This window comes from Saccoglossus kowalevskii, chromosome 14, assembly GCF_978046115.1.
Source record: "Saccoglossus kowalevskii chromosome 14, keSacKowa6.1, whole genome shotgun sequence".
Lineage (NCBI taxonomy): Eukaryota > Metazoa > Hemichordata > Enteropneusta > Harrimaniidae > Saccoglossus > Saccoglossus kowalevskii.
In genome coordinates, this window is record NC_140654.1 from 26,936,638 (window position 1) to 27,080,816 (window position 144,179).

Here is a 144,179-nt window from a genome sequence, read left to right on the forward strand (position 1 = left end):
GCATATGAGTGGAAATGCAACAATGGCGTAGTCAGAAAGTTATTTAGAGTAGATATAAGTCCGTCGCATCTCTTCATCTGTCGGTGAAAATTATTGTTGTGATTACAGACAATTCAACAACCCAGATCGATACGACAGTGAATGAGCTTCAAAATAATGTTCTCATAGATGACGTCGGTAAACGCATCAACGCATCATCTTTTTTGTTTGGAAAAAAATAAAGTGCACTTATATGTGTACGGACATGACAGTAAGTTTTGTGTATCACTTTCTTGTCCTTCATTAGTGTCTTGTTCATTGAAAAAAAGTTACAAAACAAATTCATACATTTTTTTACAAAGTTGTATAAATAAGTTTCACCTTTCTCTCACAACGTATCACTTATCACGTATCACTATTTTTTTCAGCACAATGCAGTTGAATAAATATCAATGACACTATATAATTTCATTCTCCGCAGATCCACAGTGAACAACGTGCCAAAAATGAACGCCGGCGAGCCAGTCAAAACGCACAATGGAGAAAACATAGATGAGGGTGAACCTCACATTTTTTTCATCCATAGTGAGAAGGACATAATGTGGATCGAGAAACATATCCCACTGATTGAAAAATCGGGTATCCGATGTGCCTACCGAGAGCGGGATTACATTCCGGGAAAGCCTAAAGTTGACAATGTCATTTCGTACGTCAAAAGTTGTCCGAAAATAGTGATAGTACTGTCTTCAACATTAACTGCCTCGTCTGAATGTGAATATGAGTTACATCAAGCTATAGAGGAAGAGAAAAATCGAGGGGAAAAAATATTAATTCCGATTAAAATTGGTGACTGTGAGATTCCAAGATCAATATCACACATCTCGTTACTGGATGCAACTCAAGCTAATTTTTTGGACGTCTTGCAGAGAGCTATTTTACCAGGTAACTAAAGTTCAAATAAATTATTTTAAGTGAAATTAAGTGTATTATTAGTTTATTATTAAAATTTGTTTATTTTATGTAAATAGGTGAGCGACAGCAATGGAAATATGTAAAACGGAGAAGTAGAAAACTAGACAAGAGTGGATGTACATCCCCAAAGCAGAAGCATAAACGTTATGGCGTGATATTCGATCCTCAGGATCTCGCACATCTGACATCTCCATGTAATATATGGCATGATTACAAACTTGAAGAAGATATGACACAGCCAGGTAAATACATATATATATATATTCAACTTAAAATAACAGGTTATCCAACATTATCGGGACAGAAGCATAATCCATTACCAGTGGCATCAATTTTCCCTTTAATCACAACAATGGGAAGTGATGTTTTCAGTGAATGAGCCATTTGGATAAATATATAATTTTCAGTTTTATCACAGTAACTTGCATTGTTGATAACACAAAATACGTTGTTATATTGTCCCATATATAATTCTACCAAGATGCCATATTTCATTCTGTAATATGACATTTTATTAGATAAATAACTATTAATTGCACAATGAATACAATGATTGACTTGCTATTTGGCCAAAGGAGGTCCTTACTGTACTAGGTGATAATAATTGAAAGACTGTATTGTTTGTTTGATCAGGAATTTGAGATTAAAAGGTTATCGTCTGAATCTCGTGTAAGTGTTTCGGTCTAACAGCGTAGATATCACATTTATTACTTAATTACTGGGCCCAATAAACTTCGCCAATTAAGTGTATCTCATACACGACGCATTTTCGGAAATGAAAAAAAGTATATATAACATGAATCGCTAACTACTATATTTGTGTAGCATATCTGTGTCCAGATTTTAAATTTTGAAATTCTCTAAACTTCATAGTTCCGGACATTTGTATTCGGCAATATTGCCTTTTCATTTAACTAACCAGACTATGTTGCATCAATCGTAGTCTTGAAGTCTTTACAAGTTACAAAGACAACCATTAACTCCATTGAAATATCATGGACATGTACTGACGCCCTCTACAGTGGTGTTCGTTTGACATGTACACCTGACGATAGTCGCATATCAGCGTTCACTGTTCTGGTAACTGGACAGGGCATGTCCTATCTATTTAGTGGGTTATCTGCAGGGAGATACCGAATATCAGCATGTCTTTTCTATGGTGATAAGAACCCGAACTTGGCGCTTTCTAGTCCTGTCAAACACATTTACGCTGATACTCTGTCTGGTAAGTCATTGACTCCACTTAGATAACATGAATCATTATCATGTCCATGTGTGAGTAGTCTGATAAATGACGAAATGAAATATTAGTAACGTTCGTTTGCACTTTCCATTCCACTCAAACTATATACTGTGGCGTAGAGTACAGGAAGGGCCTTTGTTGGTCTACGCCGCATTTAGGAGTTGGGAACTTATCTTCAATACAGGTCTTTTAAGGTTCCCTACCTATAATAAATAAAAAGTACTGGCGCTAGTCGTTTTTGTAGCACTGTCGAAGCATCTGCACTACAATTTAAACTCGTGCTCTGTGTCCATGGAGTATCGGCAACTGCACTAGTAGCGCTAATATTAGCGCCGATACAACGGGAGCATTTCTGGTAGTGAGCTTCAGTGGTTCCTGTTGATCAGCAGGGGTTACTGCAAAGCACGTCTGCATATGTATCCCAGGGTACAGCGCACTGGAGTCAGGAATCAGCATCGCAGGCTTTTACAGAATCAGGTCTGGTCTCCTTCCTGACTAAATGTTTTCACACATGTTTCAACTTAAATAATACAACTGAATTATGGTCATGCAAACAATAACATGTATCCAACGAAATGATTAGTTATCTCAAAATAGCGGACAAATCAGTGTATAGAGAATGCTAATAATGATAGTTGAATAAATCACTTTTTATCCAAGCTCCACCAATTTAAAATATGAGACTCGGGTCAATGATGTCACATTTATTTTCATTGCCAGCAACGCTTGGCTCATGATCAGCACATTCCAATGTAATCCACAATCACCATGCAACTATCTGAGACATACCATTATACTACAGGGGAGACAGGATGTATGTATATCAAATTCTGCTGACAATAGAACCCATTGAGTGTACCCAGCAGTCTAAAAATAAACATGTGTAATGGGTTGTTTAAAAATATCCAAATATGTGTGCGTTTCATTCATTCGCCAAGGACTTTTCATTTACAATTTACATTTCGTATACATGTACATTTGCTTCATTTTACAGCACCAGTGAATGAGTTTAAAAATGTACTCAAGGAAACAAAGTCCACCCAGACGTTACCATTGGATATTACTTGTCAACAGAAATATTCATTTGAGTCGAATTCAACGAATGTGAGTTGTTTTAATTATGCCGATTCAAGTTATGACTTGTTATAGCTAACGTGTTGTATTATTCAGTAATTAAGATGTTGTCTTCCATTGTGTTTCAATGTTATGGAATGTTGTGTGATGTACATAGTATAACGAATTGTAATTTGCCATTGCATTATGTGACATTTCCTTGTGATGTATTTATATGTGCCAATGTTGTTTCCACAGGACAGTAAAGACAGAGCAACTAGAGAAACAGTGATGCGTACATCTTTCTTCTGTCTAGATAAAACTGTACTATTAATCTCCCCTGATGGTAAAGAGTCAGAAACTACGTATCTTTAAGAAATTACCCAGCTGCTATTAACACATTTGATTTTCTAAATTAATCATGTCTATCTAAGTCATCAATAGTACAATTTAACTTGTTTCTATAGTTATATGTTGAGACACTGTCATCTATTGATGTACCCATTCACCCAGTTGCTACGTGCGTGCATATAGGTGAATGACCTCGTTGCATTGTGCCTTGGTAGCTTTGGTGTTAGTTTGATATTTCCTGCATCAGAACATTTAACTGCAGTCAATTTTGTTTGAATTTTATCTATTTCTATATAGTTGATTTTTTTTCTGTGTTTTTCTTAGTTATGCATCTGACATTTCACACGTCTGTGTGAGTGGCAATGAGTTGTTATATTATTTTTTTATTAATTTTATGCAGACGTATATGTGAATCTATGTGTGGCCAGTGTGCCGGTTGTAACATTGTTATGAAAGCAAGTATTTACAATGTTCTATATGATAATTTGCTAAATTACTTGCATTAAATTATGTACATTAAGTACATTTTTATATTTTTTCACAAAATATGGCCTGATTACAGACAGTCATATGTTTCCATAGGAACAAATGTTAATAGCATAAAAATGATGTAACATTTGGTGTGTATTCTGGTAGGTTGGTTGTTCCATAAATATTGTTCTTGAGGTGTTATTTCTCAGTGTCTGTATAATGGCACCAAAATATTGTATAATAAGAGAATAAATGACAAAATGAACAAAAATCAGATTAATTATTTTCTAGGTGTGTGTGATTTTTTTGTGTCTTCGCGTAATAATTATTCTGTGATTTTTTTGGCTGGGCAGATTTCGCTTAAACGTGGCAGGCAGGTGTCACCTTCACTCTAGTTAGGTGGTAAAGTCTAAACCACATTCTTGGCCCACTGTTGCCATGGCAACTGATTTTTGAATACCTTCGCGCCAAATGTACCTCCCCCTACAAACCAAGGAATAACAATCTCGTACATAGCTCATTTTACTCAGCTTGAGTGTCGACACAAAGTTACGGGTTTTTTTATATCTTTTTTCGTTACCAAGAAATTTGACCTAAAAGCAGGGGTAACTTTTCACCAGTAACAGCTTCTTCTGTGATTTTTGGCTGGGCCACCCTTTTGTCCATACTTGACAGGCAGGTCATACCGTTACTCTAGTTGGGCGGTAAAAATAAAAAAATAAATTTATTCCTGGCCCATCGTTGCCATGGCAACAGCAAAAAAATGATTTTCGTCCCAAATGTATTGCCTTCTACCAATCTTGTAATAGAAGTGTTAAAATTGTCATGCTTTTTATTTTGTTACACTTTATCAAAGTCCCAACGCAAGTTTGAACTTTGAATAAACTGTAAATGCAACGTTTAATCATAGAATCTGGATAATACATTTAATCGAAAACGGTCGAAAATATTAATTATAATTATAACAGCATAATACGTGCTGGTAATAAGTTAAAGTGACTTCTGAAGACTGAATGCTCTTTGCAAACTTCGTATACGGGCCCGGTTTTAGCTATAAACCGACGTTAGCTTCAAGTTCATGTCCTACTATGGCAACAGCCGAAAACATGTTGCTTGTTTTTACGGGCTAGTATATTTATTTGCTTGCATAATATTCTCCATTTGTTGTTAATAAATGTAAGAGTTATTTGACATGGATGAATAACATTACAGCTGACAAATAAGCTTACTAAAATTCAATATGAGAATTAATCACTCAGAGTGGTACCGATGACCCTTATTTATACATGTCTTTGTAGAGCATACACAGCAAAGAGTAGAACACGAACGTTGTTGAAAAACAGATCCATCAAATAATTCATTCATACAACTATTTCTACCGATGTTTTTTTTCAACGAAAATAGCATATCATTCTGATGCTCATGCCTATTTCAATCTTGTGGAAATGCCGTCAAATGAATATGTAATAATTTAATAGTAAATAAACCATTAATTGTACTCTCTTGCCCGAGACACTACTTAATGTAAATAACCTCTTCAGCCTGACACTATCAACGCCTTGCCCTAGCAATAACTTATTATCACTCTATAACTCTGTCTTACTCTACACGTAACATCGTGTATCAATCAATAAATATTACAGAAGTAAATCAATATCCCCACAAACACAGGAACACGTTTAACCCAGTAATCAACGTAGTTTTCAAGCTTTGGTGAATATAGCATAATTGTCTACTAGATTATCTAAATTCAACTACTCAATAAAGCTTGTCCGTTCCTTTGGTTTATATTTTCTAATCAAGGTAACATTGCATCATACTCTTCATTTAGCTAGGAATATTACTCAAAGTCAAACCGTTGTTTCATTGGCTAGTCTACATACAACACTATTTTAAGTGCGCCAACTGCAGCTGCAATATTTCACACTGTCAGGGTTCTATATAACAAGATAAATTAGAAAATTACCTTAACGGTTTATTATTCAACCCTCTGCATCCAAATTTGTCATTTATCAAATCACTCCGGTCTAAAAAATACAAGTCCAACGAGGGACGAGGACGATTACAAAATTTAACAGTCTTTTTTTAGTAAATGGGGTTCACCAAAAAAATTAGGTTTAATAGGTAAGCGTCTAAATAATCCAAAATTGACAGGTAATCGCGGAAAGTTAAATAAATTTGCGATTAAACAATACAGTTTCTGGAGACAAAGAGTGATATAATTGAGACGATACAACCATTTACGACAATCAAAATCAAATCTCTAATTCTTCGTTAAATATTAGACAATTATCAGCTCTCAAATGATGTTTGTATTTATATCCAACATCTGTTGCAGTACAGCAATAGCGACACCAAGCAGGCTTACTAGATTGCAAAGATACACACATACAGTATAAATATTAACGTGTCTAGACGCTACTGAAATAAATAAATAAATAAATAAACAAATAAATAAATAAATAAATAAATAAATAAATAAATAAATAAATAAATAAATAAATAAATAAATAAATAAATAAATAAATAAATAAATAAATAAACAGTAGGCGTTATTAGGGATCACTAGAAACTTTGAGGTGGGAAATGGAAATTATTTTTCAGTTTTGAGCTACATTGTTTGTTCACGGTGACCTGGTCGTGTGCAGAATTAGCATATTTATTTAGGATTAGCTTATTTATTTGTGACGTCACATCCAGTCACGTGTCATTTGTTGCTCGTAAACATACTGCAAACAATTTGCTCAATAGGGGAATATGTCTATCGGTATGGTTGCTAGTCAATGGCGTACTTACCACGACAAACACCCACAACAGAAATCGTGTATTTAGTCACAGGAGGCAGAAACATATCACATGCGTTATCCCGCCTGCTTATGCTGTGATTCAAGCAATGTACGTATTTCAGATCGTCCATGTTTAACTTGATACAACTTCCTTATCGTCCGGCGATTCGAGTCGCATTTATTTCAAAATAAGTGTGATGTCGTCGACTAATTTCTATACGTGACGTAATTTTATTAATGATATTTTGTCTGCGGGACTCCATCAGACACCATTGAACGTAAACGCTCATACGATTATGCTGTTGTTATTTTTCCGTCTGGATGACAGCCATTGTTGTAGGTGATATAAATCAAAGATGTGACCTTTTTACTTTGAGACCTTATTTAGTATTTGCATAAGTGATAGCGTTGTTATGACCACTGACCAGAATCGCACCTCGAATTAGTGTCAGTATGTGATTGTTGTTAGTAAGACGGTACATCAATCAGAGATATCCACGACACCGTCAAACTATCCTAAAGATTTATACATAATTCATGCTCCGAATAAAGAAGAATGGGTGATGAATTTCGCCAGAACCTTTGAGAAAGATAAGCAAATGACATGCTTGTATCCCGCAAAAGATCACGTCCTTAGCGAACATGTCTTCAATAATATCGTGAATTTGCTACAGGAATCTAAAAATATTCTAACTAATGACCTAATCGACCATTGTCGATACGATATAATGCAAGCGATTTCTGAAGAGAAGGACAGGAAAACTAACATTATAATTCGAGTTTTTTTAGAAGACTGCAAAATTCCGAAATGCATTAGACAATATGATACTTTAAAAGCAAGGAGACAAGGATTTCAAAGACTAATTCTTGCAGCTGTACGTTCAGGTAAACCATTGATTGAGTCCAAATATATTGATTGCTCCAGCACTGCAAAGGAGGTGATGTTGTCGGCACCTTTAGTTCGCATAAGTCAGTCAGTAGTCAGTCATTCAGTCAGTCATTCAGTCAGTCAGTACATATCAGTTTGTTCAAAAGAAAGGAATACATCTTCAGAGCGGAATGCACGTCTAACATTTCAGACTAATACACAACACGTAATTGCACAATTATAGTTTTGTCACAAAATCCAAGAAAGCGGCCAAACCATATCATTGGTCAAAACTATTTTTCTTTGTATACAAAATATCAAGTTCAATTGGTAAAGAGCAACTTAAGAGCAACAAATGTCCTAAATTGTGTCATTTTTTCTGAATATCCAGGATAAATCAGAATGACAGAAGTAGAATTCTGCGGGCCAGGCACATGCTAACCAAGCTTTAGTATTGTAGTTACAAAATATTATTACGCATCAATTTTCAGGTTCTAAGCTGAGAAGCAATACAAAATTTTAAGTCTAAATATCTGCCTAACCAAGAGACCGATCGCAATGCTGTAAGTTAATTGCACCAGTTCCCATTGGCTATACATATTATATTTAAAATATCAAGTTGATCGGTTGAATCACTCATGAAAAACGAATGCCTCAAATTGTGATTAACTGTGCGACTGGGGCAGTGATTCAACAAAAATTTCAAATCAATAGCACAAATCTGCCCAGTATGATACTATTTGTGTTTAGACGAAATCTAAAATGCTGCTTAAACCGCTTCACGCCAGATAACTTGGAAATGAATCAATACACATATAGACACATTCACACATATTTCATTAGATTATAAAGTAGATTGATAACTGAAACTTACTCCCACGTGTGCAAGGATTGTTGTGAAGTTTGAAAAAGTGTTAAACGAAACAAAATATTATAACAAGATAAATTCAAAAAAGCTACGTAAATCTGACTATACACTTTCTCTACTCGAACGACAGTAATATTTAAAAAAAATGGTTGTTTCACATATCCGCATTTCATCATGGATTAATTAAACCGTAATTCGTTGATTCCTGATTCATCGCGTCACTATTTTGGTGCCTCGGGTGAAGTAGCGATACAATGTATAGTCAACTGGCCTTCTAGTTAACTGGCCCTGTTAAACTGATTCTCGCGACTTTTCAACTGTAAACTGACGTAATGACCATGGTACACTGGGTCGAAAATCCGATTAACTAAGTCCTATAACCTGGTTCATATTTATGTCATATTAATTTACTTTATTCCCAAAATATATATATATGTTCTACTTATTGAAAGCAACCTTCCCAACTAAAATAAATTGTAATATTTAAAAAATGAGTTAGTCTCTGAACCGAGTACGTTCATTCTCATACAAGAGAAGAGACCCCTGAGACATGTTGGTGGACTTGCCTTGCATTCTGGGTATTTGTTTACATGCTGTTTGAAAAACATCAGTTTTTTTACCAAAAAAAGTTAAAAATGGAAACTGTAGAACTCAGATCATTATATTCCACACACATACTATCTCTATTTAATTTATTTTATGTTATTATATTTCCACTTAATTCTTTGAAACGTATTTACTATATAGGTTGTACTGTATTTCGCTTGATATCATAGGATTTGTACTTTCACTTTGTACATGGCATACTATAACACCTAGAAGTGCTACATAGTAATTTAAAACTCATATAGTTTGTCAGATTAATTTATATCAGATGTATTTAGCTCATAAAAGACACCAATGTGCATAGTTTCATCAAGTATGGGGTAGACCAGTAACAATAGTAGCGAAACGGGGAGGAAGGAGAGAGAACATGGTGGATTTGACAATAACTTGCACTGTTGTTACAATACATTTGGGTAAATCCTATTTCTGGAAATTGAAAAAAAAATGACATTACATCACAAACATTACATCTTCTGAAAGCCATTACTTTAAATGGCCCACCCCTAACAGCGTGCGTGAGTATCAATAATACCTAACTGGTACCATACACAAATTACTTGATATTTATATCAAAACCAGGTTTGTGCGACAGTATTTCATCTTCATGTTTTACAATTGAAGCATTTATTTTAGAAGCATAACAATACAAAGACCAGCTTTGATGGCGCAATTTATTTATTTATAGTTCTCTGGATCAACGAAAGTGATAAATACACAGAAGCTACCATATCGAATACAGTTCTAGTCATCCAATTGTCATTGTGTGAGGGACTTGTAAAATAGTGAATGACACTTATCGAACGGTGTCACGCCAAATAATTAATATAAGTGTTCATACTCATTTATTTCAGTACTGACATAGGATATTTCAAAAACACCCAGTTGTATTTTATGTTTGAGAAAATTATCCGAACAATTTGACATCTAACGATTACGTCATTAGGTATCTTTTCTCCAAACTTCCCCGGCACTGTGAGCAGGAGCGGTAATAAATTCCCGAGAGACTCTAGTTGTCGCAGTCAAATGAAAACTGCCCAGACTCAAGACGTCCTATGGCACCCGAATCAGCTGCGCGAACCCACTTCTGATGCACTCTTCACTGTAGTGCTATTTTCAAGTTCATATTTACAACAGATACGAGATATTACACTTATGCATTTAATAAAATCACATGGTCGTCTGGTATTTCAGTCATATCTCTTGTCCGCTCCCTTTACTGTAAAACTGGTTGCATGGTCCTATCTGCAACAATGCTTGAGATATGACACTTATGCATATTAATGAGGTCACATGACCATATATGGTCACGTGGTGTTTCAATCATATCACCGGGCCCCCGCATACGAAGTCACTTTATTTTATCGCTAGGACGTATTCTGCTGTTAAATTTATTAATTCCAACCGTTTTGCGGTAGTATTTTCTAGATTGAAGGCAGCATTTACAGGTCATCAAAAGTTGCGTTGGGATTACGTTGATACCCCAGGGGTCACTCTATATGCTGTTACTACCCAAATTTAGCGGGAAGCGGGATGTTTTTCACTTTCTAAAGCGGGTCCGCGCGGGTGGCAAATATACCCCCTTTAAAATGCCAATGTCTGCAATAGGCCCCCAGAAAGACACTCGCTGTAGGCCCCTCTTGCAGCAGCCACTCATATACACCGCCCATAGCCCCGACCAGTCCGCAAACGTCCGCTTAACTTTTCCAGTAATTTTATTGCAGCTCCTAATTACTTATTAGTGAGCACCTGATGTAAAAGTGTAGCAACAAATAAATAAATAAAAATACTGGTAAAGATTCGTCCGACAGTTGTGAATATTGTACGTGTCAGACCCTTGTTTCGCTGTTAATAGATTTTTGATTATCTGTAATTAGCGAAATGAAATATTAAATATTATTATTTTTCTGCAAATATTTTGTAAATATTGTGGGTATAAAACCCATTTTCACTGATTACAGTTTAATTTACATTATGTGTGTTATCCCATTTTGTTTCGGGATTACTATAAACTACATACTGAAAGTCATACCCCAAAGTCAACCACACATCCGAAACTCCTTTCGCGCCTTTTCTGCTTTTTTCTGGGTTTTCTGCCCTGTTTTCATGCCAAAGTTACTCGGAGCTGAACATAAAATTGCGTAATGGTATCTGATGGAATAAGAATCCTGACAAAGTTGTGTGCATTGTGTATTAAACTATCAAACAAAGGATCATATTCATAATCATGTCAATAGTTCTCATCTTTCTTCATCAAACAACGACACCAACAGAAGTTGCATACACAAGAACTTGTTTGAGTTGATCACACGCCACTGCAAAAAACTGCAGGATGTTCTCAATATATGTCTGAAATAGGGGGTGTTTTTTTTCAATATGTCTGGTCTAGGGGGTACAAAATTTACATTCCGTCTGCAATAGGGGTATGGTTTGCCAATGTGCTGCCAGCCCTAGGGACCTATTATTTCTTTATTATATTAAGGTTTTAATATAGAGTGTAACAAAGTCGGCGCCGGTGATCTCTTACCGGTGTGCAACGTAGCCAAAATAAACAGCATGATCATTTGAACACTGATATTACAAGACTGGTAGGTGGTAATAAATTTGAGGCGAAAGTATTCCAATTAGTGACGGTACGACCTGTCAAGTATGAACAGAGTCAGCCAAACCAAAAAAAAATCATAGAAGAGTTAAAAGCCGTTGCTGGTGAAAAGTTACCCCAAGTTTGAGGTCAATTTTCTCGTTAATGAAAATAGACATAAAAAACCAGTAAATTCATGCCCACAGTAGAATATAGAATGAGTAGAACGAGCCATGACCGTGCTTTTTAATCCTAGAAATGAAGAGTGAGATACTAGCGGAGCGGATTGCCAATAAACACAGCAATTTTAAAAGGGTTTCGCGCCCTAATGAGTTAATGTCTATAAATAAATAATTCTAAGAACGTTTGACTCACTGAATAGTCCAGTTCTTCTGCGCATGCGTGCAAAAACAGATTGAATACCACGACATAGTTAGGAAACAGTAATGGCGGACATACAACTGAAACCTTCTGAAATTTATTTTCTTCACGACTCGATAAAAGGTCAGTTTAGAGATGGCAGGCATTTGTTAGATACGTTCAAAGAATTGTTGTATAAAAGAATAAGTCCATCCCAGATCGAGAAGATCGTTGTATATAGCGCAAACAGCAAATGGCGAGTATACGCCGGAAATAGACGACTTTACATTTATAAAAAGTTGGAAGTCCTTGGAGTTGTGGAATATATTACTGCATGGAAAGTATTGACATTGAATCCATACACGTTGAGGAAACGGGATACTACTAAAAACGGAGGAGCATCGGTAAGAATACGTAATGACCCTCTGTTTGAGGGAAAAATTACGTGGATCGTAGAAGAATGGAAGACATGGGCTACAAAAGGTGAGTTGGGGATTGTAAAAAGGTCGTTTTAGTTGAATATATCGTTTGTTGTTAAAACAAGCGCCCGAGTCCATATTCTATGACCTTTTGATATTCGTCAAAATAATACACACGTACATGTCTAGCTAACGATATTTCTTTCACGGGAATTTTTACAATGACGATGACGGTATTGTATCACGTGACGGTATTGTATCACATATATATTTGTTAGTTTGTGCTATACAAACTATGAAACGAATCGTGAATCTTGTTATATTTTTTTCACAAACAATTTGCATATTAAAATTTTGACAGATAAAATAGCCTCAAGAAGATTGTATAATGTATATTATTATACATCTGTCACCGTAACGCCATAAGTTGCAGCGTGTCGTAATTTTGCGGTATTTTACGGGTATTTTCATCCTACCATATTAGGAAATGCGAATTCCAAATATGGAATAATTACGCGCGTAAGCGTCCTCTAATAATAAAAACAAACATGACTGCCACCAGAGTTGACCGGACTCCACACAAAGAAGTTCGCTGATTCTGTTCTAAACATTTTGAATTTTGGCATTCCCATGGTGTACCCTTGGAACGAAAAGATGTATAATAATAAGGTTATTACGAGAATACCTCAAAGTATATACTCAGACAGTACTCCGCGCATCGACCGCCGCTGCGCGTCGGTGGATACTCCAGCTGCTTTCAAATGTATAAGACTAACAATATTTTCAATTTTAATAAAATGGTTTTCAAAGGAATCACAAATTTGTGGTGATGCAATGTTTAGCAAGCTATAACCAATCGTTCAAGGTTTACCAAACATATTCTCAAAACTACAATATAGTTATGCAAAGGTGGTTGAAGTCTACAATAAATCCCTATGAAAGTATGTGTACATGCCAAGTTTTTCCTGATTTTTTATATAGAATGGTTTAGAAAAGAGAACCTAATTTTTTTATGCAAAACATTTGCTGTTGCATTCTCGATGTTGACACAATTTTAGCTGTATTTAGCAGATAAATCAGCCCAAGCAATGTATGTATTGAAACGTTACATTTCCACAAGAAACACAGAATATTTTCCAGATATTCAATTTCTTGATAACTTAAAAAGTTCATGTGATAATAATATATTATATATATATTTACAAGTAATTTCAATCAAGAAATGACAGTGCCATGTGATCTTGTTGCTTTCTCATATATTGTTCTCCTTGACCATATTGAATCGTTTGTCAAAGGATATGTTTCTAGCAATATCATTGCTAAAAATGATTCATACAGCAGGTCCGGCAGGATTTATTAATAGTTATAATATGGACATGATATTAGTTCAAAGTCAGTGATCTACATAGAGTTCCAGGTAGATCAGTAACAGAGCCTGAATTGCAACACTCATTTTGAAGTTTGGATTTTTGCTCAGTTGTGGTAGCTCTCCTCACTACTGCTAATCGTTTCCAAGGGAATGTTGTCAATGTTCAAAACTGTATAACTCTATGTCAGACAAAAAATGTGTGGAAGGATGTGTATGTGCCACTTCACTTTACAAAAAGTTGTTATGTATAATTAGTGGCTAGAAGAACGGTCTCACTCATTCAAAGAATGTGTTTGCTACATTCATGATGTTGACACTGCTTCACCAGTATAGGTAATATTTATATTCCTTTTTTTAAAATTGGTCTTCCTGTTTATATTATAGCTTCTATCCAAGGCCAAACTGCTGCAGATGATATTGGTCAAAACGGTGCATACATCAGTGACTGGCAGCAAGATCGTCAAGATTGTATTGGATTTTCATCTCGTGCTCTCCATACTCCAGGGCATGAGCCCTGTGACTATATTGACGAGCAAGGAAAACAAACAAGTAAAAGCAGATTGTTTTTTTTTTTAAATACATATGAATATAGAATTGATTGTCATTTATTTATTAAAATAACAGAAATTCTTGTATTTAAATAGCGGTCCAGTTAAATCAAGAACAGAGCCTGAATTGCAACACCCATTTTGATAGTTCGGATTTATGCTCAGTTGTGATAGCTCTTCTTACCACTGCTAATAAAAATTATATGATGATAAATCCCCGGAATATTGCTTGATATTTATAGCATGTTTATAATAGACATTTTTTGCTATCTATTTCTCTTGCACAAACATAAGCATTGCAATATCGTCATGAATAGACTAGTTTCTACTTCATCGCCCACATTGCATTCTATCAAGCATTTCATAGACTAGATCACAGTGACTTACACGTCACCCGCGCGCCTTTAAAGTGCTGACGATTGAAACAAATAACAGCAGCTGCTCATGTAAATGATGTCCTATTTCTTTACTCATTATTGTTGATCATCATTTTTGTGTTGTCAATACCCAGCATATTAGGCCTTGTGTGGAAGTTTGTGAAGCATATTTGTTGAAATATGTGTACATGCCACTTTTTTATGAAGAATTTGCAGAATTTTAGTGGTTGGAATGAAAGTATATACACAATATATACATTTTGCCAAGCATTCGTAGTTACATTTCTGCTGACACAGTTTCACCTTTGTATGTCATATATATTAAATTTTTCGCTTATCCTAAATTGTTTCATTCTATTTTCATTGTCCATCAAAGGGACTGTTGCTGAAGAAAGCATTTTCAAAAATGCTGCAACAATCAGACGCTGGCGGAAATATCAACAAGAAAAAAATAGTTTCTCATCTCATGGTCTCCGTGCTGCGGGTCAAAGGCCCGAGCACAGCATTACCCATGTCAGGACCCCATCCCACAACTTTGTAATATTTAAGTTTTCTTACAAATTGCTCTTCCAATTTAAATTACAGCCTACATTAAAGGCCAAGCCACTGAAGATGACATTGACCAAAACCGTGCCTACATTAGTGGCAGGCAGACAGATCGTGAAGGCAATAATGGTTTCCTTTCTCGTGGCCTCCATGTTCCAAGGCAGATCCCCACATACAATATTGTTCAAGTCCGTACCCCATCACACGTCATTGATGAGCAAGAGAAGCATACAAGTAAGACCAGATTGTTTTCTATGAACATGACGTATTAATATAGAATTGATTGTCAACTATTTTTAAACTAATAGCAATATTATAATTTGCATATACAAAGGTTTTTCTAAGCAACAACAGTAAGTCTCACGTGAATCTTCATGTTATTCTATGTACAATTAATGGTTTACAAAAAGGGCCTAATTTTCGTCATGCAAAGTATTTACTGGTGCATTCCCAATTTTGACAAAACATTGTTACCTTCCTATGATATAAGTTGTTGCTTTCTTACACATTAGTCTGTTTGTCCGTTACAGCCTTAATCAACAGGTATGTTGCTAACAATGCCACAGACAAAAATGGTGCGTACTTTAACAGCCGAAAGCACGGTCAACAAGATAATAAACTAAATATGTCGACTCTTAGCCCCCATTTTCTACGCCAAAAGCAAGAATCCAATATTTATGACGCCATTAACAGTTCTTTCACAGGGCTAAATATTGAAACAAGTAAGAAATGTGCTTTTGTAACTGTTGTGTGGTTTAAAATCTTTGTAATATTTACATGAAAGTAACTCTTATGTCATCTCCGTTAATGTACAACAATAAATCCAATGTTCTCAAATGTATAAGACTAACAATATTTTGAATTTTAACAAAATGTTTTTTAAAGGAATCACACATTTATGATAATGCAATGTTTAGCAAGCTATAACCAGTTGTTCAAGGGTTACCAAACATATTCTCAAAACTGCAATATGGTTATGCAAATCTGCAATTAATCCTTGTTAAAATAAGTGTACATGCCAAGTTGTTCCTGATTTTCTATGTAGAATGGTTTAGAAAAGAGGACCTAATTTTCGTTATGCAAAACATTTGCTGTTGCATTCTCGACGTTGACACATTTTTACCTGTATTGAGCAGATAAATCAGCCCAAGCAATGTATGTATTGAAACGTATTTCGGCAACAAGTTACATTTCCACAAGAAACACAGAATATTTTCCAGATAGTCAATTTCTTGAGAACATAAAAAGTCGATGTCATAATATCATATTATATATAATATTTACAAGTAATTTCAATCAAGAAATGAAAATGCCATGTCATCTTGTTTCTTTCTCATATACTGTTCTCCCTGACCATATTGAATCGTTTGTAAAAGAATATGTTTCTAGCAATATCATTGCTAAAAATGATTCATACAGCAGGTCCGGCAGGATTTATTAATAGTTATAATATGGACATGATATCAGTCCAAAGTCAGTGATCTACATAGAGTTCGAGGTTCAAAACTGTATAACTCTATGTCAGACAAAAAATGTGTGGAAAGATGTGTATGTGCCAGTTCACTTTCCAAAAAGTTGTTATGTATAATTAGTGGCTAGAAAAAATGGGAACGGTATCATTCATTCAACGAATGTGTTTGCTACATTCACGATGTTGACACTCCTTCACCAGTATAGGTAATATTTATGTTTCTTTTTTTTTAAATTGATCTTCCTTTTTATATCATAGCTTCCATCAAAGGCCAAACTGCTGAAGATGACATTGGCCAAACCCGTGGATACTTCAATAGCTGGCAGAAAGATCATCAAGACTATAATGCTTCCTCATCTCATGTTTTCTATAGTCCAATACAGAAGCCCAGTCACAATAGTTTCCAAACCCACACCCCATCACACGCCTTTGTAGAGCATGCGAAGGAAACAGGTAAGATCAGATGCTTTTCTGAAAAATAAATATACAATTGATTGTCATATGTTTTTTAGAATAACCGCAATTCTCGTATTTTGGGATATTCTGAATTATCATATGGATTATCCTGTAAAAAGTTGTTGTATGTTTAAGCTAAAGAATATCTTGATATCTTGTGTTTGAAATCTACTATATATCTCTGTGAAAATTGGTTTTCCTGTTTATATTATAGCTTCCATCCAAGGCCAAACTGCTGCAGATGATATTGGTCAAAACGGTGCATACATCAGTGACTTGCAGCAAGATCGTCAAGATTGTATTGGATTTTCATCTCGTGCTCTCCATACTCCAGGGCATGAGCCGTGTGACTATATTGACGAGAAAGGAAAACAAACAAGTAAAATCAGATTGTTTTTTTTTTTTTAAATACGTATGAATATAGCATTGATTGTCATTTATTTATTAAAATGACAGAAATTCTTGTATTTTAATAGCGTTCAAGTTAAATCAAGAACAGAGCCTGGATTGCAACACCCATTTTGATAGTTCGGATTTATGCTCAGTTGTGATAGCTCTTCTTACCACTGCTAATAAAAATTATATGATGATAAATCCCAGGAATATTGCTTGATATTTATAGCATGTTTATAATGGAATTTTTTTGCTATCTATTTCTCTTGCACAAACATAAGCATTGCAATATCGTCATGAATATCCTAGTTTCTATTTCATCGCCCACACTGCATTATATCAAGCATTTCACAGACTAGATCATTATTGTTGATCATCATTTACTGGTGCATTCCCAAATTTGACAAAACATTGTTACCTTCCTATGATATAAGTTGTTGCTTTCTTACACATTAGTCTGTTTGTCCGTTACAGCCTTAATCAACAGCTATAACAATGCCACAGACAAAAATGGTGCGTACTTTAGCAGCCGAAAGCACGGTCAACAAGATAATAAATTAAATATGTCGACTCTTAGACGCCATTTTCTACGCCAAAAGCAAGAATCCAATATTTATGACGCCATGAACAGTTCTTTCACAGGGCTAAATATTGAAACAAGTAAGAAATGTGCTTTTGTAACTGTTGTGTGGTTTCAAATCTTTGTAATATTTATATGAAAGTAACTCTTATGTCATCTCCGTTAATGTACAACAATAAATCCAATGTTCTCCAATGTATAAGACTAACAATATTTTGAGTTTTAACAAAATGTTTTTTAAAGGAATCACACATTTATGATAATGCAATGTTTAGCAAGCTATAACCAGTTGTTCAAGGGTTACCAAACATATTCTCAAAACTACAATATGGTTATGCAAATCTGCAATTAATCCTTGTTAAAATAAGTGTACATGCCAAGTTTTTCTTGATTTTCTATGTAGAATGGTTTAGAAAAGAGGACCTAATTTTCGTTATGCAAAACATTTGCTGTTGCATTCTCGACGTAGACACATTTTTACCTGTATTTAGCAGATAAATCAGCCCAAGCAATGTATGTATTGAAACGTATTACGGCAACAAGTTACATTCCCACAAGAAACACAGAATATTTTCCAGATATTCAATTTCTTGATAACTTAAAAAGTCGATGTCATAATATTATATTATATATAATATTTACAAGTAATTTCAATCAAGAAATGAAAATGCCATGTCATCTTGTTGCTTTCTCATATACTGTTCTCCATGACCATATTGAATCGTTTGTAAAAGAATATGTTTCTAGCAATATCATTGCTAAAAATGATTCATACAGCAGGTCCGGCAGGATTTATTAATAGTTATAATATGGACATGATATTAGTCCAAAGTCAGTGATCTACATAGAGTTCGAGGTTCAAAACTGTATAACTCTATGTCAGACAAAAAATGTGTGGAAAGATGTGTATGTGCCAGTTCACTTTACAAAAAGTTGTTATGTATAATTAGTGGATAGAAAAAATGGGAACGGTATCACTCATTCAACGAATGTGTTTGCTACATTCACGATGTTGACACTCCTTCACCAGTATAGGTAATATTTATGTTTCTTTTTTTTTAAAATTGATCTTCCTTTTTATATCATAGCTTCCATCAAAGGCCAAACTGCTGAAGATGACATTGGCCAAACCCGTGGATACTTCAATAGCTGGCAGAAAGATCATCAAGACTATAATGCTTCCTCATCTCATGTTCTCTATAGTCCAATACAGAAGCCCAGTCACAATAGTTTCCAAACCCACACCCCATCACACGCCTTTGTAGAGCATGGGAAGGAAACAGGTAAGATCAGATGCTTTTCTGAAAAATAAATATACAATTGATTGTCATATGTTTTTTAGAATAACCGCAATTCTCGTATTTTGGGATATTCTGAATTATCATATGGATTATCCTGTAAAAAGTTGTTGTATGTTTAAGCTAAAGAATATCTTGATATCTTGTGTTTGAAATCTACTATATATCTCTGTGAAAATTGGTTTTCCTGTTTATATTATAGCTTCCATCCAAGGCCAAACTGCTGCAGATGATATTGGTCAAAACGGTGCATACATCAGTGACTTGCAGCAAGATCGTCAAGATTGTATTGGATTTTCATCTCGTGCTCTCCATACTCCAGGGCATGAGCCGTGTGACTATATTGACGAGAAAGGAAAACAAACAAGTAAAATCAGATTGTTTTTTTAAATACGTATGAATATAGCATTGATTGTCATTTATTTATTAAAATGACAGAAATTCTTGTATTTTAATAGCGTTCAAGTTAAATCAAGAACAGAGCCTGAATTGCAACACCCATTTTGATAGTTCGGATTTATGCTCAGTTGTGATAGCTCTTCTTACCACTGCTAATAAAAATTATATGATGATAAATCCCAGGAATATTGCTTGATATTTATAGCATGTTTTTAATGGAAATTTTTTGCTATCTATTTCTCTTGCACAAACATAAGCATTGCAATATCGTCATGAATAGACTAGTTTCTATTTCATCGCCCACACTGCATTATATCAAGCATTTCATAGACTAGATCATTATTGTTGATCATCATTTACTGGTGCATTCCCAAATTTGACAAAACATTGTTACCTTCCTATGATATAAGTTGTTGCTTTCTTACACATTAGTCTGTTTGTCCGTTACAGGCTTAATCAACAGCTATAACAATGCCACAGACAAAAATGGTGCGTACTTTAGCAGCCGAAAGCACGGTCAACAAGATAATAAATTAAATATGTCGACTCTTAGACGCCATTTTCTACGCCAAAAGCAAGAATCCAATATTTATGACGCCATTAACAGTTCTTTCACAGGGCTAAATATTGAAACAAGTAAGAAATGTGCTTTTGTAACTGTTGTGTGGTTTAAAATCTTTGTAATATTTATATGAAAGTAACTCTTATGTCATCTCCGTTAATGTACAACAATAAATCCAATGTTCTCCAATGTATAAGACTAACAATATTTTGAGTTTTAACAAAATGTTTTTTAAAGGAATCACACATTTATGATAATGCAATGTTTAGCAAGCTATAACCAGTTGTTCAAGGGTTACCAAACACATTCTCAAAACTACAATATGGTTATGCAAATCTGCAATTAATCCTTGTTAAAATAAGTGTACATGCCAAGTTTTTCTTGATTTTCTATGTAGAATGGTTTAGAAAAGAGGACCTAATTTTCGTTATGCAAAACATTTGCTGTTGCATTCTCGACGTAGACACATTTTTACCTGTATTTAGCAAATAAATCAGCCCAAGCAATGTATGTATTGAAACGTATTACGGCAACAAGTTACATTCCCACAAGAAACACAGAATATTTTCCAGATATTCAATTTCTTGATAACTTAAAAAGTCGATGTCATAATATTATATTATATATAATATTTACAAGTAATTTCAATCAAGAAATGAAAATGCCATGTCATCTTGTTGCTTTCTCATATACTGTTCTCCCTGACCATATTGAATCGTTTGTAAAAGAATATGTTTCTAGCAATATCATTGCTAAAAATGATTCATACAGCAGGTCCGGCAGGATTTATTAATAGTTATAATATGGACATGATATTAGTCCAAAGTCAGTGATCTACATAGAGTTCGAGGTTCAAAACTGTATAACTCTATGTCAGACAAAAAATGTGTGGAAAGATGTGTATGTGCCAGTTCACTTTACAAAAAGTTGTTATGTATAATTAGTGGATAGAAAAAATGGGAACGGTATCACTCATTCAACGAATGTGTTTGCTACATTCACGATGTTGACACTCCTTCACCAGTATAGGTAATATTTATGTTTCTTTTTTTTTTAAATTGATCTTCCTTTTTATATCATAGCTTCCATCAAAGGCCAAACTGCTGAAGATGACATTGGCCAAACCCGTGGATACTTCAATAGCTGGCAGAAAGATCATCAAGACTATAATGCTTCCTCATCTCATGTTCTCTATAGTCCAATACAGAAGCCCAGTCACAATATTTTCCAAACCCACACCCCATCACACGCCTTTGTAGAGCATGGGAAGGAAACAGGTAAGATCAGATGCTTTTCTGAAAAATAAATATACAATTGATTGTCATATGTTTTTTAGAATAACCGCAATTCTCGTATTTTGGGATATTCTGAATTATCATATGGATTATCCTGTAAAAAGTTGTTGTATGTTTAAGCTAAAGAATATCTTGATATCTTGTGTTTGAAATCTACTATATATCTCTGTGAAAATTGGTTTTCCTGTTTATATTATAGCTTCCATCCAAGGCCAAACTGCTGCAGATGATATTGGTCAAAACGGTGCATACATCAGTGACTTGCAGCAAGATCGTCAAGATTGTATTGGATTTTCATCTCGTGCTCTCCATACTCCAGGGCATGAGCCGTGTGACTATATTGACGAGAAAGGAAAACAAACAAGTAAAATCAGATTGTTTTTTTTAAATACGTATGAATATAGCATTGATTGTCATTTATTTATTAAAATGACAGAAATTCTTGTATTTTAATAGCGTTCAAGTTAAATCAAGAACAGAGCCTGAATTGCAACACCCATTTTGATAGTTCGGATTTATGCTCAGTTGTGATAGCTCTTCTTACCACTGCTAATAAAAATTATATGATGATAAATCCCAGGAATATTGCTTGATATTTATAGCATGTTTATAATGGAATTTTTTTGCTATCTATTTCTCTTGCACAAACATAAGCATTGCAATATCGTCATGAATAGCCTAGTTTCTATTTCATCGCCCACACTGCATTATATCAAGCATTTCATAGACTAGATCATTATTGTTGATCATCATTTACTGGTGCATTCCCAAATTTGACAAAACATTGTTACCTTCCTATGATATAAGTTGTTGCTTTCTTACACATTAGTCTGTTTGTCCGTTACAGCCTTAATCAACAGCTGTGTTGCTAACAATTCCACAGACAAAAATGGTGCGTACTTTAACAGCCGAAAGCACGGTCAACAAGATAATAAACTAAATATGTCGACTCTTAGCCGCCATTTTCTACGCCAAAAGCAAGAATCCAATATTTATGACGCCATTAACAGTTCTTTCACAGGGCTAAATATTGAAACAAGTAAGAAATGTGCTTTTGTAACTGTTGTGTGGTTTAAAATCTTTGTAATATTTATATGAAAGTAACTCTTATGTCATCTCCGTTAATGTACAACAATAAATCCAATGTTCTCCAATGTATAAGACTAACAATATTTTGAGTTTTAACAAAATGTTTTTTAAAGGAATCACACATTTATGATAATGCAATGTTTAGCAAGCTATAACCAGTTGTTCAAGGGTTACCAAACATATTCTCAAAACTACAATATGGTTATGCAAATCTGCAATTAATCCTTGTTAAAATAAGTGTACATGCCAAGTTTTTCCTGATTTTCTATGTAGAATGGTTTAGAAAAGAGGACCTAATTTTCGTTATGCAAAACATTTGCTGTTGCATTCTCGACGTAGACACATTTTTACCTGTATTTAGCAGATAAATCAGCCCAAGCAATGTATGTATTGAAACGTATTACGGCAACAAGTTACATTCCCACAAGAAACACAGAATATTTTCCAGATATTCAATTTCTTGATAACTTAAAAAGTCGATGTCATAATATTATATTATATATAATATTTACAAGTAATTTCAATCAAGAAATGAAAATGCCATGTCATCTTGTTGCTTTCTCATATACTGTTCTCCCTGACCATATTGAATCGTTTGTAAAAGAATATGTTTCTAGCAATATCATTGCTAAAAATGATTCATACAGCAGGTCCGGCAGGATTTATTAATAGTTATAATATGGACATGATATTAGTCCAAAGTCAGTGATCTACATAGAGTTCGAGGTTCAAAACTGTATAACTCTATGTCAGACAAAAAATGTGTGGAAAGATGTGTATGTGCCAGTTCACTTTACAAAAAGTTGTTATGTATAATTAGTGGATAGAAAAAATGGGAACGGTATCACTCATTCAACGAATGTGTTTGCTACATTCACGATGTTGACACTCCTTCAGCAGTATAGGTAATATTTATGTTTCTTTTTTTTAAATTGATCTTCCTTTTTATATCATAGCTTCCATCAAAGGCCAAACTGCTGAAGATGACATTGGCCAAACCCGTGGATACTTCAATAGCTGGCAGAAAGATCATCAAGACTATAATGCTTCCTCATCTCATGTTCTCAATAGTCCAATACAGAAGCCCAGTCACAATAGTTTCCAAACCCACACCCCATCTCACGCCTTTGTAGAGCATGGGAAGGAAACAGGTAAGATCAGATGCTTTTCTGAAAAATAAATATACAATTGATTGTCATATGTTTTTTAGAATAACCGCAATTCTCGTATTTTGGGATATTCTGAATTATCATATGGATTATCCTGTAAAAAGTTGTTGTATGTTTAAGCTAAAGAATATCTTGATATCTTGTGTTTGAAATCTACTATATATCTCTGTGAAAATTGGTTTTCCTGTTTATATTATAGCTTCCATCCAAGGCCAAACTGCTGCAGATGATATTGGTCAAAACGGTGCATACATCAGTGACTTGCAGCAAGATCGTCAAGATTGTATTGGATTTTCATCTCGTGCTCTCCATACTCCAGGGCATGAGCCGTGTGACTATATTGACGGGAAAGGAAAACAAACAAGTAAAATCAGATTGTTTTTTTTAAATACGTATGAATATAGCATTGATTGTCATTTATTTATTAAAATGACAGAAATTCTTGTATTTTAATAGCGTTCAAGTTAAATCAAGAACAGAGCCTGAATTGCAACACCCATTTTGATAGTTCGGATTTATGCTCAGTTGTGATAACTCTTCTTACCACTGCTAATAAAAATTATATGATGATAAATCTCCGGAATATTGCTTGATATTTATAGCATGTTTATAATAGACATTTTTTGCTATCTATTTCTCTTGCACAAACATAAGCATTGCAATATCTTCATGAATAGACTAGTTTCTACTTCATCGCCCACATTGCATTCTATCAAGCATTTCATAGACTAGATCACAGTGACTTACACGTCACCCGCGCGCCTTTAAAGTGCTGACGATTGAAACAAATAACAGCAGCTGCTCATGTAAATGCTGTCCTATTTCTTTACTCATTATTGATGATCATCATTTTTGTGTTGTCAATACCCAGCATATTAGGCCTTGTGTGGAAGTTTGTGAAGCATATTTGTTGAAATATGTGTACATGCCACTTTTTTATGAAGAATTTGCAGAATTTTAGTGGTTGAAATGAAAGTATATACACAATATATACATTTTGCCAAGCATTCGTAGTTACATTTCTGCTGACACAGTTTCACCTTTGTATGTCATATATATTAAATTTTTCGCTTATCCTAAATTGTTTCATTCTATTTTCATTGTCCATCAAAGGGACTGACTGTTGCTACATTCACGATGTTGACACTCCTTCACCAGTATAGGTAATATTCATGTTTCTTTTTTTTAAATTGATCTTCCTTTTTATATCATAGCTTCCATCAAAGGCCAAACTGCTGAAGATCACATTGGCCAAACCCGTGGATACTTCAATAGCTGGCAGAAAGATCATCAAGACTATAATGCTTCCTCATCTCATGTTCTCTATAGTCCAATACAGAAGCCCAGTCACAATAGTTTCCAAACCCACACCCCATCACACGCCTTTGTAGAGCATGGGAAGGAAACAGGTAAGATCAGATGCTTTTCTGAAAAATAAATATACAATTGATTGTCATTACCCCCAGACCATTCGTCCCGGTGTTATCGCTATCGCCACACGAGACTCCAGCTTGTCTCCTATACAATTTGACTGCGCACATCCAGAAAGTAGATGTAGCTGTGATTGGTGGAATACTAATGAGTTGAGTGTCAATCAAACGCCCACGCTATCTTTAGTAAACAAAGTCACGTGACACGCGCCATTTTAGTTTTGGCAGGCGATTTCAAGGCAGCACGCTTAACCCTTTCGTTCACAGGTTGGGAGATATTAGAATGACTGACAATTTCACGCCACTGTTTTACATTATTGGCGGATTTTTCTGCGCTATCTATCTTTCTCTTACAAACTAGACATAGATGAGACGACAGAGTCGCTCTTTTCACAACGTCGCACTGGATCAAATTGGAAAGACGATTTCCATAAGTTATCCCTCCTGCTTTTCCTGGCTTGAATAAATTCACACACGACTTTAACTGTCCACAAACTCGAAGACTACACGAACACAGTCTACAATAGTCGTCCGCAACAATATGTATGTATTTCTTCGGTGTACTGATGCACGAATGCACCGTGACACGGTGTTTCTCGGGTGTCGCCATCCTGAGAATGCCGCCGGCGCAATTTTTCACCCAACTCGCGATTCTGTTTTGCAACATTTTATCAATATTCCCTTTGACAAAATCGCCGACAAAAGCACCGCTTTGCTGATCTTTTGTTCTATAATTCTTAATGCAAACACCAACCCTAGTAGTAATTAGTAACGTCGCCTAGTACATATGAACGGTCGTCATTGCAAATCGAACATCCTTTTGAAATTTGGACGTCGGGCAGGCGATTTCAAGGCACCGCACTTAAATATTAGCAAAATATTTTTCTGAGCGGTTGTTTATTCTCTTTCAAACGAGACATAAATGTGACGACATAGTCGATCCCTTATCCACCGCTAAGAATGCCGCAATGTTTCATTCATTTTGCAACATGCCACAAATCGTCGAAAAAAACACCACTTCGACGGAAGCTTGCGTAATAAGGGGGTTAAAACAAGAAAACAAATGCCATGTTTAATACATATCGACCTGTTTTACTTGCGAAAGATAACGGAACATGAACTCGTTTCGTGCGAACAACACACGAACACACCAACAACGTTGAATTTACCCGCTATCTTCCAAATATGGTATATTAATTTATTCAGTTGTTTATTTAGAGTGATGTCCGCGGTCGAATGCGATTGGCTATCGATGTCAGTGCAAAGGTCATATGAATATTAAAATTAAGTGGGCGGAAGGAAAATTGTATAGGAGACAAGCTGGAGTCTCGGGTGGCGATAGCGATAACACCGGGACGAATGGTCTGGGGTAGATTGTCATATGTTTTTTAGAATAACCGCAATTCTCGTATTTTGGGATATTCTGAATTATCATATGGATTATCCTGTAAAAAGTTGTTGTATGTTTAAGCTAAAGAATATCTTGATATCTTGTGTTTGCAATCTACTATATATCTCTGTGAAAATTGGTTTTCCTGTTTATATTATAGCTTCCATCCAAGGCCAAACTGCAGCAGATGATATTGGTCAAAACGGTGCATACATCAGTGACTTGCAGCAAGATCGTCAAGATTGTATTGGATTTTCATCTCGTGCTCTCCATACTCCAGGGCATGAGCCGTGTGACTATATTGACGAGAAAGGAAAACAAACAAGTAAAATCAGATTGTTTTTTTTAAATACGTATGAATATAGCATTGATTGTCATTTATTTATTAAAATGACAGAAATTCTTGTATTTTAATAGCGTTCAAGTTAAATCAAGAACAGAGCCTGAATTGCAACACCCATTTTGATAGTTCGGATTTATGCTCAGTTGTGATAGCTCTTCTTACCACTGCTAATAAAAATTATATGATGATAAATCTCCGGAATATTGCTTGATATTTATAGCATGTTTATAGTAGACATTTTTCGCTATCTATTTCTCTTGCACAAACATAAGCATTGCAATATCTTCATGAATAGACTAGTTTCTACTTCATCGCCCACATTGCATTATATCAAGCATTTCATAGACTAGATCACAGTGACTTACACGTCACCCGCGCGCCATTAAAGTGCTGACGATTGAAACAAATAACAGCAGCTGCTCATGTAAATGCTGTCCTATTTCTTTACTAATTATTGTTGATCATCATTTTTGTGTTGTCAATACCCAGCATATTAGGCCTTGTGTGGAAGTTTGTGAAGCATATTTGTTGAAATATGTGTACATGCCACTTTTTTATGAAGAATTTGCAGAATTTTAGTGGTTGGAATGAAAGTATATACACAATATATACATTTTGCCAAGCATTCGTAGTTACATTTCTGCTGACACAGTTTCACTTTTGTATGTCATATATATTAATTTTTTCGCTTATCCTAAATTGTTTCATTCTATTTTCATTGTCCATCAAAGGGACTGTTGCTGAAGAAAGCATTTTCAAAAATGCTGCAACAATCAGACGCTGGCGGAAATATCAACAAGAAAAAAATAGTTTCACATCTCATGGTCTCCGTGCTGCGGGTCAAAGGCCCGAGCACAGCATTACTCATGTCAGGACCCCATCCCACAACTTTGTAATATTTAAGTTTTCTTACAAATTGCTCTTCCAATTTAAATTACAGCCTACATTAAAGGCCAAGCCACTGAAGATGACATTGACCAAAACCGTGCCTACATTAGTGGCAGGCAGACAGATAGTGAAGGCAATAATGGTTTCTTTTCTCGTGGCCTCCATGTTCCAAGGCAGATCCCCACATACAATATTGTTCGAGTCCGTACCCCATCACACGTCATTGATGAGCAAGAGAAGCATACAAGTAAGACCAGATTGTTTTCTATGAACATGACGTATTAATATAGAATTGATTGTCAACTATTTTTAAACTAATAGCAATATTATAATTTGCATATACAAAGGTTTTTCTAAGCAACAACAGTAAGTCTCACGTGAATCTTCATGTTATTCCATGTACAATTAATGGTTTACAAAAAGGTCCTAATTTTCGTCATGCAAAGTATTTACTGGTGCATTCCCAAATTTGACAAAACATTGTTACCTTCCTATGATATAAGTTGTTGCTTTCTTACACATTAGTCTGTTTGTCCGTTACAGCCTTAATCAACAGCTGTGTTGCTAACAATTCCACAGACAAAAATGGTGCGTACTTTAGCAGCCGAAAGCACGGTCAACAAGATAATAAACTAAATATGTCGACTCTTAGCCCCCATTTTCTGCGCCAAAAGCAAGAACCCAATATTTATGACGCCATTAACAGTTCTTTCACAGGGCTAAATATTGAAACAGGTAAGAAATGTGCTTTTGTAACTGTTGTGTGGTTTAAAATCTTTGTAATATTTATATCAAAGTAACTCTTGTGTCATCTCTGTCAATGTACAACAATAAAGCCAATGTTCTCCAATATATAAGACTAACAATATTTTGAATTTTAACAAAATGTTTTTTAAAGGAATCACACATTTATGATAATGCAATGTTTAGCAAGCTATAACCAGTTGTTCAAAGGTTACCAAACATATTCTCAAAACTACAATATAGTTATGCAAATCTGCAATTAATCCTTGTTAAAATAAGTGTACATGCCAAGTTTTTCTTGATTTTCTATGTAGAATGGTTTAGAAAAGAGGACCTAATTTTCGTTATGCAAAACATTTGCTGTTGCATTTAATTTCTTGATAACTTAAAAAGGTCGATGTCATAATAATATATATTATATATATATATATATATATATATATATATATATATATATATATATATATATATATATATACAAGTAATTTCAATCAAGAAATGAAAATGCCATGCCATCTTGTTGCTTTCTCATTTACTGTTCTCCCTGACCATATTGAATCGTTTGTCAAAGAATATGTTTCTAGCAATATCATTGCTAAAAATGATTCATACATTCTATGATTCTATGTCAGACAAAAAATTTGTGGAAGGATGTGTATGCGCCATACTTTACCTGTATAGGCAATATTTATGTTTTTTTTTTGCAAAATGCTCTTCCTGTTTATATTACAGCTTCCATCCAAGGTCCAACCGCTGAAGATGACGTTGACCAAAAGCAAAACCAAAACTCAAATATATTTGGCGTGCAAAGGAATTGGACAAGTAAGAGCTGTGTCACTTAAACGTTAATTTATAATAATATCGTCATTTTGTAATTAGTCATAGTTCGGAGTCGGGGAATAGTTTCAGTTTTTGGGGAAAGGAATGTAATATATCGACCTGGTTCGGATCATAAGTTGGCAAATGTGAGTAAGTAAACTTTGGGATCAACTGCCTCAGGCCAATAAGTAGAGTTAGTTCGTCGTTGTAAAACGACAAAACAGAACAGTTCCGTCATAAAGACATGGGTGAGGTCTCGGGGACGTCCTTCGTGCATGGGGATCCTCGGGTCGGGGATCTCCTCGATTGGTATTCCGATTTCTCCTTTTAAGGGTATCTTGACCAATGACTGGCTGCCATTTTAATCTTAATCACGTGATATTGCAACAGCCAATCGAAATTTAATGCCAAACTACAATATGGTTATATGGTACATTGATAAGAGATCCGCAGTAGGAGTGTCAATGTTTCTTTTATCGTGGCCTCCTTGCTCTAATCATGAAGCCATATCACAATGTGTTGTATATGAATACCCAATCTCTCTATTGCTCATGTAAATGTTGTTACTATGACTTTATATTTGATTGTTATTGATATTTTTTTCATACTGCATGAGATATGAAATTATCTTATAACTAAAGTGCTTTGTTCCTAAAAAAAATCTAGTGTTGCCAAAACAATACGATAATTATATGCAAATCAGTTTTTAGAATACATCAATTCATACCAAAAAGTCTGTACTACATGAGTGTGTAAATATGTCTACTTGTTAGTTTTTTGGCAAAAATGGTATTATTTTGATGTATCATTAATTGAATGAAGGAAGACACAACACTCAGTGATCGGCTTCAAGATTGGTATAATAAAATGCAATATTGCTATGCAATGGTTTCTGGGAGGCTATAAATAATAATATCAAAAGACAGTTTCATTTTTACCGTTATTCTACGTATTGTTGTTGTCTTTCCGTGACACTATTTACCTGTATACGATATGAATTGTCCGTTCTGTTTATTTTACAGCCTATATAAAAGAGACTGCTGCTAAAGAAGGTACCGCCACAACCGGTATACCGATCAGCGGCTGGCAGCAAGATGGTTCAGACAATAATGGTTTCGCACCTAAAGGCTTCTATGCCCCAAGCCATCACTCAGATCCCCTGCTGTATTTGACTCGCAGTCTTGTAAATACAAAACCCCAATTCCCACATAGTGGTTATTAAATCTTCAATGACTTATTTTGAAATTCAAAGAGCAAAGGCTCAGGTAAACAGTCACAAAAATTGTTTATCTAGTTTAAAAACTTTAGGTCCGGTATATATAAGCACACATAAGTAGTAAATTACCAACTAAAACTTAATATCTCTCGGATACACACAGACGTATGTGTATACTAATACCAAATTAATAAAACTAAAGTCGAGAAGCAAACGCTCTAAAAAAAGAAGGATATTACATTCACATGGACGACAAACAGTTTGCTTTCTTTTGTGACGAAATTGGCTTTCTGTATATATAACATAAATGTATACACAATATATGTTTGTATTTGTACAAATTTGGTTCAGTTTTTATAAAATTACCTTGGAAATACATTGAAATATAATATGACGGAACCCCACACCCTCCCCATGGCTTTCGTTGCGTATGGAAGTCATTTTCACGAGTGATGCGGTATATCCTGCGGCCGTACTTTCACGAGCGAAGCGAGTGAAAGTACAGCAGAATACACCGCATCTATATTTGATTATTTCATATTAAAGAAAGAACGTGGAACAAACCGGAATGGAATTAAGGTCGGGGAATCCCATTGCCCATTAATATGTTCCAAGATAGTGTTACGTCCTAGCAACGCGTGTCAAATAATAAGACGTCTAATCTGAGTCACTGTCCTAATAAATAACTCGTGGACGTTTAGTTGTAACCATGACAGAACCAGAACTTGAATTGGACGACTATGATACACAGTTTAAGTTCCTCTACAGATCTGTGCATTGGCAAACGTGCCGTGCAACTGCGGTACTCCATTGATGGGATGACTTTCGTCGACATCGGTCGTCGCTGAGCTGCACACTACAACTTCGTTTGTGATGTTGCTTTTGGTCGTCAATTTACTGAGTCTTGGTTACCGGTTAAATGTTGCTCATTTGGCGTTGGTAATCTTTATTTGAACTGAGTAACTTTGCAACGTCGCCAGCAGAAACCTCCTGGTATCTCGATGTTGATGGTTGCGGCTCCATAGTAATCGCTGATTTTACTTCGGGTTCCGGCTGCGGCACCGAGTGGATCTTCCGAGAGCCATTCAAAGTTTATAAAACTCAGTTTCCAGGTGGTCAACATACATTAAGTTCTCCCAATCGTAGTATTCCATGTGATGTACACGTAACATGGCACAAATGCTGCTGAACAATTTGAACCGGACAAATACTAGCCGAAAATGTGTTTACAAAATAAAAATAATTCGGTAGCCAATTGAAATACCATGCTCATTTGCATATCGACCGTGAAAACACCGAAAATATTATTGCATGGGTCATATGCAAATTAGTTTTAGTAAAAATAAGTGACTGCCTAAAATTACCATTACTGTTGCTCAAATTTTATTTCACTCGGCAAGTATATTCATTCAGAAAAAAATATCATACTTCCAAATATTGTTTATTTCTGATATGTTTCGAAAAACGCTACTCCTGAAGGGGCTACTTTGTTTGTTCTCAGACCTCATTTGCATATGAGGTGTGGAAATACCGATTTTGATTTCAGGGACGAATCAAAATAAACTACAGTACATATGTAATAATTGTATTTTCTACATATCTTATAGAGAATGCTACGATTGACAACTTGATTACCAATAAATGGCAACTGTGCGTATATCAGATCTAATGTTCTGTTTATGTAATTATATATACGTCGAATTCTCACAATACACCAATTCTATAAATAGCGTTACATAAAGCTACTGTGACGTCAGCATGTATACGTTAGAAGGCAATGCCATTCAAATGAACACTTGTGTTTGGTGGTGTTGTCATGATTATCTTTTCATGAGGTTAAATATCGGTTCGTGTTTTGGCAATTATGACGAAATTCATTGATTATGGCTTGGCAATTGGTTTCTAGTGGAAAGCTGGGCGAGATCATTCAGCGCTCGCCCACAACCTGTTATCATTTGGGTTTATACAAAGTACAAATTACAGATATAAACTTTGCCAACGTACATATTTTGTAAACTTTGCTGTTTTATATGATTAAACTTCCAATATAGTGAACAATTAATCAAATATATAATGGCGTGTTAAATACTTCCTGTGTGATTGGCTACATGAATGGAATGTATGGAGGCCACGCCTCAAGATCTTAAACTTCCATGTAGTAGACTGTGTTTTGGAAAGGCAATAAAGTCAGTTATCCATGAGGCGGCGGCTACTAGAGGTTGACACGAATACCATCTGTGTGTGTCTTTGCTTGGTTGAAAGGTTTGTGAACGTGAGGATCCGGGGTACCTAACGTGACGTTTAATAATACGAGAATTAAACGGTCATAGTGTTGTCGTTCGTCATCTAGTATATAGTAGGATTTCCCAATAACGTAATTTTCATTGATTTTAGATCAAAACAATATCGACGTTTTGAACCTCTTTCGTGTCATAATTTTCCCAATCGAAGCGCTAGGTCCCTAGACGTAGTGGTTTTTAAGAAAGGTGTATTAGAGATTGTATTTAATCACATGTTAACTATGCCCATTTTCTTGGATCGTAGATCATATAGTAGACTAAAAACGTCCTTGATAACCTCAAATTAGGACATGGAAAAATCATTCAAAATGTGGATTAGGTCAATTCAAAGTGTAGGAAGCTGTTTATGTATTGGTAAATTTTAAAATTCTATCGATGAACCAGATCCATTCATCCCCGTTTAGAAATATCGAAAACAAACATTTTAAATAATGATTCATCGTTACAAATTGTTACAAAGGCTAAACTACATAGTGTCAAATCTAATCGATAAATAATTTAGCAGTTCAATTATCGTTTCATTGAAACAGCGAAGCTTTGGAATGATATTTTCTAAGAAGGAATTAATAGATCGTATTACGGAATTGAATCTATGTTTTTCAGAATAGAGTGAATCCAACGTATAGTATTTTGTTTTTTGTAGTCGGGTTGATAAATTAATTAGGCAATTAGCCTGTCCTAATAGACAGTTACAATTAGTATTTATGAATGGGCTCTCTGAATCTGTGTAAGTGACAAGACCTTTAAGTTGACCTTTCAACATTGCCTAATAATTTTCTAAAGCCGCTGTATTATGAAGCCGTTTGTGCTGAAAATAATTTTACTTTACCGCCGCTGCATTGACGTAATCGCAGTCTTTTCGAACTTTGCAACTCTCCACATCGACAGTTGTTAGTATCACTGAAATACTTAAAACACGAATGATGATCAAATGATGATGTAAAACACTCACGAAAGACAAGACCACTGTTTCTAAATCGGTATTTTCACATTTTCTTAATCGCTGTACAGCTGTTCACAATAGCGAGGAACTGTGTCCACATTCCTGGAGTCAAGAGATGAAAGTAAGAACATTAACTCATTGAGCAGTCAGATTTGGAAGATAAACAAAAATGGGAGCTCAAATTTGGCAGATTTCTCCAAAAAGGTTCGCTATGCCAGTATTTATTGACAATTTTTTAATTATTTAATGAATGACATTTTTCAGTAAAACATGTACATTGATATAACAGATGAAAACATGATAACATATGACACATTAATTAAACAAACTCCTCGATGTGCTCACTAGCTAGCTTGTTTAATATAAATTGCAAAATTACAAAATGTCTGCAAATGTCTTGATTACAGTAGATTTGATTGACACCTCACCGCGCTGCGTTAAGTAGGAGAATATATAACACATTTTCAGTGGACCTGTCAAAATATATTAAATATAATGCTATTTGACAATATTTGTTATGGTAATATTCTTATATTGTTGGTTGTCTATGTGCTATTGCAATGCATAGAATAATATATTATGAAATAACGTGCACGTGCTTTGAATTACTGGTACGTACAAACAATTTAAAGTACATGAGTATTTGCATAATTATATGTTGCATTTCAGCTTTCACTCAAACAAATGCTGGTGTACACTGATAATAATATGAAAGATGATAAAATAAATATACAATACAATAAATAGACAATAATGAAATATGGAAAACGAACAATTTTCAAGTTTCAACCAATGTTGTCATTTTACCACGATGCATTTATAATTGTTGTTGTTTTGTTTTGTTTGCAGTCTCAATAGATTATTTAAACGCCTGTTCAAAACACTGTGGGTAGTCGAAGTTTGATAAAGAGTGTACTACGTATTGAAATCATTTCTTGCAGCAATAGGTAATTTAATTTAGTTTTGAATTATACGATTTACATGAAACGTGGACTGCATAGCTCGCTGAAAATACAATGTAACATATATACACGTATATATATAATAAACATACGTCTTTACAAGTTTACTGAACAATGAAAATCACTGTGCGCCCTCTAACAACGAAAATGCACATTTAACCTTTGAACTGCTTCTACGTATACACTTCAATTCGTGGAATTGTAGCCGTTTCTTTGAGGAAACACGTCAATCTCCATGGTGATGAGCGAGATAGGGGTGTTCCAAGAACTCGTGAGTCATGCTAGGAGTGTTTAGCATGGTGTAATATGCAATTTACTGACTAATACGTTCGATGACTTGGGAATTCGCTGTGTTAAGGAATATAAGAGGCAGTGATGATTTGCGGCTATTTTAAATATGATTGTATACGTAAACTGCGTTATCGCCATGACTGCAACCAAAACAGGATTCCTGGGTCTACCAAATGTCTGGAGTGGTATGTAGATATACGGACGACCTTACCATGTAAGTGCTACCATGCTACTCCATTGACCAAGAGTGTTGATAGGGAAGGAATGTTAAACGGGATTGCGAGTTTTGTCCTATGGCTCAGTCATATGAATAGCGATGCTATATAATATATCCCAATGTCATGAACGGCTATTCCGTATTTTCGTTCATATGTTCGAACAATGGATTGTTTAAAGCTGTGTCATTTCCCATAATACTGTGCATCATAATTGTCAATGATCTCCATCACGTGATCGATTTGTATCAAAATTACGTTTAATCATCCTTGATTTTCACATCAGATCGTGTGGGGTTACTTCAATATTTTGGTGAGATTTGGTTATCTTTACCTGGTTATATTCAAGCAAATAAATAAATAAAATATCTATACAATTTTAGACCACGAATTATGTATGGTAGATTATTATTGTTATTGAGGCAAGTTTTATTAATTACTTGTAATCGCTTTTGAGATCATGTCAATCTGGAATTCCACTTGTAATAATTAATTAATTTATGTATGAATTTACAATTTCCATAGAAGTATTCCTGTAAATTCCTAATCAAGCGATGTTGATATATAATAATGTATTATATAATTTGATAAATATATTATACAATAAAGACGTAGTATCAATATTAAAGTCCAACTCTGATTCAATATGAACAGGTGACATGTCAGATCTTATAATATGATTCTGTTGATAACAGAACGTGTAACTAATGTGTATTGATTGAATTGCAGTGAGCAAGTCGTGATACACATGTAGTGAGTATATAAACCACATGAAGTTACAACATAAGATACATGGCGATAATAAACAATTTTTATATAGGATTTAATCGAAAAAAGTACAAAAACTCACTGCACACATTAAGTACTAAATTAAAATGTAAAAATAAAATTACTCTAAGAAATACGTATACGTATTTGTATGCTAATATTAAACTAGTAAAACCAAGGTTCATAACACATCAGAGCAATGATTTAAATCATCAAGTACATATTAGTATGATGTTATATTTACATAAAAAGGCCACAAGGAGGCCACGATTGCTCTAAAAATGATTAATGTTGTGTTTTGCCAGTCATTGAATATAGGTGGCTACAGACAGATGGTAAACAAGGAATGACAATCAAGTTGACGTGTTTATCGCCCAAATTGAGTTTCCGTATATATAACAAATGTTTATACAATATATTTCTGTATATTTCTGCATGGTTTTCATTAAATTACAAAATGCTTTGGAAATGCATTGAAATATAATTTCATTCTTCCCTATCTTATAGAGAATACTACACTTGGCTTTTTGATCTTCATTAGCAAATTGATATACAAATAAATTGTATTTCTATAAATAGCGCCCTCTAGTTACATAAAGCTTCAGTGACGTCAACATGTATACGTTCGAAGGCAATGTCATTCAAATGAACATCTGTGTTTCGTGGTGTTGTCGTTCGTCATCTTTAAATATAATTAGATTTCTCAAAAATGTAATCGTCATTGATGGACAACTTCAGAACAAAACGATATCGACGATTTGAATGGCATTCATGTCGCCCAATTACGTCATAAACCCGCTTCATCACTAGAGGGCGTAACGTATAAAATAAGGTTTTCGGGAGATTGTTTCTAATCGTAGGATAACCGTGAAGATTAGGTATTTTAGATTATATATAAATATACACTATTCGTACTTGTTGAAAGAATCGAGCAAAAAGTGTACACTGCAAATGAAAATTGTAATTGTTCGTTTAGCTTTATAGATAAAAATATGTAGGAAGTGGAGTATGCCTATGCTGAGTAGTAGTGATATTATATTCAAGTTTATGTGCTGGTGATTTTTCTGGCCGGTAATTCTAGGTGTACTACAAGCTAAATGATGTCAAATTTCCTTCGTTATACTATTTTGTGGTTCAGATTTTCGCTTCATTAAAACAGCGAATCTTTGGAAGTACATCTTCTAGAAAGAAATTAATAGAACGTATTTCAGAATTAAATGTATGTTTTTCAGCTACACAGAGTGCATCCAGTGCAAAAAATTTAGCTTTTACGTAATGTGTCAGCGACTCACCGGGAGAAGTTTTAAATAAATGCTCCCCTAATCGATAATGACAATTAGCTTGCCCTAAAAAGTAATTACAATTGGTATATTTGGATGGATTCACTGGATCTTTGTACATGTTGAGACTTTTAAGTAGGAACCGCGACCTCTTGACCTTTCTAACAACATCGCCTAATAATTCTCTCTGTCTGCCAACACTGTTATCGCAATCGATCAGTACCATGGCTTGTTTCACGATAGCACGTTGCTGAATGTTGAAACTTAGTTCAAGGTCCGATGATTGGAACATACGTGAAGCCTTGTCAATATCATCAATAACATCCTATGTTATGAAACAATGAAATGTTATCATGTTGAATACATAGCGACAAGAAAAACACATTGATTACTACGGTATTACATTATGCTAAATCCTCCATCCCACTGTGTATATAAGGGATCTTCACTAATTTTTAGGCTTGTCGTGATTCTCTTCCATTTATTTGAATAAATACGAGGCAAGCCAAACCTCAAAAAAAATAAACACATTCTGGGAAACAAACTCGTGACTAATTCGAACCGCGCATTTCATTATCATGAGTTCACAAACACCCTTATATTATATCCCCCAAAATAAGAAAGTTCACCTGTAAGAGGTTTCCAGTCCATGTACTGGGTAAACACGCATACTTCACACATGCTTGGTGAAAGAGTGCTGCTCCATGAAACACACATGGTTCAAATGTCTGAAATATCTAAATATTCAAAAAATATGCTTAACCATACAGTGTTTTCCCCATAAAAATAGCGAATCGGCGAAATTACATAATAATAGAATATGTTAATCACCTGCACTGTGTGCTAAATTGGCTCTATTGATATTTTAAAATTAATCAGTTGGGAATCCCTACTCTATAACGCCCTGGGGAGAACCCTGCCGTATCACAATGCTAAATTACTACAGATATCATAATCGTCTTTGCCATTTACTTTCTTATTGTATGCTTCGTCGGCATCAGCCACAAGTCATTGTTCGGGATAATATATAAATCCTCACACAGTAATGAAAATAATCACCTTCAACGCGCATTCAAAGTACTTAGCTGCATTGACGTAATCGCAGTCTTTTCGGGATTTGTATCCTCTCACATAATATAGTCTGGCTTTCAGAAACTCCCTGTTTAATGCTCGTGGAAGTAGGTCAGTCATCAACGCAATGTGTTCCGCTGCATTGTACATCTTCATCTGTAGACACTCCGCAATAGTTTGCTGTGTAATATATAGGATGTACTGAACATGATTGTGTCGCATACGACTTATTTACCACTTCCGTGTCACTGAGAATGTTCTAGAACCGTACTGTGTCTGGGTGGAATATTCTATATTTTTTTAGAAAATGGTTGAATGGGTAATAGAACACTGTAGGAGGCAATAGAAGGTAATGGAACATTCTAGAAATTTGTAGTAAGTTCCAGACTCATTATGTATGCTGATGTAATGGTCTATTTATAGACAGTGGGGGTATATATAGGGGAGTTGTTCAGCACTGAGTTCAGACCGAAGATCTCGTTGAATTGTATTGGAGTTTAAGTATCTAGTTATTGGAGTAGTGGAGTTTTACCGCGTTATTGTACTTGATGTTTGTAGACTATAATAATACCAGTACCAGTTGAAACCTCATCTGTTGGCTCCGTGTTCGTATGTTATCATCGCCGCCAGGGAAGTCTTTCTGTTACTGTTGCCATTTTGGTATTTGAACCATCACACCTGTACTATACCAATTACGGTAATATTACGTTGCGTGTGACAGATTGTAATGTTGATAAAGATGTGGATATATAACAATTGCGTCAATGGCAAATTTCTCAAGATAATATGGAACACTTACGTAAGACAAAACCACTATTTGTAAATCGGTGTTCTCACATGTTCTTAGATTGCTATACAGCTGTTCACAATAGCGGTGCAACTTGGTCCACAGACCTCGTGTCAATAAGAAAATAACATTAACTCATCGAGGTGGCTTATGGAGGAACAGAAATGAGAGCTCGAAATTCTTCGTATTTTACTAACACTAACAACGAAGGCTCGCTACACTATATGTTTTAGTTACTTATCTATTTTTTTCCAATTACTAATAAATTAGCAAATGAATTTTTGTTGGTATACATGTACATTGATATATGAAAGACTACTAGTAAAAAGCTGAAAAAATATAATGGTAGTTGCCAAGTTACACATCATATCTGGATTGTTAGTTAATTAAATGACAACTCACCACGCTGCGTTAAGTAGGACAATTTTACAACAATTTCTTTGTAACGCTCACTTTTGAGTGGACCTGTCAACAACAAAATATTAAACATAATGTTAATTGATATTACATGATAATATTCTCGATGCACAGAATGATATTCGAAGTAATGTATAACAAACTCCGATAACGCACATGTGTTTTGAATTACTGGTACGTACAAACAAATAAAAGAGCATGCGTATTTGTACATTAATTCTGTGCCACTTCAACGCCCGCGCATATATGTTTTCATATGTCAAAATAATATGTTTTAAGCTTGGCTTCACAGTAAGGTACAAAATCACAATAAATGAGAAATCCCTGATTATATTTGAAGAAATACAATTGTCATTGAAATCCAATTTTTCAAAATTGCAACAACTGTGAATTATTTTCGTTATAGTGTGTGACTTTAGGGCGATGTACAAGACACATTAAATAAAAATAAATGTACAATGAATTGTATTACAATACAAACCAGTAATCTTGCTCAGGGTGTGTACGATACTTGAACGAATATTTGGTGGGCAGTCACGGACGTATTTCGAAGCGGAACCTGGATGGAATAAATAAAAATACATTATGGTACTGTTTAGCCCACTGATAATCACAGTGCGCCCTCTAACAACGAAATGCGCACGCAACCTTTGGACTGCTTCTACGTATACACTTCAATTCGTGGAATTCGATCCGTTTCTTTGAGGAGACACGTCAATCTCCATGGTGATGAATCAGACAATGAGGTTCCAGAAACTCGTGTGTCATGGTATGATTTTTTTTAACAGCACGATGTTATAAGCACTTTACTGAGTCACGGGTGAGGAATTACACAAGGCTATGTAAATGGGGATCTGACAGCGATCAATAGACTGTCGACAGTCCTCGGGCCTAATGTAATTGTGTTTCCTTGACATTCGAACGCCGTAGACGTTTGATGGGAAATGCGAAACATTTCACGCGAGGAACTTTAGTCCCGAGAGACTGTCCCCGTCTGCAGGTTTCTAGTTGATATGAATAATTCATAGTAGATGCTGACGTCACGAAATAAATTATATTAACATAATGTAAGCAAATGTATTCTAAATGACCCCCTGAATGCGTTGGTCGTCTACGTTATGAACACAGTGAATATGACTCAGGAAGAAATTTCCACAAACTAAGCGAGAGTTATTGGAAAGCTCGCAGGCATTTTTCATCTAAGAAAATGCCAACTGAAACAAGTTTCGAAACAAGTTCTTTTTGACAAGACGTATATCAACATGGCACGCTGACGAGCACATCTCTCCCCTTTGTGTAGTTTGCGATAGTGTCTCGCTGGTATTCTTTGCAAGAAATATCATGGTAGTCTAAACGTTCCAGCACTTTTATAATGCATTCGTCAAGACTTGTTTGTGTCATGATATCAAAAACTGCTGTGGAAAGTGTCGCGATCGCGTAGTAGTACAGTCAAAACAAACTTCGCGTAAGTCGTGGGTGATGATAATAGCCAGCGACCCCTGACCCTTTTCACGATTGACCACGTTAAAATGTTAGACATCTGCGCGACTATTCATTTGCAAATGAAAGTACCCGAATCTGGTAAGAAATCTTACCAGTGAATTGCAGCACCAGACAGTCGGTCGTGCCTAACGGCACTGCATACTTGCTGTCCCGGCGTTCGCAATTTATTCACGCCTATTACGTTTTTACACAATATTTATTAATAATAACAGATTAATATTAGGTACGACCGACTGACGACAGTCTAAGCGATCAATTGTATCCGCGGTTATTTTTAGACATGTTTAACATTACATCTACTTACTGCCTGATTGCGACGACGGTAACGGAGTATTCACTGGATGCTTGATACATGTATTGATATGTACGTATATGAACTAACCTTGTGTATCTAATAGGCAAGAAATGTGAACTGTATTCCGAAACGGGATTTGTGAGTGTTTTTATTGGCCCTATACACAACAATACTTATATATGAAATTGTAGTGAACACTGGCTTTGTGTTCGGAGAACCGTGCCACGAACGGCACATAGCATTTCCCAGGGCAAAGTGACCAATGGTTCCGCGCATTGAGTTACAAACTCACCTTTTACCTGCTTTTGTAAAAGCATATATTGATTGATCGTACTTACCTTTTTTTCTTGACGTTGTCGCCCGTTCATCACAACTAACAAGTAGTCCTACATCAGTCACAGGTTCCGTTTTCTCGCTTTGGGACGCTACATGTCCGTCTCTATACTGAATAGTCACATTCGAGTCGTTATTGTTTTTGAATACCATTACAGTGTTGTCGTTACCATTTACATTAATAATGGTGTTTCCTGTTACAGAAACACGCACACATTAACATAATCGCTTCTCACACTCCGACCAAGCATACCTCCTGGGAAACATTCTCTGATACATGAATGCATGTTTTAAGATTGTTATTTGGCTGTTGTCTAAATACAAATAAATATCACAGAAATAATATTTAGAAGCAAATTGTTCTCAATTTGTGAGAAAATGTGTCCACCATACCGTTTTGATTAATACTTACCCGCCGAGGCATTGTCTGAAGTAGGTGATGACTCAGCCATCTTTAAGTGTGTCATCCCATTTTACGAAATGTCGGTTGTCTAGTTATGGTATGATAGATATAATTCGACATATAACAAACTAGTTTCTTTACTGCGAAAAAGGAGAATTCGGGGTTAGATGCTTGTTTGTGGTACACAGCGCCACGCCATATTACACTAGACTCCGCTACATTACAGTGCAAATACGGTATTTCATTATCCTGTAGTGTGAGGGTTGTCGTTCACGATAGTGTACGACACAGTGAGTGAATGTACGAAAAACAATACAAAGGAATGCAACAAATCAGATGAATCCTAAAATCCCTATTGTAACCAGAAGTGTTACTTATAAAATTAATGCAATGTGTGTACTAAGTACCATGTTGAAATACAGACAGTGCACATCTATATATTCTACTAATAAGTTAGTTTGTCGTCGTGTTTTTACACTACATTGATGTTATTATTATTATTATTATTAATATTATTACATGGACGCACTACGATATTTTTCTCGAAATTGCATTAGAGTAATATCCACCTTACGTCTTTAAATGTGCGGGACATGGCGGTACTAATGAGACTTGCCTGCCTCTTAGCCGTATACCCTGGATATGTGTCAATTATCAACACACGTTTGGCAATCTGCCAACCGACGATCGGAAGACTTTACTCACAGGTCTCTCGAAACAATCAATTACGTAAGCTAATTCTACCCAATTACCACATATTATCCCCCCCCCCAAATAGTCGGTACAACTGTAAGTAGCAAAATGGAGATGAGCGTCATTAAATAGTTTTTCAGAACGTTGCTTCAATCTGAGTGGTTGTAGACACAGTCTATGCGAGTTAAATACCCTGTATCACGTGATGTCAATATTATGATGACAATATCCAAGACGATCCAATAAAACACGTCAAAACGCTCCTTACAATATATCTCTCAAGCCGGATTTGATTCAAGTCTGTCGACTACATCACTATTCACTCACCTGTGTAGCTGTTGTCTGTAATACCGTGTGTTTTCACGGTGAAACAAAACGGAAAAACTCTTATAAATCTAACGACGACATAGCAGCAACCATCTTAACGGAACCGCACATGCGCATCGCGAAGTAAATAAGGGGGTTTCCCATATTCAAATCGCACGAATATGTCACACATATATTTATATGTGTATATCCCGTATGTATACGTATTCTGCAATGAGGACAAGGCGTCCATTTAGTTAAAGTCAATCATTGAATGGCAACTATCTGTCTAGTTGTATAATGTTAATCTCAAAAAATAATAAAATTTGCAGAGGAGTTTAGTCCGTCGTTTGCTTCGTCATTTTTAATTTTGAGGAACTACCAGAATGATTCATACTATTTTCATGTTAAAGTAAATTACGCCAGTCATGACAACCATGTCAACAAATAAAAAAACAAACAATTAGGAGTATAATTTAACTGAGCATGTTTTGATCATGCATCTATCTGCATATGCCTTGCAGGAATGGGTAAAGTATCGTTTTGTGATTGGTAAACTGTCATTCAAATTCAGAAGAACATGCAATATAGAAAATATCTTTCTCATAAATGCAGTTTGGTGGTTGCCCCCTCCCCCACATACATACATTTACATATAGCATAGCTTGAATTTACGACACGTACTGAATCTCAAATACTGAAAGTAAAATTACCTAATTAAATTAATGGTGCATTAAAATGCTGCAGGCATTCAGTATATGGGAAGTGTTGTCGGAGATTCATAATATATATTTGTATTCGTTTTCATATTGCTAATATTATTATTACATGTCATTTCGCTATAGTTAATTCGTTTACCTTTCGCATGAAGGATTCCTCTGAGTAATTCTCGACCAATTAGAATCATTTAATTTCAGCCAATCATTTTACTCTGTATTGTATCTTTTTCTCCCGCGTACTTCATTTTGTATTTCCCGCTTACGTGTTTTCTCTCACGTTCGATTCGCACCCATATAAAGGGCTAGTTTCGGAGTTTCGGGGCTCCTTATTCATGTGTTACATGTTTCTATGCCAGTTTATCCAGCAATAAACCATACCGTGTTTTGCATCCACATTGACTTTTATTCTGCCATCAAGTTCAACTGAAGCGTATTATTATACCCCACATAATTTGGTGACCTAGACCAGGATATCTCAGCTCAACACGATGTCAGAAGAACAGCCACCACAAAACGCCGCTGCTGATGCCCAAGCAGTGGAGACGACAAACGCATTGGCAAAACTGAAATTGAAGCGAAGGAGTCAACGAGGGCAGCTCACACGACTTTTCAACAAAGCCGAAACCCAGAAGAAGCAAATCACCGACGCGGAAGGCCGGGAAAATAAGCTTGAACAACTCGTCGCGCTCCACTCTCTCCTGACCGACCGCTACGCAACGCTCATCACGATCGAAGAACAAATTCTCGAACTCACTGAAGAAGCACTCTTTGATTCAGTCAGCGAAGAGAGCTCTGAATATACTGACGACGTATTCTGCAAGAATCACGCTCTGAACGTTTTCATTAACAAGATGAAGACAGAAAACGAACCGCTACTTGACACCGCAAGCATCGCGTCCGCCAACTCATCTAGAGGCACCTCATCGACAGGTACATCGTCTACCTCCTCAACAAAGACCGTCTCGCTACCCAAGATCGTCCTACCACAGTTTGAAGGTGACGTACTGGAATGGGCTAGCTTTTATGACATTTTCAGATCTTCGATTCATTATGATGACACTCTCAGCAACGTACAAAAGTTCACCTACCTACGCACCATGCTAAAGGGCGAGGCAGCGCGAACTATTGCTGGACTATCTCTCACTGATGGTAACTACCACCACGCTATTGAACTGCTCTTAGAACGATACGGACGTGACCACCTAGTTACCGAGGCACATATGACTTCGCTCTGGCAATTGCAACAACCCACCAGCGACATCGAAAGTCTGCGTAGATTTTATGACGCGCTGGAAGGACATATCCGTGGTCTACAAACACTCGGAAAACCGGAAAGTTCTTACGGTGACCTCCTCGTTCCGATCATCCGCGACAAACTACCGGCAACCATTCGAAAGCAAATCGCTCGCGAAATCGGGGGAGAAGCTTGGAGTTTACCTAATCTACGTAAAGCACTGCTACGCGAAATAACCGCGATCCAATCCGGGAACCCGCTCGACGAATCGTCAATCAACAATTCACGGTATCAACCGGACATTACTGCTACATTTCATACAAATGTGCGATCTCCGAAACGCGATCCGAAATTGCGTAACACCAGCGCCAAATGCACCTACTGTAAAGGAACACACTTCACTTCTGCATGTCGCGTAGTAACGGACATAAACAAACGTTGGGAAATAGTCAAACGTGACAAACTTTGTTACAATTGTTTGGGAAGACATCGAGCATCGGAATGTAAATCTAAGTTCAACTGTCGTACATGTAAACGAAGACACCACTCAACACTACACCAAGAAAGCCAACCCGTGACGGACGTTGCAACATCTGATACGAATCCAAATTCACCGGTTCATGTGACATTGACAAAACTCAACGACACCCACAGGAACTCGCCAAATAATACATGTCTGCGTCCCGTACTTCTCAAGACTGCTATTATTCCGATATCTGTAGGTAATAGCCAGCCACTGCAAGCTAACGTACTTTTCGACGAAGGGGCAAGCCGTTCATTCATCTCTCGTAAGTTTGCTAACGATTTAAACTTATCTCCTACACGCACTGAACAAGTATTTCTTTCTACATTTGGCGACAATACTGATCACTCACGAGCGTTAGACTTTGCTAGTGTCACAGCACACGATTTGTCGGGACATACTTCGAATATTGACGTACTGTTCATCTCCGAAATATCGACTAAACTGACAAACCACATCACTGAAACTATTCACCATGTTGATTATTTGCGCGGACTAACATTTGCGCATCCAGTCACAGAAGATAAATCATTCTCTATTGATTTACTTATCGGCGCTGACCAGTATTGGAATTACGTCGGGGATAACGTTATCCGCGGCAATGGTCCTACAGCGGTTTCGTCCAAATTCGGATATTTATTATCAGGGCCAGTTGACAAGGGTCAAAGGTCAACGACCGCAGATGTAAACATACTACACGTGTCTACCGAATCGCAACAACTCGACAGCAAACTCCAGCGTCTCTGGGATTTAGAAAGTATCGGTGTGACCGACGACCCCTCCGCAGAATTACGTATGGATTTTGAAACTTATCGTGACACTCATTTGCAAATTGAAAACAAAAAATACATTGCGAGATTACCATGGTGTGATAACCACCCACCGTTGCCTACTAATTACGACGTCACAGTTAGTCGAACGCGCGCCATGCTCAGACGTTTGTCTCCTGAGTTACTCGACGCATACAACTCTATCATCGAACATCAACTCAACCGCGACTTCATCGAAGAAGTCTACAATGATGACAATACTGTCGGACATTATCTACCCCATCGCTCGGTAGCAAAGGACTCTACTACAACCCCGATTCGCATTGTGTACGATTGCTCTTGCCGCCGAAACGCCAATTCCCCGAGTTTGAACGATTGTCTCCAAACCGGGCCTTCTATGATTAATGATTTGCCAGCCATCTTAATGAGGTTCCGTGCTAACAATATTGCGGTCTGTAGTGATATTGAGAAAGCATTCCTTAACGTGAGACTGCATCCCGATGAACGGAAATTTACCAAATTTCTGTGGCTGACAGACGTGAACAATATCGACAGTCCACTCAAAGTGTATCAATTTAAATCTGTGCTGTTTGGTGCTGTGTGCTCACCTTTTATCCTGAATGCTGTGATCAAAACTCATTTGGATAATAACTGTGATATTAATACTGCCAATCAAATGAAAGACAACATCTATGTCGATAATGTCATTGATGGAGTCTATTCGGAAGCAGATGCTGTTAAATACTACAGTGAATCTACGAGCCTCATGAATTCTTGTGGATTTAATTTACGTGCTTGGTCATCGAATTCTCCTGATTTGTGTGAACTTGCTACCCGAGATAACAAATATGAGCCCGCCGACGAAGTTTCTGTGCTTGGTATGCGTTGGAAAATTACACCCGACGTGTTGACACATTCTCGTGTTAACAGTCAACCTCAAGTCGCGTCGTTTATTACAAAACGTACGGTGGCCCATATATACAATCGGCGAAGAATGACCAAATTTCGGCGATCAATGATGCATTGCGACGATCAATAACCAATTACGACGATCAATGACGCATTGCGGCGAACAATAACCAAATTGCGGCGATCAATGACGCATTGCGACGATCAATAACGCATTGCGACGATCAATAACGCATTGCGACGATCAATAACGCTTGCGGCGATCAATAACGCATTGCGACGATCAATAAAGCATTGCGACGATCAATAACCAATTCCAGCGATCAATAACGCATTGCGACGACCAATAACGCATTGCGACGACCAATGACCAACTTCAGCGATTTAGTTTAAAGGATGGACCCACAATGCTTTGCACACTTCAATGGCGTCCGCCATGGAGTTAACTTCGTTCGTCCACGAACTACAGGTTGTGTAAGTATTCGTTATATGAATAAATCCAAAATGCTAGAATCCATTGCTATGGCAAGTCAAGTGTTGCAATATTATTAAAAACAATTTTTTTTTTTTTAAATCCATATTTTATTCCACAAAACGCAATTTATGTTTGTAAATTCTATTTTACATTTCATAAAATATTATTTCGTTTTCTAAAATTCGTATTTGATTGCATCAAACGTATTTTTGTTCAAAGAATTCCTATTTAATTATTCAGACGCCATTTTGTTGTGTACAATTTATATTCCATTCAGTACACAAATTTATATGTTTAAATAAAGGTTATTTTGTGTCATTCATTTTACTTCTGATGTGTTTAGGGTAAATTTATGTTTCAGTTCTGAATCAAAATTATTTCACTCGTGAAATATATTTTACATGCAGAATTCTGTTGGTTTTTTTTCGTTCGACAATTTTCTATTTTGATTCATAAACCGTAACAAACTTAGGGGGCCTACAATTGTATGCCGTGGCGGTGGTGGCGCTGTTGTCATTTTTGGTAAAAAGTGATATTTTCAACTTCTTGTTAAAAACCGCAAGTCTGATTGCTTTGATACTACATACATATATGTACCTCAGGTAGACCTTTTTCAGATTTGTTTATTTCGTGATATCTTAATTCTCTAATTTTAATGAATATTTTTGTCATTTTTGGTAAAAAGTGACATTTTTGAATTATTGTTGAAAACAGCAAGCCCGATTGCTTTGATACTATACACATTGTTCATTTTCTAATGATATCTTCAATTCTTGAAATGTGCATTGCTAACAGTGTAGATATCTCATATTATATATTGTTTAGTGGTAATTATGGAAAATGTACAATAAATATTCAAATATTACAAATTTCATTATGTGTGTTGAACTGCTCTATTTGAAAGATTACAGTTGTAGATGTTATTGGCCGAGAATTTTCTGAAAAATGCATTAAATTGGTTTGATACAGTGTATATTGATGGGGGACTACTACATTGCTGTTGCTTATATTACCAGTAGTATGAAAAATGCATGCCACATTTAATAGTCATGATCAGTTGTCATTTCATTCACTTGTGCAACCAATAGGACAAATATGGTATATTTCAGTGATTCAAACTGCACTATTTACTCGTGGGTACAAATTCTATGATACCATATAACACCCAAGTTCTGTATTGAACACATTATTTTTTTAATTATTCTGAAAAATCAACTACATTTCTGTATGTTGCAATAGTGTGATACATTCACTATGGATTCAGTTTAACAATATGCAAGCTGTTTTCATGAGTCTTGCCCATGTTAAAAAAAGAAAACACTACAGTATTTTATAGCAATTCACTATTTGCACAGATCAAAATAATATTAGCGTTGATTTGATGTCACAGACACCTATTTACCACCACAGACAAATTTAAACATAAGACTGGTTAGAAAAATAGGTAGTATACTTCATTGATGAAAGCCCTTTCAATGAGTAACTCTAAAGTTACATCATTCTCAAATTATACTGATCAGAACCTGGTACAATGCACCTTTCATTGACTACAATAAACCACATCATGCATTGCTTTCAAATTCTGTGCTTACTTGACATAACTAACCTAGGAAATATGTATTAATGAAAGTTTGCTCGGGTCACTGTGCAATTAACACAATATAAATAGTCTGGCAGTATTGGGCAGCCAATTTGCAAACTTGATTGTGAATTGGCTTACTAGTTTGGATTTGACAAACATAACTTATTTCTAATATTGCTTGTGTCGACTTGTGGCCATGCCTACTTTGGATGAATCTATGTTGCGATAGGGACATACATTGTGTAGCTTGACTGTCCTGTAACGTGGTATCACAGACAGTGGACATGCTACACAAAAGCAATTAATGTCCCTACTGCAATATAGATTAGCTTGGAATGGGCATGGCCACCCTAAAATGCTGATAAAGAAGTCACAAATTGTGATAATATGACATAGCGAGTTTAATTTTGCCAACAATGTAACTTTAAACTATCTGTACTATTACTACAATTACTGCAGACAATCTTTCTGTACTGGTTAAAAAAAATGACACTACATACATAGATCTTAGCTGAGATGTATATGTTAGTAATACGTGTACATATAAGACTAGCCGCCTGTCAGCTGCCATAGCTTTGCTGTATGTACTGCATATTATAAAAATAATCTGATCCATATTTGGAAGCAGACTGAAGATGTTACAAAATGAACAAATCTAATAATGGTCATCCCAATGAATGTACATACACACATTAACACAATCAGCAAAACAGTTTTTGAGAAATTGTTAAAAGTATGTTTTTACTAAAAAGTACCAAAATATTCATCAAAATTAAAGAATTTAGAATGTCACAAAATGGAAAAAAATTATAGAGAGAACCTACAAATATAGCTATCACTGTGTTATACAGTATGCTGTTCATATGTATTTACTATCATATGGTACTTACAGTGCCGAGCATAGAAGGTTGATTCAACATAATATACGGTGTGGTAACGCTGACTATAATGTTAATTACTGTCAAGAGAATAATGCATCTTAGAAATCAAGTTTTATTCTGTACTTACAGCAGTTCTAAGAATTATTCAGACTGTCAGGTAGCAAGATAGATGTCATTGTTGCACAATATTTTTCTAGACTGTGCTATTCATGTACTCGAACGTGTATCATATTACCTTCATCTGAACGAGGGTATGGAACAATCTAAACTCAACGAAAAAACGGTGTTTTGCAAAGTTTTAAGCAACCTTGCTAACTGTCAGAATAGTTCCTAGAACCGTTGTAAGAAACTATTTGGGTGTATGTAAAACTATTTCTTATGCATTCCTATCTTATCAACCATTCTTATCTTAATAAGGAAACTAGCTGCAATTCACAGTTTTATTTCCTGTGAACTACCTAAATAACGCACACCATGATGCGTACAAATTTAAATTGTAGCCTAATACTTGCTCATAAAAATAAAAGAGAATAAACTACATATCAAAATTGGATATAAATATCAAATGAAAAAAATAGAAATGTTTAAAATTAATTAAAAATGTGAGTGAGTTAAACAATACGCCAGTAAGTTGATGAACTGAGATACACTGTGTTAATATTATAGGTCATTTAAGAGCACAAGAGCAAAATTAATTTAGTTTGTTGAGTATTAAAATTGGGGTATAAATTGATGATGTAACCTGATGTACCGCCGAACACCTAGACCTGTCCAAAACCAGGACTGTTAAGGATTCCAAAGTCCATGGATGATTTAAATAGTTCATAACTATTAACAACTGGAATATAAAGGAGATTTGCACACGTGTTTCCCAATGGCAACTTTTGCTTCCCTATATCCCCATCATGAATGAACTCTACACTAGGTTTGGGGAAGAATCCCAAAGGAGGAACTTTATCAGCTCCAGTTGCAAATATTAATATATCTGTAAGTGATGCTTCTGATGATGTTTCTTCAGATGATTCTGAAAAAAAGAAAGAAGAATCTTAAACATAATTGAAGGAAAAATAAGTAGCATACAAGCACATGAACTAATTTAAATTGAACATGCTGTACAGAAATGAAGCAACAAATTGATTCCATTGAAATTGAGCCAAACAATATTCATGACTGTATTGTTCAAGACGTGAAGCACCAAGGACAATACCGTAGCATACAAAATGTAAAATATGGTATTTTGTGAATAACCTTATTATCATATACCTTTCATGTGGCCAAAACAAAAATAAAACACAACAGAGAGATCTTAAGTTGCGTTTGCTCATTTGAATATCAAACGCTGCTTTTGCACTGCCCGCCACAGTCAGCTGTTTCGATGAAATGAGACATGGTGGCAGGGCGTAATGGTCAGGATTACTGACACTAAGAACGTTACTGTACTGATATTAGAACTTTGCAAACACCTCACTGTTGTATATATTTGGACAGTGGTGAACAATTAGCCCGTAAGAGTGGCAATACAGACCCTTTGCAGCATCCCAACCTTTGATTTTCAAAGTTGATCGCATCTCTCCAAAGTGGATGGCTACTACAAGCAATACTATTTTCTGAAGATTTAGTTACAGTACAACTGCATGTGGCTAGAGTGCAAACGAATGCCAGTGGAGTCAGTGCGTGTAGTGCGTTCAATTATGCCAATTCAGAATACACTACTGCCATTGTCTGCTGTCATGAAAGTGGACCACCCAAAACAAAAAAAAAAACTACTGCAGAAGCTAATTTAAAATTGTATACATTTTTTTCTTGCTGGATTAAAAAATAGACCGCCTAAAATTTCATTACAATGTCAATCAGAACATTTTTCTCAAAAAAAATCAAATTAACAAACTTTGTGCGCCAAATACGATTATTTATTAGTAATGAAAGTATATTTTAAAAGGAGTTTCAAATAAAAACGAACACATCTGCATTCCTTAGTAGCAAATGATCGCGGTAGTGCAATCCGGTTATGCTGCGTTTCACAATTGTTGATTATTACCTAGTAATGATTATAATAACGTGCAAAAAATTCGTTGAATTGTTATGAAATGCAAATAAATTTCAACTTATTTCATCGTAAGGCCAGACTTTTTTTATTCCTTGTTTCTCGAGTTTTTATAAGTCAATTTTTTTGAGGAGGGCGGAAAAAAAATAAAATTAACTCTTTTTTTTTCATTAGATTTGTGTGATTCTCAAAGAATTGTAAGTGAGATCATTGATCGGAGAGAAGAAATGAAATAAAATTTTATTCCATGTATAACATGGTTGGCAATGTCGCCAATGGTGGCACAATTTTCAGCATTAATGAGAGATTTCTTGGTTTTTGGCGACAGAGTTTCAAGGCGTGTCACCACGCCACGCCATGCCATGTTCACCTAGTAGTCTCAAGCAGGCAGTACGCAGAGAGGTCACTGTCAACCAACGCGCATAAAGTATAGATCTGCGCGAGACTTCGGTACTTTGATCATGATACTCCCATGAAAATGCAACTTGGATTTGTTAGGCGACGGGCCTAAAAAATTAAGATAAAAATAATTTTTTTTAGCAATTTTTTGCACTCACATGTCGGCGAGCGCGAGAAATTACGCAGAAATAAAATTTAATTTTTATTTCATTTTAGGCTCCTGTTCATTCGGTGGGTTCGCGAAACAAGGGATAATAAAAGTCTGGCCTAAGCAAAAGATTACGGTCGAAATTTAAACGTTTGATGCTGTAGAAATTAATATCCGCCATGTTTTGACCTGGGACGGTGTTCTTTGACCTGACAGGTCAAATCACTAATTAACCAATCAAAACATTGGATAATGCCAACGTGTTCAAATTACCATAGCTCATTTAAATATGTTAATGTTATTGAACCCAGCACGGAAGAGATTTGCCGATGTTGTTCTACGATCTTATGGCTTGGATTGTAATGGGAAAGCAACATGATTTGCTTTTAAATAATTTTTTTTTATTTGTTTTCAAATAATGAACATTTGAAGTGAAATTTAACATTGTTAACAGTGAATATTGAACAAGTTTTTTTTAACTGCTTTTATAGAGAATATATGATAAACTAAATGATACTTTTATTATATGATAATTCTGTTTACCTTCTGCGTCAACCAAATAATCTCTCCAATAGCTTAAGACTTCATTTTCTTGATTTCGTTTGTTGGTTCCTTCTTCACTCACTTTCACTGAGAACAAAATTTCTATGCTTTCAGCAGTGTGTTTGATATTGTGGTACATCAACACTTCTTTAAATGAATTAGGGTTTTTACGAACACAATCTAGAACACCAAGGGTGTTGAAACCATCCTTAAACCTGTCAATACACAATGTTATGTGAAAAACAAATTTTAGAATCAAGACATAAATGCCACATTCCATGTCTTAATGCTAAGAAACAACACATGAGACAGGATTGCCGTTTGAAGTGGGGGAAGTGAATGTCACACTAGGCGTCGTCACGTGTCACCTCATAGGGATCCTCAAAACCACTGAATGTCATTATGAGCTGGCGACGCATGCTACCCGAGTGACACCTGCCGACACAGTGGCTCTGCATCAAGCGTCGTAGCGGCTGACCCCATGACAGGAGACCTAGATATATTTGACTCATGTCATGGTAAGGGCAATGTCGTACCTGACCAGAGCCAGCATGCTCTGTGCAGCATTTCCCCCAAATTAGAGAGGAGGTGGTGGAATTGAACAATTCGCATGATGTGGTGAGGCAAGCATCGCTTGTTCAAGAATATGGAGAGTCTGCATGGGATAAGAGTACATGGTTACAGAGCAGGAATTACAATGTAGTAAAATTACAAAATTACGAATAAAAAATTGCGAGTGAATAACAATTAAAACAAAAGATCTATAATGTCGATTGGAGACGATTGGTAAATGTAATCAAAGAAAGCTTAGAAAGAACTCCCATGTGCTGAGAGTATTGGAGACACATTAAATATAATTCGAAATTACTTAGCTGAAAACTAATTATGCAAATCAGAAAATTAATATGACCAGATTTGAGTGTAAAACTAATGAGGTCTGCGCAATGTAACAGAAAATCTATGTCTCCAAGTTTAATTGAAATGTGATTAGAACCAAAAAATTATGAATTATTATGCTTATTAGGGAATTAATATGAACAGATTTTTACCCCAAACTAATTAGGTTTGTACATTGTCCTAGAGCATCTTTGTACTAAGTTTCATTGAAATGGAATAATTAGCACCGTGAAAACTCCAAAATTTCGACCCCTCTAAAAATTTGACCGCCTATTTATTTGCCGGGTTTCGGTGTTTTATTTACCTCCAAATTTTCGACTCCACTAAAAATTGCCGACTCATTCTTATTCGAAAATTGCGACCAGTTTTAGTTTTCCCCCAAACGAAAAAAAAACCGATGTGAGCGTTCAAACGGGACCTTCCTCAAAGGCATGAATCCGGGTTTCTGATTGACTGAGAGATTTTTATTTTATTGGTAACGAAAATATATTCTAAATAAACGAAGTTTCAAATAAAAACGAACACAAAAATCTCGGCATGCTGCGTTTCTGAATTGTTGATTATTACTGTACTCAGTAGTGATTATAATAATGTACACAAAATAAATTTGTTGAATGGTTATGAAATACAAATAAAAGTCAACTTAGTTTCATCGTAAGCGAATGATTCCGGTCTCGTATAAACGTTTGATGCTGTAGGATATCCGCCATGTTCTCTTAGGTCAAATAGGTCAAATCGCTAATTAACCAATCAAAAAGCTGGATGATGCGAAAACGGCATGATTTTTTTTAAATAAAAAAATTAGTTGTTTTTAAAAAATAAACTGGTCATCTGAAGAATAATTTAACATTGTTCACAGTGATAACAGCTCATTCTCGAAAGGAAGCTTACCCGTTCACGCTAGTCACGATAAAAATCATACACGTGTACTCTTGAATAGACAGACGTCAATGACTACGGTAAAACTTAGACTCTATTTTAGCCGGCAGGATTGATTGAAATGTCCGAAAAATGACGCCAAAATACACCTTAAAAGTCCCATTTTATTTTCTTAAATCCCATTATATTTTTTAATCCAAGGGCGAATTTACGGCAGAATTTGGTCCCTCAAATCACCGGTACGGTGCTCAAATAAGGGACACGTGAGCTTTGATTCTAACCGGATACATTGCACTGGGTCGGGGAGATCGTTTGCTAAACTTCCATGTATCTTTTGTCCAATGGGTACCTGTACTTCGAACATTCGCAAGTTTTCCTAGGTAGTGCGAGACAGCTTTGTCTTTTGACCTATTAGTTTTGTGCTGACCTCTTCTCCGCGTCTTGATGTTTTGTTTTGCTTGTCATAATACTCACTGATTGATGACTTTGTTTAGATTTTGAGTTACAACTCGGCCACGACCTTTGCTTTTACCGTGAAACATGAGGAAGTTTACGTCAATTGACGGACATTGCATTTTTTAAAAACTAATGAAGCACACTGTCTATCATCCCCATTTTTTTTTGCTGATTTCTATTCTGAAAAATTCGACCGTCCGAAAATGCACCTTAATTTTGACTCTAAAAACACGTCACATTTCTAACACAAATTATTTAAAACCAGTCGAAATTTTGGAGTTTTTACGGTACTTTAGATATCAGTGTGAAAGATTAAAATTGGTTAATTATGCAAATTAGGTAATTAATATGTACAGATTTTAACCCACAATTATTCAGGTCTGTCTATTGTCCTACAGCATCCATGTACATTCATTGATATGTGATGTATAGTACCTGAGATATCAGTGTGAAAGTTGGTTAATTATGCAAATTAGGTGATTAATATGCACAAATATTTACCGGAAACTAATTGGGTCTGCATAATTCTAGATTCATTGAAATGTGATGGTTAGTACTTTAGATATCAGTAGAAAAGCTGAAAATTAATTATGCAAATTAGGTAATTAATATGCACAATTATTTACCCTAAAACTAATCAGGTCTCTGCATAGTCCTAAAGGATCTATGTACCATGTTTCATTGAAATGCGATGATTAGTACTTGAGATACCCATGGAAAAGCTGAAAATTAACTAATTATGCAAATTAGGTGATTAATATGCACAAATATTTATCGAAAACAATCAATCTCTGCATAGTCCTTGAGTATGTAAGTACCAAGTTTCATTGAAATGTAATGCTAACTACTTATATCAAATGCTGAAAATTAATTAATTATGCAAATTAGGTAATTAATATGTACTGATATTACCATAAAAACAATCAGGTCTGTGCAGTGTCGTATGACATCTATGTACCAAGTTTCATTGAAATGTGATGATTAGTACTTGAGATATCAGTGGAAAAACCGAAAATTGACTAATCATTATGCAAATTAGGTAATTAGTATCCACGGATTATTACCAAAAACTAATCAAAACCTAGCATTAGTTCAGAGCATCTATGTACCAAGTTTCATCAAAATCCAATGAGTGGTTGTTTAGATATCAGTGGAACAGTCATGGAACCACTAAAAAATAGCTAATTATCATGCAAATTAGGTAATTAATATGCACGGATTTTTACCAAAAACTAATCAAATCTGCGCATATGTTCAGAGCATCTATGTACCAAGTTTCATCAAAATCCAATGAGTGGTTCTTTAGATATCAGTGGAACAGTCATAGAACAGCTAAAAATTAGCTAATTATCATGCAAATTAGGTAATTAACGAGCATGCATTTTTACCAAAACCTAATCAAATCTGCGCATTGGCCCAGAGCATCTATGCACCAAGTTTCATCAAAAACCGATGTATGGTTCTTGAGATAGCAGTGGAACAGTCGGACACACACACATACTCACATACACACATACACACACACAGACACACTAACTACAAAGACTCCCATTTTGTGCTTCGCACATGGGAGTCAATGAATTATGATCACAGACAACTCACATAATGTTAATTGTCAGATGTCACATAATGGCAGATTGTGTGCAATTAGTTTAGTCGAAAGTGTTGTACTGTTTATTGTCAATTCTAACAACAATGAAATCAACTACCATGACCAACCAGGGTTGAGTGTCAATTCTTTTGTATTTCATATATATATAGAATGTGATCAGTAGGACATGTATACAGACATAGCGAGGGGTACAAATTGCCATCCCTGCTTTTGCTTGATATGTTAATTGCTGCAAAATTATTTTACAAAAAGAAATTCTAAAATTTAGGTGCAGCACTTCAGGTTGCAATTGACAATTTACAGAACTGACCACACAGCCAATTCCTGGACTAAAACACAATTGATGCGGTAACTAATTTGAAGCAAAAGAAAATTATGACATGCCTGCACTTATACTTTGTACTTACGTTTCTGTCCTTCCTTCACTGGTAAGGGGGGTGTTGGGGGCCTAGGGGAAGTATTTTGGCCCATAAAGTCCACAAAATTACTAGGGAATGAACCCTCTTCTTTAGAAGTTTGGTTAACCCCAGTTAACCATCCTCTTGGATTCTCTGGCATCCCCCTAAACTTCCATGGAAGCCCTTGAACCTTCACAATGTCACCAACTTCCAATGCCAGCTCATCATCTGCTCTTCGCTGATATTGGTGTCTCACTTTATATAAAAATACCATGTCTGCCAAATAACAGTAAAATGATAAGAAGATGCTAATTTTCATAATTATTGTTTAAATGCATCAAAAAATAAATTAAATATACCGATAGGCAGCCACTCGTCTCTCTGTTCTTCAGACATGCATCATGCAGCATACTCACCACGATATAATACACAGGTTTAACGTTGAATAAGTCAATACACTTATAAATCACCGGGAATGACACCAAATCTGTCACAAAGTATGAGACCCTAATATCACTGTCTTCCTTGAGTCATCACTCAAAATAATTCCAAATTACATATGAAAAATATAGATTCTCATCATCATCTGATAACAGCAGAAGCAAAGCATAATCTCTTCCACTGTCAGGGGCGATTTTTAGTTCAAATAACCTCACACATAGTCATTCGCGAATTAAGGTCACATCATAAAGACGCTGTTTCAGTGCTTACGATAACATATGAATTACTATTAGAAGATAAATCATAATAAAGAATATGGTATGACTGCACTTACCTACAACAATCTTCGATTATCCTGGCGATAAATAGACCAGAATCAAGCATGGATCAATCGTCAAAGTAAAGTCGACGAAATGGCACGGAGAGTACAATTGGCGCATAAACGCCCTCACCACGTGATCACTGTTCGTCGCGTCAATGTCACCATAGACGGCGCTCTTTACTAACATTACTTACACAAGCTGTAGTTCGTCATTGATCGTCGCAATGCGTTATTGATCGTCGCAATGCGTTATTGATCGCTGAAATTGGTTATTGATCGTCGCAATGCTTTATTGATCGTCGCAATGCGTTATTGATCGTCGCAATGCGTCATTGATCGTCGCAATGCGTCATTGATCGCCGCAATTTGGTTATTGTTCGCCGCAATGCGTCATTGATCGTCGTAATTGGTTATTGATCGTCGCAATGCGTCATTGATCGCCGAAATTTGGTCATTCTTCGCCGATTGTATATATGGGCCACCGTAAAAACGTGACATTGTAAGTTTCACAGCGAGTGTATACGACCCGCTTGGATTAATTTCACCGGTATTGGTACGCGCCAAACTATTTATTCAACTTTTGTGGAAGTTGAAATTGGAGTGGGATGAACTACTAAGTCCTGAACTTTACGAACAATGGATCTTAATTGCTGAGGATTTAACCGCTGCTCGTGATAATCAAATCAACCGGAAATATTTTGACAAGACTTCTCCAGGTGATACCTATCAAATGCACACTTTCGCAGACGCGAGCACTTCCGCGTATGGTGCTGTTGTGTTTCTTCGTCGCCAGCACGAAACGGCTCTTGTCATGTCAAAGACACGAGTCGCCCCTAAATCGGAATTATCTCTGCCGAAATTGGAATTAATGGCTGCACTGATCGCTACGAGACTCGGTAAACTCGTACTGAATGCTCTATCGGACAAATTCAATATAACTGAACATTTCCTGTGGTCCGACAGTCAAGCGACCTTGCATTGGATTAATAGCAGTAAGAAGTTGCCAGTATTTGTTCAAAATAGAGTGCAAGAAATACGCGACTTCACACAAGAATATAAATACTGTCCAACCGTGGACAATCCCGCGGACTTACTAACGAGAGGTATATCAGCTAATGACCTCCGTTCAAACCCCAAATGGAATTATGGGCCGTCATGGTTACCAGATCAACAAATGTGGCCAACATGGGATGTAAACAATGCTACTCAACTACATGTCAACATCATGAAGGAAGATGACGACCTCGTCAACCCGGATACTACTTCGCCAGTCATCAACGCACAAACCGCTCGTGAAGCGACTGATGAAAGTGACAACGGCGTTCAACGCATTATTGACATCATCCAGCGATGACACAACGCAACCCACTGCCACAGATGGTATCACTAACATGCATGATGAAATCAACATGTCTACCAGTGGAAGTACAGATGATAACACACCATTGCCACAACGCAGATCACATCGTGACGCCGCAGCTGCCGCCAACGTCAGACTCAAAGATTTAATCTGAACTTTAGTGAAAATCGCACTAGATCAGAAGTTTACAAGTTCAATTTGTGTTCCCCTGAACTTGAAAAAAAATAACTAGTAATTATTAGTGAACTCTTTTATCAATCGTTATTCGTTTATTCTCATATATATATATTATTCCTGAATGTGTACTTTTTCTCAAAGTCGGGAGAATGTCGGAGATTCATAATATATATTTGTATTCGTTTTCATATTGCTAATATTATTATTACATGTCATTTCGCTATAGTTAATTCGTTTACCTTTCGCATGAAGGATTCCTCTGAGTAATTCTCGACCAATTAGAATCATTTAATTTCAGCCAATCATTTTACTCTGTATTGTATCTTTTTCTCCCGCGTACTTCATTTTGTATTTCCCGCTTACGTGTTTTCTCTCACGTTCGATTCGCACCTATATAAAGGGCTAGTTTCGGAGTTTCGGGGCTCCTTATTCATGTGTTACATGTTTCTATGCCAGTTTATCCAGCAATAAACCATACCGTGTTTTGCATCCACATTGACTGTTTATTCTGCCATCAAGTTCAACTGAAGCGTATTATTATACCCCACAAGTGTCAATCATTGGTCTCATATACGCCATCCAATATAAAGAAACTATAATAAACTGTACGACTATCTATTAAGGGAGGGTATTGGCTGGTATTTAGTATATACAATTATACAAGGAATGAAGGCACTGGTGATCTCGCATTTTTCAATCCAGCACAGTTTACATCTTTAGAATGTGTCATGCACCAATCAAAAGACCCACCAATAAGGCTAGGCGTACAGTTTATTATAGTTAATGATCTCCCTGTGCCACAACACGTTGTTTTGATTTGATTTTACTCGCGTAGTAGTACAGTCAAAACAAACTTCGCGCAAGTCGTGGGCGATCCTAATAGCCAGCGACCCCTGACCCTTTTCACGATTGGCCACAATAAAATGATAGACATCTGCGCGACTATTCATTTGCAAATGAAGTACCCGAATCTGGTAAGAAGTCTTACCAGTGAATTGCAGCACCACACAGTCTGGTTTTAGTCTGTTGATGAAGCCACATAAATTGTTTACACAAGTCCTAGTAGATTGTATTATGAATTGTATCATGCTTTTACGGCATTCGCTGGGCGACCACACACAGACCTTTGTGTGGGCCAGTGTACAATATATATGTGTCTAGCTTTCAGAAACTTGTGTTATCATATACAAATTTTCATTATAATCGGCACGTACGGCTACTTTGAAAAGTGGCACAGCTATCCGCCGTCTATTGATGGCGTCTATGCTGGAAGTCTCAGTCAGTAGATGTTCATTCGTGGGGACTTGCACTACATTCGCGCTCATAGATACTGGCTGGTGACCTAGTTTACAAATGATGGCTTAGTGTGTGAAGAATGATTTGTACAAAGGGTCGAGTATAGTTCAGTGTGATACCAGTTACGGCACAGGGGCCATTTCCATGTCATCATTTCTAAAAAATGGACAGTCTTGAAAAAGTCACTAGATATATTGTCTGTGCATAAGCAAATGACGTGCGTTTTGCAGGATTGTTTTGAAGGGGAAACGTTTGTCGGCACTTCACTCGAAATAGATGCATACCGTGCACATTTATGCTTGATGTGTGATATTCTCTGAATATCAAAAAAGCAATAGTTCGAGTAATAAACGTTATCTCAGACATTTCCCCGTCCCTGCAGTTTATTGTCTAAGTGACCCCCCCTCCCCACATTGGCGCATATTATCCGGGTAGTATCGCCCATACACTTGGTTAAACGATGCTTGGGGATTAAGTATGACTGACGCAAATACGCCATATTTGCTACGTTCACACGACAGCATTTTATCGGAGTCCAGGCTAGAGCCGGCTCGAGCCAGCAAAAATGGCCGTGTGAACGCGTTCGGCTCGAGTCAAGTTCGGCTCCACTAAACCCTCGATAGGGTTGAGTCCCGACATGGCTCCGATCGTGTAAACGCATTATCCGATTCATAAACCAACATAACATGAATCCATGCACAAATAACAAATAATGAACAATTGGATTATACGTATTGTTCTAAGTTTGTGGAATTTCAGAATTGCTTGACTTCGTGGAACTAAAGTAAATTAACGTTATTTGGTCATTTTGTTTTCGGTCACAGAATAAGTGACTGTGGATATGTGCGACATATCGCATGGCATATATATATATATATATATATATGAAGTCTTGATTGGTCGAGAAATATAAAACATTTGGCGCCGGAGTAGCATTGATTAAAAAATGTGAATAACATCTTAGTGCACAATACTTTATCTGGGATTTGTATATGTCAAGTTTGAATATAACGTTCCGGGAATGTTCGAGTTGCAGGTATGAATGTAAAGACTAACGGAAGTGACTACGAACATAAATTTCGACCGAGCGAATACTAGAACCTTAAGGTAGCGGGACTATTATTTGCATACTTGTTTTCATCTTCTAATTGTGACTAAATGACTACAAATAGACCCAGGAAAGTATATATTTTTAGAATCGCCAGACTTCAAGCTTTTCACAAGTGTATTTTGCATGCCCGTATCTGCATTCTACGACGCATTACTCAATCAAAGGTGAAAAATTACTTTTTCTGTAAAAAAAAAATAATTACGCATTTATGCTGGCGATAAGAAGTATTCTTTTCACTTTTCCTATTTGTTCAATAGTCTGGTAAATTGAATGTGTCTGGTCAGTTTTATTCAAGCAACGCGTTTTAAAAAATAGTGTGCTGAATTTCAATTACTGTTTTAGTCGCATTGCCCCCAACTCAAACCACAACTCGTTGGTAAATAATCGATGAAATAGTTTGTCTGGACACATTCAAGTTCCTCTCATTGTCACCTTAAAGCTGTGAAAATTTGGTGTTAATCCGGCGATAATAAGTGTACGTTATTTTTTGTTAAAGACCTTGTATTTTTAAAAACATAAACTCCTAGAAAACGTCCATGAAGTAACAGCAAAGATTTTCAAGCTTGTTTATCGGCACAATCAATTTGTTTTCCCTTCAAGGTCTGTTTTAACATGTGTAGGAACATCCAAATGTGTAAGGCTATTGGAAACCAAAATCAAAGAAAGCTTAGAAAGAACTCCCATGTGCTGAGAGTATTGGAGACACATTAAATATAATTCGAAATTACTTAGCTGAAAACTAATTATGCAAATCAGAAAATTAATATGACCAGATTTGAGTGTAAAACTAATGAGGTCTGCGCAATGTAACAGAAAATCTATGTCTCCAAGTTTAATTGAAATGTGATTAGAACCAAAAAATTATGAATTATTATGCTTATTAGGGAATTAATATGAACAGATTTTTACCCCAAACTAATTAGGTTTGTACATTGTCCTAGAGCATCTTTGTACTAAGTTTCATTGAAATGGAATAATTAGCACCGTGAAAACTCCAAAATTTCGACCCCTCTAAAAATTTGACCGCCTATTTATTTGCCGGGTTTCGGTGTTTTATTTACCTCCAAATTTTCGACTCCACTAAAAATTGCCGACTCATTCTTATTCGAAAATTGCGACCAGTTTTAGTTTTCCCCCAAACGAAAAAAAAAACAATGTGAGCGTTCAAACGGGACCTTCCTCAAAGGCATGAATCCGGGTTTCTGATTGACTGAGAGATTTTTATTTTATTGGTAACGAAAATATATTCTAAATAAACGAAGTTTCAAATAAAAACGAACACAAAAATCTCGGCATGCTGCGTTTCTGAATTGTTGATTATTACTGTACTCAGTAGTGATTATAATAATGTACACAAAATAAATTTGTTGAATGGTTATGAAATACAAATAAAAGTCAACTTAGTTTCATCGTAAGCGAATGATTCCGGTCTCGTATAAACGTTTGATGCTGTAGGATATCCGCCATGTTCTCTTAGGTCAAATAGGTCAAATCGCTAATTAACCAATCAAAAAGCTGGATGATGCGAAAACGGCATGATTTTTTTTAAATAAAAAAATTAGTTGTTTTTAAAAAATAAACTGGTCATCTGAAGAATAATTTAACATTGTTCACAGTGATAACAGCTCATTCTCGAAAGGAAGCTTACCCGCTCACGCTAGTCACGATAAAAATCATACACGTGTACTCTTGAATAGACAGACGTCAATGACTACGGTAAAACTTAGACTCTATTTTAGCCGGCAGGATTGATTGAAATGTCCGAAAAATGACGCCAAAATACACCTTAAAAGTCCCATTTTATTTTCTTAAATCCCATTATATTTTTTAATCCAAGGGCGAATTTACGGCAGAATTTGGTCCCTCAAATCACCGGTACGGTGCTCAAATAAGGGACACGTGAGCTTTGATTCTAACCGGATACATTGCACTGGGTCGGGGAGATCGTTTGCTAAACTTCCATGTATCTTTTGTCCAATGGGTACCTGTACTTCGAACATTCGCAAGTTTTCCTAGGTAGTGCGAGACAGCTTTGTCTTTTGACCTATTAGTTTTGTGCTGACCTCTTCTCCGCGTCTTGATGTTTTGTTTTGCTTGTCATAATACTCACTGATTGATGACTTTGTTTAGATTTTGAGTTACAACTCGGCCACGACCTTTGCTTTTACCGTGAAACATGAGGAAGTTTACGTCAATTGACGGACATTGCATTTTTTAAAAACTAATGAAGCACACTGTCTATCATCCCCATTTTTTTTTGCTGATTTCTATTCTGAAAAATTCGACCGTCCGAAAATGCACCTTAATTTTGACTCTAAAAACACGTCACATTTCTAACACAAATTATTTAAAACCAGTCGAAATTTTGGAGTTTTTACGGTACTTTAGATATCAGTGTGAAAGATTAAAATTGGTTAATTATGCAAATTAGGTAATTAATATGTACAGATTTTAACCCACAATTATTCAGGTCTGTCTATTGTCCTACAGCATCCATGTACATTCATTGATATGTGATGTATAGTACCTGAGATATCAGTGTGAAAGTTGGTTAATTATGCAAATTAGGTGATTAATATGCACAAATATTTACCGGAAACTAATTGGGTCTGCATAATTCTAGATTCATTGAAATATGATGATTAGTACTTTAGATATCAGTAGAAAAGCTGAAAATTAATTATGCAAATTAGGTAATTAATATGCACAATTATTTACCCTAAAACTAATCAGGTCTCTGCATAGTCCTAAAGGATCTATGTACCAAGTTTCATTGAAATGCGATGATTAGTACTTGAGATACCCGTGGAAAAGCTGAAAATTAACTAATTATGCAAATTAGGTGATTAATATGCACAAATATTTATCGAAAACAATCAATCTCTGCATAGTCCGTGAGTATGTAAGTACCAAGTTTCATTGAAATGTAATGCTAACTACTTATATCAAATGCTGAAAATTAATTAATTATGCAAATTAGGTAATTAATATGTACTGATATTACCATAAAAACTATCAGGTCTGTGCAGTGTCGTATGACATCTATGTACCAAGTTTCATTGAAATGTGATGATTAGTACTTGAGATATCAGTGGAAAAACCGAAAATTGACTAATCATTATGCAAATTAGGTAATTAGTATCCACGGATTATTACCAAAAACTAATCAAAACCTAGCATTAGTTCAGAGCATCTATGTACCAAGTTTCATCAAAATCCAATGAGTGGTTGTTTAGATATCAGTGGAACAGTCATGGAACCACTAAAAAATAGCTAATTATCATGCAAATTAGGTAATTAATATGCACGGATTTTTACCAAAAATTAATCAAATCTGCGCATATGTTCAGAGCATCTATGTACCAAGTTTCATCAAAATCCAATGAGTGGTTCTTTAGATATCAGTGGAACAGTCATAGAACAGCTAAAAATTAGCTAATTATCATGCAAATTAGGTAATTAACGAGCATGGATTTTTACCAAAACCTAATCAAATCTGCGCATTGGCCCAGAGCATCTATGCACCAAGTTTCATCAAAAACCGATGTATGGTTCTTGAGATAGCAGTGGAACAGTCGGACACACATACACACATACACACACACATACACACATACACACATACACAACACACATACACACATACACACATACACACATACAGACACACTAACTGCAAAGACTCCCATTTTGTGCTTCGCACATGGGAGTCAAAAATAAAGGAATGGGATAGCTATAATTGGATAAATTCGGCATATGAAAACATCAAAATCAATGATTTTTTTCAGTGGCTGTGTGACCTTGTGTCTGACACATTCATATGCAAATGACTAATCTGTGAAACAAATAGGGGCGGGGACAAACCACTCAAATGTTTGGAAACACTAATTGTGTGTCAGATAGCTACTTATAACACATCCTAACCTTGCTTTGTCTTGAGTTTATCTTTGAAACTTATAGGCACACAAATTAAACCTGTGTTGTTGATTTTGGAAAACACTACTGAGGCTGCCTTGCTTCCCTTCAGAAAATCTACATTTTAACTTACATGACATTCTATGTTATGTTGACTTTATCACATGAAAGTTTATAGTGCATTTCATCAATTAATAAATAAATGTGAAAATCATAATTTTCAACACAAATAATAGTCTCGCTACCTTAATATTGCAATACCTATTTTAAATGTTCATGCAATACAATGACGTCACTATCTTAATCGCCCATATTCTGGTAACCAATGAAACAGACATCGTATATTATATCAAATGAAATATATTTCAATGTAGAATTTATGAAAACAAATTATAGAAAGGGGTCAGTTTTTTAAGATATCGTTATTATTGTTTATTGTGGACGTTCTTCACATATATAAATAAAGCTCATGAAATACAATTATGGAAATTTACTCAAAATATACACAACACCAGCTTGTTACAGATCAAACTAAAAGTATATTTTTACAATAATAATATATTCTGAAATGAAGTCTAAAATTGGATTTCACATTGAATTATGCTAATTGATATTATCAATAAGACTAGTCGTTCAAATTGTTATTTTCATGTGTGCCATACAATCTTGAATGTGATAATTTTCATGCATAAGTTAAACAGTGTCATAGTAACTTAATTTCTGTATATGAGAAACATGCGGTAATGAAATTAATTACAATATAATAATACAATTCTGGGGAGCAATATTATATATTATTATACATCTGTCACCGTAACGCCATAAGTTATAGTGTGCCGTAATTTTGCGGTATTTCACGGGGTAATTTCATCCTACCATATTAGGAAATGCGAATTCAAAGTATGGAATAATTACGCGCGTAAGCATGGCTGCCACCATGGTTTGACCGGACTCTATACAAAGAAGTTCGCTGATTCTGTTCTAAGCGTTTTAAATTTCGGCATTCCCATGATGTATCCTTGGTAGGAAAAGATGTATAATAATAAGGTTATTACGAAGATACCTCTAAGTATGCGCTGCGCGTCGGTCGATACTCCCACTGTACTGTCTTCGTGCATACTTTGAGGTATCTTCGTAATAACCTTATATTATTATAATAATAAATGCAGGGGAATATTTTATTTTCAGATATTCTCATATTAATCATGAAAAATCTTGTACAAATAATGTATACACATTTATTGGCACTTCGACTCAAGACTAACATATACCATGTCTAAAAACGGACATGTGAGTAAACGATAAATATGATAAACTTTGTTATTGATTATTTACAATTTCCACCATTATATGTTACACAAAAACCAGATGTGGCTTATTCAATATTTACTTCGTCGATGTAAATGCCGGAGTTACACATTTTAGCATAAGCAAGTAAATGCCAATAACAGTGATTAATTTATGTTATGGTTGTTACGTATGGTGGATATTTGAATATTGGTGATTAACGTTGTCATCGTAACAAGTATGTCCAGAGCATCTATAGTCACAAACCATCTATTGGGGTGGTAGGTTAATAGTAATAGTCATCACTGCTGGTATAACTGTCATCATCATAACTTTCGTATTCTGAATAATTATCTATAGTAAAAACAATTGAACATAAAACAAAAGTAAATACTTGACGAACGTTTCATCATTATTAAATCATCACATTCATCGCGTATCACATGACGTATACAACGTGTTTACTAAATTTTATTTACATGTAAGTCAAACTACACATTCAAACTAGTGTTCGACTTTGCTGAGGAGTTTATTATAATCTTCCAAACACATATTTAAAGGGCGGCAGCCGTCGTGCGGCGTCATGTTCGATATGGGACTCATAGCGACGTATACAACGCGTGTAAAATACATTGTTTATTTACATGAAATTCAAACACGTGCTGCGCGACGACCACCGCGCTTTATGTGATTGGTCTTGGCTTTTTACTGAAATAATTAAGATATGTTTGAGATGACCCAGAAATACCACACAGAATTACATATGACAGTATGGTTAATATATTGTACAATGATTACATAATTTGTTGATGGTCACTTCAATTTACTATCAATTGACCTAATTCGTAAGTGGTCGCGCCGAGATCTCGCAGCAAGCGAGAGAGTAAGTTTTGTTTTGTTTTTACGCAAAATAGTGTTTCTTTCTCCTCTTTTTCTTCGTTATATATCTAAAATTGTCTTCAACTTGCCAATTAGTACGCCCGATTACGGTTTGAAGGGTTGACACAAATTCTAGGTCAGCCACTGAAGACGGCAACCATCAATTTTCTAGTGCATCTTTTTTGAATCCTGAATTACCGGAGTGTATTTATTACGTTCTATATCCTTGCCGATTTCACTTGTACAGCAGCACCTACCTCTGCCTAGTATCATTCACAATTGGGACATGCTTTAAAACCAAGAAAATGCCATGGTATATCGTCTATTTAATCACGTATCGTCCAATCAAAACGACTTATTCAGGCAAATAATTGTCTGTAGTATTTAATTTACTGCATATTGAGACCACAATTTAAAGGCCCTGCTTTAGTGCTAATCTGTTTTTTTTTTTTTTAAATTTGACGAATACGTGATGGCCTAAGCGAAAATATAATGCGCGCAGTACAAATGAACGGCCTGACATCAGTGTATCGGCCACCACTTTCGTTTAAGTAAAGCGGGAGGGACGCGTATGTCACGTATGCCTTTAGCCTGACAAGTTGGCGTAGGTGGCGCCCTGGACTGCTGCGTTGGTGGGGATCGCAGCAGTCCAGGGCGCCACCTACGCCAACTTGTGGTGGGGATCGCAGCAGTCCAGGGCGCCACCTACGCCAACTTGTCAGGCTAGTATGCCTTGTATGTCACAACTTCATAGTGGGTGTGATCGTACGTTGCTTTTTGTTTGTCATGGTGCAAAACATGTACATGCGCTTTGGACGGATATCTTTGTAAATTACTGTAGAATACATTATTTTCGCTTGGAATTTATTTTCGCTATTTTCGCTGAATGGATGATTCCGTGAAAATAAAATCCAGCAAATATACTTTTTTTCCTTTATTTCACATTAAATTCATCAAAAATCAGTGAAAATAAGTTCCATACAAAACGCCCAAAAAGCCTTTTCAGCGAAAATTAATTCCAGCGAAAATAAAGTATTCCACAGTACGTATCATATCGTTTGGGAATTCCCATGACGTCATTTTCAGTTTGCCTATCAAAAGAATTGTCATCGGCGTTTATGGACAATATCCGGGTTGAAAATACCGCATTTACAGACGGAATAGGACACGAATCGCCTATATAGTTGTAAATACTGTGTGATTAATTATTCGGTGTAATTATTACCATTGACCAAAATGAGTAAATTAAATATCAGATTAGGAAAATCTCGAAAAATGTACATGAATCGCACACACTTTGAATGATTTGAAAACATTGCCACGAAGATAAAATTCTCCCCATTACCCAATCGTACTTACCACTGCTGTATTCATCATCGCTTGACGACGTGTCTTCGTTTCTCCATTGTTGAATAATATTTCCAAGATTACCAACGAAGCTTTTGTCTTTGCGGACAGTGACAGATTTACCCATATTTGTACTGCTGTTTTTACGACGTACACTTCTCCAGGGGATTCTGTCTAGCTCAGATACTTGTAAAGTGTCGACGACTCCCTGCTTTTGAAGACGTTTAAAAAGATACAGTCGGCGGTGACCTGAGTGTACGTACCATTTTCCACGTTCTTCCCACCAAAATACTGTTATCGTGCGAATATCTTCCGGTAAGAGATCACCGTACAATAAGTCCCGAAACGTATCTAACAGTGGAGTGCCGTCCCGAAAGTCCGAACTGATTGAGTCTTGCAGATAGTTAATTTCCGACGGATGGAGTTCAACATACATGATTGTTTTCCAAATCAGAGACCAAGCGTTATAAATTGAGAATCAGCACGCTCCGTAGCTTGCTACAGGTACAATATGCCGTCAGAACTAAAAATAAGGTTATCCGCATGCGCAGTTTGAATTATTGTGTTCCATTCGCCTGGGGGCGTCATTTTGTACACACAAACATCTGATAAATACTCGGAAGAGGTGATGTTTTAACTGTTAAGAAACGAGGATACTAAAGTGAAAGAAATAAGTTGTTAATGCTTGTGATCAAATGTGAATTTTCAGGAAAGTTGGAAGATTTTCCCGTAGGGCTGACGACATTTTCTCCAAATATTTAAGAATGCAACTCAGGTTTGTTCTTAACTTTCAAGGGACCATTAAACATCATTTATTATTGTTTATTGATTACGTGTTTGTTGTTGTGACGCAATGCGAATTAAAATTATTTTTTTTAAATCAAATAATTGTAATAAAAGTCAGAACTACTGACTCTTAAATGTGAACGAATGTCTCTCTAAGAATATTTTTATTTTTTTCTAACATGCTTTTAAAAATATAACTACAAACAATGAACCGTGTGTTTCCCAGCGGCTATGGTATAATTAAATATAACAAAAAAAACTTGATAATTAGGTCACATATCTTCTCAGACACCATAAATTTAGTAATGGTTGCATGTCCCTATTTGCTACAGTATTTGAGATATTACAGTTATGTTTATTTGTGAGATCACGTGGTACCATATATATATACAATGGATATATATATATATATATATATATATATATATATCCATTGTCTTTATCATAGCACTGGTTGCATTGTTCGAGATACTACTGTTATGTATATTAACGAGGTCACATGATTATATATGGTCATGTGATATTTCTTTAATATTTCTCTCAATATTAAAATTATGCATAATAATACTACTACTACTACTACTACTACTACTACTACTACTACTACTACTACTACTACTACTAATAATAATAATAATAATAATAATAATAATAATAATAATAATAATAATAATAATAATAAATTAATTAGATATGGGCATTGTATAAGAGCTTATATCTACAATGTTTCATTGAAATGAAATAATTTGTGATAGTAAACAATCTGAAAATATGATTATTATGCAAATTATGTAGTTAATATGCATGGAAACATTTCAAAACCTAATCACATATGTGCATTATCTCGAAGCACATACATATCAAATTTATTCGGAATATATACATACATACATAGATACACACACATATACAGACAGGATAAACCCATGGTGTCAATAAAAAAAAAAGTGGTACAATAAAAGACGAGACTATGATCGGGGAGGGCGCTGCAGAACAAACATTTATATTAAGGCATACCGCAGTTTTAGGTTACAATTTTTATATTTAGCCAATTAGAGGTTTTCCTGCAAATTGTGTACGTGACCAAGTTCTTATCCGTGTATATCAAGTGCATACGACAGGTTTTGCGTCATTCTAACAACGACAAGAAGTGGAGGAAAATTATGATTTTACTGAACTAACTATGAAACCGCATAAAAGTCACCGACGCATCGACCCCCATTGACCATGCAAGCACACACCGAACAAAGGCTCCAGCACCTGTTCAGCTCCACGTAGCAGCCCAGCGTCAACTCACAGAACTGTGAATAGCCGGAAATTGAATTACCAACACTTTCGGGCAATGACACGTACAAGTATACAATTCATGATGATAAAATACATTGAGACATTCAACGATTCGCATATCACACGTTTTCCGCTCACATACGTGAATTACGCCCAAGCGCTCGCACTTCTCAGCGAACGTTACGGACGGAAAGACATGATTATTTCCGCTCACATGGAAGCTCTTTGGCAACTGTAGTGGCCCGCCGATGATGTTATGAGTTCACTGCAATGCAATCATACGCTAGAGTCCCATATGTACGCAGACTACAAGCATCGGGGGAAGATGAATCCACGTAGTAGGCGATCTACTAGTTCCCATGATACTACGTAAGTTGCCTAACAACATTAGCACACAAATTTCTAGAATGCATGGCAACAAAGCCTGGAATATTGTCTACCTAAGAAAGCCATTACGGTCGAGATACATGCTTTATAAGCAGGCTTGCAGACTTGAGCAATGAAGGCCCAACTCTTGGCGGTCAAATGTCACGACTCTCAATAACTGCTTTCCAGGCATCTACTTTCAGATACGTAAGCAATGGCATACAGTGAGACAATGTTTATTTTGCTAAGGTTTACACAATCCCAGCGACTGAACAATAATCGGCGAGCCGAAAACGAGACTTCATATAGTAGAGAGGGAAAATTATGCCATAATCGGAAGTGACACTAAAACCAAAAACTGTACTGCGTGAGACTGCCCTGACACAGTAGTAGTATATTGATGGTTCTAATTTCAGTATTGGCAAGAGTTGGCGGCGTTGTTTGACATATTAGTATATGCTGTCAGCAGACTAGATCTAAATGTTAGTTTATAATTGACCCCGTGCGAACCTAGCCATGTGTAACTATTTAAGCAACTGTCTACCATTAATAACTGCAGTCTTGACACATAAATTGACCTCCCGAGTTAGCAGTTGATAGATACAAAGCAACCCCCGGACGGAAGTGTGTGTGTTTCGTCTAGAAAGTATGACGTTATATGCTTGTGCGGGTATTTGAATAATTTCTAGCAACGACTATTAGTTAAATAATAACACATGCTTGTGAGGGTAATATCACGATTTGTTGCCTGCCCAAGGGATGGTGGTCATGACCAGGATATTGATGATGCCAGAGCCGAAGGCGAGGGCATCATCAATATTATGGTCATGACCAACAGCCCGAGGGCAGACAAGAAATCGTGATATTGCCCGAATAACCATGTGTTATTTATTTTATCACATCGAACAGACATCCACCATGACAATCACAGCTACCATACATCACTCACACCCGCTCTCCCACAAAATAACAACACTTATATTTGAAGTATGCAATATTATATTTTATCTATTATAACAAGTTTCACATTACTCAATAACATATATACATTGTTTGCTGAAAAAAACAACGAAATACACTCAGTAAATGTTATTTTCAGCCATGGATACTCTTTTTAGTAGAACCGTGTTTCAGCAGTGTGAATCACTCAAATTATCGAGAATAACATTTTTGAAATGAATTGAGAAATTCTCAAACGCAAGTTATTTGATCACTCTACAGATAAAAATGTCAGAGTGCCATGAAAATGACTGAAATTACCTTCTCACGAACGTACCACACCTATTCACAAGCCACACAGCTTTGTTTAGAGCGTTTTCGGTTAGCATCGGCGTGGAACGCGTAGAAATGCTTACAGCGTAGAACGCGCTACAGCGACCCCGGCTGCGACGTTTCAGTGGCGGCTTTGCCGTACATTTTTGCTCCATATAAAAAATACCCTATACATCAAAACAGAGTATCTTACTTAATATCCATTCTGGCACGTTCACTGTCTATTTCGGATGGCTAAAGTTCCTTCAAAACCCTGAAAGCAACAGCGGCCAGAGCAGCCCCAGTGCAGCGAACGACAATTTGTTATGCGCAGTATCGTTGCGCAGTAGTTTCAGTGACGTCATCCATGTGATATACCCATGTAATATCCACTTGGCGGGCAATATGCCATGTAATATCCATTGTTATTCAATGTCATGTGACCGAGTCTCAACCAATCACAGCATGCGTAACAAAAGTGAGATGTGATAAACTGAATTATTGTGTTGTTATCAGAGTTAACGGGCTTGGATCCGCGAAGTAGAGACAAAATGAATAACCAAAACGATCCCGATCGAGTGACCAAGTTACTTGTGATTTTGTTAACTGCTCCCATTCACCAATGTGATTAAATGTGAGAAGTCCTGATTTGGTGTAAAATTGTTTAATCATATGTTGAAATGGTACTGTAAGAGGCACGCCAAAAGTAGCACCTTGAACTTGCTCAGTTCCTGTACTTGACATAGAATAACATGCGGATAAGTTGGCTAGTGCTTTTAAAAAAAAACATCAGTTGTTAACATAACCACACGAGAGTGACTGCAATAAGCGTCATCACCTAACAAATGGGAATTCCTTGTCCCATAAAAAAAATTCTGTCAGAGTTAGAAATAGCTTCTAGACGAAAGGAATGAAAAACTTGTAGTCCTTTAATGTGTATGGACACTGTATTGTTTGATGTACCCAGGACTTATATTTGTAATCATATGCAAGGATTTATACAGATGGTGCGTAGCGGTGTATCCCATAATCTTGCATCTAACGCGATTCACTGCCTAACTGTACTTCCATATTTACCTGTGTATAATATGAACAATGAATACCATTGCAAGTTACACTCTACCGTCTGAACTTATTGGATGGACAATACCATCGCCAACTCAGCTGAAGAAATATGCACAATTAGTTTTATAATGAGAACTCAAAGTGTACGCTACCGTTAGTTTGAGTGGAGTCAATAAACTGAGCTGGTATTTTTTAAGAAAAATTTCATTAGAATGTTATTGTTAATAAACATGTTTGTTCTATTGTTTAAATTACCATTACATATTCACGAGAGTTCTGCCTTCATTCCACGTATTCACTGTCATCTGAAAACACTTGACTACCTATAAAGTCAACACGGTCCCGACTGTTGTTGATGTAGGTTGGCTCAGACAAAATATACGCCAAAATAGAATTCGCAGCTCTGCTTCAGACCCTCGAATGACAATGATCCAACCATCACTCAAAATAATCTAAGCTAATTAGAATATCTATATCAAATGACTGATCAATTGTTACAGAATGGGCCTAGATTGCGTAAATATGGCAAATCAAGTAAGTTAGGTGTCACGTGGTGAGTCAGATTGTTAGATGTGTCAGATATAACAAGAGGTTCTATAGATACAATGTCACCAGTCAGGTTATGCATATGGATCTCACCTTTAAATAGTGTTCTTGAGTACTTGTCCTGATGACCCAATGTTGACAGTCTCTCGATGGCTGGGCTTCGTGTTGATTTTCTCTATATTTGGCTGTAACATGTGTAATGGTTAATCCATCTAATTACTGCTCTTTGTTTGTGTTGTGTTTTTCTTCTTTCATTTATATATATATTCATTTTTATTCAGTTAAGTCATACAATTCAAATTTATTTTCTTAATTCTATTTGTCTTATTTTCTTCTGACTGCAAATGCCCAGACATATGAACAAACTCCATAACAGATCTCGTTTGTGAAATTCTCAAATAATCAGATTAGTCAACTATAGCTAATTAGAGAATTACTTGTATACAGTGATCAAGCCATCTGTGTGCACGCGCCATAAAGTCCTGCCATGAATCTAAATAAAGCATTTTCTGGTTAGTTATTCATGTTTGCGAGAATTGAACGAGATCTTCGGTAATTGAAAAATAAATAATAAAATAACACTAAAATAAATACCACTACGTGAGCCAAATTAATGTAATCAATTATATGTGTCATCTTGACATGGGAATCCGGTCAATGACCTCTTGTGGTTGCGAGTTGGCAGATAATACAACATTTACGAGGAAGCAACTTGTGTCATACACGTATTATTTATAGTCCGTGGAAATTAAATGCAACACATTTTCAGTTTGGAGGGGAACGTGAACTGTCATTACATGCATTGCCCGTAATTCTCGGTATTTGAGTTCGAAGTTTACGCGTATTGGAGATCTGTTACAATGCGTACTTTCCATGGTACTTTCGATGGTCTTCGCGCAGCGCGTGTATTCGAATTTCATGTAAATAAACAATGTATTTTACATTTATAATTTATATTTAACATACGTCGCTGTGAGTCCAATATCCCTGCTGATCTGCACTGGCTCGGAAGATGAATTCTGATTGGCTAAAAAAACAAAAAACTTGTGGCGTTGAATGCACGTTCATTCTCAGTAATGTTATGCAAATTAGAAATTCAAACTAGCTAATCATTTACAACCTTCCGAGCCAGTGCAGATTAGCCCCAATATCGAACAGAACGCGGCACGACGACTGCCGCCTTTTATCTGTAGTTGACAGTTCAATATGAGTAGCATTTTGTTCTGTTTGAATCTTTACTGACACAATACTAAAAATCTTATAATTTTGTATCGATAAATACTCTGTCGTCAAATGAGTGCCGCGTGTTTATCAATACCGGTTGATGATTTGCAGCACTTCATAAATTCATAGTACTCAACGTCAGCATACGTACAGTGCTTTAAGAAAAACCGTTACCAAATTTATCGAATGTTTCGTTTGAAATCAATCGAGAGAACATAATCGACAATAATAATTCGCGTGGTGTAGACACGGTTATCATTGTGAATACAACACTTGACTTTGTAGCCCGACATGTAGGTGCGAGTGACGCCCTCGCCGGCCGAACAAGAGGCCGGTAACTAGTAATGGTTCCGGCATTCTGATTGGTCCGTCACTTTATAGTTGCTTGTTCTATTTCCCTTGGTTACCTGATGTCAGCGTTTACGCTCATGGCCCTAAAGCAGGGGTTTCCTTTTACTCTCGAAAGTTGGACGAGAAATGCCAGAAACATCTTAAATATGCAAGTCTAAGCAGGAAGAATACATGGGCATGGCGTAATGAAGACTTGTTGACAGAAAACTAATATTAGAATGTTTTCAAATTATGTCACTTAGTCACATGACTTTGGGACGGAATCCCGGTCCAGTGGAACAATAACTGCGTCCTACTTGCATTCGCAAAGGACGCCGAGAACCAGTGAACATCAGACCCAATCTCCCAGGCAGAGTTCTATTCCACGAATATATCTCTGCCACCATGCGATATTATGCTTGTCGTTGATTGGTCGATGCGTCACAGCGGTACTACTTTCAAAGGCGCCCAACAAAACATTGCCATGCAAGTGTTCGATTTTCGAACCCGACTAATGTGTACGTGTTGTTTGCATATTTTGGCTGTTTTCAAAGTTAGAAGCTTGTTTTTTTAACTTTCTGTAACACAAATGGTGTGGCAGTAGGACTATTTATTCGTCAATACTAGGAAGTGCTTTCGTTAGTTTGTAATTCTTTGCCTGGCAATCGACAGGATGGTCAGTTTGATGAACCGAGTATCACCTTGGTAATGGTTATTACGCAATGGAATTATTTTGTTTTGTAAATTATAACTATTTCACTGTTTTCAGTGCGTTTGCAAAAAAATTATTATCAGCTATCGATGAAATCTTTTAAAACTAGATTATCAGTAGGAATAAATCAACACAAGATCCCTCTCGAAACAAAAATACGCAAAAAATTGGCGTAGTAAAAGTCTTGTGGTGTTTCACCACAAAATGGCGGTGTGTGGTGGCAGAGATACTTTCGGTGATCTAACCGCAAGGAACTCTGGGAAGGAGAATGCATCAGACCCTCCTAACACCTGGCAAGATCAATACTGCGAATTCACGCATTCTGGCAATGAGTTTTAATGAATTATTCATTTTGGTGGTCATGGTAATCCCGCGTGGAGGGCGCAAATGACGCTAACTTGTCAGGCTACAACAGAATGTCTTTCCTGTGCAAACACTAACTCGCAACCAGGGAGACAAAGCCATGTTTGCATTGTCGACAAAAATCAAAGATTGTTTTCAACAAGATGATAATAAACATAGGGTGGGAATTTGCCCGCACCTTATCACACATTATGTCAACAAACAAATAAACTCTGCCGAGAATGGTTATACTTTGATGGCTGTCACTGTCTAACGTTCCTGCAATTTGATTGGTACTGTCAAAAAAATTTTGGGGGGGGAGTTTTCGAATTTCGAACTTCTCTGATTTCCGTTGTATATTACAATTCATGTTATATTAAAATCCATCTATTCACAACCAAGATCTGATTCTAGAATGATAGATAATTTTTACCATAAAATGACTACAACTATCTTAAAATTTGAAATGCATCGTGTATGTATATGGAACGAAATTGGTCCAGGCAGGTGGGACATAGCAATAGAAACACACAAACAGACATATACATGCATAGAGGAAATTCTACTATATTTTCATATATATTTTCATTCAAACACTAAAGAAATAAACAAATAGTTGTCAACATGACAGACGTTTAAAATAACATAAAATATATTATTTATAAAACATGATATCAATAAAGTAGTTACTTACTGTGTTATTTTTCACAGTGGCATATACTGATAAAAGAACAGTTGCAAATAAATCTCTTACAAGTAATATAACAATTAAAGTTTCAATACATGTATATATAAAAGAAAAAAACTATCAAAAATAAAACAAAAGTGTAAGGACTTATGTTTTCAATGTCACCAGAATAGGTAACTAATGTTGAGTTCAATGATTTAAGAAGACAGTGTGGGCACCTTACTATAAACTGTTCTTTGACTACTCGCACCCTTGCCACATATTTACTTTAAAAGCAGTACTCTCGAAAACGTAAATTCTGCTCTCATTATGGAGGAACATACACAGAGGAACGTATTCTATTTGCGCACGCTCTCCATACAACATACTATTAGGGAACAATCTTCAGCATCATTTTCATGTAATATGTGAGGAAATAACAACCGATTATAAGTAAAAAAATAAAAATATGTCTCATAAAAATATTTAACAAAAAGTACACTGGTAGAAGTAAACAAGCCATGCATGGCACAGTCCCCGTTAGTTATCAAATTTAAGACATAAAGCTTTGTTTATAGTAATAAGCTGGAATATAAACATGTCAGGAATATGATGATTGTTTAACATATAAATGATTGACATTTGTATCTGATCGTCAAACGAGTATTGAGAGATATTGCTCTGGAACAGCATTAATTAAAACAAAATCAGCCATTATGAATATATGTATAATGAATATATGAAATTTGAACATAGTCAGTCAAAGCATGTCAGAGATATGGCTCTAACAGCCCATTCATTGAAACAAAATGGCCACGAGTCAGCCATTCAGAATCTGATCTAAAAAATAAAACAAGTTTTTTAGCACAAAAATAGCCACCATTAGGCCACTTTGAAATCGTCAAACCAATATATCCGTATATCTGTGACATGATGTATAATGAATATTAAAAATTTGAACATAATCAGTCAAAAAAAGACATATGGGTCTGGAAACCCGTTCATTAAAATAAAATGGCCACCGGACAGCCATTTTGAGTCTGATCTGAAAAATAAAATGACGTGCATCAGGAACCCGTAATGTCTAATGTATGTACCAATGTATGAAATCCATCCAGAAATGCTTGATATTTGATGATTTTTTTAGCACGAAAATGACAACCATTCGGCCATTTTGAATAGGATCGTCAAACCAATATATCTGTCTATCTATGACATGATGTATAATGAATATTTAAAATTTGAACATAATCAGTCAAAACAAGTTGGAAATATGGGTCTAGAAGCCCATTCATTAAAACAGAATGGCCGCCAGTCGGCCATTTTGAATGTTATCTGAAAAACAAAATTATTTGCATCAAGGTCGCATAATGTCTAATGTATATATCAAGTTTGAACAAAATCCATCTGTAAACAGCCAAGAAATGCTTGATTTTTAGAATTTTTTAGCACAAAAATGGCCGCCATTCAGCCATCTTGAATCAGATCGTAAAACAAAATGATGTTCATCAAGGTCCTATAATGTCCAACGTATATACAAAGTTTGAACAAAATCCATCTGTAAACAGCCGGGAAATGCTTGATTTTGATGATTTTTAGTACAAAAATGGCCGCCATTCCGACATCTTGAATCAGATCGTGAAACAAATTGACCTGCATATGTATGATATCATGTATGATGTATGTGTGAAGTTTGATTGTGATTGGTCCAGGCCAATCTGATTAAAATCTGATGTAGTGTACGGGCTTTAATTATTTTGGCTATAAACTTATTTTAATTTTATTTTTTATTACTTTTGTTATTAATTCCTTTTTATTTTATTATTTTACTTTGATTTTGATTTCGTGGTTTTTTTAATTCCGCCCTACAACATACATCTGACCCGATGCCTATGTAACGAGATTTCAACGAGACCCACTATCGACGATTTTAGTCAACGAATCATAGACCTCCTTCTATAGCGCACATGATGACGTCACCGGGCAGAGTCAGGTCGCAAACACACTCAAATAAAATGGCGGATTATACCGACGTTAGCGACCGAAAATAACACGGCTTTTCGGTAAGTTTATTATTGTCAAACGCAACGAAAGTCATTTTTATGTTAATATTGTGTCTCGAATGGTTCGAGTTTAGATCGTTATTTTGCCTAGTTATACTGGGAGTGACAATTTTGTTTCCACCGGTTAGACGGAACATCGTTGTCTTTTTCCAGTCGCTTGCCCTGGAGACGGGTGGTGTTTTGCTGTAAATATTCATCAAATTCTATCAACATTTTGTACATTATACAATAACTCTTTATTAAAGTAATTGAGCTGATTTGGACTGGAATAAAAAAAAAATTATTTGGAACACATCGCAATTGATCAGGAAATATTTTTTTTGCTCCAATTTTCCGCGTCGATGCTGTGGGCCGGTGACCGTTATACAATTTAAAATCAGTTTGCATTCAGTTGTTTACTATAGCTGTTTACAGTGTTCTAATCATTACAATTTACTTATTTTTTTGCTTCCATTCTAGATAATTATGCTCAGTGTTTTATGTAAAATTGAAGCGATGACTGAATGAACGAACCTTGGCTGGCGAAGATGTATCTGGAAGTGTACACATTTGTTGGAAGTGAAAAAAATATTCAATGTAATGACAAAAATTGTAAAATGCTGTGGAATTTCTTTTGTAAATAAAAATATACTAGCAATTTTCTATTAATGCTTTATTCAAGTGGGCAAAATATAATGTACAGAAAGATTGCCCGTATACACTGAAAAGTAAGCAACCGACAGCCTGTATAAAAGGGCACTGTGATTGGCTGTTACTTACGCGAGATTTGAACGGGACTTACATAGGCGTCGGATCAGATGTAGGTAGGGCGGAATTTAAAAAAATCACAAAATCAAAATCAAAATAAAATAAAAAGGCATTAATAACAAATATAATAAAAAATAAAATTAAAATAAGTTTATAGCTAAAATAATTAAAGCCCGTACACTACATCAGATTTTAATCAGATTGGGTCCAGGCATTTCTAAGATACAGGTCTGGACGCACGCACAGACGCACGCACGGACACACAGAGGTCAAAACATAAGTCCCCGTTTTCGGACTTCGTCCGAACGGGGACTAAAAACCTCTCTGTGTATACTATTCGTATTCGTAAGTATAATCATTTTTTAAATATTATGTATAAGGCAGTTATACCCTCTTTAGGATTTATTGTAAAAAAAAATATATCTTTGTTGATTATAAAAGGTCTGCTGAAGACATCTGGTGAACAACCCATCCATGGTTTAACATCCCGAGTCAGTAATACCGGTAATAGTAATAGTCATCACTGCTGGTAGAGCTTGTGTCATAATATACTGTTTCATAGTGTTGAGAATAATCTAAAACATAAAATGAAGTTAATATTTTAATAGTTAATAATGTCTCAGCAAAGTATCACCATCGCCGCCCGCCTCATGTTCAAGTCCCATATGACATATGCTATATTGAGTAAAATGCATTGTTTGCAGTGTATATTTAGTTTAATGTGTCTGCTTCAGTCTACTAATACAGGGTATTATTGGAATAATGAAAATGTACTTGAGATGACCCAATACTACCTAGAAATATATCATTGCATTAAATAACTGCTTGCAATACCGCATGATCACATGTTTTATTTAAAACATGATGGCTGTTGCTTAGAACGCGTTCGAATTTCGTATATATATAAAACACTATATTTTACACACATTGTATACATCACCATGAGCCCCATTTGAACACTACGCAACGTGACAACCACTGCCCTTTACGTATGCTAGTCAAAAAATTAGCCAAATAACCTTGCTAAATAAATTTTAACAAGCAAAAAGTATGATCAGAGTTTTCAATTTCAACCCGAACTAAACAAGTATGTAATTATCCTTAGCCAGTGTACCGAATTTTACTGAATGCCAACGCTTGGCTCTTGCATTATCAGTGGACCTGACAAACTTACATTTAGGTCAAAATGCATGGTCTTTGCATGCAACAGTTAACCGACTAAACATATCAGACAGTTATATCAGTGCAAGTCATCACAAACACTTAAATTTCCATTGGAATGTCAAGTTCAATAAGTTCAATGGAAATATATTACAGTATATCTGACATCATAAATTATCTAGACCAAGGATTATTTCCCATGGAGGGGAGGGGGTTATTTATAGTGGCAAGTCATAATGCAAAAATTGTCCGGCTTATTTCCAAAACGATTTGCATTTAAATTTATCTTCTGTTTTCAACATGCTTCGCACAGCGTCGTGACCATGCATAGTGTCAAACAAGTGCAACATATTAAAATTAAAAAGAAGCATTTAAAACTGAATCAAAGAAAACTTAGAAAGAACTCCCGTGTGCTGAGAGTATTCGAGACCCATTAAAATTAATTCAAAATTTAAGATTCGCATTTCAAATGAAAAACTTAGCAACTATAATTTTTCTCCTATTTGTGATGCATAACATGAGAACAATGTGATTTACATTATCAAAATTTATAATACATACAGAAAATACATTTTTCTTCCATGGTTTTTAGTCTAATTAATTCAAAAGCACGTCTGTGATGAATTCAATTTAAATCTGATTTTTGTAGATATCAGAAATGGGCTAATAATAGATAGAAAATATTCATGTCATATCATATCTGTGGACTACCTAAATGAACCAAATGAATTATTATACCAAGTAAACATTTATTATGCATAGATTTAGGTCTGTATATTGTTTCAGAACGCACATGTACAAAGTTTTATTATAATGTGATGGTTAATCCTAACTAAATTAGTGGAAAGCTGAAAAGTATAAATTATTATGCAAATTAGGTAATTATTATAGATTTATATAAACCTAAAACTAATTAGATCATCACATTGTGTTGTACAAATGTATATATGTACCAACATTCATTCAATTAAGATAAATACTATCACAACCCATCTATGTGCGAAGTCTCAATTTCAATGAAATGCGATCTGCGATCGATTAATTAGGTAATTAATATGCACTGATTTTAACCCAAAACTGGGCAGGTCTGTGCATTGTTCTAGAGCATCAATGTACCAAGTTTCATTGAAATGGAATAATCAGTACATGTGATATCAGTGTAAAAGCTGAAAATTGGCTAATTATGCAAATATGTAATTAATATGCACTGATTTCAACCCAAAACTAATCAGGTCTGTGCATTGTCCGAGAACATTTATGTATCAATATTTATTGAAATGGTATAATTAGTACTTGCGATATCAGTGTAAAGCTAAAAATTAACTATTAATTATGCAAATTAGTTGATTAGTATGCACACATATTCACCCAAAATTAATCAGGTCTCTGCATTGTTCAAGTTTCATTGAAAAATAATGAAGTGAAAGTACTTGAAATATCAAAAACTCAAAAAAAATTTATTATGCAAATTAGGTAATTAATATTTCCCACATCTGTCTGTGCATTGTCCTATGTATCTATGCAAGTTTCATTGTAATGTGATAAGTACTTGAGATATCAGTATGAAAAGTTGAAAAATGACAAATCATTATGCAAATTAGGTAATTAATATGGATGGGATTTCTACCCAAAACTAATTAGGTCTGCGCATTCTCCAAGAGCATCATCTAAGCAAAACGTTTCATCACATGGTTTTTGAGATATCGGTTGAACGGACACACACACACACACATACATACAGACAGACAGGCTAACTGCAAAGACCATTGAGTCAAAAACAAACATAGACTCAAGTTTCGGCGTGATTTGTAGCCAGCTTATCTTTCCATTGTTTCGTGGGTCCGTGGGACATACAGTACTAGTATTAGACGGGGTAGACACACGAAATAATAGGAAAGTAACCAGAACAAGGAAACTAATTATTAGTAGTCAGCACATTTCAACTGCTTCGACGATGATTCGATTTGTTTCGTATACACAGATTTATCGTGAGGATATGAAGCCCCTCTTTACGAACATGGGTAACCACTAACTCATCTATACTCACCTTCGTTGTGGTGCTGGTTTTTCCATCGTTTAATAATGTTGCCAAGATTACCAACGAAGCTTTTGTCATTGCGAATGACGACAGATTTACCCCCAGTTGTACTGTTATTTTTACGATGAACACTTCCCCAGCGGACTTTGTGCAGCTCCCAGGCAGTTATAGTGTCGACGACTCCCTGCTTTTGAAGACGTTTAAACATATACAGTCGGCGATGACCAGAGTGTACGTACCACTGGCACTCGCCACGGACATCCCATTGAAACACTGATATCGTGCGAATATCGTCCACTGAGAGATCGCCGTACAGTAAGTCACGAAACGTAGCTAGCATTGGAATGCCGTTATTAAAGATCGGACTGATGGAATCCTGCAGATAGAGGATTTCCGACGGATACAGTTCAACAATCATGATTTCACAGTTAGAATCTTTCACACACGCTACTGAACGGGAAAGTGATGTTTCCGCATGCGCAGTGTAACTTAGTTTCTCAGCACCAGCTGACGTCACTTTTATTCCCGGACGTGTCTGAACAAGTCTTTGACAAGGCGGTTCCTTGTTATGGGAATAAACAGGCGTGCTTATCTGAAAAATAATTATGATGTTTGACTGTAAAACATTCCTTCATTCAGCAATTCACCCGGGCAGGGACATTTGCTGGTACAAGTAAGACATATGAGTATTCTGTAAATTCAAAAAACCACTGCCTTTCATAATAAAACTGTATTGAATTATTGCGATAGATCGATAGCTCAATTGGAAACAGAAAAAATGGCGTACGAAATTATGCGACAATAACTTGAAAGAACGACTGAACAGAAACTTTTTCAAGATACTAAGAATAAAAATCGTTGAAGCGATCACGGTACGGTGACGTGTTCCTAGTAGGTTTAGATTCTTCCACAGTCCCTCTATGATAGATAGAGATAGAGGGACTGTGATTCTTCCTAGTAGTTTAGATATCACTACAGAATAATTTTGCATGACAATAACTTAAAGCGAATAGGCTGTAACGCATTTAGCTGCCGTGTTTCCTGTTTATTCGAGATACTAACACCTAAATCATAATGATACCAATGCATTGTCTTTTCTACCTCCATTCTCAGACTCACGACTGTTTTTTTTTTCTCCCAGCTCAAAATTATCGTGCCATGTGAAGAAACAACACAAGCACGACATCGAAATTGTTTTCAGTCCATTTTTTTTTTCATACTAATTATAATTTTATTCGAGAGCACTGTTCCGTTCGGCTCTGGTCGAACTGAGTCGAACTCTGGCAGATCTCGGCTCTCGTTCGGCCCGACCGTATGAACGCAGTGGAGATAATCTCCTGTTGATCCGTGGGAGGAGCAGTAATTCGGCTCCAATAGAATGCTGCCGTGTGAACATAGCAAATGTGAACGTATTGGACATGCTTTGTTCACACGGCAGCATTCTTCGGAGCCGAACTACTGCTTCTCCCACGGATTAACAGGAGATTATCTATATTTATTATTCCATGGAGGTATAAACATGATACCTCAATGATTATATATAGCAGATGTCTACATTACAATTACCATGGAATGTACCTTCCATGCAATTACGTAACCACATTACAAGGCCAAATGGCTTTACTTTATGGTCCCCTGACACCTGGGGCACGTTCAGGTTTGTTATTTCACGTGCTATCACGTGAATAATCCAGTTGTTTAATCCAGTACTAAATTTGTTGGTTGTCTGAAGTTTAATTGAGCGCCACAGTAAAAACATCGTCTTGTACATACCGTTCCTTCTCGCCCACAATTATTTACGATTTATGTGGATTCCCACAAAGAGTTAATACAGTGCTTAAATACAAGGGCCACCTCAGACAGACATGATATAATAATATTGAAGAAGTTTCCCTCCATGGACGTACTAATTAGTACGTGCATGCTCCCTCCAAGAATGTCCCCTCTTTTTCGACGCCGGAAAAATGTCAGTCCCGGAATTTCTTTTTGGATTCATGCACTTATTATATAGTAAAGGTGGATAGGAAGATCTTCAGGTTTTTAAATTACACAGGATATAATAAAGCTGGATGGTCAACAAATCAGTATGAAAACTAAATATTCAGTCTGTCACTCAAAATGATATGTAAAAGCTCAGACTAGTAATGTATTACTAGTCTGAGGTAAAAGTTTGGAAGACGTGTTTACCCATAACTAGATTTGTGGGCACCACAGTAGAGTGACTGTGGTATAACCGATATGTAATGAGCTTACGTACAAATGACGTAATGCTCATATTTGTTTTATCATTGTATTGTTTTATAAATTTGCACGTTTCGAGCCTGGAATGAAAACATTAGATTTGTTCACTGACACAAAATAAAATAGTTCTCACTGTGTGTATAGAATATTTGATAAAACGCTCTAAGTGAGATGAAAACGTGATGAAAAATACAACCAAGAACGCGATTTACTATACCTAAACGTAATATTTCTGCAATATTCTCATCTTTGACATCTCAAGAATTGCCGATTCGTAAATAATCCAGAAAGTGAATTCTAATGTATATCTATATTCATGCTTGTATGCTGTCATCCCTTTTTATTAGTCAGAGTTTAAAGCAATTTTGAAAATAGAAATACCTTCCAGAATCTCAAGTACTCCCTAACTCCCTCCCTAATATACAATGGAGTACGTGAAATAGTATTTTTAAGTCGCTCATTCACGCCAATCAAGTCTCGGTCATATATCTCAAAGTTATTTAAATTTCATATTTAGCTTAAAAACTGAATGTCAATTTTGGCCTTAACAGTTTGGCCCTAGATCGGTAATCATTATCCAACATTATTAAGGCACATACATTTCGCTTACCAAACATACAACATAGTCGATCTCGATTTTGATATATCATGATTTGAATTTTGCGGATTAAATACGATCGGCATTTGACGAGTGACGAATATGTATTACAATATCAAATGCGACACAGCATAGCTTAGTCTGACAGTGAACAAGAAGTCGTGGCATAATGTGATACGTAAACTGGCCAAGCCGTGACTATTTTACTGTTGTGCATATGCCTTTCAATAAGAATTTGGAAAATTTCTAGTCCTGGTGCAAAACTACCGTGACGGCGAGTGGACTAGAATATGTTGGTGCGCCCTCTAGCGGAGTTGTAAAAAATCGTTTTCCCGTTTTCGACTTTTATGCTAAAAAGCATTTGCGACCTGTTTGCCAATGACATCGTATGATCTGGTATTTTCAACGCATTCCGAACGAAGTACAGTTGGCAAAAACTGCCGAGTTAGGAATTTGAATTTAATATAGTACCATTAAACGAGTCAATTAAACGAGTCATTTCACTGCGTGAATTTATAGTAATTATTGAAAATGTTACCCCAACAGTGCAATATAACTGACAATATAGCGTACAACAGCGACGTTAAAGGGCAGTAGTTATCACGCCACGCATGCTCGAGGTATATGGGTCTCATATAAACAAAGATGGCGACTTTGACTGTTTTATTTCCATCAGAAGAGCGCATTGCATTGTGGGAAATCAATGTTTATCAACACAAATGTCGCACATGCGCTGCGCGACGACCACCGCTCTTTAATGACAAGACAAGCATCAAAAGACAAAGAGAAAGTGTTGGTTTACAGGACGGTTTTAGTAACCATGAGTTCACGTTTCGCTTTGTACAGAAAGTCTAGACTGAGACATAACATTTATAGCATAGAGTTGGAAGATGCAACTGTATGCTAATAAGATAATTACCATTGTTTGTAGTTACTTTCCCGGAGTAATTAATAACTGTCGACTTAGTAGGAATTGTTGCAATTTGATTAAAATCTGATGTAGTGTACGGGCTTTAATTATTTTGGCTATAAACTTATTTTAATTTTATTTTTTATTACTTTTGTTATTAATGCCCTTTTATTTTATTATTTTACTTTGATTTTGATTTTGTGATTTTTTTTAATTCCGCCCTACCTACATCTGACCCGATGCCTATGTAACGAGATTTCAACGAGACCCACAATCGACGATTTTAGTCAACGAATCACAGACCTTCTTCTATAGCGCACATGATGACGTCACCGGGCAGAGTCTGGTGGCAAACACACTCAAATAAAATGGCGTATACGACGTTAGCGACCGAGAAAAACACGGCTTTTCGGTAAGTTTATCATTGTCAAATGCAACGAAAGTCATTTTTATGTTAATATTGTGGTTCGACTTTAGATCGTTATTTTGCATAGTTATTTTGAGAGTGACGATTTTGTTTCCACCGGTTCGACCGAACACCGTCGCCTGCCCTGGAGACGGGTGGTGTTTTGTTGATGATCGGGCCAAAATCGTCTACGGTATTGAAGCCGTACCTGTAAATATTCATCAAATTGTATCAACATTTTGTACATTATACAATAACTCCTTATTAAAGTAATTGAGCTGATTTGGACTAGAATAAAATATTTTTTTATTTGGAACACATCGCAATTGATCAGGAAATGTTTTTTTGCTCCAATTTTCTGCGTCGATGCCGTGGGCCGCTGACCGTTATACAATTTAAAATCAGTTTGCACTGTTTACTATAGCTGTTTATAGTGTTCTAATCATTACGATTTACTTATTTTTTTGCTTCCATTCTAGATAATTATGCTCAGTGATGTAAAATTGAAACGATGACTGAATGAACGAACCTTGGTTGGCGAAGATGAAATTTACATAGGCGTCGGATCAGATGTAGGTAGGGCGGAATTAAAAAAAATCACAAAATCAAAGTAAAATAATAAAATAAAAGGGCATTAATAACAAAAGTAATAAAAAATAAAATTAAAATAAGTTTATAGCCAAAATAATTAAAGCCCGTACACTACATCAGATTTTAATCAGATTGAAATTGTTGTACATTTGTTCTTACTTCTGTTTAGTTTAATATGAACATTAAAGAAGTATTTTTGGCGATTCCGAGGTGATGGATTGGATGAATTGCTACAGTGAAATGGTACACCCATGTACTCTTTGAAGTATTTTGCGTCATTTTTACACAAGTTTCTTGAATATACGTTGAATTTTGTTTTCAGCGTTTACAAAATTATTACCCATGATTCAATTTATAGTGAAACAAAATAAGTTAGAGTTGCTACGTTTAGTATAGCCGTGGTTCCGCGGCTTTTTGGGTCCGGATTGGTTCTCTCCCCTCGATCTCAGGCAACCAATAAACAGACTGACAACGCATATTGATTAAGACGTTAATCGGCTTAATTCTATATGCTATGTGAGCCTCGCTTTGTTGTATTGGCATAGACACCGTCGAAGTTTACCGAACACCGGATATTCTGCACACTTCGCGCTTCTTCGGAAGTTGCGTATTTCTTCGGGAAACATATCCGGAGAGTTTTAAAACAACAGGAGATGCGCTTGTGGTAAGGGAAATACATCGGTCGGGAAAGACGATATCACGGAGAGACGTTCGATTGATGGTTGAAAGAACTCTGATTTATTCTGGAAATGGTCACTCATTATATAGCGCACATGAAAGGTGCCGCCAAAACAATACATTGCGCTGACCAGGTGTCAGGGATTAATTAAATCAATTAATAGAATTACAATAATTAAGATCAAACATAAATAGAGTATAAAGTAAGTATGAACGTAAACATAAACATACAGAGTGACGCTGTCCGCCCGATGGGAAAAATAAACAAAAACAGTTTCCCACAGCGCTCAGGACATTTTGACCTTTGAAGCTGTGTAAGATTTTTATGAGTCGACCAACATTTAGGCGAGTTACAAGTAACTGAATGTCTTAATATATACTAGTAACTCTCATAGGTTTTGAATATATAATGAACAACTTTGAACCAATATTTCTCACTGTTGCGGATTTTGCGGAAGGTTTCCGATGTTTTCGGAAAGGACATATCGCAACGTTTTGAGCGATCATACCATTTGTTTTCAGGGGTGCCAAAACATGGGATAGCTAGTGTCTTATACATGATATCTCTCATGATTACGTATCAGCGTACTTACGTATCAGCGTAATCCGGTTAGCGGTAAAATCTGGGGGGGGGGTGTTTTTGTCTCATTCGACTTCATAGTACTCGATATACGCAATGTTCGTAACTATCGTCTTCAGATTCGCTAAATTCCTCCATAAATGCCCTTTTCGAATTTCGGTGTGGACATTGAGGTAAAAAGAGTTACCTTTTATTACCTCCATGGGCTCACTAACAACTACTTTCGTCTGTGTCACTTCCCGTGTTTATGTCTCGCGATAGTTGATTGGAATATGAATAGATCTCGCGTTATTTTGTGAGACCTGATTATAATCTTGTTGCTCCGCAACGTTTATTAGAACTGATAACCTAAACAAACGTGGCATTCATTACTTCAATCACAGTCCCTCTATCTATCTATAGAGGGACTGTGCTTCAATAGAAAACGCTGCGTTGCCAGTCTGTTTATTAGTTGTCTGAGACTCGATCCTGTCTGATTCACACACAAGTACACAAATGTCTACGAGTTCATAACATTCAACAGTGTGGCCTTTTTGATATACACCGTGATATATACAGGAAATATCACACACTTTTTGGAAGGACTGACCCAATCCGATGTACATTATATGTGCGTAATGTAACACTTCTTAGAGGACTGATTTCAGCGCATGTTTGTTATAAAATTGCAATTTTAAAATATTGTCTAAGGTTGGACAATACAGTGGTCTTAGCGCAATTAACTTCTTGAGATTCAGTCAAGTTGACTACATCGGAGCAATTAGGCTAGCCATTTTCAAGAAGTCGAAAATAGCATTTTTTATTACAAATTACAAAAAAAACGAGAGTTGTGAAATATATAAAGACCCATGCTCGGTACATTTCTGAAAATATCAAATGCATATTAATTCTTGTAAGAAACTGCTTTTCTTGTGGGAAAAATTGGCAAATACATTCGTCATCCTTAATTATTTAATTACTATTTACGGCTGAAAAATCTAAAAAAAAAATCTCGTTGTTGAAACAGATAACATATATATATGTATTACCATGGTATTACGTAGGTACGAGCTGTATTTTCATATTGCCAAGGTTGTATCCCATCCTCGACTGGCACTTCCTTGCATTTATGCAATGATTAAGCAGCTGCTTTAATTCTGCTGAACATTCTCTCAAATAGTAATAATGCATGATTATATGACTAGTAAATAAAACCCATAAATAGTTCAATGTTCAATGTTCGGCATTAGCAAAAACCAGCATAAGAGTTGAGATTAATCATGATTGGTATCCAGCGAATGGTGGACGGACGTTTCGGTCGCGGACGTTTCGGCCAAGAGTTTCGACCAGGGCGGACGTCGCGGCCTAAGTAGAGCTCAATGGTAAGATGATCTTAGAAACGCAATAAACTATATATTAAATATTTGTATAAACAACTGTATGACGACATCACTTTGTCGCCAGTCTGAGATACACTTAAAAATATGTGAAAGTATTCCCTTGGCTATATGAGCAATCACAGTGGTGATTGCTGCCCGAATTGTATTTAACTCAGTCGCTGCGGGCGCACTCCATTTCGCATGATTACGCGAGAGAGCGCAATGATCTCAAGGTAACACGATACATCCCACAATGTAACTGCAACTTTACGAGTTAGGACGGTTGGACAGTTAGTTGCAGTTAGTTACTAAGTAGTCACAGTCTAATCAAGTTGAGTAGAGGAGAGGAGAGTGCAGGGTAGCTGGTCAACGAGAGAGTTCGGAAGACCGAGTGAACGACAGATCGGTTCAGTACGGCTCACCACTCTGCGTTGATGTACATTTAGGCCTCAGAACGTACAATTCTGGGTGTGTGTTATATTATAAAGTGATGAAAACGACATACAGTGGTTTGTGTAAATATTGTTGAGCAGTTCAAATATCACCTATGCGATTCACAGAAGGGACTCTCAAAGCTAAGCAACATACCCCAAATTCGACCCAGACAGCGTCACTCATTTCTCCCCGACGAGGAACCACCAACCAACACAAAAACCAGAAAGAACAAGCCGAGAATAAAACACGCGTAAGACCCGATGACAACTTAATAGACTATGTATTAAATATTTCTAGTAGCATTTTTGAACAATTTTATTAGATAGTTTAATTACTTTCTAGTATAAAAAAAGTACGGAGGATAATTATTTTAATTCTCTTGAATTAGAACTTCAATTCTCAACACACGAAACGCATCACACATGTACAGGTAATAATAATAAATTGTTTCGCCGTTTTTTTCATTGACCTCGTGACCATCATGACAATTATACATTTTTTCTATAGTGCCCGTTATCTGGTCGATTGCGTCTCATAGCAAGGTACTTTGCATTTTGAACTTGTTTCAAATCTCTTGGGCACAAGTTGACCAATCAAGAGCCATTTCTTCGTATATGTCCTGTGATGGTTTTGTTTCTTCAATCTTGTCGCCGAGCCGTTGTTTTACGTTGCGGGATGTTCGTACGTATTCAGCATTATTGTTTTTGCTGTTCCCGTGAGGCGCAGAATTTGTTGGATATTTGCCAATGTATTCAACAACTGCAGTTTTTTAATATTTGTCAAAGAATCAGGACAGTCTACTACAGTTGAAATGCGTATTTTAAATGCCAAGGGTTGAACATGCTGTTCACAAAAGCATCATGTCTGTACGACTACCAACTCCCAGATATTCCATATCAGACACAGACTAGACAATTTGCAAACTAGATCAGGTGTAATTTTCGCTTTCGAATATATCAACCAAATATTCCAATTTTACCCTGGTTAGAACGCTTGCCATGGATGCCATGATGAAAACAGTAATATTCCAGTATGGTCAGCTGAACATATACAGGAAGTGGAATCATATGAAAATTGGTGCTTATGTCATGAATTTGTTTTTGCGTATCTGTTAACCGACTTAATTAGTTGATTACGAGCGAATTGCTGTGTTATGTCTGTCATCGTGTAGGCCTATTTGAAGTTTTGAACGGAACTTGGCTCAGTGATTTGGAACTAATTGCGAGATATCCGTCGCGATTCTGACAGTTTATATCCGTAGTTATTAATGTAGTGAACGATTAATCAAAAGATATGACGCATGACGTATTCAGTGCTTAGTGTGATTGGCTTTATGATTGAAGGTTACGCCCTAGAGTCTTTTACTGTTTTGTAATTGGTTAGAGTTTTGAAAATGAATAAAGAGAGTTTGAGTTGGTCTTGGCGAATACTCCACGATAGACGCAGAAGTAGAGAGAGAGTGCAGTCCTAGAGAGTCGGGAGTCCAGTCCAGGGGCGAGCCTTGAGGCAGTCCAGTCTTGGGCGAGTCTTGGTTCAGCCTTGTGAGAGTCTTGGGGATATTTCCCCAGGGCGCTGTGTCTTATAGAGTGCTCAAAAAGATCGACTAAGACGAGAGCTGAAACGTATTTCGTTGTGTGTGTCTTATTTGACTGTAAAGTATAAGTGACTTTCCCGACCCCGTACCTCAAGGGGACGAGATAGAGAGACGAGACGAGTTTCCCCCCTGACAAGTGTGGAGAACCCCGAGAGAAAGAGAATTTCCCCCTGATACGAGTCTTGGGGATATTTCCCCAGGGCGCTGTGTCTTATAGAGTGCTCCAAAAGATCGACTAAGACGAGAGCTGAAACGTATTTCGTTGTGTGTGTCTTATTTGACTGTAAAGTATAAGTGACTTTCCCGACCTCGTACCTCAAGGGGACGAGATAGAGAGACGAGACGAGTTTCCCCCCCTGACAAGTGTGGAGAACCCCGAGAGAAAGAGAATTTCCCCCTGATACTTACAAGTCTTAGTAGGGGATTTGGATTATAACACGATCTAAATCCAACGTTAAGCCTATAAACGTTCCATTGATTTTAGTGCCAAACCCCTTTGTTAAGTACAACAACAAATATTTCGTTGGTGTTTGTGAGCTCTTGTGTGATTGGTCAATGCATGGACAGCTTTTCCACTTCCGTGTTTTACTCCCTATCAATTTGGGCCCTGTTTAACCATAGACAGTATAGTAGTATAGTAATACCAATGTCAAACGCCGTATGTCCAACGTAAGCAGGGCTGGAATATTATGATGAGCAAGTAAACAATGACGTCATATTTACTTCCATGCGATGTCACTAATTAATTGAATAAAATTAAAAGTTAGTTTCAGACGGCAGTAATGTTTCCGTACATGTTATATTCAGTCTGTACCCCATTTTCGACAAAATATTTGAATATTTTTGTTTTCATGGTGCATGAATCTTATTATGTTATTGTTTACCGACTATGCTCGTTTTTTATTTTTCTCTGCAACGCATTTTTTTTTCAAACAGACTTTGAATCCGTATGTTCTCTCGTCTGTCACCATCTTGACAATAGCTCACACTCTTTCAACCGGAATTCATGTCTAAAGTTGTACCCCGTTTTCGACAAAATACTCGAATATTTTAGTTTTCATGATGCATGAATCTTCTTATTATGTTATTTTCCACCGACTGTGCTCGTTTTTTGTTGTTCTCTGTCTTGCACTTATTTTGAAATTAGCTTTCAATCCGTCCGTTTTCATGTCTGTCGTCATTTTGACTACTTATTCACACTCTTTCAAACGGAATGCATGTGTAAGTTTGTACCCCGTATTCGACAAAATACACGAATATTATTGTTTTCATGATGCATGAATCGCCAAATTTTGTTATTTTCACTGACTACACTTGTTTTTTGTTGTTGTCTGTCTCGCATTTTTTTAATAGACTTTCATTCCGTTTTTCGTTTTCACGTTTGTCGCCATCTTGATTACACGTCCAGTCTTTCAGCCTGAATGCACGTCTACCTACGTTATACCCTGTTTTTATTAATAGTTTCAACAAAATAACTCGAATACTTGTGAATAAATGGGGCACGATTGTCTTTTTTGTTTTATTTTCACTATTTTCGGTTTTTTGCTAGCGTTTCAATGGGTTTCTTTTACGTGACGATCAAGAAAACGCAAATCTTCGCTATTTTCGATGTTGATGCCCGGGCTCTGAATCACACACACAGAGTTGTTAACATGAATTGCTGTGTCTACTGCGTTTGGATCTTCTTCACTATCATTTCCACCATCATCAAAATCCGAAAAAAAAAAAACATCGCGCAAATCATCTACACACGGGAACTCGTGATCAGCAACGGCCATTTAGAATACCCATGGAATACCGTAGGCGACTCTCATCAACGAAATTACGCAGTCCGCTCCATTGATTGTTTAGTTTGATAATTTATAAACATATATTCAGTGTGAGACTGTTGCTTTCAAGTTGTGTTAATACAAAGATGATTTAAACTTGTCCCTTCCGTTACCAACGTAATCAATATACGGAAATAGCATGTGTGTGCGTTTGCGTGAGTGAAAGATGCAGGCGAAATTTCTCGTCATTTCTATATATTTCGAACGCGCGTGGTCGGCGCCTTTGATTGCGTTTTATTTTGTTCTTTCATTCGCGAAATCTATCACTGGCACCGTTTATTTTGTCATGTTTCACAACTGAATGTCCAAGCTGACTTTGTTTTGGCTGTATATAGTTTTGTGGACAAGGGAGGTCATCTTGGTTGCCTAATTAACTAATTAAAATACCTGTCAGGCATCTCTACCTTAACGAGAAATCGAAATAAATATTTAGTTTATGTTAACGGTTAGTTTAAATCAGCTTAACTTTTTTCCAGCCTACCCTGCTACAATAGAATCGCTGGAGTCGCTTGTCCTTTCTACTATATTGTCTATGGTTTAACTCCGGGGTTACGTCCAAACGCCACCCTCTTGACTGGAGATCTGTGTTAGAAAATAAACCTTTGTTGTTGCGGTGTACGCAAGAAGATGACCTACTTATGTTTTTAACATCACTTCACCTATTAACAATTCACCCCTAGACGTGATAATTTCATTTCAATAGTTAAAATCCGTTCTCAAAAATCCAAATAATCACAACCTCACCGAAATTCATTTTCTATTCTTACCCACAAGCCACACCCAGACCATTCATCAAAACGAGTGGTCTGGGGTATACTAGTACTCTGACCCATGCCGAGGACTTCCTGTTTGTAATGCTATATGATAAATCAGATTAACTATCACGTGAAACCAAAGACAATTGTCTTTGTTGAAACCAAATGAAAATCATTCTAAAATAACGTATTTATACCCAATTGATTCTGTAAAAAAAATGACATTTGCAATAATAATCGACGAGCAGGTCCGGGTAGTAACGTTCGGTTGACGAAATAGACGATACAACAGTACTGATTGGACCTACATGAATGCTACTCTATTTCACATAACCAAATGCTGTTGTTTTTTGCTGCTGTACATTATCTTCGGTAATAACTCCGAAAGTGAAGTCTTATATCTTCAGCAGAACGTAGCCGTTAAAACTTGCAAAACGAGTCTGTTTCGATCCATCATCGTTTAAGCAGCATACAATTTATTTATTTTTTGACTCATTTAAAAAATACGAACGGTGTCAATATTTAAAACTGCATTTTGTCTGTTTCTAGCGTGCCTCAGAATGATATAGATCTTGGCCGATCGTATTTTTACAAAGGACCTGAATGTACAGCATTAATTTCACCCAACCTCCTGCTCGCTTCTGCTTTTCGATTATCATTTTTAATCGCTTTTGCAACCGCCTGTTGAAAAATTTTCGCTTATTTTTTCGACCGCGCGAACCCAGAAATATCGCCCGTCTGCATGCTCGCATTTTAAATACATCAATATGTTCCTGGTGTATCTGCTCTCTGCCCTAAGGAATTAGCATTGCCTGTATCATGTAATTGACTCGATAATCATGTTGTTGAAACGATATAGCAGCCCTGGATTCAAACGGAACACAGTCCCGCTGTACGTTCGCGAACGAAACAAAGTATGATGGTTTGGAAGTGTCGTTCGAAATTAAATAATGGTTAATACTCATTGAATCCTCAAACTTTAGCACTAAAACAACCATTTCGACAACTCGTGTGCCAGTGTTCAGTGTTTGAACAAGTGGTCAGTGTTTTTAATAAGCGAGTGAGAAAAAAAAGGATAAAAACATGGTCGTGTTTCCGGTCGGAAATTAAGTGATATGTTATAAAATGTTATAAAAGCGAAATATTGGGCGAAATGAGTATTGATGCCCATTTATAGCTTGACATGCGTCACCAAATGGGGACATGGTTAGAGTTGGTAGTACCATGGAGGTAAAAAGAGATCTCTTTTTACCTTCATGGTAGTACCATGGAAGGTACTAATCCATGGTAGTACCAGTACTAGTATACGCGGGGAGGGAGTCCAGAGAGGGAACAGCCAGCATCCCTTTTACGGGAAAACGTGAAATCTCGACGGATTTGTTTCGTTCTCACATGTAATACTAGGTTTTGCGGGCTTCTGAGTTCAAAAATGATGACTAAATCAGCTAAAAAGCAAGCGTTTAGAAACATACCTATGCAGAAGTTGGTTTGCCAGTACTTAATCCATTTTAACACCTAGGCTACTCTATTGACATTGGTTGTTTATTTCATGGATTTGGCACTTGAGGTAGCTGATAAGCCGTGTCGAAAACGTGCACAAAACGACCATTCTGTGCACGTTTTCGACACGGATTAAAAACCAGTTGTAAGCACAAATTTTTATATGATAATGGGAAATATTTAAATGAGCTAACCGCTATGATACATTTGCCTATCATGTAATGATGAATTTCTATTATATTATGGTGAATGCCTACCATTTTATGGTGAATGCCTATCACATAATGTTGAATGCCTATCATGTGATGGTGAATGCCTACCATGTTATAGTGAATGCCCATCATTTAATGGTGAATGGCTAGCATGCTATGGTGAATGCCTACCGAGTAATGGCGAATGCCCATCATGTAATGGTGAATGCCCATCATGTAATTGTGAATGCCCATCATGTTATGGTGAATGCCTACCATGTAATTGTGAATGCCCATCATGTTATGGTGAATGCCTACCATGTAATGGCGAATGTTTACCATGTAATGGTGAATGCCTACCATGTAATGGCGAATGCCTATCATGTTATGGTGAATGCCTATCATTTAATGGTGAATGCCCATAATGTAATGGTGCATGCCCATCATGTTATGGTGAATGCCTACCATTTGAGATACGAACACGTATCGAATATAATTTATACCAGGGCCGGATCGACCAAACTGTTTTGGGGCCGGAACGTCCAAACCAGGGCCGGGACGTCTTTTTTTTACCAGGGCCACAACCGACCAGGGCTGGATCGTCTAGAAATCGTCCGGCATTCCCCGCGAATACCCAAAAAATAATTCGAATCAGCATCCAATACAGCTGCTGATTTACCTGTATGTCCAGACTTCATTTGTTATTCGTTTCTTCGCAATTGTTCTTAAAGAACCCCAGTGCCAAGAATGGGAGAAGGAGGTTTCACAAAAATCCACCACCATCAACCGCTCTAAGGCTTCTGAAAAGGATACCGGACAGACGCCATTTTTGCTTTTTGGAGGGGAATGAACACACGGCTAACACTGCTGTTTATATATGGTGCTGTATTCTGTATTATTCGACGTAGATAATATCGTGTACACGATGAGGCAAGTTTCATTATTCACACTCGTACGCTGATAGATACACTATTTACAGTTTTATCCAAAAGAGTTGCCTCTGATGCTATGTCTCCAAAATTGTGCATGGGTGTGGGACGAGATCTACTAATCAACCTTCCTGCTAATCATCATGATCTGTAAAAACTGGGTTTCGGATTTTTTTCTCGTCACCTTAAATCGCAATTCTGACTATACAATTGGCCTTGAACCAATAGCAATCTAAATGTCACTAAAATGTCAACACCTCTGGCAAGAGATAAAAAAAGACATATTTCATTAGTACTGATATTATGATATTCAACTCGCGAAATTTTGAGATTTTGCATGCGGTGTAATTTTTGCAAGTGTTATATTTCGCGATTTCACATTGGGCTAAGAATACAATGAATGATGCATTTCAGGATTGAATTCCAGATTGATTGCACTGCTTAAACTTAATAATATCAAGTACATTTTGTAAATTACATTTGATGACCTATGAATTTGCCTATGTGTTTTTTGTTCATTACAGATTTTCCCCTGTACTATTCATATTCATTTAGCCTGGAGGAGGGGCAGCGGTGTTAACCCGAAAAACTATTTGTCTGTTCTTGTTTGTCCTAGTAATGATTTAATCGAATTTTTCGTTGAAAATGGGTGACCTTTCAACAACGTAGTTCATGCACTGATTTTGTAAATATTTATGTTGACTAATGCATGTCACCCTGTCTATTTAGAAGACGTAATTCCCAAATAACAAAATGATTGCCTATTGTTTATGTACGTATGTAAGATTCTCACTGTAGTAAACAGCTCGCCTAGTACTAAATTGGATAAGCTCAGTTTATTACATGTACAATAATGTGCGGTATTGAATACAAAAAACACGATTATTACCAAATAGTTTCGTCGGCTTCGCCATTTTGTTTCTGATCAATTCATGACAAACCGTTAAATACGTATTGTGTTTGAAAGATGGTGCTAGGACCCTGAAACTATTGCATACAAATCGTTTTTTCAACATCGGTCATCAGTGCGCATGTAATCGACTGAGCTTATCTGAAAGTGTCTGGTACAAAGCTCCGCTTGGGCCTTTCAAATACATCATGAGACAACGAGACCTTTTTTACTCGTTTTCAAACTAAAACAATTTTACTACAGGAACGCGTTTGAAAACTACTAACACGTATTTTGTTTCCTGTGGTAGTTTTAAGAGACGTTTCAAGTGTGAGCCAGAATTAAAACAATTGAGGACTTCACAATTTAGGCTTGATTTGTAAAGAGTGACTGACACCTTTTTGAGACTAGTGTTAATGTATGAATTTAATGCTGGGTTACATCCTGTTACTGGGATTCAATGCTTCAGTTAGAGACATGATGTTAGAACCTCAGAAGGGGGCGTGGCATATTTTTGAATGATGGCGGGGAATCTTCATATATCAAAGATTATTTCTAAAACTGATGATGATTTCAATCAAAACTTTTTAGTAGACAAGATAGATGCATGTTTTTTCAACTGTGACACGGAAAATAATGAAACATAAATTAGAATGAATGAATGTGTAGAAATCTGATACACTTACATATCACTACGGTTCCTACAATTCGACAGCTTGCCACCAAAAATCTTCAAAAGAAAGTCCAACAGTATAACCATAATTTAAAAAAAAAAAACGCGTAAACGTTGCTTGAAAACAGGAGAGGTAAAAGCTGACTTTGACCTCAGACTAGTAATACAATTACAATATTACTAGTCTGAGTTTTGACATAGGCTTCATGGAAAAGATGCAAGTCCCCTTCCAGCGCCCTCTACAGTTCAATATTCTATCCCACAATTCGTTGCAAAATCCAATATGGAGTTAACACATTTCTTCCATATATTGGATTGGGTCACACTGTTGAATGGTGTGAACTCGTAGACATGTGTGTGATTGAAGAATGTGAATGAGGCAGAATCGTATACTATCTGTCAGTGGTTGAAGAGAGTATATTTCAATTTGCTGACCCATGAAGAAACTGACCGGAAAAAATAAATACTTTGTTTTCTGTCAAACAAAATACATTCAGGCAAAGATTACATGCTATTGGTCGCTCGACAGCAACTTAGGCGTGTTATGTATTTGTTTTTAATATATTTTGAACTGTTTCTAATAAAAACAAATTCCGACGCCGTGCAATATCTGCCAGACTTCGTCTACTCGTCTCTTGTTTTATGGGACCTAAAGACCCAATTTCACTTATTTTTTTGCAGCTAGAAACCTGGTAGAACCACTGAATCGAAATCTTTTTAATTATGGGGGAGGGGGTGTCCCTAACCCGCCATGTGCACGTGATTGTGATTGTTTACCATATTAACAGGGAGCACAGGTATATTATCTACAACTTTGCCTACAGATTTTACAACCACCCGGTACGGTGTTTAGCATAAAGGTGGCGACGACACATATATAATTTACACCAGGGCCGTAATGACTATCCTGTTTTGGGGGCCATAATGTCTAAAGCAAGGCCGTAACGTCTTTTTATTTACCAGGACCGGAACGTCTAGAAATCGAATTTATTAATATGTTTATTTACGCGTGTTCTTCGTCCCCCCTCAGATGATACGGTCCAAATCACGTAAATACTAGTACCCAAACCATTCGTTTCAACACTGTTACTAACCGTGGTTCCAATCTTTCATGCCAAACTTGTTGCAAATTAATTTGCTAATTACGTAGTAAATTCAATAGCCATCTTGAAAAACTGCAGTTTCATCGACATTTTCCCGACCAGTAAAAAAGAATTATTGCTACGGCTGGGTCAATCTTTGCGGCATACTGTGTGCCTGAACATCGACACGTTATACCACAGACCCTATATGGTCTATAGAGGGACTGTGGCCATACCACGGCTACTAAAAATACGACTTAGAAACAAATCGCGTTTTTTTTCATTAGATACATTTTGCGGGTAAACATTTGAAACAGAAAACGTACTAATCCATGGCAAGGATTGGGTAATCATTAACTTAAAATGACGACAGCAAATCATGCAAACTTAAAGTCAAATATAAAATCAAATTTGAAATAAAAGAAATATAAAAATAAGTATTAAAACTCATCCTTTCAGCTCTCCTATTTTCTTCCATGGCTAAACTGTCAATAGGTTATGTGACATTATGCGTGTTTTTGTTCTTAATTTGCGTTTGTATTTTTCCTCCCATTGTTCACGCAAATGTTAAAAAAACATATGCATAAAAAACGTCACTACTTACATAATGCTTCTTTGGGATTCATCTTCGACATCAATCACACTCTGAAAATCCAATCATCAAACACAAACAATTATTAAAATAATGACGCAGACTTTTGATTTAAAACAATAAAACAACCTAATCCTTGGATGACCGGGTATAGACACCTGCTTTTAGACAGATATAGTAGTGAATATTTGTATTTCGTAAAATAACATTAATTGTATTCTCTAGCCATCGTTATATGTTACGGCCACATATGCATTGTGCTGAAGACAGTGTTCGACAAAACCGAAACAATCACACCATTATAATTATAATTATTTAACTTCCTGGATGTTTCTCCATTATAACGATCACATATTCTACCAGAATACACGCACAATTACGAATTTTACTTTGTCAACATGCAAACGAGCTGCAGATAATTATATTATTAGGTTGGACTCGGTGAGTGTGAACGATGAATTCGGAAATAATGGAAATCGAACAAACACTTAACAAATTGAGGACAATCGCTTGACATTTGCATGCAATTAGTTGCCAGTAATTAATTTCCGCACTCACTAGCAATTATCTTGCCCAATGGGGCTTTAAAATAATGCGTTCTCCGTGTTCTCATCATTTACAGACACGAGCAGTTCCGTGTTGATCTCTGGTAAGTGACCCGTACCATTAACATTGTAAAATGCCGTCTGATATTATGCGACGCTTTGTTTTCAAACACATCAAGCTCAAGAATATTTCTATCCTAATTCGTTTCGATTCGACTATTTCCCAATCTACTGACTATTTTAGTGACTAGTCGTTTTCTTGCACTGAATCAGAGACCGATAATTTTCCGTTCTAGACACTTTCGCATCTTACGAACCGACAGTATAATTCAGTCGTAATAATTCGTATTCGATCGTTTTTAGTGTAGCTCATGTGTCGCATACATGTGTCTGGGGACGATATTGTTTCGTGTATTGTTTTAATGCATTTCGTACGCTATTAATAACAAATGAATGATTTTAATTCTGTTATTTGACAGCATTCATCACAGAATAGCGATGGGTCCTAGGCTTCAGAGATGTCTTTTCTATACTATATTGTTATATACAGTGGCAGCCGATATGAGCTATTTCTATGACAGTAGTAAGTGACATCTATAGTTGCAATAATAAATGCCTAGGTGGTAAATCATTATTTTTTCTACTTGTAGAATCTAACGGATATGATAATGTATAAATATATACACGCAATTCATAATATTATTGTTGTTTATATCAATTGCCAGGCGATATTCCAGTCTCTTCTCACTCATACGGCGACGTTGGCAGTGGTGATGGAAATTATATTTTAGGTAAGCCTTATATCACTGTAATAATTATGGAGGGGTCATTCATTTTTGACGGATTGGCAAGACTAGGGACAGAAGCGCGACAATGATTCAGAAAAAACGAAGGAATATGTGTGCAAAACTTTGTGATATACACGGAACATGATTTTTTCGCATATGCATTCCACTTTACTAGATTTTAAGAATATAAAATACACCATCTATTTGGATGAAGTCACGTGGTCGGATGCAAAACTTATATGCAAAGCCGAGAATTCAATTCTCGCGAGAATTCCTGACCAAGCCACGCAAGATGCGATAACACAGTTTATTGATGACGAAGTATCTACAAACACAGGTAACATATTTTCGAACTCTCTCATAACTCTTGTAATCGGGAAAAGAATTGCAACACTGTCGTGTTATTGAGCGACGGAGACGCGTTTTAAGCTAAACTGTTAAATCTACGCTATGTGACTGGAGGTCCACTAGACTAGAACTGGAACTGACGAACATTGGTTTCGTATTAAAATTATGGAATCTTTTCTATTTGTGCAGTGAATTAAATCACTGCCTCACGTCGACAGTACGGACGAGTAAAATGTCCACACTTTGAACTATCAAATAGAATAAGTAGAAGAGTCAGATGCTATTACATTTTTGGTAGTCAGTGAGTTATTTAAAATTTGACAAGGAAATACATATATCAAACAATTTAAAAACAAAAAAGTTGACAAGTGAACGTAAAAATATTGCACCTCAATTGTTAAATGGTCTATTTTCAATCTGTTGCATGTAGAAAATATTGCTCAGTAAGTTTTGCTGACCACTTATTCAACCTGTTTTTAACAACGACGAAACATCGGCATTCACTAGGCATCACGTGGTTGTGAAATTAACTACGTGCAAAAACAAACTAAATTGAGAAAATTGCTCATACGTAATGCCGTGGTACGTACTCCACAGACGAAATGGTCTTTGTCTTAGAGGGATGGGATGCAATGCACAATACAGAATACACAACCTTTCAAATTCGCCTGTTTCTGTGTTAAAAAAAAACAATCCCAAAACACCCCAAACCTTCCAATCGATGTTTATTCGATCAAATTTCACGACCGTCTCGGTGATTTAAACAGTATATGCTATTATGGGGTTATTACGAGGATACCTCAAAGTGTGCACGAAGACAGTATAGTGGTATTGTAGTCTGACGCGCAACGGTGGTCGATGCAACGGAGTACTGTCTGAGTGCATACTTTGAGGTATCCTCGTAATAACCTTATTATTATACATCTTTTTCTTCCAAGGATACATCATGGGAATGCCGAAATCCAAAATGCTTAGAACAGAATCAGGGAACTTCTTTGTGTGGAGTCCGGTCAAACCCTGGTGGCAGCCATAGGAGGAAAATACCTCGTAAAATACCGCAAAATTACGACACGCTGTAACTTATGGCGTTACGGTGACAGATGTATAATAAGCCCATATATTCAAACGTAATTTTATTTCATTTATGAGAGACGTGGTTTCCCATTCTACAGATTAATATTGGGCTATGGTTAGATGTTGGTTTAAAGGTATAAAGTGCAATAGATTGTGGTCTAAATTTTCGCGACTCTTGAAAATACATAGGAAACTTTCAAATTACAATGTTTTGTCAGTTCTCCCGCAATTTAGTCCATCAAATATTTTAGACAATAGTATCACCATTCCAGTAAATCATCTTGATGCGCAACATATTCATTAAGAGCCATATTATTTTCAGAAAACATACTGAGTTCAAACCGTAAAAAAAAAATCACATCACTCGGCAGGTAACTTTTGGATCGACGCACGGGACAAAGCTGAAGATGGTGTCTGGGTAAATTCAGATGGGGATGTATTGACATTCACAGCATGGGCGCCGTATGAACCAAACAATGCTGGTTTTGTTTCGAAGAACAAGGAGGCGTGTGCTCATATGTGGTGGTAGATAAATGTTTGTTGTTATTATGAGTCTAATCCTAGACACTACGCACAATACATGTAGTGAATAGTGGAATATTAACTAGTCGTCTATAGTTCTGTATCAATTGTATCGTGTGTGTTACGTGTTTTACAAATTACTGTAAAACAAATACATACAACAGATTATACTCTGAGTTGTTCCAATGATATTACAAATTTTATATTTTCAGGGAGCATGATTACCTTTGGAATGACCTTACATGTGAGAGTGATATATATTTTATCTGTCAATCAGGTAAGTAAAATACAACGTACGCAAGATAACGCAACGCCAATATGAAACACTCATGGGTGTGTTTAAGCGCAAACCTTTTTAAGCGTTTTTTTTCAAATATCTATTCGATCTTTATTATATAATTTTGAATATAATTTCAAACCGCTTTGCAATGAATCATGACTTGATATTTCTAACGGCAGCGTACACGAAAATCTGAAAATATGCCTTTTGGGCAAATCCGTTACCTCTTACTTTTTGTTGGAAATGAATTCGTCATTGAAGTTTTCTACACAACAATATTTGTATGTGTACTCGAATACTAGTGTTTGCTATTAGATCAATTCTCTGAGTTTATTTATTTTTCCACCAAATCACCCTAGTAATGAGTACCCCAATATGCAAAACAAACTAACGAGTTCTCCATACTCCATACAGGTCAAACGTCAGAATGTCATATCTCTGGTGATGGGACAGATTATACTGGTAGTGTTTCGCATACAGAGTCAGGATTGGAGTGCCAAAGCTGGGCGGTGCAGTATCCACACGAACACACCCAATTCCAGCCATATCCATTACTCGGAGATCACAATTACTGCCGTAACCCTGGAAGCAGTGGACATAAAGCATGGTGTTATACAACCGACCGAGAAACGAGATGGGAATATTGCAATGTAGGAGCCCCGACACGGAATTGTGGCAGTATGTTTAATGTCTTGCTTTCAATAGGAAATGTTATCTTCAAATCAAATTTAGAGGCACCCATGAAATTTAAGTCATGCAAACATCTAAATGCACATATGCAAATAGTCGTGAGTGATTACAACAATGACACAGCGATCCTGTTTCTGGAAAATGCAAGCTATCTTCAATAATCCAATATTTTAGAATTTATCGCAAAGTCAACTGATTTTATCATCAAGATAATGTCAACAATTGGGACGAGCTGTTCTGCATTATATAACAAATGCTGCATCGAATGTGTATGATTACTTATATGCATTAACCTTAATGACCAGGAAATCATTTGAAAATCATTTGAAATTCAATACCACGTGTTCATTTCGACATTTCCGCAGAAAATTAACACTATTAAAAAAACTAATTATTGCTAATTAATAACGAAATTGTTAAAATTGTAAGTGTTTATTGTGATCATATTTTCGAATTATGTACCTATAATTGGTTTCTTATTTCTTTTCAGATGATGATATTGAATGTTTTGAAGAATATGATGAAAGTGATTATGCAGGCCACGTTAGTACCACGCCATCTGGCAAGACCTGCCAGAATTGGGCCATACAATATCCACACACACATGGATACCGTGGAGATGTTGACATCGGTGAACATAACTACTGCCGCAACCCCAGTGATGTCGCCAATCGTCCTTGGTGTTACACGGTAGATCCCGGTATACGATGGGAGTATTGCGATGTCTGTGGTACTGGTGAGCACTTTACTCTACATTTAAATGTGATACACTGTTACGGGAAGGCTATGAGTCGCATATTCCTACAATCAGATAGACACATCAGATGTAATAAAATAAAATTTGCTATCTTTCAAAAAAACCAGTCCATATCACACACTTTTAATTAATAACTAACTGCACTTAATCTTATGTAAAAACATACGGTGACCATTTATGTGCGGCAAATTACCATATGGATAAGTTTAATGACGAATAGTCACCATCGTTATAGTACATGAATTAGTAAAGTTTCAAACGATTTCAAAACTTTCACATTTGCAGGGCGATTTACTTCCCATCAAAATATTGCACTAAACAAGAAGGCTTCGCAGAGTAGTTTATACCATGAACACGGGATTGCATCTCACGCAATTGATGGATTCAAGTTTACACACTATGAGGATTTTTCCTGCACTCATACGAATGAAGAAACTGATCCTTGGTGGAAAGTAGATCTGGAATACGACTACATTGTCGATGAAGTGGTGATCACAAACAGAAAAGATTGTTGTTGTGAGTATTGCCAGTAATTATAAAGGTATTTATTTTTGCATATAAGCATAAGCCTCTGTTGTTTGTGTACAATTTGTTGAATTTACTTCTCGGTCTCGATTATTACAGTTTTCTGACTTTCCACCTAGTGTATGACTTGCTTATTCATTGGATATAACAGTGCATATTTTGTTGTGGGTCGTTTGTGTTGTGGTTTGCGTGTTAGTTCATTGTTGTTGTTTTTTTTTGTTTTTTTGGTGGATTGTTTGTCGTGTTGTGCTGTTACTATGCTACATGTGGAAAATAATTTGCCCAGTCTTTTCGAAACACCTGACATCACTTCATGTATACCATGGAGTCCAAATATATTTCTCTTACTGGTTTTACTATGATAGGGTAGAATAATTGTATTGTAATGGTCCTGTGAGTTGTGTTTTATCAGTCATTTTTTGTTGTTGTTTGTTCTTGGATTTGTAAATTTCCCTATACGAAATCTGTTTAAGTATCTAAGTTTAGGCATGCTCTTTCCACTTCTCACATATTTCTTGCCGGACTGATTTCAGCGGAACGTTTGAAAGGTGCAGTGGTGCGCGTGGGTTCTTACGAAATATTGTCGGACAACACGCAATGTGGGCGCACTTTGAAGAAGACAGATAAGGGCACTATTCCATTTGTCTGCGAGAAAGGCACGCTCGGACGATACGTCAGTGTTCAGTTGGAAGGAATGACTAACTATCTGACACTTTGTGAGGTCGAGGTCTACGGAAATAGAGGTATGACGTCATTTACATATACATACACATACACATTACCTACAGAGTAGTAGTAATACATTTGGCGAGTACTCTAACAGAAATATAACTGATTCTCATCATTAACCGGCTTGCCTGGGTATTACATCATGTCTAAAATGAAATAATACATTGGAGAAAATGCGTATATGTTCTAGGAATAAATAGTTATTCAAATCAATTCGCCCAATATGCTGCGAGCAGTAGGTAAAAATTCTCAACATTTCCCTTGAAACTAAATTACCGGTTTATAATTAATCTAAAGCTCAATATACCGTATTAGTATTAACTGTTAATTCCAATGTTGTATTTTCAGCCCAGCTATACCGCTTAGACCACCGTTGTGGACCAAAGTACCAAACAATTAGCGGTAAACCCGGGGAATGCGACCCACATAGTCTTTACCCTTGCTGCTCGCCATGGGGATGGTGTGGTATCACATCTGATCACTGTGATTGTCTGTCTTGTATTGACTTTAGAGAGGTGTATGGTACATACGACGGTATGTTATTAGTGGTAATATTTACTGTTGACTGGATTACTTTTGCTCGAAATTAATTGAATAATGTATATATATTGTAGAACTGCTACAAATAATGTGTTTCTTGTATGTTTAGTTCACCCATGGCGAGATGATTTATTGTGCGGTCCAGGATATTCCGCAGCAAATGGTATTGAGCCTGCCGAATGCGATCCAAACAGTATTTATCCTTGTTGCTCTAATGCTAACTGGTGTGGCATTAGTGATGATCACTGCGAATGTTATGGCTGCGTTGACTACAGAGAAGTCTATGAAGGTATTGATTGTAATTGTCAATTTCGATGACAAATTAATTTTTAGTTCATCATAGATGTGGTAGCCATCATTATATAAAACACACAACATTGCAGTAAAGACTATTACATTTAAATTGTCACATTTATATCAATCTTCTTTCTCAGTAACCAATTCAATCGTTGATGCCTGTACTGGTCCACCAAAAGTCTTAATTGTTCCCATCGGCGGCGAATTGGTTTTATCTTCTCCTAACTATCCCATTGTTTACCCATCTTATGCTGACTGTCAGTGGGTGGTGTCAGCAGAAGACCCAACACGTGCAATAGAGGTAATTTGTTTTGAATTTTCTTAATTCGTTACTTGACTTACTGTAACCGTATTTCAGTCAGATGAATACTGAGTTTCCCAATCTTCTAATTACATGTAGGTAACAATTGTGGATGCTGATGTAGCTGAGTGTTGTGATTACGCAGAGATAGGCAATGGTCAGGCTATAGGTGATGAATTAATTGCGACTGTAACCAAAGACAGCATGGGTATGGTTTATAGTGGTGAATCTAAATTATGGGTTCATCTCCAAACAAGTGGCACTGGTGGACGTGGTGCTGGTTTTCAACTTGTATTCACCGATGCAGGTAAGGCTGGCGCACATAATTGTTCCCAAGAACAATCATAACTGGGTCGGCCACTCTGGTCATGATCTAATAGGATTATGTGTGAGAAGATATATATTGTGACGTCAGGGATTCGAATTGCCCATTCACTACTTGCTGTAAATCTACTTGAGGCAGTGTATCATAGCAAAATGGGGAGTGCATCTGCCGTAGTTGTGAAATTAATTCGTATGCTATGCTAGGAATATTAATTAGTAGTTGTGATTTTGCGTCCTATGTTTCCTGTTATTTTGTACGTGTACACGTTTTTATTACCAAACGCTTCAGCGTGGTATTAAGATTTTGTTTTCAGGCTTGGGTGGTACCAAGGTGGAAAATGGTTGCACATATGGGGGGTAATTCCTGGAATTGCAATAGAGAGGGTTCAGGCCGAAATACATATATATAGTGTTTCCATGTTTCGTCTGATATTTCTGTGGTATTCTGCTGCAGTAAATAATGCAAGATTTGTTCCGAAATTCAGTGTGTTGTGTGCACTCCAGGGTTATTCGTTTTTTTTGCTCAAAACACCCCTATTTTTTAATGGCAGAGTCGAATAGTTTCACTCCCACTGGGAAATCTGCATTGTTACTTGAATGAGAGCTAACTAAACACATTTTCCAGACCGGCGAAAGTGTATGCAACAGCCAATTTTAACAGCCTGTCACGTGATTTTAGTCTGAATGTCAACATCAAAAGAGGCTAGTCCATTTACGCAGGTATAACTGGGAATAGAATATGTGAGGGATTGTATCAACAGAGTTGTGTATAATGAAAAGTAACATCTATCTTTCTTTTGCATCGCTGAGCATTTCTGTTTTAGTATACTGGTTTAAAAATGTTGAATTTGAATGATTTGCAATGTGTGTTTTTTTTACTGAAACTCCCCTATTGATCGAATCCCGAGTTTGAAAGAGAACGGCACACCACGTGATTAGTTTGAATACAATGGTGAAGGCACGCAAGCATGACCTACGTTGTCAGCAGTAGTCGCTGAGCTTCACGCTACAACTTCACTTGTGATGTTGCTTGTTAGCCGTGGATTGAATTAATCTTGATTACCGGTTAAAATGTTGCTTATTTGGCGTTGGTGATCTTTATTTGGAACTGGGTAACGTGGCCAGCAGAAACCTCCTGGGATTTTGATGTTGATGGTTGCGCCTCCATGGCAATCGCTAATTTTACTGCGGGTGGATCTTCCAAGAGCCCTTCGGGGTTTATAAAACTCATTCAACATACATAAAGTTCTCTCAATCGTAGTAGTCCATGTGATGTACACCTAATATGCCAATCATGTTACTGAACGATTTTGCCAATGAAAACAAGCCGGTTGGCGATCCACTCCACTAAAAAAAACGAGCAATATGTTTTCGGCTGTTGCCATGGTAGGATATGAACGTGAAGCTAACGTCGGTTTATAACTAAAACCGGGCACCGTATACAAAGTTCGCAAAAAAACATTCAGTCCTTAGAAGTCATTTTATTTCATTGCCAGGACGTATGCTGTTGTTAGGGATTGGTCAGTTACTTCGGCCTGGGGGTGGATCAGTAGGGGGGGTTACCCTGTTTTTGATTTTGCAAATGGGGGGGGGGATCACCCTGTTTTCCACAATTCACACACGCGCTTATTCATATATTTTTTTAAATTTTATTTCAGAACAATAGATTAAAAAGTTAATCGTACAAATTTGTTCTTAATAATAACTATTACCCATATTGCCTATAAATTTGTTGATGCAAAAAATGTTATAAGCTAAATATTTTGAGGTTAAGGTTGACAAATAACTAACAGATTATGCAATGCGGCAGAGCCCCATGCAATTATACAGTTAAGTTTTGAACACATCCCAAGTCCATGTGATATCAGATTATTTTATTTAAAGTCTGAAGTCACCATTGTATAAGATATTTACTGGATTTATCCAATTGTAGCTGGAGACGGAAAAACACAGCAATTAGTACAAAGAGCAGTGACAGTTTTTGTTCAGCAAATCAAAAAAGTTAAATGGATTCATGTATATAAATAAATATTTTTTTTGTTTTTTTTTTAACTTCTAAATATGCATATGTTGCTCTGTAAAATACCAAAATCCAACACAAATTTATACAAAAATCAAAGTGTCCTTTGTTTTCATAAGCACAGACTGTGCTTCAGGTGTAAAGCTTTCTCTGGTCTATAAGATATGAAAGATATATTAAATCCAAATTAGTTTTCAAACCGCCTAGATTCAAATCCTCTTTTCTTATCTTATAAGGGCGTTTATCAAGTGAGTACCCCACAGCTTTGTTTTTATTTACTATCTTTAGCAGCATAGATTTCCCTACTTCCTGCAGCCTTTTCTGTAGTCGTTTTTTGGCTTTATGCTTCCCCTCCCCTCCTAAGGTGACTGGTCTATTAAATGCAAACACTAAAAAGTACGGCAAACCACGATATTTTCAATGCACATCATACATTTTGTAATCATGTCAGAGCCACGATATTTTCAATGCACATCATACATTTTGTAATCATGTCAGAGCCAAAACTGTTAATGTTTCTTTGTTTTTCGGGGGGGGGGGTCAGTATGTTTTAAAATATAATGTTAGGAGGTCGCCCACTTTTTTGTTGTTGATAAGGGTGGGTCAACTGAGATTTACAGCTGACAAAATGGAATCTGCCGACCCCCCCAGGCCAGAGTAACTGAACAATCCCTTAAATTTATTATTTCCAACCGATAGTATTTTCTAGATTGCAGGCAGCATTTACAGTTCATTCAAAGTTCAAAGTTGCGTCGGGATTACGTTGATACAGTGTAACAATGTCGGCGTCGGTGATCTCTTACCGGTGTGCAATGTAGCCAAAATAAAAGGCATGAATACAAGACTAGTGGGAGGTAATAAATTTGGGGTCGAAAGTATTCAAAAAACAGTTTTTGGCTGTTGCCATGGTAGCTGTGGACCAGGATTGTTTTGCCAATTAGTGACGGTACGACCTGCCTGTCAATTATAAACAAAATTAGCCAAGCCAAAAAAAATCTCAGTAAATTGTTACCCACACTCAAGCGGATTAGAATGAGCTACGTCCATGCTTTTTAATCATAGAAATGTAGGGTGTGATACATTTGGCGTGAAGGTATTAAAATATTCAGTTGTTGGCTGTTTCCATGGAAACGGTGGTAAGAATTTGTTTTCAGATTTTACCAATAGTAACTTTGTGCCCACACTCAAGCTGAGCAAAATGAGCTATGTATGAGGTGTTGTATCCAAAATTTGTAGGAGATACATTTCCTGATAACTAGGGTGAAGGTGTGACCTACCTGCTAAGTTTGAGCGAAATCGGCCAAGCCAAACAAATCACAGAAGAATTAATACGTGAAAACACTAGAAATCACACACACACACACAGATACACAAAATTAAAGTGATTTTAAGGGCAATCCAAGTGGAGCGCATCGCCAATACCATGTTCATTTGCATATTGATCGCGAAAATACCAAAAACATCATTGCACGGGTGATATGCAAATTAGTTTTAGTCAAAATAAGTTACTGCTTAGAAGTACCATTACTGTTGTTCAAATTTCATTTCACTCGGCAAATATATTCATGTACCCAAACGTAAAGTATCGTACTTCTAAATATTGTTTATTTCTGCTATGTTTCGAAAAACGCTACTCTTGAACGGACTACTTTATTCGCTCTCAGACCTCATTTGCATATGGGGTGTGGAAGTACCGATTTTGATTTCAGGGACGAATCAAAATAAACTGCAGTATATATGTAATAATGTGGAATACTTCCTTTCACTGTGAACATTTTTCCGCTAAAATAAATTCCAGTGAAAATGCCATTTCCCTCATACTCTATTGAGACTTGACACAGCACAGTGAAAATTTGATTCATACCGTATGCTTGAAAACTTTTCATCGAAAATAAATTAAGTGAAATTCTGTGTGATTTCATGAGAGTTGAAAATGAAAAAAAATATATGACACCCAACCCTACCACTCCATACACAATGTAACCACACCTCAAAAACATCCTTTCACCAGTGTATTCTATTTGAATTCAGGAGAAATTTAAATAAACAAATTATATGACAACGAACTTAATTATAATTTCAACCTCTAGTTCAGCACTGATTAAATAAACTACCTCGTCTTTATGCCAACTTGAAGTTATTCAATGCCTACATCAGTGACTTCAAAATCTATGTTTCAATTCCAGGAATTTCACTTGCTATTAATTGTATGGGAGTGCCAGTCTTTTATTTTCTATTGTAATGTCAATTTCTTGTGATTACTCGGAAAATAAAGCTGTAACCACAGACCACAGTGCTGCAACTAAATCCTGGTATAAGCACCGGTTAGGCAGTCTTGAACTATGCATGTGAAGCCAGCTGAGAGGTATATCCAATCCTATAGATTTCTCATTGTTTGGTAACTATTTGCTGCAAATGCAACAAAAATCAATATAAAAATATTACCCACACAACATTCTACAGGTTACTTGTAATATATATATAAGCTGTTCATCTTTATCAAACATTACATTAATTATGAACTATTCAACAGGCGGGTCACCCCAAGCATGGAGAGATGACTATCAATGCGGAAACTTGTTTTCTGCACCAAATGGAGCAACACCAGCAGAATGTGACCCTCATGGCATGTACCCATGCTGTTCTCCACATGATTGGTGCGGGATTAGTACTGACCATTGCGAGTGCAGCGGTTGTATTGACTATAGGGATGTATATGAAGGTAAATTAATTTAATTAATGTACGATCCTGAATTTCACATTCCCTTGTATGAAGTAAGATTTGAAAACATGTTAGCTAATGTAATGGCTGGCATATATATATATATATATATATATATATATATATATATATATATATAACAATTAACATATGTGAATAACTTAGTTGCATTGTGACATGTGGTCAGAACATTGATTGTTTTTTCTTTATAAATTTCTCTTGAGCATTCTTACTAATCATAAAGGAAGTGTGTAATACGTGTCTTATATGACAAAACATCGTTGAGTATAACTATTGTTGATACACACGAAATCAACTTTACCCTAAGGTTTTTAAAAGGTTAATGCCCAACGTCATGGTCAATGTTTCTGTGAAAGATAACAGAAATACTGATTTCTCTTGTACGATTATCAATGAAAACAACAATAACACGGTATCACTGAACGCCCAATAGTATGATCAAAAGTTTTCACATGTTAAACAATGTTAGTGCTGTCTTCAATATGTGTATATAAAGCCGTTCAACGAAGATTTTATTGAACGCAGTAAATATGGGATGTACTTTTCTCACTGATTTTAATAATCTCAAAAACTCGCAGCTGGAACACTGCTGGAAATACCAGAAATTACTAACCTGCATAGTGCAATAATTTGTGTTTATATTCATAGTATCCAATTCAATTGTAAATGCCTGTACAGAGACCGAATTCATCACTATGCCAAGTGATGGAGTAATGGTTTTTACTTCTCCAAACTATCCAGAAAGTTACCCATCTTATGCTGATTGCAGATGGGTAATTACATCCAGGAACTCAAACGACATTATTGAGGTAATTTTGCTAAATTTGATTTTGGTTGCTTGACATTGTTTTTGCTAACACTTTTTAACACGTTAATAAATTTATCTGATATATTTTTTAATACAATGCAGGTTTCAGTTGATGATGTGGATATATTGGAAAATTGTGTGCATGCGGATATTGGCAAGGGTATATTTATTGAAAAAGAACAGATACTGTCGTTGACAGCTGACACTGTGGGCACAACTGTTGATTCAGAGTCGGATGAAATTTGGATTCATTTAAGGAGTGGTGCATGTCAGCAGCAGGGTACTGGATTCAAGTTAACAGTGAAATTACGTTGTAAGTTATACTTCAACATTTTACCATGTAGCACTTGAAAGTCTTGTATAATCAGATTACCAGTAGTTAAATAATACAGTACTGAGAGAAGGCACCTAAAATCTGTTTTGAGAAAAGTGTATATATAACATTTTTTTACCTAAATACGGAAAAAAATCGTCTTGCTTTTTATCATTAGCCAACGCTGGAACCTGCCCACAAGGAGAAGTGATGACAATTCCAACTGGTGGAGACATTTATATTTCCTCTTTAAATTATCCATCTGAATATCCTCCCAATTCTAACTGTGTTTGGATTGTGGATGTAGAACCAGGACAAGGTGTTCAAGTAAGTTTTTATTGTGTTCTTACTGTTATGCGGATCGTAATTGTGTGTTTAAAAAATACTGAGCTACCTACCTCGCATTAATAATATTTACTACTGTTTTTAGATAACTGTACAAGATTTTGAACTAGAACCTCATTTTGACTCGGTTACAATCACAATTCAAGACCAGGGCATAGCATTGGATGATTCCTCTGTGAATTTTACCGCAATATATAAACCTCCGGTGTCCATAGAATTTCAGAGTGATTCCAGTGCTCAATTCCGCGGTTTCCTGATAAAGGCAGCTGCTGCCCGTCTAAGTAAGTCAAACGCATACAATTTGAAGGGAAATAACTAGTTTACTTGGCACTTTAAAATTCATTGAAATGTCTTCCTTAATGTTCACAATAACCTATTGTAAAAGTATATGTATAACAAATACCTGAGAAATATATTTTGAAATAATGAATGGGCTCACGAGGCCAGCTAGTTAATTTATATACAACGACAATCAAACAATTTCACACACCGTATGGATATCATTAATAATAAACATTATCTGAGAATATTTTAAAATATTTTACATAACATTCATTTGCACAACTATGAGATGAAAGAACAGTCAAATTTTAAGTAGAAAGCTTACAGATATTTCCATGCGATAGTCACGACCATCATGACAAAGCCTACCACCATTATCAGTGTTTGCTGTTTCATAGCCCGAACAGTAGAATATGTGGTCCACGAGTTAGCATGTCGATCTTTGTGTATTGAATGTCAAGTGTTTGTATCCCCACTAGGCAAGTTTGATTTTTTTAACTTGGAATAGTCGTTGAGACAACTTTACATTCATGTCACAACAGCTTTGGTCATCTGCATTACTAACCATGGGTGGCACATACAGTATCCAACAATTCACAAGCAAATACAGTAATCTCATTAGTTCAGAACACATGTCCATTGTAATCCCAAACACAAAATTAAATCACACACTCTCGAACATACATGATAGCTTGATTATGTGACAATTGCACATTGCTAATGGCGCCAATAATGATAAATATAGCCCTTCCGTATATATAACATTTTTTTACCTAAATACGGAAAAAAATCGTCTTGCTTTTTATCATTAGCTAACGCTGGAACCTGCCCACAAGGAGAAGTAATGACAATTCCAACTGGTGGAGACATTTATATTTCCTCTTTAAATTATCCATCTGAATATCCTCCCAATTCTAACTGTGTTTGGATTGTGGATGTAGAACCAGGACAAGGTGTTCAAGTAAGTTTTTATTGTGTTCTTACTGTTATGCGGATCGTAATTGTGTGTTTAAAAAATACTGAGCTACCTACCTCGCATTAATAATATTTACTACTGTTTTTAGATAACTGTACAAGATTTTGAACTAGAACCTGATTTTGACTCGGTTACAATTACAAGTCAAGACCAGGACATAGCATTGGATGATTCCTCTGTGAATTTTACCGCAATATATAAACCTCCGGTGTCCATAGAATTCAAAAGCGACTCCAGTGTTCAATATCGTGGTTTTCTGATAAAGGCAGCTGCTGCCCGTCTCAGTAAGTCAAATGCATACAATTTGAAGGGAAATAACTAGTTTACTTGGCACTTTAAAATTCATTGAAATGTCTTCCTTAATGTTCACAATAACCTATTGTAAAAGTGTATGTATAACAAATACCTGGGAAATATATTTTCAAATAATGAATGAGCTCACGAGGCCAGCTAGTTAATTTATACACAACGACAATAAAAAAATTCCACACACCATATGGATATCATTAATAATAAACATTATCTGATAATATTTTAAAATATTTTACATAACATTCATTTGCACAACTATGAGATGAAAGAACAGTCACACTTTAAGTAGAAAGCTTACAGATATTTCCATGCGATAGTCACGACCATCATGACAAAGCCTACCACTATTATCAGTGTTTGCTGTTTCATAGCCCGAACAATAGAATATGTGGTCCACGAGTTAGCATGTCGATCTTTGTGTATTGAATGTCAAGTGTTTGTATCCCCACTAGGCAAGTTTGATTTTTTAACTTAAAATAGTTGTTTTGACAACTTTACATTCATGTCACAACAGCCTTGGTCATCTGCATTACTTACCATAAGTGGCACACACAACAATCAACAATTCACAAGAAAATACAGTAATCGCATTAGTTCAGAACACATGTCAATTGTAATCCCAAACACACAATTAAATCACACATTTCTCGACATGCATGATAGCTGGATTATGTGACAATTGCACATCGATAATGGCGCCAATAATGATAAATATATAGCACTTCCGGGTTTTCCTAAATGACATTTGAATTTACTAGTGACTAACATGATACGTACCAAATTTCAGAGTAATAAGATTAGTGGTTTAGAAGAAGATTCAAAAGCATTAAATGCCTTTTTTAGAATATTAATTATCGTGCAAAAACTCACGTGACATACTATACTTTTGTATTTGCAATATTATATTATAATGCGTCTTTTGAAGTTGTGATTAACTTTGAGTCCCATGTCTCCTGTTTATTTTTATGTTTGAATGTTTTAATAACATACATGTACAAACTACCAACCATTTCTATTCAACAGGTGGGTCACCCCAAGCATGGAGAGATGACTATCAATGCGGAAACTTGTTTTCTGCACCAAATGGAGCAACACCAGCAGAATGTGATCCTCATAGCATGTACCCATGCTGTTCTCCACATGATTGGTGCGGGATTAGTGCTGACCATTGCGAGTGCAGCGGTTGTATTGACTACAGGGATGTATATGAAGGTAAATTAATTTAATTAATGCACCATCCTGAATTTCACATTCCCTTGTATGAATTATGATTTGAAAACATGTTAGCTAATGTAGTGGCTGGCATATATATATAACAATTAACATATGTGAATAACTTAGTTGCATTGTGACATGTGGTCAGAACATTGATTGTTTTTTCTTTATAAATTTCTCTTGAGCATTCTTACTAATCATAAAGGAAGTGTGTAATACGTGTCTTATATGACAAACCATCGTTGAGTATAACTATTGTTGATACACACGAAATCAACTTTACCCTAAGGTTTTTAAAAGGTTAATGCCCAACGTCATGGTCAATGTTTCTGTGAAAGATAACAGAAATACTGATTTCTCTCGTACGATTATCAATGAAAACAACAACAACATGGAATCACTATTACGAGAAATCATAAAAAAGTCCAATATTATATGTATAGTATGGCCCATAACTAAAGTAATTTTAAATACTTGCTAAATTTTCACATGTTAAACAAGTTTAGTGTTATCTCCAATGTGTGTATATAAAACCGGTCAAACATGCGTCGCTAACACAGAACAATATAGTATCTACGTTTCTCACTAATTTTGATAATCTCAAAAACTCGCAGCTGGAACACTATTGGAAATTCCAGAAATCACTAACCAGCATAATGCAATAATTTCTGTTTATATTCCTAGTATCTGATTCAATTGTAAATGCTTGTACAGAGACCGAATTCATCACTATGCCAAGTGATGGAGTAATGGTTTTTACTTCACCAAACTATCCAGAAAGTTACCCATCTTATGCTGACTGCAAATGGGTAATTACATCCGGGAACTCAAACGACAAAATTGAGGTAATTTTGTAAATTTGATTTTGGTTGTTTGACATTTTTACCATGTCATTATTCTTGCGAGCACTTCTTAAATCAATAATATATTTATAATTGTATTTAATAGTTTTTTTTCTAATACAATGCAGGTTTCAGTTGATGATGTGGATATATTGGAAAATTGTGTGCACATGGATATTGGCAATGGTGCGTATATTGATCAAGAACAGATATTGTCATTGACAGCTGACAATGTGGGCACAACTGTTGATTCAGAGTCGGATGAAATTTGGATTCATTTAAGGAGTGGTGCATGTCAGCAGCAGGGTACTGGATTCAAGTTAACAATGAAATTGCGTTGTAAGTTATACCTTTTACCATTTTAATATTTTACCATGTAGCACTTGAATGTGTTGTACAATCAGATTATTAGTAGTTAAATAATACAGTATTGAGAGAAGTGTATATATATAACCTTTGTTATCTTGCAAAACTAATTACTGACAAATTTCGTGTTGATTTTTATCATTAGCCAGCGTTGAAACCTGTCCTTTCGCAGATGTAATGACAATTACAACTGGCGAAGAAATTTCTATTTCCTCTTCAAATTATCCATCTGAATATCCTCCCAATTCTGACTGTTTGTGGGTTTTGGAAGTAGAAGAAGGACAAGGTGTCCAGGTAAGCTTAAAACTAGTGTGCCTTTACTGTTATACGAATCGTAATTTTGTGTTTAAAAAAATGCACAGCTACCTATCTTGCATTACTAATATCTACAACTGTTTTCAGATAACTGTACAAGATATAGACCTAGAACCTGGTTTTGACCTGGTTAAAATAAAAAATGAAGAATATGTGAAGTTGTTGGATGATTTCGCCTTGAACTTTACCGCAATATATAAACCTCCAGTGTCCATAGAATTCAAGAGCGACTCCAGTGTTCAATATCGTGGTTTTCTGATAAAGGCAGCTGCGGCCAGTCTCAGTAAGTCAAATGCATACAATTTGCTAGTTTACTTGTTGAATAAACAATTATATACCTAGAGTGATCACACGATGAAACTATTTGTAGAACTTGTTTTCTACCTAATGACACTAATGAGACAGGAATAAAGTATTATTATACATTTTCTGTGATATTAGTGCCAATTTGTAACATCCATTTCTTGCAAGTGAAGAAATATGGTCATGGGGTTGCTCCCAGGTGTCCAGAGGGCGACATTTATTGAAAGTAAATTTATCAAGCGAACTTCAGAGTTTACTAACAAGATGACAACTTCCGGGCCCGGGTTGAAATGTCAAATACAATAACATTTTGAGAGGCTAAGTCTCTGTCTGATTTTCACTGATGATTTTATCTGTCATTGCCAATAATATTGCTCATCATGCGTTGTAATTTTCAATGGTTTCATCACGAGAGCGATTTCAATACAATTTGCGTTACCTGTTAACATCCCGACCTAATTGGCATAATGATGGTGATTTCATTCTTCCGGGCGTTATAATTATTCGACTTAAATTCTAAACAATGTCGTAACGGGAGACTTTGAATAAAAACCATCACATTGCAAAGCGCATGATTTTTTTGCGCGCTGTAATTTCATGGATATTTGTTTTGTGTATGTTGAAAAGTCAGGTATCCGTTATAATAATATCAGCGGTGTTTGCGTCTTAGTATGTGTAAACTATATGTTTTGTTTAGAAAAAAAAAGGTTGTGGGAATAACTTTTGTAGTTTCCGTCTATCTGTTCTTTTATTTTCGTATGCGAAAATAATAAAAATAAAATTATTTCACAGTATGCCACTGGAAGTTACGTCACATATTATTGTGTCCATGCTACAATAGCTAGCAATACACCAATAATATAATAGTTTATAATATACCCTGTCTTTATTTTTCTCGTTTCAGAGACTACTGATAGTCGTGGTGACGATTATCCATAAGTTTCCACTATAATTATCTTAGTATACGCAAACGTTTTCGAGGAAAGAACATCCCTGAAATATTACATATCCTGCGTTTTGAAATGCAGCTGAAATTGCCTAATACACAGGCACAGACGTACACACTTCTACGGGGACTACTTGTGGCTATCTACTTTTTATAACTTTTTTGCTGACTAGTGACATGTTATAAAATAAATATTAAATTTATGGTAACTATTGCATATTAATGTATTTCAAATGCAAGGAATAAATATCATTGATTGACTACTGACGTATTATATATGCGAGTTTTCATGTTTTTGTTCTTGTAATATACATAAATAAAAAATTATGTCGTGTGATTCTGAAGGTATTTTTATAATACGTGCATTTTCAGAAGACGAACGCCATCCGTGAGAAACTGACACTTTATCAACTCTATTTCTTGTACTTTGGTTTAAGTCACTGCGAGAGTACAAATCTCTGTCAACGCTACCGAGTACTTATCATTCCAATAGCCCTAACAGGCAATAGTGAAGAATCTTTCAGAAAGTCACGTTTCTATGACACCCGTACCCACATCTATCCGCCAAAAGAGGATTCTTGTCTCCAGGAAAATACTATTTACAAATTTCATCCAGATAATCTGTAACCCTTTGAGATATCTTGTTAGCACAACCAAAACACTCGTGTCTCAATGCGAATTCACAAATTACGCGTATTCTTTGTATATAAGACAACCCATGTTTACAATACCGTAAACATTACTTTTGTTTAGTTATCCACTCCGACACAAGCCCATTTTGTTTCCACTGTGACCAGAACCACATCTCTCCCAAAATAAAATCGATATTCAAGTACACCATCTCCTAAAAGTATTGTGAAAAATCGTTGAGTTGAGTGGTATATTTGGGGTGAAATCAATTTTTGTGTTGCGCTTGTTGCGCTCTCATCGGAGGTGCGAGTCATATAGGTGCCTTGAGTAATCCACTTTACAATGAGTACGTCTCATTGTCAGAGATTGTAATACTTTCACATCAGTGTAGTTGAGCCGGCTTCAGTTTCGGGATCGTTCTACCTCTGCCATGACGCTGGTCACTATATTATTAAAAAATAAACAAAATCCATTTTTCATTCATTTATTCAACTTTTGTAGGTTTTGTGCTTGGCTTGTTGGCACTTTCCCTAGCTTTCAATAGTATGTTCTGATTGTCATGGCATAAGAGTGTACAGGCAACAACAATGTAACAACATTGGTATACAAATCGTATGCATATAGCTGGTGTTTACATTGAGAATGCGGGAGGGCGGGTGGGTGTTGGGCGTTTTACTTACAGGACAAATTTACTATTTTGCTTTAGATACATTACGCTCCCGAATTGTCTGGATATATGCAAACTTCCGCATGTTCATTGGTCTGATTAGTTTAATGTAGTTTTATTACATTTGTATATTTCATAGTTTCATATGTGCAAGATACTAACTCACTTAGATACGCGAATGCAGTATGGGGTTAGGTAGTGGTTACGTTTAAGATACTTACCTACTCAGATATCAAATATAGTTACAAATATGGGGTAGGTAGTTGCGGAATGTTTCGAGTGTGTTGTCCGTTGTGTTATTTTGTGATTTATTCCATTTTGTTGAATTGTCTAAAATCCCCATATGAATCTGTAAAATACATAAAACGTTACTCTCAGATAAACAGAACTTGATATCTTGGTCACACATACATGGTTAAAGGAGAACGCCATATTTGTTTTAAAATTCACACACAAATAGCTAACTGGCGTTCATTTGTTTTTATGCTGTTCATGCTAGTCTCGTTGTCTATATGTGTGATTATAGCAATCATCATCGTAATCGTCATCGTCTACGTCTCCGTCTCCTAGATGGCCAATTCTTATTTTTTTTGGTATCTTTTCCTTTTCCCTTTTCTAGCTGTTACAAGGAAGTATAAAGATTATAAGGCGTAACCTTCACGCATTCAACTTGCAATCACACGAAATACTGAAGACGTCATATCTACTAATTAATCGTCCGCTATATTAATTAACTACAAATACCAAACTGTCAGAAATAGTACTCCGGATGGCGACGGTTATATCGTAATTAGTTTCAAATCACTGAGTCAATTTCCGTCCAGGACCTCGCATGAGCCTAAATGATGACAGACAAAACACAGCCACCAGCTAACCAAGTCGGTCAACAGATACACGAAAACTAATTCATGACAGTTGTACTAACAAGTAAAACAGTTTCGCTAAGCTTCACACACATATTTCGAAGTTAGTAATTTTATTTCATTGAATCATCTACCTAAAATACAAAACAAAAATTTGCCACTTGCTTTGGCGTTTTAATGACGGTGTTTGTAGGTTGAATAGAAGTAAACAAAAGTCAGTTTAACAATTTCTTCGGTATGCTATGACGAAATAATTTGGGAATTATTACTAAATAGCATAATTATGGGCTGAAATCGGAATTTCGATTTGTGCAGTTTGGTATATAAGAAACCCATCTTCTAGAAACTGGACAGAAACTACAGAGGGGATAGGTCGGTGTTTTTTTGGGGGGGTGGGGGGGGGCACAGATTGAGGGGAGGGTTACAATTTTTGTGTCATGCAAGCTTCATGAAACCACAATAAAAGTATCTGAGAATTCATGCACAGTCTGATTGACTGTGTTGCCCCAAAATACCTATTTGCATTACTCATTCAGCTGTTGTATTTACATTGAATGACATGTTAAAAACTTAAGTTATATTCAGAGCTATGATGAGGACCCACTGTCTGATGATTCTAATAATGGAAATGAAATTTTCCAGACGGTACTATACACCAGATCTGGAAAAAAAACAAGTTACTGGGAATAAAGTTCTTTGGCGACTAGCAATTCACCAGGAGGGAAAACTAGTATTTATGTTTACTGCTAGATTAAAACACACAGATTTATTGTAGTGTAATATTATGATATAATATGTGTTTACAATATCAATAGCCACGGATTGTTTACATGTATTTTAACTTTCACACTGCATTACTTAATACTGATTAATTAAATGTGATCTTTGAAATATAATTGTCTTAAGCCATGATTATCCAGTGTAAGAGGAATTAAGGCCGACAGTACAAGTTAATAGGATTATGGAACAAACTGATAAGGACATGTATTCCTATATTTATGATGAATGTGCAAAACATGGCTGAAAAAGGGCTAAAATACTTAGTGATATAGTAGTAGTTGGTCAAAAAGCAAGAGGGCCACCAGTCGACCATCTTTAATGCAATTGTAAATCAAATTTTCGTGGACATGTAATCTAAAACGTACAATGCATGTACCAAATTTTACAACAATGCATGCATAAGATTTTCAAAAATAACAAAACAAAAGTGGCTGCCAGTCTGCCATCTTTGATACAATCCTTGAATGAATCGACACAGACTTGTACCCGAACATATATAATGTATGTACTAAATTTGAACAAAAAATAACAAAGCATGCATAAGATATCACATTTTTAAAAAACAAACAAAATGGCTGCTAGTCAAACATATTGGATTAAATAAGTAAACCACTGCATGTGCATATATCCCAGTTAAAGTACTAGGCACATACAAATAACGAACGCTTGTTTTGGTCTTATATTCATTCAACATCAAATTGATTCAAGAGAGAAATACACTTAAGATAATTTGGCGAATATGATTCTTTTTTTCATTAACATATTTATACTGTGTGGTGGGCAAGTCCGTGCCCAAGCCGTTGCCATTCGTAGTGTGGAAAAACCTGTGAGCAGGATGTCACATAGTTGCGGAGGTCTGTACGATTGGCAAGGTGCAGGCTTTGAAGATAAGTCCGATCTGGACGTCCTTGTGTGCACATTGCCAAAGCCGGGGACATGATCAGGAAGCTCAAGGGCAGAAGGCGACAGTCATGTAAGCGGTTGAGTTGCAGATTAAAAACAATGGCGACAAAAGCTTTAAGAGCTCTGTTCATCGCTATTTGACACAGAAAATTGGTTTGAGGGCATACAAAAGGCCCAAAATACCACGACTGACAGAGATCTAGTAAGATCCTCTCTTTCGCCTGGAAGTATGCCAGCTTGACCCCAGAGGATTGGGAGAACTGGAGTTTCTCGGGTGCCCCTTGTATTTGTTTCCGACGCCCAACAGTCAAAATGACCGGGTCTACACCGATAGTCCTGAGAAAGTTCCTCCTTCTGAGAAGGTGAAGTTGTGCGCCCATACCATGGTATGGGGTGCAATGTCAGCATCCGGGCTGTCTGAGCTTCACATAGTGCCACAGGGGACCAAAGTAAACGCTCAATACTATCTGCAGAAGCCTACTGGAACCGATACTGGTGCCCATCATACCGCCCGTGTGAGCCAGGAGCGGTGATCTAGGAAACTTCCTGGCTTTCTCCATAAAGATGAATGGCCCTCAACTCATCAGCCTCAGTAGCCGACCTCCTATGTCCATGAAGCAGCTAAATGCAAGGGAAGTAAAGGAATGGAAGAACATTGAGCCCTCGGTTTTCAAGGACTTGATGCACTCTACGCGCAAGCGGCTCAAGTCTGTTATTAAGATGAACGGGGAAACAGTGGATATTAAATTATGGGATTCTCTCAGCATGTGTTTGTTTTATTGATTGCTAATCAACGTAAACGAAATTTTGGGACACAGTGTACTATCCTTACACTTAGAAGGAGGGAGGGTCACAATTTTCCTTGCACCATTCAAGGGAGAGGTCAGCAAACTTCAAGCAAATGTGTGTGAAGGGTCATAAATTTGTATGTGTATGACTTTCAAAAAACACCGGCCTACCCCCCTAAACATTCTGTCCAGTCCCTCACATGATTTGGAGTACAGAATGGTTTTGCTTATGACGGAGTATTTGAATACTGATGCGGCATGACGCAATTTGCGATTCATAAATTGAAACGTTTTTGTTTATAGTGCAGTTCACGCCTCCTGTTATTTCCATTGGCAGGTGACCTATATTTGGCGTGGAGCGTGTTAGCTCCCATAGTACGGATAGTGTTCCATGAACTGTCGCGATAATGATACCAACTTTGGATATGATTAGTTTTATTTTCCAGAGTCTGGCTACTGTAAGAGGGAAGTTTTACTGATGTTAGTGGCATAAATGCAAAATGGTCGTGTGCCACCACTTTACATACCCCACTAACGCCTGATAGAATAATGTATGTCTCGTCGACAAGTTCACCCCTTCTTGCAATGAGTTGCAATGAATATTCATGTTGGTGGTCATGGTAACACCGTCAATCAAAGCCGTATCTGCATTGTCGTTTTTGCACAAATCACAGGCTGTTTTCAACAAGATTATAAACGTTGGTCGTAAATTACTTCTATTTTTTGATGACTGTCACTATCTGACTTTCCTGCAATTTGATTGGTACGGGAAAATATCTTCGTGGGAATTGGAAAACTACATCGTTCTTTCAGGCGTGTATTAGGCTTAGAGCACCGCAGAGGGCGCAACTCACGCGACCATGTCAGGCTAAAAACTAATTTATATGAAAAAATAGTTATTGCAGAAATATCCTGACGTTTCCCTAAATGTGCTGGAATTAAACATCTCATGTCGACAGTTGTTGACAGTTTCGTCTAGTTACCAACAATTACTACCTGGTGATAAGAAATAAACAGTTGAATTACGACCTGTTCAAATCTAGTGTCAGCATTCGGCTTATCCAGTCCTCAACAAATACGAGTGTCCTTGTCATCTCTCATATTCTAATGCAAAGAAAGAGGACTTGAAAAAAAGAGAGCTGGTCATTTGTAATAAAATAAATAACAGATGTCGCTCGGTTTGTGTAGATCAGGCAAACATTTCACTGTGATGGCGCCTGCATGCAAACACAGTGTTGGCCTCCAAGTTAAAAGAAGCGAGTTTGCAATCATAATGCAGTATTTTGAAAGCACAAATTTGCATAGGTTCGGCACGATTAATTTGAAAATCAGAAAATTATTGACAATTGAGATGTGGAAAACCATAACGATATTTTACTTTTCGGCACGACCAACTGATAAGAAAGCGTCCGTACAGCCGGCAACACTACAGAAATGTAGCCCACAATTTTAACCTGGCCGGCTTGCGGCTCTCTCGTATAGTACCGTTGTCCTAGCGACAAAACAATGATCACCTTATGCATCTGGGTATATGAAATTTGTATATATCCCTCAGTAGCAGTACATTTGCAATCAGAAATAAAAATGTCAAAATGGCGTCTTGAATATCGTAATTTCTAATACAATTATATCATGGGGTTTCACGAAGGCTTACAGCAAATTTATCGACTGACGCACAATTACTGCATACTGCAACCATTAGGGACACGGTAACCGGTGGATATTAATGAATTAGACTCCGATTCATAACCTACCATGATATTTAACGCATGTATACAAGCGTTGTTATATCGTTTATACTAAACTGTTTTATCTAGTGTGTAGAATGGTATTCTATAGAATGATATTTGTCGTTTGAAGTCACGTGGTGATAAATGTCATTATATAAACTGGTAATATGATGCTACAAATTTAAAGCTATTTACTTTATGTAGATGACATGACCTTGAATACGCTGAGACCAAAATAAGATTCTAAGAATTTTACACAAGAATTACGCAAAACTCATAATCTGTCAAGACAAACGATCTTTTGATGTTACCTAAAGCCGTCTTTCAAACGTCGTTGTTTTACGTGGAAGAGCCCCGTCAAACGAACATCTCAATTTACATGTATCTTAGATCTCTTTTATTGGGTATTTGAAACTAAAACAACCGTTTATATGTAAAGCTGATTGGTTCTTTAGTTAGATGACGTGTTCAGTTACAAGAACCTCGGAAATTATTCAATTTCACATCTGCTATAATTGATGAATAATTAAATGTAGACATTTGGCTTGGCTTTCTATCTCTTATGATGGATCTAATGACGATCGTCATAGTAATATCATCGTATCGTACGTATCACTATTTGTGACTTTACTTAAGTTGGCCTACACATCCCCCCAACGAACCAGAATGATTACCAAGAAAGAAATACTCAACATATTGCATCATAATTGTCGATTGCCAATTATATCAAAGGCTATACTGGTTTTTAGACAAAAACTCACACCTTATGGAGTGCAATTTGTGGGGTTTTTTTGAATGTCATATTTTATATTATACATCTGTCAACGTGCCGTATTTTCATCCTACCATATAAGGAAATGCAACTTACAAACATGTAATGTAAAGCCTTAATTGTGCTTTTTGGTAATGGCGGGATCAACGTTGTAAGTGCCGGTCATTGGTTGATCGTCGTTCGACACACAAACCCAAACGAACGCCAGTTTCTGTTGTGTTTGCCGGTAAAAGATGTCGTCTGATCCTCCGTGTTGTGACTTTGAAATGGATTGTGAACCTCAAAAAAAGAAAATACGATTTGTAAGTTTAACTCGTGATCAACTACATGAGATTGAGGAATTGAAAGACGAAGAATTCTGAAAAGTGAGTGTCTTCTATATCACTGGTCACTCTACTCATTGAGCTAAATACTAGTAGGTGGTTTGTTATGGAATAAACCATGTGTTTAAATATGATACGTACGTATAGGAAGTGAAATACTGGAGGTCATTAGCCCCGACACATCGTCAAACAGAAGCCACGTACGCTGTGATAACACAACTCACAGAACAACTAAAACTCGTCAAATTCGCAATACGACTTTCTCGTACACCTATAACTATACCTCTATTATACGATAACTATTGGTTAGTGAATTCAACTGTAAATACGCAGCTGTATTGATAGATGTGAGATATATGGCGGCAGAAAGTAGAAAGACAAATCTACATCAGGAGAACAGAATGACGATCAACATGTTCACTTCAACATTAATATTTCTATTTCGGAATATTTCATTGATGTAATACTACTGCCTCACATTGTTGTATTAATGTAATGTACCACATGAGTTACATTAAATGTTATCATAATTGCTATCAACGTCCGCCATTTCTTTATTTTGAAATAATTAATAACACTATTTACATGTATATTTGACCACAAACACAATAATTACACCGGAAGTGTTATAATTCCAGCGAACAAAGGACAGCAGGAAATTATTTATGTCAGAAACACAGAGAAAATAGGAAATTATATAATGAATGATATAATGATAATTAATTAAATAATTTCATCGCAATTAGTTGTCTTTAATTTCCGCATTCATTAAAAATAATCAAACTCGAACGCATATGATGAGGTATATCCTACGGGTTCAGATCATTTACAGACATAGAATTGACACTGCTTATCACGGGTAAGTGAATATGTTACACTGTAAACAACGATCTGTTACTATGCCATGCATGTGTATAAATGCATTACATACAAGACTATATTCGGATTCTTTAGTACCCTAACGCGTAACCCTCACAATTTATACACTGATTTGAAACTAGCACAACTCATACCTTGCAAATATGTGACGTCTAACGATATCAAATATATTGATGTATGATACGCATAATGTTTATCTAAATCCCGTTTCAGTGCAGGATTTATCCTCTAATAGAAATGGGTTTACGTCTACTCTGTATGATACTGGTATTAACAGTGGCAGCAAACATGAGTTATGGCAGTTGTAAGTGTCTTGTTTACTTCAATTATTTATTGAGTTAAACTGTTAACATTGGACGGAGATGCGGAGATGCGTCACCATATTTCCGATACAAAAATGCCGACTTCCAGTTGGATTAGTTCGACTCACTATAGCAAACGCGATATTATTCGTCGTTGTTTTTCATGCGAGGCATCTTCCTCATAAATTTGCGCCATTTTTAAATTAACTACCATGAATTATATTACTATTATATTATCAATGTTATCTGAGAAATCAGAATACCGTTATCGTATATCTCAAACGACATTGTACAAAATTTAAAAAAGCAAATTATTCAAGTTTCAAAATCAGAACACTATTATCATTACAACCGGCTTCAATATTTTGCGCATTTGTTTTCGTGTATACGGAGAGCAAACGCATTTAAAAGTTGTCAGTGCGCCATAAAACAAACAGAGACCAGCGTAACATACCCATTTTACTTTCAGCTTCGTGCAATCTGACGATACCCATTGTAGAGAATGTTTCCTAATTCAATGTAATTTTGATTATTTGTGTATTAAAATTGCTATGACAATTTCCGGTCTTCTTACAGCCTCCGCTGTACCCACAGTCAGTATGGAACATGCCCTTCCGGGGGCACACTCTGTGTAGATCGCTACACAGAGTTAATAGTCCCGCTAGTTTGGATTTGGCAATAACGGCGCTTACCGAGAATGAAGAATATGCCAATATCTGGGTTGATGGCACCATTGCAGAAAATACAATTACCTTTGAACAGGGAACAGTGAGTATAGCGATGGATGTTGAACCTTCACTGTTTCATGACAATGAACCCAACGGAAGTGGTGCCTGCCTACAATTGCGGTGAGTCAAATATATTTTACGTTTGTTTGTTTGGGATTTGTTTATTTCATACATGTGCAAATCAAAGTACCTTTTCGCTCACCCTTTTGGTGTCAGGTGAGAATATCTTTAAACAAATACTTGCTTATAACATTAGAAATGTGTATACTTTCCAAGTTCCATAACAATGAATGGAAGTTAGACGATATGCCATGCAACGTCCCTCAGAAGTACCTATGTTCAGGTAATATTCATATGCGTAATATGAATACATAAACTTGTTTGTTTCCGTATATATGTGGATAAGTTGAGTATGAGTAAGTTGTCGGTACCATGACACAGAAGCCGACGCAACAAATGTGTTTGACTTGCACCTTTACGTAATCTGACGAAATTCACGGATATTTATGGTCACCGTATTTATGCAGATTTTTATTATTTTCATTTATAGTGTTGTGAACCAGTTTTTGGTGATACAATTGTGTTTCAGATATTTTTAGTAAGACTGGACGCTGATATGTACCTGTACACCTTTTTTTACAGCCATCACTGAACCCATGATTAGTGTGGAACAGACCTTTCCATGGAGTATTGAGTGTACATCAGCATACAGAGTTTATAGTCACGCTACTATGGATTCGGCAGTGAATGCGCTTGCCGCGAATGGAATTTCTGGGTTGATGGCATCATTGCAGGAAAAACAATCACCTTTAATGGTGACATATCGATGGATGTTGATCATTCACTGTTTCATGACAATGAACCCAATGGAAGTGGTGCCTGCCTACAATTGCGGTGAGTCAAATGATGTTTTTGTTTACTTCATGCATATACATGTATATGTCAAGTGAGAATGTCTTTTAAAAACATTGCATGTATATGACATTAAAAATGTTTGTGTTTTACTCCTAGGTTCCGTAACAATGTATGGAAATTAGACGATACGTCATGTTTATCCAAACAGTACCTATGTTCAGGTAATATATGTATAATTTAATGTTATGTTTCTGAATCAATATGAACTCATTAATCTTTATATATTCCCTGTAAGAGAACTATTTTTTTCTTGATATGACACTTAACAGATTTTCTGCTCTTACATCGACAGTTCAATCGAAAATATCATATGACAATTTCCGCTTACAGTTCAGTGATTATATTCCAATGACATTAACAACTGGACTGCTTCTGCTGTTCTATACTTAGATATCTACCTTGAATTTGACTGGGGACCCCTTTTCTATAAGACTACATGGCATGGTGTTTTGAATTTTACTATCATGGCATTTATAAAATTATCGCACTCTCTACTTCCTGTATAATATGGTATACATTGCCCAGTTCATTCGATATATTAGGATCTGTAGAACATATGCAAAAATTCAAAAACATCTGTTACAAAGATGATCTCAGATGGCATCAATGTCATTTAATGTAGAATGTAGACTACAGTTTCATAGACAAACCACTTGATTATGATTCAGAATGAGAAATGGCGGACGCGGGATTGTACTCACTCTTTTCGAAACACCAATTCATGACATCTGTTCATGTGTACCATCGATATGTTGTGTGGTGTGGTCAAATTCACTTGTTGAATTTTGAATAAAACTAAACTAAAACTAAAACTAGATGTTTGAGGAAAATAGAACTCTAGGTTAGGATAATCTTAGACTGTCTACAAGCCATTGAGTTGAATAGATGGTACAATCACTATGTATAATTTTTCCTGTATTGCTGTTAAGCAGATACGGCAGTAACGCAAAAAAGCTCGAAAAAAAATAAAAGTAACCAGTCACGACGGAGTTTTTTTATTACATAATTTGCATACATTCCTGTGTAAATCCATGTGCATTCTCTTGTATTAACGTCGACCAAAATAGACATGGAGTCTGCGAAGCTCCAATCAACTCAGGCGTAAACAATGTAAACACTAAAAGAGTCGTTGTGTATACATTTCCCTGGTGGGCGTAAACTGATTGTTATGCGCGCGCGTGTTTAAATAACAGGAAATGCAACATAGCTACTGATTGGTTATATTTCTTAGCAGCTGTATCACAGATTTCTGTTGATATTGTGCATACCTAAAGACTAGCCGCAACCGGAAACATAATCATGGTTGCGCATTTTTAACTTCCACGTGATATTGAAAACTACTCATAGGACATTAGTTATTTAATGAAAATAATTGTTTCACAACAACCAACACCAATATGCATTTAGTAAAACGTTGGAGGAAACAAATGTAAATACAAATTTGATAACGTTGCAAATGTAATCTCGGAAAATTCGAAAACAGCTTAAAATTATATATTCACATCTGTACATAAATTGGTTGAAATGTTACTACAATTGTATTTTTTTCTCTTTATAGCCGTTGATAGAAGCTGCCCTCAAGGCGAGGTAATAACAATCCCACCTGGTGGAGATATTTATATATCCTCATCAAACTATCCATCTTTATATGTCGGAGAAGGACTACGTGTCCAGGTAGGTTTTACAATTACCATGCGTTTTTACGTAAAGGAATTGCAACTGCGTGTTTTAGAATAACCACATTATTAACTGAAGAATATTTAACCATGTGTGTTATGAACTTGTTTTCAGATAACTGTACTTGACATAGAAGTCCAAAGTGGCTTTGACGAAGTTACAATCATAAGTGATGACTCTCAATATATTTTAGAGAACACTTCTTTGAACTCAAGTGATATATATATTTCACCAGTGTCGATAATTTTCTATAGTGACTTAAGTGAGGAATATCGTGGTTTCCGGTTAAAAGCTACTGCTGTTACTGAAGGTGAGTTTAATGTGGCCATAGTTAATGATAACAACATATTGTATGTATATCTATGCGAATATCTAAGTGTATCAAGGCAATTCGTATATTATAGCAAACTACGCCATAATATTAAATGAAAACAAGCATATTCTTTCTTTGATAATATTAAACATTTATGCCGTATTGAATGTAAAAATGTATTAGGAACCATCTTGAAGTAATTGTCAAATCATAATCGCCGTCATAATGTATTCCATCATGTACATGATATGATAAGAGTGATACCTTTAATAGACTTTTCTGATCCGTGCCTTAAAGATGAGATAGGAAAAATCCCAATTGGCGGAGAAGTGTCTATATCCTCTCCACATTGTCCATCGCATTATCCATCAAATTCTAAATGAACATGGACGGTAGATGTAATACCAGGCCAATATACAAATACATATAAGTCAGCGTCTACTGTGATAGGAAGCACATCTACGGCATGTGATAATTTAGTATGAAATGAAATGTATTATACTGTATTGAAAATTAATTGCTTAACATCTACATTTTTTTCTTGTAGATTAAAGTGCAAGACATTGAAGTAGAAAATGGCTTTCACCTTTATACGATTCTCAATCTTGAACATGAACATTGGATATCTCCGATCTAGGCTTCAGTGATATGTACGATTATCAAGTGATGGTAGAATTCTAGAGTAATTCCATTGCGAAATATCGTGGTTTTGTAATAATGATATTTGAATTCAGTAAAAATCAGATGAGATACCTATAGCTTGGCATTTCAAAATTAGTAATCACTAGTTCTTGAATGTGTATACATATCATTGATAGCATTAATTAACATTACTTCAAGTATAATTGTTCCGCAAACTTCGCAGGGTGATTATCGACTACCAGGCCAGTGTTTTAAAACAGCAATGATTGCCTTAATGAGTTCATGGTTCTATAAAATTGACCACCGTATATGGTTAGACCTATTTTCTTTGATTTTAGCATGCCCCTAGTTGTGAATATTTTTTTAACAAACTTAATAATTATGGTTGTACTGACCAGGCCACAGTTTTTTTTACTTTACATTTAGACATGTGCAAACAATGTGTGAATTGTAAATGAAAAACTCTAATGTTTAACATTGTACAGGCTGACACCTCCAATGTTCAATCCTATGATCTCCACTTTTTATTCTTTGTTGATTATTTAATAATATGCATCTATATCTTGCTAACTCCTCGTCAATCTTTGTCTAATTTCAATGTTAGTCTCAATATAGCTGGAAACTTTCAAATGAAACATTTTGGGAGTTGTATTAAATCACAATCTCTGTTGGTCCAACTACGTCAATAACATCGCATGTTATTTCGAAAATGTATCTTTTGTTAGAATTATTTTCCTCTAGAAAAATGGACTTTCAATTGTTTGACCTTCCCACGTACGTCACGGTGTTTTACTGTCTAGTTCGTGTAGTTATATTCAAATCTTTCAACAGCTCCAGAGAAAGTGATTGAAAATAGACTTTATTCATGGCTGGCTCCATCAACGTTTGTTTAATATACATTATACAGAGTTATTGGGAACCAGAATTAGGAATTCATTTAAGTAGATATGCATGTACTAGATATTGTATCAACATTGTAGAGGTAGACCTGAAATTGAGAATATAAAACTGCATCCTAATTTTCACAATACTTATATGCGTATGTAGTGAGTTGTCATTGTAGATGGTTGTGATTGGAGTTATGAATGAATGGATGATAATGCAAGACTTTGGTAGTTAGATAATTCATTGAACCTAAAGCTCAAAATATCATCTCACTAAGTGAAAGTCTATGTAGATGTAGATATGGAAATTGACCTAACAACAACCATCACATCTCTACTGCAACACTATACGAGAAGCCATGACAAACCTACGCCAGGCGATATTATCGACTTCAAGTTGGATACGAATTGAAAGCTAAGGTTTGAGAACCCCTCACATACATCTTGGGAAGTGAAAAATAAACGTGAAATAAAATGGATTTGAAAATAACAACAAATCCTTACCTTGCATAAAACGTAATTGACCTCACTTTGATGACGCATTCGTTGTGGAATACGGAAAACATGGCAACTTTAACGATGTTATGACGTAGACATATCTCATGAATATTATTTGAATGTGCAATTAGCATTCCGTATGAAACGCCGGAAACACGTATATTCGGTATTGACCTCCATTCTGTCTATTGTGGTTATTTGAAGACTGTACACTCTTTCTATCATACTAATCAGTGTCTGTGCTTTTTACACTGTTCGCCGGCGTGAGCGTTGGCAAGCCTAAATAGGTCTCGATTGTATACAGCGCCAATGGCTGTCCCAGATATTTATTAATAGAGATGTCGCTGTCCAAAAAAAAGTTAAATGTACATTACCGTACACTTGGTCAGCTGATGAAATACGTTATAATCTACCAGTATGACATATATCCTGTGTTGCTTATGACAAATGCATGTTAGAACAAACTGAAGTAACGTTGTTTGAAGTGACCCAAATTGGTATATAATACTCTGGGTGAAATGTACATACAAATGCGAACCGCACAAAATCGATGACCGTAATAAATTGAAAAATTAGCGTTTTTTAAGCTTACAAAGCGTTATCTGTCCCCTGTCATTTAATAAAGGCACCGAATTTTAAAAAAAAGTCCTAATGACTCTACTTCGATTAGAGCTGTGAAACAGTCTTGTTAGTATAATCTTGTTGTAAGTTACTTAATTCAATCTGCGTTTTAAGTCGTGCTTAAATCGTATATTTTAGCAGCGTAATATTGCATTCAAGATCATTGACTGTGACCATTTGCGAACCAATGTCTAAGAATTGAATTGTTTTACACTCAACTATCGATTGGTGCATAATACAACTCATTATAGTATATGCATTTTTAACTGACACCTGTGTGATTATTAGTTACTTTTATTCTGCCCCAAGAAATTATTATTTCCTGTGCATAGGTACACACTTTCGTAGTAAGCTAATAATAAAGTATGTTTTATTTAGTAAACCAAACAAAAGAAAAGAAAATATCCCGTCTTCAGGCGAGTCCAGCAAGTCGATGGAAATAAACAGATTAGATCACATTTGACAAAAAATTAGACTTTGGACAAATATTTGCAGATTAGAGATTCCCGGGTGCGAATAGTATGCACATAACTCATTATATGCTGAAATGCTTCGATGCTTGTATAATTAAATAGTTCCTTACAATAAATTTCACATGCAAGCAAACAAACAAACAAACAAATATTACAACATGAAAAAGAGGATTCCAACTCACGATTACGGCAGTCGTCTCGACATCGGTGGAAGATGCGCTACCTACGACGCCACACTCACTCGCCAAAAACCGAAAAAAGTGAACGATGCCCTCCCCCACAACGACTAGATGATAATGCACAAGTCGAATCTCATCACAAACAACGTATAATAGAGATGTAGCAAATGATCGAGTGAATTTTACGTAGTTACGACTGATCTCGAATATATTTGTATTTGCCCACAATGCAGAAACAACCACTAAGACGAATTGCTCAATTGTACATGCAATGCAAACACAAAAGACAAATATTTTAACATGAAACATAATGTGCCATTGTGTGGATCTGTTTTATTATTATTATTATTATTATTATTATTATTATTATTATTATTATTATTATTATTATTATTATTATTATTATTATTATTATTATTATTATTATTAGAGGGAAAGTGTTATGTTGATAGTACTCTTCTTAGTATGTGGGCCGTTCCAAGGATGCAGATCTTTTGGAGTTCCAAGATGATAATATCTCCGGGAATTTTGCTGGTGTATATTTCCAGACCATTCTTTATGAGCCCTAGTGCCACGATCACTACTGGCACTGTTTTAGTTGTCATTCCCCACATTTTGATGATTTCAATTTCAAGGTCTTTGTACTGTCATGACCCACAGGACTGTTGCTTTCTTGCTCTTATTTACTGTATCTGGTTGGTGTTCATACCACTTATCTGTAGTCTTAATTATATAGTGTCTGCAGATCTCCCAGTGAACGTATGCGGCTTCCCGGTGTGTCTTTGAATGTGTTCTGTCTTTGCTAATTCAGGACAGCCAGATACAATATGATCGATGCTCTCATCATATCTGCCACATATTCTGCACTGGGGGTCTGTGATATGCTTTCAGTCCACCACTTCGCAGCGGCCATTGATTGGTCTTGTGTTGGTCAACATCTGCTTCTTTTAATCTCTTTGGATACTTACCATGCATTACCTTCTCTTCAAATTTCTTTAGTATTATATTCTGAGCACAGTGCTTAGCTTTGTTCTTTACTCTCTTTGCATATTTTGTAATTCTCTCATTTTCATTTTGATGGATTTCATTGGTCATTCCCAGCTCCAGTTTGTATTTTCTTGCTTCTTTTGAGGTCGAGTAGATTTTCTTTTTTTTCTCGTGATGTCGTACAAACTAAAGCAGAAGGTATCCAGGATTTGCTAGGTATGTGTCCAGACCGATGGTAGTTGTCTTAAAGGACATTTCCAGCTGGATCATGCCTCTTCCTCCTACTGTTCTGTGGGTAAAGGCGGTCTACATCAGATTGTGGGTGGTGCATTCTTTCTATAGTGAGGAATTTGCGTGTTTATTGTTATTATTAATATTATTGATGAGTTGGCGGTAAATAATCATAATTGAGATTATATCGTGGTATCGTGTCGACTTCCAAAAATGATAACACTTTTGAATATTAATAACAGTGAAGGAAATGTCAACAAATAGTGTAGCTGGAATATAGCCACGTGACGATCAAACGATAATGAGAACAGCGACATTGTCTTATAATCGTTTCTATTGATGTCTAGTTATGTACAAATCTGTATACGTTCCCTAAAAATATAACACGGGCCAGAAGGTAACTCGCCCAACGTTATTCTGACTTATAATTTCTAGATAGAAAACTTAATTTTGTTACAGACAATGACAAATGTCACTGTTCTATAGTGTACATTGCAGGTCGCCCACGAGGTCATCATGTAGACGAAGCGTGGGAAGATATCTGACTGGAAACATTGTTCATTCTATTTGTCTTTGATTTATCAATATTTTTGTAGGCCCGTGACCGCCTTATTGATGTGAAAATAAGTGAAAATATCCCATAGCACGTCAATAAAACGAACAGATTGAAAATTGTACTGAATTGTTGTTGAAAATGAGATGTCGCCTTCACATGCTTAACTTCGAAAACCAAAGCTTAAACTTTCAAATGCTACCGCAAAGTAATCAATTTAAATTAGACTCCACTTGAAATTCACAGAAATTCATTCGGCCGTGACGAACTAATGGACTTGTATGTTAAATAAAATAACACGAATTGACACTCGGCCAAAATCAATAGTAAAATAAAAAGTTTCATATAAAATATTATTCTTCGGATTTTCTAATCGCCAATTGCACCTCCTTATTATGTTTGGGTGTTTGTATTTTGTCTTTGGAATTTTGTATTTTTATTCAGCTATTCTTTACTCTGCCCCACGGAAATAGGTACATAACTAGTTTAAATAATGTTTATCTATTAAGTTCGTGACAAAATATTTCTAAAAAAAACTATTTTAATGGTGGCAGGACATTTATCAATTTCCATTGATATCAAATCAAAAATGATGAAAAATGATCGTCAAATAACTTTTCAAAATATGTGCAATAAAGTTAGGCTTCGATATATATATTACAATGGTACGGGAATTGCATTATTATATTCTGGTATTGTTTAACATTTGATGTGTATTGTTGTCGTTGTAGATCATACCTAGACAATCTATTTTGTAAAACGAACAAATAACAAATTAATCAGCACTTATGTTTCGTCCTAATACCACACGTAAATAACATGCTGGATCGCCGTGCATACATTTCTTTTCCAGTGTTGTCGTGATATTTAACATTGCCTACAACCACTGTTGGATAATTATACCCACTAAACCCAAATGTAATATAGCTGACACATGTCTTTGCTGAAGTAATTTGGTGACAAAATAACCAATCCACATCTGGACGACTGGGCAAACTTTGCGGCCAATTATAGATTAAAACTAGAATATTTCAATTTCGTAATTGTGTATTTCTTTATTACAATTGTAACATTAATTGTTGTTAACAACCGCCATTTCTATATTATAATAATTGACTACAATAAGCATATCCGGCACTATTACAGTTTTAAGTTACCAGCATACACATAATTGCACAAAATGCTATTACTTTTGTACAATTAGAAAAAAAGCTTAAAAAATATTGCACAAAAACATATAACAAATGGCAATTAGGTTTCAGTAATTAAACAATTTTCACCTTCATTGTGGCTATAAAATAGTTTTATTTTACCTGTTTAAACCACTCACAGACACTGGAGTTTAGCGTAGATCTCGTCACGGGTGTGTAAAAACCTTCAGATTGTTCTATGAACACCGAATTGCGATGAATGACAACAGGTATATTATAGCCAAGCCCATTCTGTGTTTCATTGTTCGGATGTGCCAGTACCCATCTCCTCCAACCCCAATAATAAGTGCACAGGTATGAAAGTCGCGCACTGACACTAGTACACACGTGTTTGAAAACATATCACATATTATGTATTTTATATAATACAAATAAAGTTGATCTAAATCTCTTTGCAGCATTTATCCTCGAACAGAGATAAGTTTTATAAATCTGAGACGTCTTTTCTGTGTGATATTGTTATCAACGGTGGCAGCAGATGACAGTAGTAAGTGACTTCATTACTTTAATATATCATGTTGATGTTATACGTAATTTTACTTTTAATTAGCGCTCTGTCCTTATGTAAGCACAAGGAAACCTTATTGTGGTGTAATCAATCCGTCTTTAAACAAATAAACTTTGAATGTGCTGGAAATAAGCAAATTGATTCATAATGATTCTGACACTAAAAACGTGATGAAATGGTAATGTAGTTTGTGTTGTTAAAGTTGTGGTGAAAAAATTAAATCATTGCCCTGTTTTTGAGTGTGCTTTTATTTGAAGGTCGATGTTTTTGTGTTATTTATTGGTAATAAGCATGGAATGTACCCGGTGTTGGGGTGATTGACTTTGAGGTATCATAATATACTTCGTATGACAGATTTGTCAGGTGGTTATGATCAACTAAGATTATATATTTAACATTGATCTTTTCCCCCGGATAATCCCATTGTGTATGACAGCGCTACAATGTTGACCAATACCATGAATCTGCGTCTTTTAATCGTTTGAGGGTGAAGTTTGTTCGAATTATTGGGTTGATTGGTTATAACAAAATCAGTGGGGATATACTTTTTCTAAGCGAACATATGCGCGTAGTATACGGGTAATATCGCCTCTCCCTTTGTTGCTCGTAAATTACAAATTCTCAAGCGATGTTTGGAATAAAACCTTAAGCGAGGGAAATGTTACATATCTGTTGGTTGCATTGGAAAAGCAATCCCGGATTTCTCAGAACCAAACTATTCAACTAAAACATCTTAAAATAAAACAATAGTAATAGTACATGAATTTTCTAGCACGTTAATTGTATTTTTTCTTTCATAGTTGGCGTTGAAAAGTGCTCTCATGGCGACGTATTGACAATTCCACCTAGCGGTGAAATTACTATTTCATCCCTAAACTATCCATCAGAATATCCCCCAAACTCTGATTGCGTGTGGGTAGTAAATACCGAAGCAGGACAAGATGTCCAGGTAGGTTTCATATGATTAGCATGCCTTTGATATTACACAAATTTCAATTACGTGCTATAACACAAGCTTGCAATTAACTGAAAAACATCTAACCATGTATGTTGTTTTCAGGTAACTATACTTGACATTAAAGTCGAACGTGGCTTTGACATGATGACTCGACAGATACATTGGAAAACACCGCTTTAAATTGTAGTGCTATATATAAAACTCCAGTGTCAATAGAATTCTTTATTGAATCAAGTGTCAAATTTCGTTGGTTTCAAATAAAGGCTACTGCCGTGAATGAAGGCAAGTCGGATACGTTTGCCATAGTTGTGAATACAATTTATTATCTATCTTCATCGTGGAGTCTTCAGACGATACATATTGCATCCCCATTGGATTTTTAATATTACAACAATAATACTTGTGTTTATACAAACAACTCATCTTCGTCAGCCAAGGACCATTTATTCGGCCGAAGCATTAACCCTTGGCACATTCCACCACGATTTACTGTATATTGCACTCCCTCAAACGATTACCCGATTCACTTGGGCTCATTTGCATTATCCAATCAGAACTCACGATAGAAACGACACATTACTTGGTAAAATTAAAATGATGGAATATAGAAATAAACGTGTTGCTAGCTTTTTCTCTGTGAACGAGCCTACTGACCAGAAAACACTATGTGCTGTATCTGAGAGAAATGTGTTCGTTGCAACAAAGATCGGATCCATTCGGGCAAGTCAATATGTTATCCGTTTCGACAGTTTTGTCAGTTTACTAAAACACGGTTTGCACAAATATTTATACATTCCGTCGTCTTCATTCACTGGCCAAAAAAAACATTTTCAACATTCGAATAAGAAATTTTGGAAACGTGTCAACGAATACAGACCTTCTTTTTTTGACTACCGGTGAATCAGCCTACATGTTGCTATTGTTTTGATCTATGACACAGTAACGCTCATTGGTGGCGTCAACTTCTTGGCGCACCCAATCAAATTACTCAATTTAACTGCAGTGAAATACAGCTTTTCCTGAGACGATCACGCACGAGTTCGTGGGCAGTTTATGCATGGCCGGTTTTACCGAAACCGTTCGATTCGAACGATACAAACAACTAAGCAGCAACCCAAATTACGTGTTCGTACTATATATAGTTGACACTGTGTATTTCAGACAAATTTGAACGTGATATGTTGTTTTGTGTTTTGAAAACAGTATTTAGAATATATATGTTATGTATACATTATGTATTGCATTAATTTTATTAAATATTATTATTATACATCTGTCTCTGTAACGCCGTAAGTTACAGTGCGCCGTAATTTTGCGGTATTTTAGGAGGCAATTTCATCCTAGCATATTAGGAAATGCGAATTCCAAATATGGAAAGATTACGCGCGTAAGCGTCCTCTAACATGGCTGCCACCAGGGTTTGACCGGACTCCACACAAAGAAGTTCGCTGATTCTGTTCTAAAATTTCCCATGATGTATCATTGGAAAGAAAATATGTATAATAATAAGGAAATTACGAATATACCTCGCTGTACTGTCTTCGTGCATACTTTGAGGCATCCTCCTAATAACCTCATATTATTTACATGTGTAGTTTGTAGCGAACAAAATATGTATGGTGTTACATTTCTAATGAGCCCGATGGTGAGATAGCATGAATACTTATACTTAACAGTCACTCCTCAACTCGTAATCAGTAAGGAAAAAGCTCTTCCGGGAAGCACTCAGTGTACAACACCATACAGAGTGTCCGATCAGGATAGCTTACATTTGGCCGTGAATGCGCTCTTCGGGAATGAAGAGTATGTCAATTTCTGGGTAGATGGCACAATTACAGGCAATGTTATTGCTTTCCATGATGGCACATCGATGGCTGATGATCATTCACTGTTTCATGACAATGAACCCAATGGAAGTGGTGCCTGCTTACAATTGTGGTGAGTAAAAAATAATGCATGTTTGTTTTGTTTTTTTTCCTACAAGCGTAGATAACGCTAACCAGATGCAGATTCTATGAACGTTGTATGATCATGTTACAAATTTGTACCATTGTACATTACATCAATATTTTTAAATTTAGTCAATGTAACGTGTTTGCTCTTATTGCTAGGTTCCACAACTATGAATGGAAATT

General features: G+C 36.1%; 6 protein-coding genes and 1 long non-coding RNA gene across 9 annotated transcripts; 4 read left to right on the forward strand and 3 right to left on the reverse strand.

Moving 5' to 3' along the window:
- The first annotated feature begins 12,179 nt into the window (after positions 1–12,179).
- Positions 12,180–33,165, forward strand: LOC102803631 (uncharacterized). Of its 3 annotated transcripts, none has more exons than XM_085508079.1 (21): positions 12,180–12,618; positions 14,308–14,472; positions 15,434–15,628; positions 15,925–16,116; positions 17,124–17,318; positions 17,536–17,700; positions 18,189–18,374; positions 19,383–19,577; positions 19,795–19,959; positions 20,442–20,627; positions 21,636–21,830; positions 22,048–22,212; positions 22,696–22,887; positions 23,894–24,088; positions 24,306–24,470; positions 25,321–25,515; positions 27,087–27,251; positions 28,210–28,404; positions 28,701–28,892; positions 29,634–29,723; positions 30,743–33,165. In XM_085508079.1, the coding sequence occupies exons 1-21, from the start codon at positions 12,222–12,224 to the stop codon at positions 30,940–30,942; spliced, it is 3,990 nt and encodes a 1,329-aa protein (XP_085364205.1). In that variant the 5' UTR covers positions 12,180–12,221; the 3' UTR covers positions 30,943–33,165. The 3 variants fall into 3 exon arrangements, with proteins under 3 accessions (XP_085364205.1, XP_085364206.1, XP_085364207.1); XM_085508080.1 differs by having other exon boundaries at positions 22,732–22,887; XM_085508081.1 differs by lacking the exon at positions 15,925–16,116.
- Positions 33,166–36,431: 3,266 nt separating this feature from the next.
- On the reverse strand, positions 36,432–43,636 carry LOC102803744 (uncharacterized). Its single transcript, XM_078014055.2, has 9 exons — positions 43,525–43,636; positions 42,514–42,644; positions 42,107–42,295; positions 40,452–40,529; positions 39,956–40,018; positions 39,566–39,660; positions 38,755–38,946; positions 38,325–38,432; positions 36,432–38,020 (listed from the first exon to the last, which is right to left on the reverse strand). Exons 2-9 carry the CDS (start codon positions 42,566–42,568, stop codon positions 37,550–37,552), a joined length of 1,251 nt encoding a protein of 416 aa, XP_077870181.2. The 5' UTR covers positions 42,569–42,644; positions 43,525–43,636; the 3' UTR covers positions 36,432–37,549.
- A 1,074-nt stretch (positions 43,637–44,710) lies between these two features.
- On the forward strand, positions 44,711–47,788 carry LOC146734641 (uncharacterized). Its single transcript, XM_085507577.1, has one exon. It carries the CDS (start codon positions 44,711–44,713, stop codon positions 47,786–47,788), a length of 3,078 nt encoding a protein of 1,025 aa, XP_085363703.1.
- Positions 47,789–51,357: 3,569 nt separating this feature from the next.
- Positions 51,358–54,283, reverse strand: LOC146734642 (G2/M phase-specific E3 ubiquitin-protein ligase-like). The gene is made up of 3 exons (XM_085507578.1): positions 54,267–54,283; positions 53,731–53,945; positions 51,358–51,620 (listed from the first exon to the last, which is right to left on the reverse strand). Exons 1-3 carry the CDS (start codon positions 54,281–54,283, stop codon positions 51,358–51,360), a joined length of 495 nt encoding a protein of 164 aa, XP_085363704.1.
- A 12,653-nt stretch (positions 54,284–66,936) lies between these two features.
- Positions 66,937–70,613, reverse strand: LOC144363132 (uncharacterized). The gene is made up of 2 exons (XM_078014057.2): positions 70,120–70,613; positions 66,937–68,235 (listed from the first exon to the last, which is right to left on the reverse strand). Exons 1-2 carry the CDS (start codon positions 70,541–70,543, stop codon positions 68,168–68,170), a joined length of 492 nt encoding a protein of 163 aa, XP_077870183.1. The 5' UTR covers positions 70,544–70,613; the 3' UTR covers positions 66,937–68,167.
- Positions 70,614–103,150: 32,537 nt separating this feature from the next.
- On the forward strand, positions 103,151–103,845 carry LOC146734643 (uncharacterized). The gene is made up of 3 exons (XR_014931578.1): positions 103,151–103,172; positions 103,548–103,651; positions 103,794–103,845. It is a non-coding gene; the product is annotated as an uncharacterized LOC146734643 (long non-coding RNA).
- A 1,855-nt stretch (positions 103,846–105,700) lies between these two features.
- Positions 105,701–122,305, forward strand: LOC100373550 (uncharacterized). The gene is made up of 23 exons (XM_002731509.4): positions 105,701–105,803; positions 106,013–106,077; positions 106,495–106,758; positions 107,261–107,506; positions 107,813–108,043; positions 108,586–108,795; positions 109,130–109,315; positions 109,431–109,610; positions 109,756–109,919; positions 110,019–110,226; positions 114,797–114,985; positions 115,655–115,815; positions 115,917–116,127; positions 116,306–116,454; positions 116,558–116,753; positions 117,567–117,715; positions 117,819–118,014; positions 119,066–119,254; positions 119,942–120,102; positions 120,228–120,438; positions 120,611–120,759; positions 120,868–121,063; positions 121,988–122,305. Exons 1-23 carry the CDS (start codon positions 105,796–105,798, stop codon positions 122,020–122,022), a joined length of 3,954 nt encoding a protein of 1,317 aa, XP_002731555.3. The 5' UTR covers positions 105,701–105,795; the 3' UTR covers positions 122,023–122,305.
- Positions 122,306–144,179: the final 21,874 nt, after the last annotated feature.

Coding starts and splice junctions, on each gene's coding strand:
- LOC144363132 (XM_078014057.2), bottom strand. CDS start 70,543: ATGTATGTTGAACTCCATCCGTCGGAAATTAACTATCTGCAAGACTCA. Junction 68,236..70,119: donor CGATGATGAATACAGCAGTG/GTAAGTACGATT, acceptor TTTTTACTATAG/ATAATTATTCAGAATACGAA.
- LOC102803744 (XM_078014055.2), bottom strand. CDS start 42,568: ATGACACACTTAAAGATGGCTGAGTCATCACCTACTTCAGACAATGCC. Junction 42,296..42,513: donor TTCAGACAATGCCTCGGCGG/GTAAGTATTAAT, acceptor TTTCTGTAACAG/GAAACACCATTATTAATGTA. Junction 40,019..40,451: donor CACCCTGAGCAAGATTACTG/GTTTGTATTGTA, acceptor TGTTGTTGACAG/GTCCACTCAAAAGTGAGCGT.
- LOC102803631 (XM_085508079.1), top strand. CDS start 12,222: ATGGCGGACATACAACTGAAACCTTCTGAAATTTATTTTCTTCACGAC. Junction 15,629..15,924: donor TGAGCAAGAGAAGCATACAA/GTAAGACCAGAT, acceptor TGTCCGTTACAG/CCTTAATCAACAGGTATGTT. Junction 22,213..22,695: donor CGAGAAAGGAAAACAAACAA/GTAAAATCAGAT, acceptor TGTCCGTTACAG/CCTTAATCAACAGCTGTGTT.
- LOC100373550 (XM_002731509.4), top strand. Junction 109,611..109,755: donor CTACAGAGAAGTCTATGAAG/GTATTGATTGTA, acceptor CTTCTTTCTCAG/TAACCAATTCAATCGTTGAT. Junction 118,015..119,065: donor GGCAGCTGCTGCCCGTCTCA/GTAAGTCAAATG, acceptor TCTATTCAACAG/GTGGGTCACCCCAAGCATGG.
- LOC146734642 (XM_085507578.1), bottom strand. Junction 51,621..53,730: donor TTATTTGGTTGACGCAGAAG/GTAAACAGAATT, acceptor TCTTTTTTTCAG/AATCATCTGAAGAAACATCA.
- LOC146734641 (XM_085507577.1), top strand. CDS start 44,711: ATGTCAGAAGAACAGCCACCACAAAACGCCGCTGCTGATGCCCAAGCA.